At 43.6% G+C, this 141,591-nt stretch overlaps 10 protein-coding genes, 1 long non-coding RNA gene and 2 pseudogenes across 14 annotated transcripts; 5 read left to right on the top strand and 8 right to left on the bottom strand.

The window, feature by feature from the left end:
• Positions 1-7,419: 7,419 nt before the first annotated feature.
• On the bottom strand, positions 7,420-13,447 carry LOC117857745 (zinc finger CCCH domain-containing protein 6). Its single transcript, XM_034740581.2, has 8 exons — positions 13,101-13,447; positions 12,781-12,962; positions 11,712-11,780; positions 11,340-11,456; positions 10,979-11,257; positions 10,191-10,511; positions 7,997-8,411; positions 7,420-7,910 (listed from the first exon to the last, which is right to left on the bottom strand). The coding sequence occupies exons 1-7, from the start codon at positions 13,192-13,194 to the stop codon at positions 8,055-8,057; spliced, it is 1,419 nt and encodes a 472-aa protein (XP_034596472.1). The 5' UTR covers positions 13,195-13,447; the 3' UTR covers positions 7,420-7,910; positions 7,997-8,054.
• Positions 13,448-35,077: 21,630 nt separating this feature from the next.
• LOC117858927 (receptor-like cytoplasmic kinase 185) lies at positions 35,078-39,182 on the top strand. Of its 2 annotated transcripts, XM_034742087.2 has the most exons (6): positions 35,078-35,464; positions 36,119-36,306; positions 36,509-36,698; positions 37,327-37,718; positions 38,110-38,134; positions 38,256-38,454. In XM_034742087.2, the coding sequence occupies exons 1-6, from the start codon at positions 35,365-35,367 to the stop codon at positions 38,300-38,302; spliced, it is 942 nt and encodes a 313-aa protein (XP_034597978.1). In that variant the 5' UTR covers positions 35,078-35,364; the 3' UTR covers positions 38,303-38,454. The 2 variants fall into 2 exon arrangements, with proteins under 2 accessions (XP_034597978.1, XP_034597977.1); XM_034742086.2 differs by lacking the exon at positions 38,110-38,134 and having other exon boundaries at positions 35,089-35,464; positions 38,256-39,182.
• Positions 39,183-42,230: 3,048 nt separating this feature from the next.
• Positions 42,231-50,070, bottom strand: LOC117858926 (serine/threonine-protein kinase RUNKEL). The gene is made up of 10 exons (XM_034742085.2): positions 49,800-50,070; positions 49,519-49,608; positions 48,853-48,905; positions 48,696-48,771; positions 47,710-47,771; positions 47,549-47,627; positions 47,402-47,461; positions 45,718-47,301; positions 43,989-44,858; positions 42,231-43,826 (listed from the first exon to the last, which is right to left on the bottom strand). The coding sequence occupies exons 1-10, from the start codon at positions 49,845-49,847 to the stop codon at positions 42,708-42,710; spliced, it is 4,041 nt and encodes a 1,346-aa protein (XP_034597976.1). The 5' UTR covers positions 49,848-50,070; the 3' UTR covers positions 42,231-42,707.
• Positions 50,071-51,551: 1,481 nt separating this feature from the next.
• LOC117858328 (uncharacterized) lies at positions 51,552-57,766 on the bottom strand. Its single transcript, XM_034741376.2, has 16 exons — positions 57,455-57,766; positions 56,317-56,362; positions 56,043-56,206; positions 55,830-55,947; positions 55,605-55,687; positions 55,458-55,517; positions 54,943-55,188; positions 54,347-54,443; positions 54,164-54,214; positions 54,009-54,089; positions 53,664-53,735; positions 53,486-53,548; positions 53,015-53,161; positions 52,495-52,552; positions 52,338-52,390; positions 51,552-51,964 (listed from the first exon to the last, which is right to left on the bottom strand). The coding sequence occupies exons 1-16, from the start codon at positions 57,553-57,555 to the stop codon at positions 51,881-51,883; spliced, it is 1,524 nt and encodes a 507-aa protein (XP_034597267.1). The 5' UTR covers positions 57,556-57,766; the 3' UTR covers positions 51,552-51,880.
• Positions 57,767-69,372: 11,606 nt separating this feature from the next.
• Positions 69,373-73,002, bottom strand: LOC117858893 (uncharacterized; annotated as a pseudogene).
• LOC117859235 (uncharacterized) lies at positions 72,608-76,637 on the top strand. Its single transcript, XM_034742440.2, has 7 exons — positions 72,608-72,792; positions 72,920-73,104; positions 73,435-73,540; positions 73,634-73,718; positions 74,280-74,363; positions 75,371-75,475; positions 75,983-76,637. The coding sequence occupies exons 2-7, from the start codon at positions 73,079-73,081 to the stop codon at positions 76,258-76,260; spliced, it is 684 nt and encodes a 227-aa protein (XP_034598331.1). The 5' UTR covers positions 72,608-72,792; positions 72,920-73,078; the 3' UTR covers positions 76,261-76,637.
• Positions 76,638-81,527: 4,890 nt separating this feature from the next.
• On the top strand, positions 81,528-83,657 carry LOC117854422 (putative F-box/LRR-repeat protein At4g15060). Its single transcript, XM_034736604.2, has 2 exons — positions 81,528-82,998; positions 83,123-83,657. The coding sequence occupies exons 1-2, from the start codon at positions 81,823-81,825 to the stop codon at positions 83,501-83,503; spliced, it is 1,557 nt and encodes a 518-aa protein (XP_034592495.1). The 5' UTR covers positions 81,528-81,822; the 3' UTR covers positions 83,504-83,657.
• A 7,288-nt stretch (positions 83,658-90,945) lies between these two features.
• Positions 90,946-94,561, top strand: LOC117854902 (uncharacterized). The gene is made up of 2 exons (XR_004640395.2): positions 90,946-92,273; positions 92,391-94,561. It is a non-coding gene; the product is annotated as an uncharacterized lncRNA (long non-coding RNA).
• A 9,737-nt stretch (positions 94,562-104,298) lies between these two features.
• On the bottom strand, positions 104,299-106,410 carry LOC117858753 (F-box/FBD/LRR-repeat protein At5g56420-like; annotated as a pseudogene).
• A 2,560-nt stretch (positions 106,411-108,970) lies between these two features.
• Positions 108,971-117,140, bottom strand: LOC117857334 (5'-3' exoribonuclease 3). 2 transcript variants are annotated; one of them, XM_034739955.2, is made up of 23 exons: positions 116,751-117,140; positions 115,912-116,014; positions 115,469-115,545; positions 115,146-115,337; positions 114,866-114,985; positions 114,707-114,769; positions 114,353-114,499; positions 114,090-114,254; positions 113,828-113,905; positions 113,639-113,725; positions 112,864-113,136; positions 112,678-112,773; positions 112,267-112,362; positions 111,926-111,996; positions 111,665-111,793; positions 111,500-111,576; positions 111,367-111,407; positions 111,211-111,285; positions 110,957-111,114; positions 110,603-110,707; positions 110,434-110,509; positions 110,261-110,343; positions 108,971-110,177 (listed from the first exon to the last, which is right to left on the bottom strand). In XM_034739955.2, the coding sequence occupies exons 1-23, from the start codon at positions 116,952-116,954 to the stop codon at positions 109,469-109,471; spliced, it is 3,225 nt and encodes a 1,074-aa protein (XP_034595846.1). In that variant the 5' UTR covers positions 116,955-117,140; the 3' UTR covers positions 108,971-109,468. The 2 variants fall into 2 exon arrangements, with proteins under 2 accessions (XP_034595846.1, XP_034595848.1); XM_034739957.2 differs by lacking the exons at positions 115,469-115,545; positions 115,912-116,014; positions 116,751-117,140 and having other exon boundaries at positions 114,866-114,951; positions 115,146-115,275.
• Positions 117,141-120,233: 3,093 nt separating this feature from the next.
• LOC117857833 (pentatricopeptide repeat-containing protein At5g56310) lies at positions 120,234-122,003 on the top strand. The gene has a single exon (XM_034740708.2). It carries the CDS (start codon positions 120,312-120,314, stop codon positions 121,827-121,829), a length of 1,518 nt encoding a protein of 505 aa, XP_034596599.1. The 5' UTR covers positions 120,234-120,311; the 3' UTR covers positions 121,830-122,003.
• Positions 122,004-122,416: 413 nt separating this feature from the next.
• On the bottom strand, positions 122,417-129,054 carry LOC117857832 (kinesin-like protein KIN-14B). 2 transcript variants are annotated; one of them, XM_034740707.2, is made up of 14 exons: positions 128,798-129,054; positions 128,334-128,472; positions 127,790-128,095; positions 127,531-127,614; positions 127,250-127,414; positions 127,056-127,162; positions 126,742-126,926; positions 126,131-126,292; positions 125,695-125,910; positions 125,549-125,586; positions 125,314-125,441; positions 123,887-124,997; positions 122,747-122,901; positions 122,417-122,633 (listed from the first exon to the last, which is right to left on the bottom strand). In XM_034740707.2, the coding sequence occupies exons 3-13, from the start codon at positions 128,034-128,036 to the stop codon at positions 122,786-122,788; spliced, it is 2,559 nt and encodes an 852-aa protein (XP_034596598.1). In that variant the 5' UTR covers positions 128,037-128,095; positions 128,334-128,472; positions 128,798-129,054; the 3' UTR covers positions 122,417-122,633; positions 122,747-122,785. The 2 variants fall into 2 exon arrangements, with proteins under 2 accessions (XP_034596598.1, XP_034596595.1); XM_034740704.2 differs by having other exon boundaries at positions 122,417-122,901.
• Positions 129,055-133,123: 4,069 nt separating this feature from the next.
• LOC140222957 (uncharacterized) lies at positions 133,124-134,454 on the bottom strand. The gene has a single exon (XM_072294173.1). It carries the CDS (start codon positions 134,232-134,234, stop codon positions 133,260-133,262), a length of 975 nt encoding a protein of 324 aa, XP_072150274.1. The 5' UTR covers positions 134,235-134,454; the 3' UTR covers positions 133,124-133,259.
• Positions 134,455-141,591: the final 7,137 nt, after the last annotated feature.

The following is a 141,591-nucleotide window of genomic DNA, read 5'->3' as shown; positions in this document are numbered from 1 at the left end:
ATCAATGGCAGGTGGGTAGTTTTTTACTCCAAAAGGAGCTGAAAGTAGGGGGGAAGGTGCTTTTAGTTTTGTACTAAAGCAAAAGCAGCTTTTGGCCTAAAGCATCGGTGGCTTTTAGGCCCTTTGATTGACTTTTAACTTTTGGAAAAGCAAAAGCATGTTGGAAAGTCCAACCAAAGGCACCCTAAACCCGTCCTTGCACAGACCAAGCTGCTCATAAGATTCTTGTGGATAGTAGAGACATGTTGTACATTCCTCAATTACGCGATCTTTCCCGAAATAAACTTCAGATCTACCGTGACAACACCATGAACAGAAGCATGTGATCCATTCCCCATTAGGACGGAGGAATCCTCAGCGATCTGGTAAGAAGAGAACATGGATATGTCAGCACACACATGAACATTGGCACCTGTATCAAGCCACCAACTAGTAAATTGAAAAACTGAAAGAATAGTAGGTAATAAATTACCATACTCGTCTCCAGTGTTGCCTATGGTCATTGTGTTGACATCCTTAGACCCAGATCCATGATTAGCCCTTTTATCCTCGCGAACTGCGCGATCTGGACAATCCTTTTTACAAATGTCCCAGCTCACCACAGGTATAGCAAGACAACTCACATTTGTTCATCTTTTTCTTCTTGAAGGTAGTAGTCTTGACGACCTTATTTTCCCCTTTATTCTTGTTGCGTGGGAACTTCTGCACCATATTGGCGCTAGATTGACCTTGATCTCTTTTATCAGTGACATCTTTCATCCGAGCCTTCTCCTCAACATCAAGAGGCGCTATCAGGTTTTCAACTGATATCTACTGCCTCCTATGTTTCAGAGTTGTGGAGAAATTGCTCCACGTGGAAGGCAATTTTGCAATCATGTATCTAGCCACAAACTTGTCGGGTATCTCACACTTGAGCTGCTCAAGGTCCTTCACAATGCACTGCACCTCATGCACTTGCTCTACAATAGAACAGTTGTTCACCATCCTATAGTCATGGAAGCTCTCTATGAGGTACAATTCACTGCCTGCATCTATTGCACCATACTTTGTAAACAAGCATCCCACAACTCTTTCGCATCTGTCGAGTCCACATAGATATTGACCAGACGATCAGAGAGCATGCTGATGATACATCCCACGAAAAGATTATTGGCATCTGCGAACTTCTACTGCTGCTTAGTCAGTTCACCTTCTGGTTTGCCTTTTCTCGTGTCCCAGATGTGCATCGCATTAAGCCATAGACAGACCTTTGATTGCCATCTCTTAAAGTTCACACTAAAAAACTTTTCTGGCCTTAGTGACTCAGCAAAACCAGCCATGGTAAAATCAACAGATTGCCTATTATAAGGTTTTTTATTGTTGGATAATTAGACAATTGCTATATTAATTTTTAAAATAAATAAATCATGACAAGAGACAATCCTAGCATGCAAAACTACTAGATAACAGAAACAACATAATCATGATATCAGCATGATTAACAACCAGATCCGATCACGGCGCACGTACCGGGAAGCCGTGATGACGAGCGGTACTAACGGGATGACGACGGTGTTGCAGACGGATCGCAGTAGCCCGCGTTGAAGACAACGATACACTACATCGCCTGACTTGGACGGAGGACGAGCCATGATGACAAATTTGAGCAGTCGCGCGGAGCGCTTCCAAAAACCTCATTCGCCCTCTCCTGGTGCATGATCACAAGGACGAGTGGTTCCGGAGACTTGCTCTCCCACTCGTCAGTGCACGCCGACGCAACAGAATGGAGAAGACTACGGTAGTGGTGCAGCAGTGTAGAAGAGGCAAAACCTAACTCGTATAGACAACCTTAGGGATACCCGAACCTAGAGGCCTTCCCGTATAGTAGTCTATGGTGCGTTTTCTCCATTAGGGGATGGTCCATATTTATTGGGAAGAAAACCCCAACACTCTCATCTACTAGCAATACGGGACTAATAGATGGTGTGCTCCCTTCTGCGCTAATGAGTCTTTGAGATTTATTCAGAATTATTTATATGGGTCAAGCACATATATCTAACACACAATGGACAAATTCCTCTTGAAGTTGCGACCACGCATGGTCAATGGTTGTGCTGGGCATGGGGCAGTAGACGTGTCTGATGGTCTGAGGCAGCGGTGACGGTTACGCCCTGCGCGCCATCGTGATTGTGTCCGTAACGCGGCACTTCAGATGTCGGACTCCGGGATACTTTCGCCCGAGGGTCGACGACCACTGCACTCCGCTCGTTGCGCTCCTGCGTTGAACGGTGGCAGCGCCCTTCTATTCGCCCTTCATACGGTGAACGGCTGCGGCATCCACCCATTAGTGCCATCTGCGGCAGCGGCGGCGGTGCTTGCCGTTGTCGTCTGTCCCCATGCAGCAATGCTAGCCGGCCCCTTCAGGGCTCAGCTGTGGCAGCGCCTGTGGCATGCAGGAGCAAACCTGTGGCCCCCTATCCTGGTCCTCCGTGATGCGTGCCCACTTGGGCCTCACGGCAACCGGCGGTGGGTGCGCTTGCCTAATAGCAGCGCGGCTGCACTCGGCATGTGCCCGCGCCATGCGGCAGCAACGGCACTAGGCACACAAAGCGGCCGGCTGTGATGAGCCACTTGCGGCAGCGGTGGTTCGGTCCACCACCGGTGGCTACCCTACTGGTAGCAGTTGCAAATCTACCACAAGTCCATTGTTGCCGTAGCGATAAGGTTCGTCAATTTTACATGTGGCTCCTAGGCTTCATGTAATTTGCTCTATGTTTCATAGCATTTTCTGCATTTTAACTCGTGTACTGTGTATCTAAACATACATAGATAATTATGCTATTTTTGCTGAGAATCCTGCAAGATCTTGCATAATTTTGCAAATTCTGTACAGTAGAGTGTTTCCTCCTTCAAAGTATTAGCTCCCGTACTACATTTTTGTCAACCTTGTTAATTTGGCAATTTACTTTATAAATTGCATTTTAACAAATTAGAATTCTCTTAATTAGTGATGAATTCGAGGCAAAATAGGCTACATGTCTTCAACTTGGGATTGAAAAACACATGATAGAGATCTAGGCATTGGCTGCAATAAGTTCTTCTTAAGAATTTATTTGCCCTGAGTCCACAGCATATTACTTGCCCATCACTGAAAGGTATACATCTTATGATGATTACCTACACGTGTTCTTCCAAGTAAATGTTTTGGAGATTTAATTTTGGTCTACACCTTTACGGTGATTACCATTTTATTTTTGAAATTTGATCAAGCACAGGGTAGTGGAGACTTAAGCATCGCTGTGGTATGTTCCTTTTGAATATATCAGCCCAGAGACCATGCTTTTAGACAACATGATTCTTGCCCACTACTGGGAGATCTACTCCATTGTTTCACTACATGGAGATTATCTACATTGTGTCCACCAATTTTCAAAAATAACTCAATTGTTAGGTACACCTTCTGTGATACCTACAATCCTCCAACATAAGAAGATGTGATGTTTTATTTTGCATCAATATTACAAGATCACCAATGTGGTTCTTAATTTACCTACTGTAAATTAATGAGATTATGCCATGTTAGGGATAATTACTTTATTAGAGTTCGATGAACTCGCCTGATGGGTTTGACTATCCTACATGTGCATTAGATATCAAAATCACTTTTGCATTTCATGGGCTACTAAAGGTGCTAAGTGAACCCCAATATAGGGATCCACCTCTTCACATCTAGAAGAAATGTGATGCTCTCTTTCTTTTAAGGTTCTACATCCATAAGAATCTCACACATGAGTACCTATTGGAAAAGAACCTATGTGCTTTGTGGCTTGCTCTACAAGCGCACAATGAATAGCAAAGGAACTCATAAGACCTACTGCCTTATGAGTGGAACCATGTAAATCTCCAATATTTTTAATATATTGCAGACTACAACCTTGCCGTTCATGACATTTGCTCGAAAGTGGAAATTTTGCAAACTACCAGCATTATTCTCCATCCATTCAAAACACATGATGAATAGTATGATGAACTTCTTTTGAAGAATCATCACCAACGCCCAATTTGTGTGGCGCCTCTCTCCTGAGGTTCATAGTAGTGTTTATAATAACATTGAGAATAACATGAGGTTCAATGGATTGACACTCCTATTAATCTATGAACCCAGCTAAAAAATACAAATACAACACGAGGCAAATGTCCAATGCACACTAGAAAGAAAAGGGCAATTTGAATGACAACTCACTTGTCATAAATGTGGTTACACTATACATTTTTGTATAGTGTCAATGCCAAAGCACCTAATCATGTATCATAAGTCCCTAATGGATGCAAAGTACTCATCAAAGCCAAGATATGAAGCACCCTTCAATCTTCAATCTAATATAACACCGGTGGTTGGTTGTTTACTTGTGGCTCCTATTGAATAATGTAACAACACTTCTCTTTCCCAAGAGGACCCCACTTTGTTGGATGACATGCTCATTGAGTACTATACAAATGATCCACTTTGAGATTTCACATAATCTCATTGTCATTGATGTCCCATTTATTGATGTTGTAATATGTTCGAACTCATGCTATTTGAGTTGAACAAACTTATTCATAACTTGAGTTCTACAAACTCGGTTGTGATTAGGAGTACAAACTCATGAGTTTTGAGTTGTACAAACCCATTTGTATTGGAATATCATACCTTCGTATTGGATGTTCAATACTATGTTTCTGTATAATCGATAAGGATTTCATTAATTCTTATCCTATATAGAACTGTACGGGAATCATTTCAATTGAGGAAGAAATATGCCTTGTGACCAATTAAACCACAACCTCTATAACTAGGGAAATAAAATATTCTCACATTTCTTTGAAAAGAGGAGGGAATATTTTGGCAATCACTCCATGCGATGTAATGATAGTTCACTATCAGGCTCCCTATGGTACTAAAATCATCGAGGATGTTTTATTATATCCTAATTTGACTCATATCTTACCAAATTGTAGAGATATCCATAAACATTTCTATCATGTGAAAACACAAGATGATAGTAATGTATATGGCATATGTTTTTCTGAGAAATATTTCTCTTGGATTGGATTCTACATACATCTTCCTGTACAACATGTTCCATTTGACATAATTTTTCATGCTTTTGATGCATACCACACCTGGTATGATCGACTTGGCCATTCTGTCATTGGGATGAAGTGAAAAATTATAGGCAATTCTATTGTTAATGATTTTTCCATAGCATGGATGATCTACAAGTACCACTGGGAACTAGATTTTAAGTCCCTCTTATCTTAAAATCTGATCTAAACGTCTTAAGTTCCTTGAACTCCTTCAAGAGAACAAGTGTGGTCTAATACAAAGATTGCATGGACATGTAAGGCATTTCATGGTTCTATGTTGCATCTATATGATGACTTCCAATGTGTCCTACTGACAACACAAAACCATGAACTAATAATGGCTCAATTTCTGAGCACATTAGCCTATACACTACTAAATTTACCTCTTGTGCTTACAATGACGATTGTATTGCCTAGGTATTCAGGATTATATCCACAATGGATATGACGAGTTTATGATTCGGACATTTAAGATTCATCACGTGACCATCACTAATGAATTGCCATTTCCAACATCTTTGTTGGAGTCAGGTAGTTTTACACAATCCTAACTTGTGATTAACTGCATTTATGAGTTCCCCTATTCTTTTAGTACATGGGATCCATGAAGTATTTCCCATTTGCGTACATTGGGTGTGTTTTTCTTCTAAAACATCCCAATCTCACCACCACAGCGTACATCTATGGGCACATAGAAAACTGGGGATCTATAAGATTTCACTCTCCGTTGATCATTAAGTATTTAGAACCTCTTTGCGAGGATCTATTTACACCCTGTACGCTGGCTATATTTTAATTATGAGCATTTCTAGGCATTACCAGAAATTATGCCAGGAACTTTATTGGAATGCATTAAGTATTTCAGGCTCAGAATCCCGTACTAAAGCTGAACTCTTCTGGTTCAAATGATTTGCAATAAATTGCGAATCAACTGCCATATGCATTTACTATGAGGTGTCATAAAATCTTACTGATCCTATGAAGAATGTGCCAGAAAGAGTACCATGTAAAACCACTCAACTCCTTGTTGCAACCACTGTTGTAAATAAGAGGAGGAGAAGTATGGTCACAAATTAGGATTAAGTTGCTTGCAAGCAACTAAAGGCTAGACCTTCTAAGATAGTAAATGCAGACCAACATTTTGTTGGTAACCAACCTACTATTGATAGACACCTAAACGATATTATGATTATCCTATGAATGGAAGGCATTCACAACCTAGCTCAGTGGTGCACAATACTAAGACTAGGATATCGGAAGCCCCTGATTCTCGTTTCGGGACATCATGATGAATCATAAGGGTGCATAAGACATAGACATCATGTCAACCGGAGAATTATGCTCTTTAAAGGCTACATGTATGGTTCTACTTCTTATTTTTTCTAGTGGGTTTTGAGGAGTTCACTTGGTATATATTTACCTACATATATTCCTCGGATTTTTTTTCCAACAAGGTTTTTCTTGGAGGAATTAACAACATAAATGAAGGATGATCAAGTGAAGCTGTAATTAATCAAGGAGGAGTGTTAGAGAATATTTACCATGTGATCTAATTCCAAGGGGTGCAAGCGGGTACAAGTCCTAACAAACATGTCCCTTCACACCGAACAGACATGAGACCCTTCGTGATATCCCTTCATCATGTACGTGTGTGTATATATATGTGTGTGTGTATGTACAGACTTCATAAGATCAATACAACCATCCATTAACTCTTGTCATTTGTCTCTCGCTCTCTCTCTCGTGCATCTCCTTTAACAAGGAGTTCAGGCCTTAATACCTGAATTTTTCAAATTAAATTTAGGTTTATCAACTTCCTACCTGATATAGTGATCGAGTATATCTAGTTTGGGTAATTTAGGATCGGGTTCGGAAAATTCTTCCACGCGTGTTAGCAGGAGTAACAACCGACAAATTATACGTACTTTATTATATGTGCGCTCTATATATCTTTTCAAGTCAGTGTCTATTGGAGCATACATGCAAATATGAAAGGCAAAATTTGTCGTACGCTCGGAAGGAAAAAGGATAGGGGAACATAACCACCTAGCACAAAGACACGTGTACAAACTTGTGCTTCCTTTTCTAAGTAGACGATCAATTTCTCACAATAATTTGCATGTGCACGTATTCTAACGTGTACTAAAGCTATGAATTTTTTAATGCACACATTCACCTTTTGCGGAAAAGTATATGGAGCATAAGATCCGAAGATCACACATATGCTTTTCCGTACATCTCGGCACTAATATAAAACAGAACAATGCTATAAAGCGTTAAGTTGACCTCATCGATACAACCGTTTCAGTATGACAGCAAGATCTCTTCAATTAAGCATTCTTTGTCCATTACAATGCGCCTTGCTCCCAGTATGGACATATATATAAATGTAGTTACAAGTCTCAAGTCTGTTGATGATATATATATATGTAACATATATGACAATATACAGAAAAGAAAAAAAAGAAAAAGAAATTTGGAAAAGTAGAGGAGAAAACCCAGTAACTCTGCATGTGAAAATTTTCCTGATAACGACGAAAATTTTCTTGCCTGAGAATTATTTACTGAGGGAATGGACCTGAGTCTCACCACCTTGCCCAACATGCTATCGAACCTGACATTCAAAAACCTTCCTTTTTTCCCGTTTTGGACATGAACAGAAGAACGCAAAAATTGCAAGTGAATCGAGCTTGCTTGTAACCTATCAATGCTCTTATTGTGATGGTAGAGAAAACCACCCTCGCCACAGCTTCTCTACAGAGGCCACAGCTTCTTATTCACATTGGAGAGGCCTATCGGAACTGATGTCAAAAGAGCAGGTGTTATCAGCAGTTGTATGTTTTATGCAATGACGAAAATTCAATAGAAGATGGGACGGTTAACCTACCTGTGTCAAAGTGACAGAAAAATTGTGCTGAGAGATCACTCCACTCAGCTCAGAAAAATCAGCGACCACCACCAGGGCTTGAACTGCCAACACCTGTAGTAGAAGTCTGAGTTCGCATAATGGTATCTGGAGGGAATCCCCCTTTTGGCAAGACTGCTCCAACAGGCTCGGGTGCTGCCACTGGTGATGCTACTTGATTCATAGATGGATCTTTGGTTGAAATATATTCTGGGGAAGACGGAGATGGAGCCAGAGTGGCAACAGAGAAACTGAGAGGATAGGGAGCAATTGGCATGTCAGATAGGGGTAAAGCAGATGAACTGTAGCCTAGTGTACCCATTGGGTGATCATATTTGCATGCAACTCCATATCTGCAATATCCATTTTGGGCATAGTATGCACAAGGCTGAGCACCCTGTATGTTAACATAACAGAGAGATTGGTAAGAAGCTGCAGATCATTTTTCAAATAAAAAAGGCAATGACAAACACAACATGATAAGTTCACCAGAACACATAAAAAAGAAACCTAACATACTATATGTTTGTACTCAACAGTATATGCCAGCTGCAACAGGCAAATGTGCAGGATAAAGAAAAAAGGATGAAAATGTATCCAAGACACTTCAGTAAGAGGTACAAATCTCTAGGTCATTATAAACTAATACAGGATTTCACACCATAAGCACAACTAGTAAGGAGCTGGAACATGCAACTAAACATCAAGATCTTACAAGGTCAAACTAAAGGGAAAATAAAATAAAATTGTTATTACAAGTAGATATTTTTAGTTTTCACAATATATGGGACGCTTTGCAGGGTACAATGAACTTCAGTCCAATGTTTTAAAAAGAAACTTAACCCGACTAAACTACTATGCTTTATTGAACTGAGCACCTTAATTAGACGGAAAATAATAATCATGAGTGTGCAACATGGATACACTTGTTAATTCTGTATCAAAATTCCATATCTTTATTTGTTCTTCATGAAAAAAGAGGTATCATGGTTCAGAGCAAATGACAACATAGATGATTGGTTCAGTCTCGTTCTGACAACACTTTTGTTAAACTAACACCTAATATAGTTTATGACTGCCTGCTACAGTGAGTCATCCTATAGCATTTCAATTATATTAACTATCATTTAAATTAGTTAAAAAAACGATATCTACCTGGCAAGAGCTGATTATCAGGGGGAAGAGGAGAGTTGCAGTACAGAAGTATGCATTTGTTTTATATTGGCTCACCAAAAGGGATTTATTAGAAACAAACCAAAACCAATTTGTGACTTGCATAAAGCAAATTATTTGCTTAGTAGATGCAAATCCATGACATGTATAGCAAGATGAGGTATTAATATTGCTGCAAGCCATCTGTGGGCATGGTAAAGCTTATAAATACCAGAGTTACTCTAATAACGCGATCCTTCAATAAAATTCATTTTTAAAATGCCTCTATAAGTTCCATATATAGGCCACAGGTGGTTTTCATTCAATCTCCCAACTTCTCAGAAAGTCAACATACTAAGTAGGTGAACCTTTGCATTTTCACATGATCATTACACTTGTCACTAACTAGACTGTAATATCCGCATATTGGTTGATATGGATTTGTTTCCTACCCTAAAGTGGGTCCTACTCCATCAGTTCAACTCCAGCCCTTTTTATGTGGTTACTCCATCAGTTCAAATCCAGCCCTTTTAATGTGGTTAAATAACACAAGAAACCATATTGTAATAGCCCAGCTTTGTAATTCTCCTTATGTTGTGCTTACTATCCATGGTTTTTCCAGCAAGATCTTCTCATGTAAAATCGTGTCTCTTGTTTTCATCTACTTGCAGGTCATTTTCTAATATAGACTGCCAGATATGCAAAGACTATTAAACAAAAAGGAACGAAATAGAGATGCTAATCTCGACAGTCACTCATTTTGATAGGACATTATCATGGGATACAATGGCTCTTGTAGACTATCAAAGCACTTATCTAGTTATCTTCAAGATTTTTTTAACAAACACATGCTTTTTTTGTTTCTATAATGGTGAGGCGGCATGGTTTGACAGGTTTGATTTTGTTCAAATTTGCTAAAACTGTGGAAGCAACCCACTAATGGAGAAATATAGTGACTTTACAAGTAACATTACTGAATTAGTCCCATCAATACATACATAAATACCAAGTTCTGGATGCTCACCGGACGAAGCGGAAGGCAGAGAGGGCTGAACATATAATTGGACTTAGCAGCGCTCCAATCTCGAGGATGATTATATTTACATGTAGCTCCAAATTTGCAATCTCCAGTTCTCATGTAATACTGACACTCAGGCTGCCCTGGCCGCTCAGGGAATCCATGTTCTTGATGGTTATTGCTCGATTGTCCAGTTGAGGAAGAATATGGCATGTATGGACTGCCATAAGCAATTGTGGCGGAAGATCCATGGTGTCCTATACCATACAGTGGTCCAGCTTGAACGGTTTGCTGCGCTCCACCTGATGCTACAGGATTTACTGATGCCTGCATCAAACAAAAGAGTTAAAACTTGGGGAAAGTCTAGCTACTCTTTTAGGTAAAAGTATTTTTTTAGTTTTTTTTATTATTTGTCAAATAAGTTAACTGTATTGCCGTACATTATATATTTTCTTGACATGGCCAAGTAATTTCAGGTAACACAATAATTGAATGTCTTGCAGATCTTGCCTAGACAAAGATCATATGATAATCTTATACTCCCTCCGTCCCAAATTGTAGGTCGTTTTGGCTTTTCTAGGTTCACGGATGTTTGTATGCACCTAAATATAGTGTATGTCTAGGTGCATACAAACATCTATGAACCTATAAAAGTCAAAAAGACCTACAATTTGAAACGGAGGGAGTACTAGCTTGCAAAAGGGCTTGCTCATTTTCTTTATATCTTGGCACAAGTTTGTTGCCATGAACCCTTTCTTCTATCAAAAATAAAGCAATGTGTCCAAATTATATACCGGATAAGGGCTCCATCCTTGCAATGGAACCATTCCAGATGAGAGCATCATCGGAGTGTATGAGCCTGGCATATATGATCCAGGAACTACAGGTGACCTTCCCATTTGCCAATTTGCAAGAGGAGCATATGTATGGGGGGAGGGCACAGATGCTGATTGTAATGGTGGATATATTCCAGGGGTCACAGGAATACCACCAAATTCTGGATGATGAAATTTACATGTAGAACCAAACTTGCACTGCCCAGTCTTCATATAGTAGGAGCATTCTTTCTCACCCTGCACTTCATTCATGTAAATTATTTTTTCCAAAATAATTTTAAAAATGATCCAAGAAGCAGAGTCATAGGAATTTTCATACCGGGCGTAGAGGGAATCCATTGTTGTTTAGTATAACAGATTGCACTGATCCATCTTGCTTAGGATGGTGGTATTTGCAATTGGAACCAAATTTACAAGTGCCAGTCTTCAAAAAATACTGTAAAAAAACAAAAGGACAAGCAGTAAAGCACCAAAAATTAACAAGTCATCTGACATAACATGTAATAAGAGGCGTGGACAATTACTTCCTTTGATATTTGTGCAATGCCTGTGCACAAGCAGCAGATACATGCTACACTGGGGGTGCGCAAATAGTGTGCAGGAGGTGCCGAATACATGCTTGAATGTGTGAATGATGCTTAACCTTTTTTATGGAAGATAATGAAACTTTAGTTTGAAGGTGTTAATGTACCTCGCATACGGGTTGACCCTGTCTCTCTGGAAAGTCTGGTGCTGCTCCATTCTTGGTACCTCCACCAAACTAAAGTTTTGAAATAATATTGAAAGAAATTATTAGTTTTTCACATTAGAACAATTTGCAAAAAGGTTCCCTAGAATTCTATTGGAAAACATAAACTCTTAGCAACTAGGGATTTATTTGCAGCAGACGTCAGATAGCCTAAATCATCTAGGATTGCCACCACGGGATGAGAAGCAGATTTACAAGTGCTAACCGTGACTAGTAAGTAGTAGCAGTAATCAAAGTTGTGAACATTTGAAAGAATAGCAGGTCATAAAGCTCCTAATCCGTGAAAAACAAGGATAAAAAAAAGTTACTTCAAGCTACCATAGTACCATGTACCAACCATCAGCATTGTGAATAAAAAAGTTGAATTACAAAGATGACTGTCCCTGCTTTTGTTCCTTCACATTTGACGTAGAAAACTTAAATAACTACCAAATTGGGAGGAAAGTAACTTTTTATGTCATCACACGTCAGGATCACTATGACAACATCAAAAGTGAAAAAAAAACAGGGGTGGGCTATGTGCTTTCAGTATATGCATTTATTACAACCTGGTAAACTCGAAGGAGCAAATAAAGACAAAGTAGTGAATTTGAAGCATAGAAGAAACAGAAACGGCATAGCAGACATCAACAACAAACCACGAAAAGAAGGAATGACATTCCGCACAAATGACTGGCCCATCAGCTCCCAAAAGGATGCTCAAGGCTGATCAAGACATTGATTCTTGCATCCGATCACTAATAACAAGACACCACTGATAATTTCGCAAGTGCCGCGCCAAGAACTGGCTTCGGAAGAACCACATTACCCAAAATCACTAGTTTCTGCGTCCCGCCCCTCACGGGGTTCACACCGCAACTACCTCGATCACACGGCGAATCTACCTGGAGCGGGAGTAATTCGCCTGCGGCAGCGCCTCGGACGCGGGCACGGGGGGGCCGCGGCGCGACGCGCCGCATCAGATCGGGACGGAGCGAGGGAGTAACGCGGGAAACAGGGGGCTCACGCTCACCTCAGTGCCGCCGCGATCGCGGGGGTGGTTGTAGCGGCAGCGCTCCCCGAAGCCGCAGGCGCCCGTGCGGAGGTAGTAGCCGCAGTCCGCCTCGCCCGGGCGCTCCGGCAGCCGCGCGTCCGCCTCCCGCTCCCCGTCCTCCCCCTCCCCGCCGCCGTCCAGCCCCAGCCTCAGCATCGGCCCTGCAACAGCCACGCATTCGCGCGCCACGCGCACGCACACACCGTCAGTCACACCCGGAATCCACCGGAGATCCGCGCGGCTGTACGCCGAGCCGGAGATCTGGACGCAACGAAAAGGCCGTAGGCAAAGCAGAGTACCTTCGAGGCCGGTGCCGGGGCTCGCGCGGCCGCCCTCTCCACCTCCACCTCCTCCTCCTGCGGCCGCGGCCTCCTCGGCGTGCGGCGGCTCCATGGCGTCGCGGGCGGCGGGGAGGGAACCTGGAAGCTTCACGGAGCGGCGATCGGTCGGGCGATCGGAGTGGGAGGAGGAGATCGGGGAGGTGCCTGGGTTTTCTCTCTCTCTCTCCCTCTCTCTCTCTCTCTCCCCCTCTCGTTTCCTTTCCTTCCACTACTGTGGTGTGGCAGGCTACTGCTCCCTCCCCTCTCTTGTCTGTTTTTTTCTCTTCCTCTCGCTCGCTCTATTTTTCCGCAGCCTCTGTCTCGCGGCTTCGCTCGCGTCGCGTGTGCACCTGTCCGGAATTTACACGGGGGTAGGTGTTCGTGTTCGTGTCCCCTTTTCGTTTTCTTTTTTTTTAATTTTTTTTTGTTAAAAAAGGGTTTGTTTTGCCTGCAGGACCACGCTTTGGGAGGTAGCTTAGCTATCTACTAGGGCGGGGCGGATTTATGGTGATTGGTGATTTTCCTTCGTTCGTTCGTTCGTTGCATAAATGTGGAGCGATAACGGTTGGAGTTAAGGGGTGCTGTTATGGCGCTTGAGGGTGAAGTTATGCAGCTCCTTGAGCCGTCAACTCTTGCATTTTGGGACTGCGGTAGTTTAGTGTCCGTGGCGCGTGTCATCTCTCGTATGCCGTGTGAAAACGTTTTCGTCCGTGGTGGTTTAGTTTCCGTGACGTGTGTTATCTCTCGCGTGCCGCGTAACGCTTTCGTCTTTAGGATGTGCAACGTTTTGCGACGCGTGATGGTGGAGCGTGACACTGGAAGGACATATCTTGTCATTCTTGTCCGTTAGATTCTCGTGATGCAAAGTTTTTCATAACTATTTTTTTTGTTATGTTATGCAGGGCTGGCTGCGTATGTTCTCTCCTATCAAAGTTCCAAATCTCGTGAGCATGGAAGGATATGCTTCAATGGTTTTGCAACTTTAAAGATCTATAAAGGCACTGTGTATATACGAGACGGTGATTCATATAGGTTTTACGCACGAGGAATAACCACATTAGTCGACAAAAACAATCTTTCGTAGACAATGAAATGAGAGAACAATAGAGGGACATTTCTTAGAGAACGGTACAATCTTGGACTTTGCCTGGTAAGAAAACTACAAGTCATCCGGTACAAGAGCAAGTATTTGAAATAATACAATTCTTTATTTGCCTTGTTACACGCACGTGAGTGTGGACCGTGCGTGCATGTCTAGCATGTGCTCATTTTCCATATGTGATCTTAAGGACCAATAGTTTTTCAAAAAATCCCAAGGACCAATAAGAACAAGATTGGCAATATTATCTAAATTCCAAATTGAGTAGCAGACTTTAAATTGCAGGCTTTTTACCTGGCAATTAAGAGAACTACCAGAAACTTATTGGACACAAAGCAAGCATTCAAATCAAATAATAATGTATTTCCATGGCACCCTTTTTTTGCGTGCACGTGAATGTGCGTCTCCATCTGATATTGTGTATCTAACCTAGACTTTAGTTTGGACGTGTGATCTTGAGAACCAGTGAGAACAAGGTTAAACCATACAACATTCGTACTCTCTTCGTTTTAAATTGCAGGTCGTTTTAACTTTTCTAAATGTACAGATCCAATAAATGTCTATATGCTTAATATTATTTATTAATCTAAAAAATTAAAACGATCTACAATTTAGAATGGAGGAAGTATTAAACATCTATTATGATCCAAAGTCCAAATCGATCTAGTCGCAGCTTTTCTAAATCCTACTCTGATCGCCAAGGTGGAAACACGAATTTTAGGTAAAACAGACTAATTAAGCTCGTGTCCCGAACGTATGGGCCCTTACTCAACCACTGCTGCTGCTTGAGCACACTGATCTTCAGGAGGTGTTTGGGAACACCATGCTAAACTTTAGCACCTGTCACATCGGATGTTTGGATACTAATTAGGAGTATTAAATATAGTTTAATTACAAAACTAATTGCACAGATGGAGTCTAATTCGCGAGACAAATCTATTAAGCCTAATTAGTCCATGATTTGACAATGTGGTGCTACAGTAACCATTTGCTAATGATGGATTAATTAGCCTTAATAGATTCGTCTCGCGAATTAGACTCCATCTGTGCAATTAGTTTTGTAATTACCTCATATTTAGTCCTTCTAATTAGCATCCGAATATCCGATGTGACCCTGCTAAAGTTTAGCACCTCGTATCCAAACACCCCCTTAGCCTAACACACCGTGGCCTGGGGTCAATCCCTCACGTCGTACTACATTCTCTCACATGGCACGTACCTTGGCCCAGCCCACACCGTGCCATATGCGTACACTGGTAACGAAACGACATTCGATCCCTGGACATATATCTCGGTTATTTTTGAACCCGAGACTAAAAGAGCTTTAGTCCCGGTCAAATTCCTACCACCGACGGCCACCTCCGATGGGCTCCTTAGTCCTGGTTAGTAATATCAACCAGGACTAAAGAGCCCCCTTTAGTCCTGGTTGTAACGGTTTGTAAAGCTAGAAGCATCGAGGAAAATCTGGTGGGGCGTATAGTCCCGGTTGATAACACCAACCGGGATTTTATATGCCGGGCGTTACCAACCGGAACTAAATATTTAGTCTCGGTTGGTAGTTTCAACCGGGACTAGATGATGCTCTTTTAGTCCCGGTTGGTAACGCCCAGCATATAAAATCCCCGTTTTCCTCCCTAAGCCCGAGCCACTCACACAGAAAGCTTGGGCTCTCCTTCTCCATGGCGACTTGACAAGCTTAGGGAGGTACTGCCCGATTTTTTTTATCAATTTCGTGGGGATTTCACTCATCCAAAATGTTGTAAAGGTTAGCTACTTCATCCTCCCTTTATTTATTATTATTATACTTTGTTTTATACTTTAGAGATAGAGAAAAATAAGTTTTTTAGAACGAGGGAGAATGGAGACGATTTTTTATTTATATATATTTTTGAGCTAGAATTTGATGGATAGATAGCTTGCTTGTTATATATAATTCATATTAGATAAAGAATTTGATTAATATTAGGTATAAAAAATAGAGTAAATTTGGTTTTAATATTTAGTCCTTGCAATAAAATTGAGGTGAATAAATAGTCCTTGCAATCAAATTGATGTATAAAATAGAGTAAATGTGTTTTTAATACTTAGTCTTTGCAATAAAATTAGGTAAAGAAATAGTTTGCATATCAAATTAGAGTGACATCAACCCGCCCACCGGTCAAGTTAATGCTAGAATTGTGGAACAGAATAACAAAGATACACTAAAGACTACAGACGCTCCATAGTGGACTTCATGGAGTCAAGAATCCAAAAATAATGGTAGAACAGAAGAACTTCGAGTCCACAAACTCTAGCTGAATATCATAAAAGAATCTTAAAATAGTTTTTCAAACGTCTTTTGGAGCCACATTCTCATAATAGAAGTTTGGTGACCCAATAGCCTATTCAGGTAGAGATTTGTTCACTGACCTTCACCCATCGATTTTTGGTTGGTTTTGGCTTGCCAAAATAGGCCATGCTCAGTGAACAGATCTTTTGCCTAGAAAGGCTATTGTGTGCCACCATAATTCTATTATGAAAATCTAGCACTTGCTTCAAAAGACGTTTGGATAATTATTTCAAGATTCTTTTATGATATTCAGCTAGAGTGTTAGACTTGAAGATCTTCTGTTCTACCATTATTTTTTGATACTAGAGGAGCGGAGGTAACTCTCCATAGACTTCAGAGAAGATTGAGTCATGTGCAGACATGGCTTGGAGGGTGAACATTTTGCTATGTTGTACCCTTATTCTAGGATTATTGACTACGTGAAGTCTACTATGGAGCGTCTGTAATCTTTAGTGTATATATATCTTTATTGTCTTGTTCCAGAATTCTAGTATTTTTATTTTTGTCGACCTAATGAATGATATGAAGGTTGATTGGTGTAATTTTCATGTGAATTGTTTTTATCTTTATGAAGGCTGATTGGTGTAAATTATCAATATTGATCAACTTCTTTATCTAATACGAAGACCTATGTCCATTTTTCATGTAATACAATGCAGATAGACCGACAATAGATGTACAATGCGGACAGATGGACCAAGGAGTCCGTTGATAGCTTGCATTATTTTTTCGAAGTGGTCAAAGCCAACAAGCCAGAGAAGAGATTTATATGTTGTCCATGCTTCCAATGCAGTAACAAGAAAGACTACTCTTCCTGGGGACTCTTCACAACCATTTATTTAGATACAGTTGCATGCCTAACTATGTGGTTTGCACCAAGCACGGCGAAAGAGGGGTTATAATGAAAAATGGTGAAGAAGAGGAGGATGGTAACAATATTCCATACTAGACCGCAGGCTAAGCTTTTGCAAATATTACAATGGGCGAGGCTAATGAAGAAGAGTTTGCAGAAGACGGCCCTATTGATGATCTTGGTCAGGTGCTACGGGATGTACAAAAAGACTACAAAACTGAGAAGGAATCAGAAAAGTTGCAACGTATAATAGATGATCACAAAAAATTGTTGTACCCAGATTGTAAGCACTGGCATAAAAAATTAGGTACCACACTGGAAATGCTGCAATGGGAGGCAAAAAAATGGTGTGTCCGATAAGGCATTTCAGGGAAGATTGAAAATTGTAAAGAACATGCTTCCCGAGAATAATAAATTATCGTCCAACACATATGAAGCTAAATAGATTGTTTGCCCTCTAGGATTGGATGTTCAGAATATACACGCATGCTCTAATGACTGTATCCTCTATCGTGATGATGAATATAAGAAATTGGATGCTTGTCCTGTGTGCAGAACACCGTGGTATAAGATTAAGCGAAATAATCCTGATGATGTTGAGGGGCAGCCTCCCAAGAAGAGAGTTCCCACGAATGTTATGTGTTACTTCCCTATAATACCACGTTTGAAGCATTTGTTCAGAAACAAGGCGAATGCTAAGCTGATGCAATGGCACAAAGAAGAACGTAAGCAAGATGACATGCTGAGACACCCCGCGGATGGGGCCCTAGTGGAGGTCAATTGATAGAGCATTCCTGGACTTTGAAAGTGATGCAAGGAATATAAGGTTTTGGTAAGTACTAATCGATTCAATCCATTCGGTGAGTTGAGTAGTGGTCATAGTACTTGGCCTGTGACCCTATGTATGTTCAATCTTCTTCCTTGGGTATGCATGAAACGGAAGTTTATTATGATGTCGGTGCTTATCCAAGGTCCAAAATAACCCGGCAACGATAATGACGTGTACCTAAGACCGTTAGTTGATGAACTTTTACTGCTCTAGAAGGAATAAGGTGTACGTGTGTGGAATGAGGATAAACAAGAGAGCTTTGATCTATGAGCATTGTTGTTCATAATCATCAATGATTGGCCTGCGCCGAGTAACCTTTCAGGATAGACAAACAAGAGATATCGGGCTTGCACTCACTGTTTAGATGACACAGACAACATGTATTTGAAACACTGCAGAAAGGTCGTGCATATGAGTTATCGCCAATTTCTTACTGCTAACCACCCGTTAAGAAAGAAAGGGATGCATTTCAAAGGGGTGCCAGACCATCTTAAAAAACCTACACACCGTAATGGAAAGTGTGTATTTGAGATGATAAAGGATATAAGGGTAGTCTTTGAAAAGGGTCTTGGTAGCGAACCTGTTCCAAATGACAATAACGGATGTGCACCCATGGAAGAAGAAGTCTATATTTTGGGAGCTACCTTATTGGAAATCCTAGAGGTCCGCAATGCAATAGACGTGATGCACTTGACGAAAAATCTTTGCGTGAACGTGCTAGGCTTCCTGGGTTATTGTGGTAACTCAAAAGATACATTGGAAGCACAACAGGACATGAAACGTATGAAGCAATGAGATGACCTGCATCCAAAAACGAGAGATAAATGATAGCACTACTTACATCCTACTAGTTACACTCTCAGCAAGGAAGAGAAGGATAACATGTTTGACTGCATGAATACTATCAAAGTTCCATCTGGGTACTCCTCGAATAGAAAGGGAATAATAAATATAAAAGAAAGAAGTTCACAAATCTAAAGGCTCATGACTGCCACATGTTGATGACCCAGTTGCTTCCAGTTGCACTGAAGGGTATTCTAGCAAACAATGTACGATTGGCGCTCGTAAAGCTATGCACATTTCTCAATACGATTTCGTAGAAGGCAATCGATCCAACTAAGCTGCTAAAGCTACAGAATGATGTGGTACAATGTCTTGTCAGTTTTGAGTTGGTATTTCCACCATCCTTCTTCAATATTATGACGCACCTCCTGGTTCACCTAGTCAAAGAGATTACTATTCTCGGTCCAGTATTCCTGCACAATTTGTGGCCTTTCGAGAGGTTCATGTCAGTCTAAAAAATTATGTTCTTAATTGTGCCCGTACAGAAGAAAGCATCGCCAAGGAATTTGGAACAAAGGAGGTCATTGAATTTTATGCTGATTTTATTAACTCAATTAATTCAATTGGGGTTCCAGTATCACACCATGAGAGGAAGCTACAAGGAAAGGGCACCCTTAGAAGGAAATCAAGTTTGAGCAATGATAGTGATTTGTTCCATAAAGCACACTTCACGGTTCTGCAACAATCATCCTTTGTGGCTCCGTATATTGAGGAACACAAGCTGATTCTATTTTCCCAATACCCAACGAAATCCGATGCCTGAATTATATGTCATCACATGGATACTTTTCCCTCTTGGTTGCATCAACACCTTATGGGTAACTCCGCGATTCACGAACAATTTGATTGGTTAGCAATGGGACCTTCTAGCACAATCGTGAAATTCCAAGATTACGGGATAAATGGTTATACATTTTACATGAGAGCTCAAGACTAAAAAAAGCACCAACCAAAATAGTGGTGTCTGTACAGATGCCATAGACAGCAATGGGATCAAGAACTCGTATTATGGTTTCATAGAGGAGATCTGGGAACTCGAATACGGACCGCTGAACATCCCTCTGTTTCGTTGCTAATGGGTGAAGCTGACTGGAGGTGGCGTAATGAAATATCAATATGGAATGATAATAGTGGACCTGACCAAGACCGGATACAATGATGAACCATTTTTCCTTGCCAATGATGTGCATCAGGTTTTCTATGTGAAGGACATATCTAGCAAACCCAAGAAAAATTCAGAAGATAAAAACAACCATGGGAGCCAAAGCGTCACATAGTTCTTCCAGGTAAAAGAAATATCATGGAACTCGAGGACAAAACAGACCAGTCAGATGAATACAATCAGTTTGACGGTATGCCTACATTCACTGCCGAAGTTGACCCACACATCATGCTAACCAAAGAAAAGGCTCCGTATTTACGCCGCGATCATGACCAAGGGAAATTTTTTAACGTTACATTATAATGCACTGTATATGGTGCACCTTTATGTAATGCTCTATGGCCATCAGAATCTTTCAATTATATTGTAATGCTATATGGTGAACCTTTATTCGATCAATATAAACAATGGTAACTTAACCACATACATCAATTGCATTTTTGCACGTTGAAATTATTTAATTGAAGAGTTTGTTGATCAATTGATGCATTAAAATAATTATTTTAGAAACTTAATAAACTAGTATAGAATTAATGAGTGACTTAAACTTATTTTAAATATATTTGCTAATTTAATATATTTTTTCATGTTCAAAATATGTAAATTTTTTATTTTTCTTTAACAATACCAATACAAAACAACTTAATATATATATAAATTAAAACTACAAAACCAATTGCAGCACCAGTGCGAAACGAAAAGGAGGAGCCTTTAGTCCTGGAAATGGCGCGGGAGTGGCGTGGCTGGGCCGGGGCGGAGGACGACGGAGAGGGTGCGTGCGGGCGCCGGGGCGGAGGACGATGGAGAGGCGCGGGGAGTGGCGGTGGTGGAGGAGGACGAGGCTGCGCGGCATGTCGACGGGGCCAGCGGTGGACGCGGCGGCGGGGGAGGAGTACGCAGCGGCTAGGGCGGAGCATACGAGAAGCGGCGGATCGGGGAGTGAAGTGAGGAGGAAGAAGAGACCGGAGAAAATTATATATATATATATATATATATATATATATATATATATATATATATATATATATATATATTACTAGTCGGTACAAGGAGGAGTCCTAGTAGAATTATATGGTATGAGTCACAGTAGAATTATAGAGAAATCATAGTAGGAGTCCGTCTTCTTTCTTCCTTACGGGTACTGGATCTATCCCCGACACTTCTCATCACTAACGAAATCTAAAAAAAGCAAACCCAGCAAAATTAAGTTGTCCGTGCCATCAGCAGTGGAAAAGGCACTCTAGCTGCATTGCCCTGGACGCATCACAGGGCCTTGCTAGGAACTCGTGCGCACGGACAGATATGCGACGCGGGCCTCTTCTTGAGAGGAGCAAGGTCAACCGATCCCATCATGGTCACTCGCAGGGACGGCGACAACCGCAGGGGGGAGAATAATTGAGAGCGAAAGTGCAGTGCAAAGAGAGATCGAGCCTAACGTGCGAACGAAGAAACGGGGGCCAGAAAGGGCGCACGTACACATGGCGTTTTCAGCGCCGGCGCACGTGCACACGCTTACTTTCGTGATACGCCCCCGGAACCGGAAGCATTGCTTGCGAGAAACAACTCGAGAAATTGAAAAGAATCCAGAGTACTTTGTTGGGTGAACGGCTTTGCAATTGCAAGATCGTAAAGTACTAAAGTAGTAAAGTGTATGATGATTTGCCAAAGTTTTAGCAAAGTGAAGTAGTGCTCGATCGTAGCCTCGTACGAACAGAAGTCCTGGATCGTGATTTCTCTAGCCTTCACCGTGCTCGATCTCTAGGCCTGCTGGACCAAACTAAGCCGGGGCAGATGCAATGAGAAGGCCCGTGCTATCGCCTGGTGTCCCAGTCCACGCACGAAAGAGGGAAGAGAGGTCCAGAGGGAATATGAGGCGCCACCGCATTTACACAGGTGACACATTGTACGAGAACAGAGCGCGCGATGTGGAGAAAGCACGAGTGGCAGGGCCCGCTACGGCGCTGCCTGTGAAGCTTGCATCCTTGCAGTTGCAGGCATGCATCTCAATGCAAAGTTTGCAAAACCGTGTGGGAACATATATACGTCGTCGTCCTCCTGGCTACCAAGCGAAAAATGGATCGGCCTTCACGGCAGAGAATCGAAATTTCACCGTGTTAGCACTCGGTCGTCCACTCCGGAGCATTCAATCTAGGGTTGCGCCTAGTATAAGAGCGTCCTAACGCCACATCTTCTCCTGAGATGGAACTAAGAGAAAGAAAGAAAAATACTTATACACCTTTTCTCCTACCCACTTATCACCCACCACCACCTTTCATCACCATCCAGCAGGCCTACCAGCCTCACCTCCTACATTACAAATGTCCATGTCTTCTCCATCCCCCCCATCCCAACACCCCCCCCCCCCCCCCCCCCCCCCCCCCCCCGGGACAAGGTCCTAGTCAACTGGAGACGTCACCACTCACCAGCCGTTTGCCGATGCTCTAAGAGGTATGATGCCGACTAGTGCATCCGGTCATCTCGCTCGCACATGAGGTCCAAGAAGCAATACATGACATGGTCCACGAACTCGTCTTCTTCCTCATATAGTTCTCCAGCTTGTCCTTACACTCGTGCCCAAATTGTCATCTTGCTCGTGCACTACCCGTCGCTCCTCCATCCATCCCACGCTACCAATCCCGCCACTTCTTCCATCTCCAGCGACTACCGGATCTCCCATTGCCCTACTGAGCTCTGCTAGGGACTCCAGTGTATCTCCACATCGCCATCGCCTATGCCCACTAGCGTCCTACCCATGACGCACCTCCAGCACTAGCCACCTGGCAAACCCATGTCTCAACATTAATCCTTAGATGGGTGACGCACACAATAGGAGAGGAAAAGACTATTGCACGCGAATAAGAGGAGCACACCATGTTCATCCCCCCGGACCGGTCACCCTTGCGCAAGGGATAGATTGTGTTTTGCATTGAAGTGATGTCGACTGACGTATGTGAAACCCACTGGCAACATACCCCTCCTAGCAAGAAAAACTGAGCTAGTTACACCACCCACCTCGCGGTTCAAACTCCCCCTACACCTGCCACCCACAAGGGTAATTAATGGTACCTAATGGATGACCCACACTAACTTTAGAACAGTTGTTGGCGAAAAGATCAAGAGATACATATGATATGGTTTTTGCTACATCTCCCCTCTACCATATAAATCACACACTCGAATGTACCACTGTCAGGATAGATCCCCAATACCCACAAGTAAGGAGGAAATCGAACTTATTCCCCTGTAATTCTACTAGGACTCACTACTAGGGGATCGACTTCTAGTACCGGTCGGTAACCCCCTTTTAGCACGCCATTTAGTACCGGTCAGCCCAACCGGTACAAAATGCGTCATTTAGTACCGATCGGTAACACCAACCAGTACTAAATTGCGAGCCACGTCGCGCTGTTGCGGACGGCAGTTTAGTTGGTTTTACTAACCGACACTAAAGTTTATTCCTTTTATTTTTTTTACCCTTTTGTTTTAATTTGTATTCGTATCGATGGATATATCAACCCATTCAAATTCAAGTATCACAAATATCAACCCATTCAAATTATTAACAGTCAATAGTTCGTACATCAATACTTAAGGTCTTAGAGAGAACAAGTTCAAATCCATAAGAAAAGGGTACGGTAGGAGTACATCCATGCATGCTACATATTTAATAATTCACTTTGCTTATGTAGATATGCCACATAGCTTAAGTCTCCAATCGTAAAGCCTAGAACTTCATCAATATAAGCTAGAGCATGAATTAGGGCACTCTCCAGTGCTTCATAAGGACGGTCACATGCACTACCATAAATCTCTAACAATAGAGACGCAACTGAAATGGCCTGTAGAAAGTGAGATGAGCCTGGAGCTTGAAATCTCTGGTGTGTATTGGGTTTCCATCGGTATAACTATAAATCAACACATCCAAGACTTGAGCCAGAATCGCATGGAAGCTCATTGCCGCTAAGGTTTGACCAAAGACATCCTAAAAGAAGAGAATATTGATTCAGCTGACAAAACCTCTCAGTAGTCCTAGTCACATTGCTTTCTCCCTCCTTGAGCACCTTTATTCGAAAATATGAGAAGTCTAGCATAAAGTACCATGATCCTTAAGCTGTTGTAGTCAGGCCTCCACGACGGTCCTTTCAAAAGTTACCCTACTTGATGCTAATTGACCCTATGCAGCAATTGAAACCATCGGGATGAGCTGTCCTGGTACTCTCATCCAGTTTGCCTGTGTTTTTTGAACAGGTACTTGAAAAGAGATTTTTACTCTTTTAAAATTTTATGGACCAACTATCTCGGATTGCACTAAAGGAGAAGTACCACCTAGAGCTTCGACAATATCTTTCAGCCATCTAATATTGTCGATAAGTTACATTGTATGTAAATAAATTTAGGAATTATTCATGTGTAGTAAAAAAACCAATTACAAGAAGGAAAGAATATTACTATGTGGGGAATTGCTCCTTTGCTTCGATTGCCTTTTGGCAAGTCAATGACGCGATTAGTGAAGTGAATTCCTAGAGGACGAGCCAACGGTGGCTCCTCGAAAATGTGGTGAGAAGAACGTCCACTTGCCATAGTTAGCCCAAACTGTCCAAATAAAATTGTGATAAGATAATTTGCCACCATTTTTCTTAACTAGTCAACTTTGCCACCAATAATACATTGTCATATACGCACATCATATACATTGAAATAAATCTAGACCATCATTTCATAGTCATCCACAATTCTATCACAATGCTACTCGTGAATATCTACATATCCTATAAGAGATATAACCTTGCCATAATTGTATTACAAAAAATAATTACTTAGCATCCAAATACAAACTGCTATCCAATTGAAGCAAAATCATAGACATTTTTATCCAATACGGGTAGCAAAATCATTTTAATGCATCAAAATCAAAATTATCAAAAAAAGAAAAACTAACTGGGGAGGGCACGCATGGGAGGCGCAGCGGCGCGCGGGGGAGAGGGGGAGGGAGAGGCGTGGCGGCGGCCCGCGGGGGAGACGGGGAAGGGAGAGGTGTGGTGATGGGGACGACGGCCGGGGACGGGGCGACGGTGATGGGCTACGGTGACGGGAATGGGGATGGCGGCTGGGGACAGGGTGGCGGTGGTCGGGGATGGGGTGACGGCAACAGCGATGGGGGCGATGAGCGACAGAGCTGGGGATGGAAGGAGGAATAACTGCGGCTTGTTGAAAACTGCTAAGTGTTTGGAGAAATGAATTATTTGTAGGTGGGACATTTAGTATCGGTTATAGCCCTTGCCTGGTACTAAATTGCTCCACCAGTTTTCTTTCGCGCGCACAATGTCTTTTGTTTTATTATTTTTGTGACTATAATATGTTGTCATCATGATATTAACTAAATACATTATGTATGAAAATATTTAATTGTAATAAAATGTTTCGATGATTATGACAAGGTTGTCACATGTGTGTGTGTGTGTGTCTATATATATATATATATGAAATATTAGAGATAAAAATTCAAACATCGATCATCCGTATTAGGAAGTATATGTGTATATTAGGATGTATTTATCCTTTCCTTGTACACTTGATGTATTCCTTGTACTCCAAGCCATATTGGCCATATATATAGAGGTCACCCCCTCATTAGGGTGTGTGGTGTTTTCCATCTACTTCTCTACATGGTATCACGAGATTGGATCGTGGGTCTCTCCTCCTCTCCCTCGCGCCTCCCTCCTATCCCGCGTGAAACCCTAGGGCGGTGCCCCTCCTGCCGTGCAGCCGCCACCACCCTCCGCTGCACCACCTCCTCTGCACGCAAGGCCACCCACTCCTCCGCCGACTCCTCCCTATTCGGCGGTGCCCCCCTCCCGCCGGCGATGCCACCGCTCCTCCTGGCGGTTCTGGCGCCCCTCTGCCGCCTCCCGGCGCTGACGATGGTCCTCCTCCTGGTGGCGCACCCCTCTCTCCCCCTGCCGATGATGCGCCCGACCACAGCGGCGACGGCTTCCTCCTGTACCAGGTGTCCCCGCCCGCCGTCCACCCCTACACCACCATCTCCATCAAGTCTCGCATTCCCATGATGTTGACGATGAAGTCCTCCGCCTACTCCAAGTAGGCATCCTTCGTCAAGTCCATGTGCGGCAAGTTTGGCCTCAAGTCGCACATCGACGGCACGGCGGTGCCTCGTCCCAGGACCCTGACTAGGATCAAGTGGATTGCTAGGTCCGCTCCTGGTTCTTCAGCTCCGTCCTCAACCTCGTCATGACCGACGACGATCAGACTGCTCGGAATCTCTGGCTCGCCATCGAGGGACTCTTCCACACCAACAAGCAGTCCCGGGCGATCTTCCTTAGCCACGACTTCCACTCCATGATGCAGGGCGACTCCTCCATCGCCGAGTATTGTCAGCGCATGAAGACCCTTGCCGACGCCCTCTGCGACGTCAGCCATCCCGTTCAGGACTCCCAGCTTGTCCTGGATCTCCTCCGCGGCCTCAACCCACTCTTCTCCAACATTGCCGATGACATCGCCAATTCCACCACCGGCTTCCCGTCCTTCGCCCAGGCGCATGACATGCTCGCCTTGAAGGAACTTCGCCTCACCAACGGCGAGAAGATCTCCAACTCCACCGTCCTCCTCGTTGGGAACTCCTCGTCGTCTTCGTCCTCCGATTGTACTGGCGGGTGTCACCCGCTGTCTGGTTCTGCCCAGACTGGCGGCGGCGGTAGCAGCAGCAGTAGTGACGGTAGTAGAGGCCACGGCGGCAGCAGCGGCGGCAGCGGCGGCAAGAAGAAGTGGCAAAAGAAGAATGGTGGCGGCAGCTTCCAGGTGCCCCCTGGCGGTGGTGGCTCTCACGGTGGCAGGCCCCCACGGCCCACCGGCCCGTGGTTCTGCTTCAGTCCAGGGGCTGGCTCCTACGACGCTACGGGCTTCCAACAGGCTGGCAGTTAGCACCCGTCGGGCGGCGGGGGCTGGCGCGTCGGCGCCCCTAGTCTCCTCAGCCCCCCTCCGCAGGCCCATGCCGCCTACGCTCCTGTTTAGGCGCCCACTCAGGAACCAACCTAGGACCAGGCAGGTTTGGTTGCCGCCCTGAACTAGATGTCGCTACAGAACGGTGGCTAGGTGGTTGACTCAAGTGCATCCAGCCACATGTCGTCCTTGGATGGTATTCTTTTTTCCTGACACCCTCTCTCTTACTCCTCCATTACTATCGGTAACGGTCACATCCTTCCCGTCATGTGCCGTGGCAACTCCACCCTTACCACCCCCACCTCTCGTTTTGTCTTTACAATGTCCTTGTTGTTCTTTCTCTGATTCGTAATCTGATTTCTGTTCGTCAGTTTACTAAGGACAATAACTGCACCATAGAGTTTGACGCTTTTGGTTTTTCTGTCAAGGATTTTCTGACCAAACGCGTGATTCTTCGCTGCAATAGTGCTCGCAATCTTTACCCCATGCTTCCAGCAGCTAGCTTTTCAGCGCCCCACACCAGCCTCGCCATCTCCTCCAGTTTGTGGCATCTCCGTCTTGGTCATCCTGGTCCTGCCGCCATCGCCACACTTAGACAAATTTCATCCATTGCTTGTAATAAAGATAGTCATACTCTATGTCATTCATGCCCGTTCGGGAAACATGTGCGGTTACCTTTCTCACATTCTAGCTCTTGCAGTTCTGCTCCTTTTGAGTTAGTTCACTATGATGTTTGGACTTCTCCCGTAGCTAGCATCTCTAGTTATCGCTACTACCTAGTCATTTTGGATGAATTCTCGCATTTTTGTTGGACGTTTCCTCTAGTTCACAAGTTTGAAGTCACCTCCAACATCAATGATTTCTGCACCTATGCTCACACGCAGTTTAGTCTTCCTGTTCAAAGCGTCCAAGCTGACAACGGGACCGAGTTTGTCAATAAGACTCTCACATCTTTTTTAACTTCTCGGGGTATCCACTTGCGACTCTCATGTCCCTACACTTCTCCCCAAAATGGGAAAGCCAAGCGTGTCCTACGCACCCTTAATAATGTGACTCGCACATTGCTCATTCATGCCTCCATGGCCGTCCCATACTGGGCCGAGGCGCTCGCCACCGCAACCTATCTTCTGAACCGGTGCCCCTGTTCCGCCATTCAAAATAACATACCCTACCACCTCCTCTACTCCCAGCCTCCCGAGTATTCTCACTTGCGTATTTTTGGTTGTCTTTGCTACCCCCAACCTCTCAGCCACAGCACGCCACAAGCTTGCTCCTCGCTCCGCAACCTATGTCTTCCTTGGTTATCCCTCCTCTCACAAGGGGTACCGCTACCTTGACTTGTCCACCTGTTGAGTCATCATCTCTCGCCATGTTTTCTTCGACGACTCCGTCTTTCCTTTCTCCTCCCATCCTACTCACCCATCACAGCTCGACTTCCTTTTGTCGAGCCCCTCCAATGTTCCTGCTTCCATCTCGGTTGCTCCGTCGTCAGACGTTGAGCAGCCACGGTCCTCACCAGTTGTTTTGCAGAAACCCACTAATGACAACCTCGCCATCCTGTTACATGGGCCGACCGTGTACCCCGCTCCGTCTGCGGGTGGGTCGCCGCTCTTCACCGCGCTCCCGATTGCTCCGACCGCGACCGCGCCACGCGTGGGTGCGGCCCCGACCGTGACTGTAGCGCTCCTGTCTGCTCCGACCGCGACCGCGCCACGCGCGAGCGCGGTGCGCGTGGCCCCAACCGCGACCGCAGCGCTCCCGACTGCTCCGACCGCGACCGCAACCACGTCACGCGCAAGTGCGGCCACGATTGCACCATCCACACCGGCGTTTATAATATTTAGTCCTCACTCTAAAAAACTCTCCATTCTCCTCATTATGAAGATCAACAACTACTCCATTTGTAATATATAACTCATTCTAAAAAACTCTCCATTCTCCTCACTCTAAAAGATCAACAAGCTAGTACTCCATTTGTAACATAAAACTCATTCTAAAAAACTCCCCATTCACCTCACTCTAAAAAACTCTCCATTGTCCTCGTTCTAAAAGATCAACAAGCTAGTACTCCATTTGTAACATAAAACTCATTCTAAAAAACTCCCCATTCACCTCACTCTAAAAAACTCTCCATTTTCCTCATTCTAAAAGATCAACAAGTATTCCATTTGTAACATAAAACTCATTCTAAAAAACTCTCCATTCTCCTCACTCTAATAAAGCAATGAGTACTCCATTTGTAACATAAAACTAGCTTATTCAAAAAAAACCTAGAATACTATAACTAGAGAAGGGAGAATGAAGTTGCTAATCGGTCTAGTGAAGAAGCCGGTCGAGTGAAGAAAAACGAAGCCCGAGCAAATGGTTGAGCTTGCTCGGGGGGAGGAAACTAAGGAAGCAGCTCATTTATAGAGCAAATGGTTGACATTAGTATTTGCTGGTAGGTTCAACCAGTACTAAATGGTTTCAATTAGTACCGGTTGATGCTACCAGCCGTACTAAATGCATTCTCACTATTTAGTACCGGCTGCAACCTACCATTTAGTACTAAATGGCTTCTTGGGGAATCTAGCTGTCAGCCATGCGATCCACGTGCCGCCATTTAGTACTGACTGAGGCTCCTACCACAGGGGCTTCGGTGGCACTATGTGTGACGACTGGTACTAACGCTCGAAAAAGCACGAAAAAGCATCCAGTACTAACGTGTTGGACGAATGCTCAGTTTTCCAATAGTGACTTATACCTTATAATCCTACTATGACTCCTACTCCCTCCGTCCTAAATTACTATTCATTTTGGCTTTTCTAGGTATATGGCTTTTGCTGCGTATCTAAATATAGCACATATCCAGGTGCATAGCAAAAACTACGAATCTAGAAAAACTAATATGAATAGTAATTTGGGAACCGACTAGTAATCCCACCCCCTGGAGTATACAAAGGAGGGCAGGGGTCCCTAGATCGCTAGACAACATACATAACATCTCAGGGCAGAACCTGAACCAAGAACACCAAACAACACCCAAGTGCAGGGATATACAACACCCCAAATAGGACGTATGATATTACGCTATTGTGGCAGCCCGACCTGTATAAATCCTTATCTTGTGTCTGTAGTGAACATGGTCTCATTAAGCCATAGTTTGTGATTTTGGTGATTGAGTGACAACATAGTCATTGGGACTAATGCTTTGTCTAGCATGTACCTAGTCATGGTATTCGAGTATCCAAGTCATGGTATTCGAATATCCAAGCTATGTTATTCAAGTGACCAAGCCATGATATCTAGGATTATTTTATGGTATTGAAGCATCCAAATAATAGAAAAAATCCAAAGTGACGGTATCTTTGGTGCTTACATTGGATGAATTGGAATGAAAATGCACCATCAGATGTTCCGATGCCCCACCTGAAAAGCGTCAGAGAAAACTAGACAAAGTCAACCATCGGATGTTCCGATGGTCACTTTTCTAGTAGCGTCGAACGAATTCTGAGGGACAGGATTGGAAGACAGAGAAAACTCAATAGCACCAGATGATCCGATGGTATGCGCAAGAGGAGCGTCAAATAAAGCATATTTACTTTGAAATCAGATAGAAGGTTTTGGAAAGAAATCCATCAGCACCGGATGATCCGACGGCACCATCGGAGAAAGCATAGGAGCAATGACATCAGGGGATCCAATAGCTATGTGATGTAAATAGTAGCACCGAATGATCCGATGGGGCATTGGATAAAGCGTCGGATGAATTTCTGAGGAATTTGGGCGCGAGGAGTCCAACTGCTAGTTGCACCGGATGTCCCGATGCAGGCCAAAAATAGACCATCGGAACATCCGATGGTATACTTTTTCACTAACCGCTGGAGTAACTGCTCTTTCAGCCTTTGGGGCTATTTATACCCCCATCACTTGCCCATTTGTAGTTGCTGGAGTGTCCAGGGATGCATTGAAGACCAAGACTCATTAAGAACACATCCATGTCGCCAAAAGTGTTTAAGTGATCCATCAAAGGCTTAACACAAGCTTAGGAGAGTGATTAGTGCTAGGATAGGCCTAGAGAGAAGTGAGTGCAAGGTGTGCCTACCTTGTGATTAGGTTCTAGAGTGAACCACAACTGTACAAAAGGTGCGTCGGCACCTTGGAACCTTGGTGGCTCACCGGCAAGTCTTCGACCCTCCGACTTGGTGTGGAGCGGCGTCGACGACCTTGTGCGGGAGACATGGAGACCCCTTTCCTTCGGGGAGAAGCTCCTGAGTGAAGGTGGCATCAAGGTGACCGAGAGACTTGGCGTGAGCCTTTGTGGCCGAGCCTTTGTGGCAAGTCAAGGAGCATCTTGGGAGAGACTTGGTGATCGGGAAACAATACTCTTGTGTGAGTGCTTCAACAACGTGGACTAGTGGTGGTTTAGTGCCTACCAGCACCACGGGATAAATCCTTGTGTCAAGAGTTTGCTTCCCCTCATCCCCTCTTTACGTTTTCGTATTTCATACTTGCAACTTGTGTGCCTATACTTTCCTAGAGTAGTATCTTGATAGGATTAGTTATAGGTTGCAAAACTTATTTTGGGATAAGGGTTTCATACTAGATCAACAATAGATTGCACATCTAGATAGTATGATCTAGTTTATATTTTTGATGAAAATAATGAAAGCTATAGGCTAAGAATTTTAAGTTGCCTATTCACCCCCTCTCCCTCTTAGGCTACGAGCACCAATTTCTTTCAAAATTTCAGGTCCGGCAATCGCCCACCAACCAATCTACTACATCGAGATATCCCTCGATAGATTCCGATAACTACCACTTGTCGTATGTATACGGCAACTTAACGGATAAGTACGAGGTGAATGGAAACATACCAGGATCTACTCTACCAGTTGGTGAAGAAATTAGCCACCAGCATAACCCTATGGCAAAAAAGCTCCATACTCTACCTAATATGTGTTTTACCCTAACGAGTGACGGGTACCCGTTGCCGTCCAATTCTGTTGCATTTGTGAGCACCAAAGTGGCATGGCGTCCGTAGTCAAAAGGGGGGAGACCTGTGGGTCCCTTGAGAGCAAACCGGTCGTGCGAAGCCCACTAACTCTGCAGAGAGAGTCCATGAGATGCTATTGGTTTCTCACTTATCTCACGTGTGCTTTGGACCGGGGAAATGACACGAGCTACTAGTACGTTGGAGATACGTGCGTCACATCATGTAAACGTCAGTTCCTCACAACACAAGCTCCAGGCTGCCTGTACTGAACTGGAGCAAGGCATGTTTGATACTAGGTGCTAAACTTTAGCAGTATCACATCGGATGTTCGGATGCTAATTAGGAGGACTAAACATGAACTAATTATAAAATTAATTGCAGAACTCTGTGCTAATTCACGAGATAAATCTATTAAGCCTAATTAATTCATCATTAGCAAATGATTATTGTAGCACCACATTATCAAATCAGTAGGTTTAATAGATTCGTCTCGCGAATTAGACTCCATCTGTGCAATTATTTTTGTAATTAGCCTATGTTTAATACTTCTAATTAGCATCCAAACATCTAATGTGATAGGTGCTTTAGCAGGGTGTATCCAAACAAGTAAACTTCTTGAGCAGGACAGATAGTAGATTAATCCCAAGTCTGTGTACCTTGTATCGAAGAAGCACATGATCGCAAGAACTAGCTAGCTAGCCTTCGGCCTTGCTTTGCTGTTGATTTTTGTGCGGCTAGATTCTGGAATCCAATGACTAGACTGAATATGTTTATTCCAACAGGAGTAACTTGGTTACAGGTGCTAATCAACATGCGACACACTTGTCCATTGACCATTGTCCTCACTCCTCAGGTCGAAACAACGACGTAAATGGAGCTCGAGCCTTTATGACAACGACGACAGCAAAGCTATGCCACCGTGCCTGGCTTGCCCGGCGCATCCGACCGCGCGCGCCATTTGTCTACCACCGTGTACAGAGCCGCGGCCGCCGATCGCCACAACCTCGCCGGTCGCCATCCGGCCGGCTGCCTCGGTAAATAAGGTAAACTCGAACACCTTCTCGCATTGCCATCGCGCTCGCCGACGGCGTGGCGCGGCGTTGCTGTACGCACGTGCAGCGACGGCGCGTTGCTCTCTTTTCCCGCGGCGCTTCCACCCTCTCGGGCGACAGGTGGGTGGCGCCGCACGAGGCCACGGGCCACGCCCACTCGGTCCTCCGTCAAACCGCGCCGCCCCAACCAGAGAGAGAAAGCGGCCGCGGGGAGCCGTGCGCACGACGCGATGTGGCTCGGCTGTCACGGCCGCGCGCCCCCTTTCGCTGCGCCGCGGCGCCTGCCCCGGCCCCCCTTTCTGCGCGTGCCCGTCGCGCGACGTGCGCGCGGCGCCGCCACCGTGGCACGGGTCGCCTTCACTTCGCCGTGCGGCCGCGACAGCCGTGGTCGGCATCCGGATGCGAGCGGCCTCGTCACTGAATCAGGGCGCCGAGTGATTAGTTGGGGGAAATTAGCATCGCGGCGTCCTCGTTTCGTGCGGCCCGTTCGTTCGGACGGGAGATGGATGGGTTAGGTCCCAACGCACGCCTGCCTAATTGGGATATACTACCATATCTAAACGAACCAATGTCCTAATCGGCCGATAAGGATAGCCTAATCCACGTGGCACCGTAGCAGCCGGTGATTGACTTGTCAACGCCATGCCCAGCACGCATGCCGTGGTACAGTGCCTGAGCTTTGACCAGTGCGCCCACAGCCTGGCTAGCGGTTTGTGTGAAAGACCTTTTTTGCAGACGATGGCGGGCGCCAGTGCAAGGCTACTACAAGTTCAAGGAAAAATTGAGGATAAGTTCCTAACAAATGCTTCAGTTTTCCTTTCAGCCTGCCCCCGCCACATTGGATTGGGAGTGGATTTTTGTTAATAAAAGATTAGGACTTTATTCTAGCTTCTACATGAGCAATAACAATAGCTATGTTAGGTAGCCAATTCAAAAAGAAATAAAAAAGCCCAATCGCATTACGATTTACCTCTCGCTTGTTCTTCCAGAAGTTAACTTTTTCCCTCTAATAATCATATTAGGTAGCGATGAGTCTAGTGATAAGAGGGGCCAGACCTTTGACATACTTACTTTGTTCCAAATTGTAGGTCGTTTTAATATTTTTAGATTTATAAATATTATTATTATGCATCTAGACACTAGATGCATAATAATATCTATAAACTAAAAAAGTTAAAATAACCTACAACAATTTTTCTATGTTCATAGATGTTATTATACACTAAAAAACTAAAATAACCTATAATTTGGAACGGAGGGAGTAGAAAATTAGAACGCAAAATGGCATGCCCATAAGTTTTTAACTGACCTATCCATAATTACAGGCTTGCAAGTGATGCTAAGGTGAACTTTTAATTTAAGTTAAAGTGATTTAATAACAAAATTTGACCGAGCTAACTCTTTTTTAGCTCCGGCCAAACCGGGACTCATCCTCACACAAAAGGGCTTGGGCTTAGGCTTATTAGGCCCCATTAATATTTATCCACATATTATTTATAAACTTTTGCAAGTTAAAGAGGAGTTCATATTTATTCATATATACTCCCTTAGTCCTAAATTACTATTCGTTTTGGCTTTTTTATATACAAATTTTTTAATAATATATGTATGTTTAGATACGTAGAAAAACTATGTTCTTATAAAGATAAAATGAATAGTAATTTGGAATGGATGCAGTAAGTAACAACATTTGAACAATTTTGTAGTCAGGAAAGGCCAAGCTTACGGTCCAAAATAAACAACTCTAGAGGGATATGAGTGCAATTTGTCCTGCAAATTAAACCTCTCTATAAATTAACCGTTAGCCGTTCAATTAGTGAGAGTCCCCGACATCCCCATCGATGCTGACTTTTCCGCTTTTACTCCCCACTGTTTTTTGTTTTCCCCTTTCCATCAATTTTTCTTTTTATAATTTCTTTCTCAGAGCAGACTTTTGGCCGCACGCCGCTATCTATCCATCTCCTCTCGTCTCCTTTTCCCTCTCCTTCTGGACGGACCTGGAAAATTGATCCAGTTTTTTGGCAGCTGCAGCAGTCCTTGATTGATATCCCGGCGATTCAAAGCCGCCTCACACGGCGGGTTAGGATTGGGGATTTTCTCTTCTTGTCTCCTCCTACTGGAGGCGTCGAGTCGGGTGATGAGAGATGGGGTTCTTGGCGTGCTTGTGCCGGTGTCCTCAGAACGACGAGGACGACGAGGAGAAGGAGGGGGAGCAGTTCAGGACCAATCACCAAGTCACCTCAGGTGATGGATGATTTCCATGGCTCCCTTTCGTGTGTTTTCGTTTCCTGGTGCACTTTTGGTCTTGTCCTGGTATGTCCAGGCCCTGCTACTGCTACTCATCTACTCTTGTGGTTGTAGCATGCATCTTGTGGAGCTTAACATGTTCTTGATGCCAAAAGGGGCGTTTAATTCTACGGGGAAACTTAGGATAAGTCTGGTGATTTGTGAACTCGATAGTTGTTTTGTTTGGTTCTGCACCGTAATCCAATTTGGTTGTTTACTAGTACTTTACGGGGGAGAAGAATTATAGTCAACAATCAAGAACTTTTTTATTCTTTCTGAATAGCAAGTCTACTTTCTTCTCGTAGGCAGCCTCATGGAAAATCCCTTAAGTTGCAACCGAAGTCCAGCTACTTGAAAACTGTTTCTTTACGGGCAACTCCTTTTTTTTTATGTCTACCCCGTGTAATTTCATGAACACTTGAACACAACAGTGTTAACAAGAATGTAAAAAGGCAGGGAAGAACCAAGAACCATAAGAAAATTGTTGTTATCCTTGTTTTATGTTTCCGCTTGTCTTTTTTATCCCCCTAGCTGTATTCTTGTTTCATTGACATTAGATTTATCTTTTGATTTTAAATGGGTTATTGACAGTGAGTTATTCGAAATTTTCAGAAAGTTGCCCGCTGAACACTGGGAGCATTGTACATATGGAAGGAACCCAACCAATCGGCAGACATGATGAAGCAATCATCTTCCTATTACATCAGCTTGCTGATGCTACTAAAAACTTCAGTCAGGATTGTCTTTTGGGAAGAGGAGGGTTTGGTTGTGTGTACAAGGCTACTCTTAGTGATGGGCAGGTCTGTGTTTCTAGTCATGTTTTTCATTGATCTAGTTATGCTGCAAGCCGGCAACAATTTGGCAACAAGATTCCACTGCATACCCAATGATGCTAATATGAATATTTTATTTTGCTGATGGCAATGTGGAACGTTGGAAGTATGATGATCTAATTTGAATTTTGTTCATCTCTAATACTGGTTCAGCATTTTTACATGGCAGGTTGTTGCAGTCAAACAACTTGATCTAAATGGGCTTCAGGGGAACAGAGAATTCCTTGTGGAGGTTCTCATGCTCAACCTCCTGCATCACCCTAATCTAGTCAATTTGTTTGGGTACTGCGTTGATGGTGATCAGCGCTTGCTTGTCTATGAGTATATGCCATTGGGATCTCTAGAAGACCATCTGCATGGTTAGTTTCTTTGGTTTATATTGGAAAAGAATAATATATACCATTGGGAGCAGCTCAATTTTTTTTCCTAGGTGCCATTTGTAATATTGTCAGAACACTGTTAATATAAAAACATTGGGTATTTCATATCATGTCCCTCATCATTTTTTCCCTTTAAGCATATCTAAGTACTCGAACATGACCAGGTAAACTGTTCTAGCATATGGGAATGCTCCACTAATTCAACTGTCAGTTCTTATCACAAATTAGGAGAGAAAAGCAGAAATGTGACTGAACTTAGTCAAACATGGTAAGATAAACGGTTCTAGTTTACAGAATGCTCTATTAATTTAGCTGTCTATTCAGGAAAGATATCAGAAATGTGGACTGAACTTCAGATTGGAGATCCTACCTAGTTAGAGTTTACCATAACCAACACATTGAATAAAATTTCTAAGGCATTGGCTTCTTAAGGATCCGCCCTGACATGTCATTTACCTTGAAGTCTTTGTATCTGATTTGTTACTTCTGTAATGGTTAGCGTTTGTTTACTACCACTTGTATTACACTTATTCATGAATTTCCTTCACATTTTTTTTGCTACTTACTTGATACGCCATTAAAAAAATAACTTTGATACTTTCAACAGATCTTGCACCTGATCAAGAACCTTTAGATTGGAAAACACGTATGAAGATAGCTGCGAGTGCAGCTGCTGGTTTGGAATACCTGCATGATGAAGCACATCCTCCAGTCATTTACCGAGATATTAAACCATCAAACATTCTTCTTGGTGAAGGGTATCATGCAAAGCTCTCTGACTTTGGACTTGCTAAGCTTGGTCCGGTCGGTGATAAGACACATGTGACAACCCGTGTCATGGGGACACATGGTTATTGTGCTCCTGAATATTTCTTAACTGGGCAGCTAACAATTAAGTCCGACATCTATAGTTTTGGTGTCGTGTTCCTTGAGCTAATTACAGGGCGAAGACCAAATGACAGCAATCGGCCTCCTGAGGAACAAGATTTAGTTGCATGGGTATGTTTTAACCAATTTTAAAATTCAGTCAAGTGGTCCATGGTCATTTTTGTACAATGAAAATTAAAACACAAATTAAAAGATGTGTCCAAGACAAATTTTTGAATAATCACCAAAAGAATTATCAAATGATTTAAAGTATAATAACATGTTGTTAGCGTTAGATTGTTTTCTTGATACTTTGGCTATGGTTCATATTTCTTGTTTCCATTTCAGTCTAACAATAAATAAAAAATTTAACAATATATGTGTTAGGTGTTGGAGATATCTACAACTTTCAAGAATATTGTATTTGAGAAAAAAAACTTTCAAGTACATTGCCCGGATATTTTTCTGGCTATAAGTAGTTTTCTTAAATTGTCTCATAAATGAACTTTTTTTCCTTTTCCAGATTTTTTTCACATTGTCAAACACAGGTATTATGTAGGCCACATAGCGTTTATTGTGTTGCTTGAATTATATGGGCTTCTCTCGTTTTCCAATTTGCTGGCACAATGCACATTAACCTCGAGTGTTTTTTTTTCAATCTGTCTACAGGCTCGTCCATTGTTCAAAGATCAAAGGAAATTTTCCAGGATGGCTGATCCTTTGTTGCATGGCCGCTTCCCAAGGAGGGGTTTATACCAGGCCTTGGCTATTGCAGCAATGTGTTTGCAGGAGAAAGCTAAACATCGGCCTCCCATTAGGGAAGTTGCTGCTGCTCTCTCTTATTTAGCCTCGCAAACATATGATAGGAACAACACCACTGCTCGTCGTAACCGTGCTGGGCCTTCGACATCAAGGGTTTTGGATGATCAAATGAACCAGGACACCACATTGGCTAGCCAGCAAGAAGTTCAGATGTCAATTCATTGCCAGACAAATCAAGTCATACCGGAAGTGAAGGAAACTTCCTGGAGCGGTTCACATCGTCCAGGAAGGGGCAGAGTTGCTCCAAATGGCATTGATAGGGAGCGTGCACTTGCAGATGCCAATGTATGGGCTGAGGCTTGGAGGCGCCAAGAGAAGGCAAGCAAAATGTGGTAGCAATCAGAACCTGACTGCGGCCTCTGTATGAGTTTAGATATGTCATGGCAAACATGGTTACTTCGCATACATTTCGAAAGAAAACTATGGACTACAGAAAGGGTTGGTAGAAGAGGATAAGGAATAATGTGCAGTGGAAGTGTAGAACCTCACCAGAGTGAGCGCTTCGAAGATTTCACTGGTGGAGTCTACTGTATCCGGACATGTCTTACTGCGTACATGGATGTAGTTCTCTTTAGACAGACATTGCATAGATACAGTTGCTGGGGAACTGTGTACATGTAACAACCCCGTAATAGACACAGTAGAGTATGCAACCTTTCTGTAGTTCAGTGGTTTTGGATACATAATGTAGTATCCCCGTATATGTATGAAATGTATGTATCACAGCATATGCATTTTGGATGATCCATTTTAAAGCATCGCTATTTTCTGACACTGTCATGCTCAGATACTGCACATGTGGCATGTGCTGTTCCCTGAATCTTTAGAGGTCCTTAAGAACTGTCATGGAATGGAACTGTTATGGTGAATGCCACTATCATAACTACAGTTAATCGCTGCTGCCGTTATGCAAAATTGCGCTTTGAGTAGTAGCCAAGCGCCACTGCCCGGTACGGTGGTAGTACATTCAGCTTACTGGGTTTTTTTTTTCTCTGAAATTTGTACTGAATTTGTTTTCCCTCTTGCTTGACGCGTATTGGTGTGATTGTGAAGCCCCCATTGTTCATGACTTCATGATCAAAGTCGTCAAGTTCTCGGGTTGGTAGGGTAAGGAACATGATTAATGAAGGAAAACACAAACACGGTACGCTGCTTGCAAGAAGTTCTGACAAAGCTAGGACGAGATTGTTCCCGGAACGAGGAACGGGATGTGGTTCCAAGTTCTCACTTCTCAGTGACTATGTTCATGATTTCTTGGTCATACAGGAACTTGCTCACAGATATTTACTGGCAACTGGTGGCGCCTCCTTCAGGTTTCATGTCTCTGACCAGCATGTGTATTTCAGAGCTGTAAACTGGAACAACGGCAGCCACTCAAATCACTACGCGTGTAAGCAAATTTGAATCAGGGACAACAGGGGAGAAACTTTGATCACTCGAATCCATGATTACTAGAGAGTAACAAATGCTAGCAGTAGGCATACAAAACGCAAGTTTAACCAAAACTTAGCATGCCACGCATGACTGTCCAGTAGACTCCAAACCAACGAGAAATAACACTTGGGAATTGGTATCCCAGCCTAGCTCACCAAGAACTGCACCAATTATATATACGCACATCGGGCTATCAGAGAGACATAACACTCGGGATCGAATCGACCGACGCCACGGCCAGGCTCGCCTCGCCGTGCTCTCAGAAGTAGCGGCGGCAGCGCGGCGGGGCCTGCAGGAAGGCGATGAACATCAAGGCGACGACGGCGACGAAGGCCAGCGCGATGAGGATGTTCTCGTCGACGGGGAGCAGGCACACCTTCTTCCCCATGTTCTCGCAGCCCTGCTGAACGGCGATCGATGCAGGGAGGGACTCGATCGCAAGCGTGTATCTACTGGCTTCGTTATGCAGAAGCATGCGTGGATGTGTCCCTGTTATAGCAGGTGAAGTCTCTTCTCTCTCGCTGGGTCAACTGCTCTGTGAAAGGTTTTTCTTTGGAGCGCGAAAAGGTTTCTCTATTGGAGCTTCGTTGCGGTACATGGAATTGAATTTTTGTGTTTAGGTATTGCATTGTCAATAAGAATTAAGTTTCTCCTCATGGAGTAGGTCAGTACAACGGCTGCAAGTTGCAACATCATCGGTTTGAACTTTGAAGAGATACGGTGCATCCATAGGTCACACAATTTGCATCATCAAGTTGATAGTTTCATGCACTAGTTGTATTTTTTGTAGAGTTCCCAGTTGTGTTTTTTATTCAACTGTAAATCCTTTGATTGATCTACATCTTTATCATCTGGCCTCAGCCTCACCAAACAAGAGTTGTAGATTTTTTCAATGTTTCCCTTGATGACTGATTAAATTAGTAATTAAGAGTTCAGTGATGACTGATTAAATTGATCATGAGCATGAACAACAGAACTGAAATTTAGTAATGTAGAAATCAGAGGTGCGGAAGGGTGGAATGTCAACACCTTATCTTGGGTCGATGACAGCTTCGTGTTAATAGATGCATCCAACGTGATGCCGATGGTTACATATTAGCTAAGATGTCCGGTCAGGATCTATCCATAAAGAAAGATTTACAAGACCTCTATCTCTGGAACAACAGCAGCTACAACTCCTGGCCGGTTCCAACTCATGCTATCTGTTACATTGTTTGTTTAACAAGTAAGAGCACCATATGTATGTATGAACGTTCAAATGTTACTTTACGTACAAAAGCACGGACACTCAGTACACTTGGGTGGCATTCTGCGGCTCGTCCAGAAAAGTTAGGCGTCTGTGTAGACTACCGGTCCGGTAGTTGAAATGCTACAGTTACAGAATTGAGTTTTCAATAGGTACCGGACTGCCACCACCTATTGTTGGGTATTTGTACTTTTCAAAACTCAATTCTGTAACTGCAGCATTTCAACTGCCAACTCTTCATATTTTTTTTTGACCAACTACACCATCAAAGGAAAATACTGTTTACAAGTCGTGAAGACCACAAGCGTAGATAGGTCTTTTTTTTTGAGCCACAAACAGTGCAGATCCGTAGATAGGTCTTTTTTTTTGAAAGATGATAGGTCTATTTACAAGTCGTGACAGATACAGACATACAGTGGATAGAGAAAGTGTGTACTGATCTCCTCGTGGAAATAATGAAGACCACAAGCGTATGATCAGGTCGGCTCCAGGCTCCAGCACAGCCAACCACACGCTGAACCCAACGGTGACAAAACATGAAAACGAAATCTTCATCTTACCCTGCTGACCATTGCCTCATTGGTGCCTTCTGCAGATAAAGAATGGAAACGCAAGCGCAGATTCTGCAAAAGTTTTGCTTTGGAAGGCTGCACAAGTCTTACTGCATTGAACCCTCAAATGCAAAGCAGACAACTAAGCAATCGAGAAAGATTCCACGGAGAACAAAAGGGAAAAGGTTGAAGAAACTTACGATAATTGACAAAGAATTTGCACAGACCTGTTTGGTTCTTTAGTCCAAAGTTTAATCCATGTCACATATTTAGATACTAATTAGGAGTATTAAATATATGTTAATTATAAAATCAATTGCACAGATGAAGGTTAATTCGTGAAACAAATCTATTAAGCCTAATTAGTCCATGATTTGACAATGTGATATTACAGTAAATGTGTGCTAATCATGGATTAATTAGGCTTAATAGATTCGTCTCGCGAATTAGCCTCCATTTGTGCGATTGGTTTTGTAATTAGTCTATGTTTAATACTCCTATTAGTATCTAAACATTCGGTGTGACATGTGCTAAACTTAGTCCGTGGAACCAACTTATCACTGTTGTAAAATGTACAGACTAGTACCAAGATTCAGGAGCCAGGGAACTTTTTTAATGTTACATGAAACTCAACAGGCGTTTATCGATGATGTACACATTATGATATTGGACTACAGTATTCTCGCAGAAATTACAGGTGCTACAGAATTACATGGAACTGAAAAGTAATTGCCAACCAAAATTGGCGAGGCAATGAAGGGGTATATGCTTCTTGCCACCTTCCAGATATGGTTAAAAGTGACATATACAGCAGCCCCGAATGGCACATAAATAATAACATAAAACATCCTACACATCAACGAGTGAAGGTACCTATTGGCAATCGTGGCAGAGTGGCAATTGAGATCAACCAGATGGCCACTGATGTAAAATACCTGCACTTGATGAGGTCCTGCCCACTTGCTCAGCGCATGTGCATGGTACATGAAGAGTGAAGGAATGCAAGGGCATCCTATTAAGATCACTTGTAGAATAGCAGCAAGCCTGCCTCCTTGGCCGCGTTGCAGCTCAACCACACCGAGGTAACCGCTGCAGTTCAGCGCCCAAATAAGAAGCAGCATCAGCAAGAAAGTTATCATTGGAACCCTTGAAAGCTGAAACGAGTGCTTCAACTCGCATCAAAGCCGACACTGATATCGACAGGATCATTCCCTGGGCTAGATATTGTCTGCATGAAAAGCCTAGGCCATATAGTAAGCGAGTCAGCCGTAGGCTGCTGTCATGCTTCAGCAAGTCCATGACAGCACTCAATTTAGGAAGATTCGTCAACAAGCCCACTGTTGCCTCTCGAGGTGCTGCCTTGAGCAACAACACCATACAATCTGATGCTAAATCGCTTATCTGTGGATCTGAACTGCCAACTAGCTCAAGAAAAATACCCATGTTGCCACCAAAGTCACATATATCCATGACGCAAGTTTGTTGATCAACAGCAATGCTCATGCTGAAGGCACTGTCAACAAGGAGTGCTGGGTTTTGGGAGAGGGCGGCACTTCTGTTGCTGCCAATGCCACGGATAATGAAAGCTCTGCAAAGTTCCAGGGTTGGTTCAAGAAAATCATCCATGTCTTTTGCAGCAACAAACTCAAGTAGGTTCCCTATTCTTCGAACAACTTGAAGCTGAGAAAGAATATGGGTGTCCATCTCAGGAGCAGATGCAAGGGCAAAGCAAAGCTTGACATTGCTTACATTTGTATTTGACAGATCTCCTAGTAAAAATTCAAAGCACTGGGATACTGTTGCTTTGTGCAGAATATCACAGACTTTCACACAATCATGTTCCATTAGCATTACTAGCAGTTTCTGTGCATATATGGGTATGGGATCTTCATCCTCTGCAAAAGAAGGGTACAGCGGCAGAAAATGCTTTTGAGAGATCAATTTCAAATCACTTATTGTTTGCTCGTCAGCAGTTAACGAAGAGTCACTGAAGATCACAATCATCACATCAGAGAGTATCTTCAAACACAGAAATCTAGCATCACCATCTTTATTGCCCTTGTATAAGATGGATAAGCTTGGGATGATACGACTGGTGAATATTTTGTGTTCATTGAGTATAACAGAAGGCTCCTCTGTAGCAGCCTCAAGAACTCGCAACAATGTCATCTGGAAATCATCCCTAGCCTGAAAGTACAACAGGATGCACATAGATTTGTTCAGCAAATAGATTGTGCGGTACAAAACATTGTTAAGAAAGACAGCACCAAAGTTGCAGTTATATGATGAATGCAATCTCCATATACTCTCATCAGGATGTAATATCCATATAGTTCACAAAAACCATACCTGAAACGGTGCCTCCAGAATCTTAATAAGATTTGCCAGCTGAAGCAATACATGACTTGTCATGACTCTGTGCCTGAAGGATGCACTTCCCAGAAGATGAAGAATAACTGGAAACAGATGAATTGTGCTCTTTGGATGAGCTCGCCCAGCTAAAGCAGTAACAGGCCCATGGCGTTTGCCAGCCAGAACCTGCTGTATATCACTGCAGACTGTGTCAAGAATAGCAGGTACCAAAGAAGCGACCAACTGCACAAATGCTTCTGTACATTGATGAATGAAACCCTCCTTCTCCTTTCCCAATCTATCAACCGCTGATATTAATTTTGCATTGCAAAAGAAATGGGGAAGCCATCTTCGACTGTTCTTGCAAAGTAGAGCAACAAACAAAAGGGCTTTCCCACGCAGAACATCAGTTCCCTGTTCTATCAGAGAGATGAGCCCAGGGACCAATTGTTTGTCATCCGATAATGAAAGAATATAGCGGTTCATATTTGTTACAGTCTGACTGTTAACTAATGCTGAATTGAGAATATTAAGACTAATCTGCTGTTCACGTGGATTTCCCTTGATGAGTGTGGATGCAATATCCTTGAATGATATCTTCTCCAGGATTAAATGAATACATGATGGACTGAAGCGAGAGAGGCGAGCCAAACAAGATCCTGCAATGAGCCTTGTACTCTCCTGCTTTCCAGTTGCTTTATAGATGTAGCACAAATGTCCAATCGCATCCTGGGAAGCAAAGCGGGATGTCCATTCTGTTCCTTGGCTACATATGTTATCAATTGTCCGTAAGGCATATAGCTGAGCCAGATCATCTTCGCCCTTTCGCAAGATAGATGACACCAGCGCAATTACAGCACTAGGAACCTGTACAATTACCAACTCCCAAGTAAATCAAAGGTGAACACATTAGAAACTAATGCAAAAGGCTTCTTCTTATGAACACATCAAACTACACGAACTAAAAGATCTATGCAGTTGCTTGATACAATATAACCCTGCGCAGAGGCAGACCACTCATTTATGATCAATATATATGCGATCAAATAGTTGACCCAAAAAATAATCTCATAAAACCAAGAATTATTGCACTCAGAAGAAATTAGGTTAAACAAGGGCCTAAGCTGATCAGACACATTGTAAAGGTGGGCCGTGATATTGTAAGAGCAAAATGGTAATTAATAAATGTATTTTGACATCTATGCATATCATATTATCATACCAACCTATAGATTTGTTCATCATGAAAACTGCAATGAAAATACCATAATATCAATGTATAGTGGAACTAATTTTTCTCTTGGATCAGATGACTACAAAGCTTGTACAGCTTAATAGTATTGAGTTTCTATAGCACACAATAGTTCTGTATTGGTGAACACCAAAAAGGTTACACTTGCACAGAAATGAAGGCAAGAGTCTAAAATTCAAACACGTGCAGTGTACATCCATGCATTTGTTTCGTATGCAAGCAGTACTGCAGTGTGCTTATATGAGCTAACTAGTTAAGATAATTTCAACTCCTAGAAATCTGTGCTAGGAATATAACCAGTGGGAAAAGCAAAGATGCTCCAAAACAGAATCAGTGCCAAGTATTAGATATTCATATCACTCAGTACTTTACCAAGGTATGATATACTACTTGTTTTGACTACATGATATGATATACAATAATTTTGACAAACTAAACCAAAAAAATAACATACTACTTGTTCGGAGTTCTGACCTGCCATGAAGTTGCAGGCCTGTTATCCTTCAAAGGGGATTCTTGGGTATTGATCTCTTTGGTATCTTGATCAGACTGGGTAGAAATGTAAAATAATAACTCTCCTAGTGTTGCCATACAGAATCTCCTGAGTTTATCATGCTTATCCCTCAACCCATCTGATAATGCATTGACAATTCCCGAACTTGCCAGCTCCACGTCAAGAGCAGTGGAATAGCGTATCAGCAAACCCATAAGCGAGGCAATTTGGACACGTAAGACCGCAGTTTTTGACAGTCGAAGCATCTTTATAAGAAGCAACATAATCGGGCCATTAGTTATTTTGTTCGCAGCATCTGAGTTCATGCTTAACATCTCTAGGTATCTGATAGTATTTTGTTTTTCTGAAACCTGAAAAGTTCCACTTAAACTCTGAAGTATCTGACTGTTGAATGCATTCAACTGCTCCTGTGGTAACTTAATATAATCGCATGCTGTAAGAGCTTCGAAAGGAAGTGTGGGAACCGTGTCCACAGCTTTATCTGCTTTCCTACTAGGCATAACTGGTTTAACTGCGAGATCTGTTGGATGCCAGAATGCTTCAAAGATGTTAGTTGGCTCAGAACCAGTTGCAGAACATGGAGTTACCTTTGCACGTTGTGCTTTTCGCATACAGATACTAGGTGGAGTGGCCACCACATCCAGGTTATCTGAACAAGAATTCTGCTCAGTTTTCATCATGATATCAGGCTTAACCAACCCCTCATCTGTAAGCATGTCAACCTGATTTGCCATACAATTCTCTTCGTTACCATTAGTGGCTTGAGGCTTTTCATGTGCTGCGGGTCCTGGATGATCAGATCCATCAGTGTCATCAGGCGCATCTCCCTCTGGATTTTCACCAAAATCAAGCTCCATGTCATTATTTTCTATCTTAACTTCAGTCTCATTCTCAGATGTTTCTGCAGGAGGACGCCTGTAGTTTTCCTTGTCCTTTTCCCTTTGCAAATTCAACTTAGCTATGCGAGACATCCTGAGGATATTTACACCTTTGAAACCATCAGCCTTAGGTTTTGCACTATTTCTCTTGCCACTTTGCACATTCTTTACAGGTGTCACGAACCCCTTGGTAGAATTTTCATCCTTCTTCCTAAGGCCATTATGCTCACGGTGCTTGGGTGGTGTCAACTGTCTGGAAGGTTTGTCACCATTTCTCTCAGCTAGGTATGGTGTAGCAGAAAGTTCAATCATGTTGTCAAAAGCAGGCTGAAGTGGTAAAGGAATCATCGCTATACTTGTTCTCCAAAAGTTGTGCTCACACAATTCAGACCACTGTAATCTTTCTGCCGGATCTTTCATGAGTAAGCAATCAATTAGATTTTGTAAAGACCTTGATGGATTATCAGGTAAAGGTGGAGTAGGATCCGAAATTATAGATTTGACTAACTGTGTAAATTCTCTACCCACAAAAGGGGGCCTTCCTGTATAGCATTCATACAAAACACAACCAAGTGCCCAGAAATCAGAAGCATATGAGTGGACTCCTCCCTCTCGAAATAATTCAGGAGCCATATAGCATGGTGTTCCCTTCATGGGTTGTGGCACCTACAAGCCAGTAGAGATTAAGGCCAGGGAAAGAAAATCAAACTGATATAAAAAAACATGAGCAAAGGAAACTCTGTATTAAAAGTAAATGAAAGCCTACATCTCCAGGATTGGTTTTCTCAATGTCTTTTAAGCGCCTTGCTAATCCAAAATCGCACAGCTAGAACAAGAAAGTGAAAAAAATAGTTAACACCGTTGGTTATGTGATAGTGGAACAAATTAATTTTGTTGTGGCCCACTTAAGTACCTTCATGCATCCAAATTCATCAAGTAGAATGTTTGATGGCTTCAGATCACAATATATAATTCCTTGAGAATGCAAGAACCTATCAAACATGTTCCCAATAAATCAAAGTTCACCGATTATACAAAGTAAATTGCGATACAAGGTTACCAAAAGAACTTTACTGAAGAGCTTTGACGAGATCGTAAGCCAGGTCATGAATAGAACTTTCAGGAAGCTTCTTATCCTGCATGGAAACATAATCTATTATGAAGAACAGTACATAAAGGCAAGGAAAACAGTGACAGTGGGGTAAATTTTGTCTTTAAACAATTAGCATACAATACAAGTTCCATATATGTATTCACAAAGATGGATCTTGGCAACACAAGTACGAGAAAGAACCTTATGGGGTTACTCTTGTTTTCTCAAGGCCAAAATGTAAATAACCAAATAGCAATAAACATGCCTTGAAACAGGCTTGTGTACCAAAGGAACAGAAAAAATTACTTAAAAAGGTCAGACAGGATGGTTTGATATGCACCTGGGGCGCATCAGGATTAGAACATAAAAGTGGCTGACAATATTATCGTACCTCAGTTTAATCACATTGAAAGCCACATACATGGATGATTGTTCTACCATTTTCTAAAGCCAAAGTGCTCTAATTTGTAGTTCCTAATTTCAACAGTTTAGCTTGACTACTACTCCCCACTGTTTAAATATATGACATTTAGGATAAGCTAATCAGTTCATTTCAGAATTAATTAGCTTGCCCTGAATGTCATATATTTAAAAACGGAGAGAGTACTATCTTGAAGCACCCAACTACAAGTAGCAAGTGCAAATCAATAACATAATTTTTTCTACTTGAAAGTTGATATGCAAGCTACAACATAATGTTTCGTGTGGAATTTATACCTAATAAAAAGAAAATTCTTGTGCATCCATGTAAGACACATCTCCTTATGATCTGATGAATGGCTCTTGAAATAATTTTTCCAAGTTAGTTAACTCTAGCATATCTGCATACATTGATGTGCATAGCCTATACTTGCTAAGTTACACAAATTGGTTACAAATTTTTAAGCATACAGATACATGGCATGCATTGTATATCCTTTAGAACTAGAGAAAACTGCATGCAGAAAGTAATAGACGAGCAAGATACCTGCTCAAGCAAGCCCTTCAGGTCTCCACCAACGCAATACTCCAACACTAACCAGAAATGTGCAGAGGTCTCATACCTAGGAAGACAAGTAGAATATAAGTATGGTATGTAAAGAAACAATGATACCTAGGACAATGGGAGTGCCTAAGAACCTTACCAGGAGTAAAATTTCAGGACATTGGCATGGTCTAAAGAATGGAGCATCCGGACCTGCAAAGATAAGTTTAAAAGCACAATTAGTAAAAAGGAGCAGAACTTGACAAAGAAACAAGTACAGGTATCCCTTAAGTCTGCTCAATAGTTGTACAATCATGCTCCCAGAAATGAGTTCTCAATCTAAAACTAAAGCATGGTAATATGATCTCCTGACCAGAAACAATTACTACATTTCTGAACCTTCACTGTTAGTGCTTGACCAAAGGGGCATCCCCAGCAAAACAGGTGACAAAAATGTATTATTCCTCATAAACAAGAAACAGGTATGCTCTATATCATATAGAACAGCAGCAGCAGCATAAGCAAGTGCAAACTGTATTACAGTATTAGTGACTTACTACAGCATATCTTCCATGGGCATTCTATCTGTAACTAGCCACTGGAAATATAAAATCAATAAGCCTAACTGTCAGCAATTTAAGGTTTGGCGAGCGCTCCAAAATATATAGTTCTGCATAGGCAAAAACACCTAACCAAATCCTTATATATAGCTATAAACAGGCTAAACCATGCCCTCGAGAAAAATTAACAGTCTACAACCACAGAAACCGAAGATCTAGCGATTCAACCATGGCGATTCACGATGCAAGCGGGGGAGCAAGCTCACCTCGTTGAGGACCTTGGAGCGCTGCGATTTGTCCACGCTCTTGACGGCGAAGTACTCGATGGTCTTCTTCTTCCGCCCCTTATACACCGTCTTCGCTCCGCACAGCCACAAGCACCGAATCACACAACCGACCATGAAAAAAACACCAAAAAATCAGAAATCGGTCGCGCAGGAACCTGGGCCGTCCCGATCCTGGCGGATCCAGCGCAGGAGCCGGGAGGGAGGAGCGGAACTGAAACCCTCAGGAGCGGAGCGGGGGAGGGAAAGTGAGGGAGGATTACCGAGTGCTTGCCGCGGCCGATGGCCTCGTAGACGTGGAAGTTGTTCATGGCGGAGGAGTAGGAGAAGGAGGCGGAGGCGGGGCTCCCCCTCCCGCCGGTCGCCGCCGGTGAGGTTGATTAGGGTTTTTTGAGATTCGGGGGGCGAAGCGGTGGAAGAAATGGGGAGAGGAAGAAGGGATGGGGAGTGCGTGAGAGAGTGGGCGGGATTTTGAATTGAGATGGCCGCTCGCTCGGCTAGTTTTGGCCTTTGGGCTGGCCGATGCGGAGGCGCTCCTCCTGTTAATCTTTTTCCCGTTTTGAAATCCTCTTATTTTTGTGACGTTGGTATGATTGCGTTTTTTCATTTGGGACCCTGCATTTATTCTCTAATTGTTAAACACTCCTTGTTGGAAGAATACATGACGTGTTTTATTTTCACTCAGTAGACTTTGCACACTGTTTTCTTAAATATATCGTTTGTAGCTACACATTAAAACTAATAGATTGCAAAAAGAATTAAATATGAATATAATTATACAGTAATTTTACAAATAAACATATTTATATAACATAATGTAGGAGGTCATGGCTAAAGCTCTGCCAGTATATTAGACCTTTCTAAATATAAAATAAAAGAAGGTAGAATCTAAGAATAGATGTTGCACTCACTTGAATGGATGACGATAGCCGGGAGCACAGTGAGAGTGACCTAGCCCCTTTTTCGATAATAACATAACGTAGGTATGTTCCGAGGTGGAAAAGTTTGCACCTTACATAAATAATTTCTTTCTCCAGTTTAAATTATAAGTTGTTTTAGTTTTATCTTAAATCAAGCTTCTCCCGTTTTGACTAATTTTATAAGAAAATATTCCCTCCATCCTAAATTATTATTCATTTTGAATTTTGTAGATACATAGATTTTGATGTGCACCTAAACATAATATATATCTATGTGTATATCAAAAGCTATGTATCTAGAAAAGTCAAAATGAATAATAATTTGGGACGGAGAAAGTATATAAGTAACTAGTTTTACTAGATAGATCAAGAAATATATATCGAAATAACTAGTTGTTGCAGTGCACTCAATATTTATTGCTATGTTTGGAAGAGATAAAGAAAACATCTACTCTCTCTGTTCTAAAATGTCGTTTTAGTTTTTCAAGGTGCACCTAAATATAGATTTATATCTAAATACATAACAAAATCTATGTATTTAGAAAAGCTAAAATGACGGAGGGAGGGAGTAGCTAGTACTATCTTCATTCAAAAAAAATGTTATTTTAGTTTTGTCCTAGGTTGAGCTATACTAAGTTTGTCCAAATTCAAATTTGCAGAAAAAAGGTGTCAGTACTTACCATACTAAATTTAGTATAATTAGTTTCGTCAAGTATAATTAGTTTCGCCATGAAGCATATTTTTATAATACAACTACTTGGTGGCATAAGTGTTATTTTTTAATAAACTCGGTCAAACGTAAATATTATTTGATTAGGAATAAAACTAAAATGACATTCTTTTTGGTACATATATGTCATTAAGTATTCCTTTGAACATTCAAAGTAACTCGCTCAAGTTAACTGTTCAGTTTACTGCGCAGCAAGCATAACGATGCAGGGCTGATCCTTCGGACATGTATTTGCGTCACCTTATCTCAGAATGTTCATCTTACACTCCCAGGGAAAATAAAAAGAACACTTTTCAGCATCAATATTTGCATCAGGAAGCACTGCCACAAGTACCAACACATCAAACAACTTATAAGAGACCAAATTCGAACAGTAAAGCTATGCTATAAATTATAGTATAATTGAATTGATTTTGAACCAATAATTATGGGCTCTTAACCCGATCAAAATATTAGCAACGCAAGGCTACAGTGTTGTGCTAGTTAAAGGCCTCTCAGAACCCAGCCAGTTGCCAATTTCTAGTACAAAATTCCTATGTGTCCTAAATAAGATATGTAGCTTCAGAGTACCAGCTCGGTGGATTATTTTGGTGGTCGGTTTAGGGCAGTTGAGCACCATCATTAGTCCTGCACAATCTCAGAGCTTCAGGCGGAAAGAATATGCCAAGAATATGGAAGTGTGTACTCTGACAGCTTATTTGCAACTGTCGACTGGGGAAAATTGTCCTTCAAAGCTACTCGTCAGTTTCTCTGCAGCTGCTTCTACCCTCTGGTTATCCTGAAATTAAGAAAAAAGAATTGTGTAAGAAAAACAGTATTGCATGAACTCAAACTAAAGCAATGCGTTACTGTAAACCTTAGACTAGCCGTTCCTATTTCAGCTATGAGAAGGTTCAAATGTAATTCTGTGTTATCAATTATGTCTATATTTTCATTTGATGATGTTTACAGATTGCTTTGCTTTTCAAGTAACTGGGTGTAACTGCGTACATTACTGCAATGCTACTTTATATGAGCGCTTAAATGGTGCATTAACCGAAATCATCCTTAAAATGTGTAGTAACGAATAGATGGAATTTGTAAATATACTAGTATGATCATTTGTGGGATTGAAGTAGTCATCTGTAAAGTCCAGAGAATCCATCATATACCTTTCCAGTAAGATTTACAACCAAAGGACCAGCTCTAGATATCCGATGACACCCTGCATGAAATGCCAACCATAAAGTGTCACCAAGCAGATCACAAGGGTACATAAGCTACACAAAAAACAAGGAGATCCTAGATAGATCCCCTCAAGAATCATACCTATGTAAACATCAGAAAACTCTAAGCACAGTTTTGCAAGAACCGGAGCAATTTGAACCTGAACAAGCATACAAGTAAAGTTCACATTAGACAAGTAATGAATTAATGATGTATTCTAGAAGTGAAGCCTTGAATGATAATATTTGGGGGAAACATGAGAATATACATTAAATGCAATTCATGAATCATGACTCTGAAATTATCCAATTAGCCAGTATTCTGTTATAAACCTCTAGAAGGTATCTTCTGGAATCATAGGGCACTCTCATTCCCAAAAAGGTAAAGAAACATAGTTTGGAAAAATAAAGATATTTAGCCATGAACATAATGCTCTATCAAAATCAGGATAGACAAGAATTGACTATAGAGGACATTTAAATTTTCTACTTTAAAGGTTAATGGCTAGTGTGGACTAAATCACTTGATTTGAAGCAATCATTTCCAGGGAAAATTTGCGCATGTGTTTCCAAGGATAGGCTTTGAGACAAATGGGCAAATCCATTATGGCAGGGAGACATACATCTGAAAGTGTCGTGCTGAGATGCTTTGATACAAAAGGTTTTGCCTGCACTAATCCACTCTCCTGAGTGTCTAGAAGACAATCCCACTCAGTGTCTAGTTCATCCACATTGGTTGCAGCAAGAGTGATGACATTTCTGCATTTGATCTGCATAACGGGAAAAATATATAAGGCAAATACAAACAAAATTGACTAGAATCTTTGAAAGCCTGCACAGTAAGAACACTACAATGATATCTGTAAGAATTTTTTCATCAGTTGCTGGATAAAATGCCATATTTTACATTCTTGCATGCCTCATAAACTTCAAAGATAAGAGTGGATAATTGGATATCATTTCTTCATTAAAAAAATATAGGCACTTAACCGTTACTGCCTCAGAATTATTTCATAGCACCTAGGTCCTTAGGAAAAACCCAAAAACATGTAGTTTCAGAACACATGTAAATGCACCAAAACTACATAACATACCAATGGTAATGGTAGCGTTTTGTGATGCAATAATTCAGTAATACCTTCTGGCAACAATGCCATCTGAGAAAAAATAGAAAAGGAGTTAACTCATAAAGATTGCAATTTGCTAGAATAATCACACACAATTGCAAGCCAATATACATTCAAGAAATTTAATACTTGAAGTCCAGATTACCTCATTTCGATCTCCAGTGTAATTGTTTCCCATGAGTTGACTAAGATAATCCTCAAACTCTTCATCAGGAGCCTATGCTAATGCAAAGCACAGATAAGTTGATACCCGGAAATGACATTTTATCAAGTCAAATTATGAAATAACCATTTGACACGTACAACAATCCACAGTTATGCATGACGGTGACTGGGAAGATTTTACATCTCATAATGCAGTCACAACATGGCTTTTTGGTGATAATAATGCAACCCTATAAGTAGCACAAGCTTTTTTTTCCTACTATAAAAAAATGCATAAATACTACAAACTGCCATTTTTCCAGCAAGATAATGTTATTGAACGCACCAGACGAACTCCAAATGCTTTCGCCACACCAGCCAAAGAAACGTCTGAGTGTAGAGGCCCAAGTCCTCCAAAAATAAACACCTTAAATACAACATGAATTTCATTACACAACTAACTTGAAAACTTTATACAATTGAAAGCCTATAGACACTAACCATGTCATCCGTAGATTTACAACGTTCAACTTCTTCAGCAACAGAATCAATCTGCAAGGACACAAAGATATATTCTGCTAGATTACATGCCTGGAAAATGACATGGCAGTAGCAGCTAAATAGAATAATTTAGAACCAAACCGCAACATCTATTCAAGGCAATGTTAGCTGGGACGATCATACCTCATTGCGAACAACTGCTACATGAGAAACCCGCCAGCCAATTGCATGAAGCTTCTTGCACAAGGCAGTTCCTAGTTTATCCTCAGTTGTGCCAAACCTGAAGAACCAAAATGGATAAAGTTCAAGGTTAATAAGGAGAAGATTTCCACATCCATCAATGAAACAAAAAGGATTTTCAGGAAAAGCGACAAAATATGAAGTAGTGTGGCAACATTAAGTTCTCTGGCATTATTAAATAACCCAATAACTTGTATATCTCGACTTCGAAATGCCTGGCTACACTTTGATATGAAGTAGTGTGGCAAAATTAAGTTCTCTGGCATTATTAAATAAACCCAACAACTTGTATATCTCGACTTCGGAATGCCTGGCTATACTTTTCTATCCTGAGGTGTCCAGACTATCAATCGATATAATTCAATCATCCATCCAAAAAGAAATACGAGAGATTAAAAAAATTTGCATGGTTGTGACATAAATTTCAAGAAAAGATAAAGATCCCAGATTCTATTGCTACCAAGAAAAACTACTCCAAGTGTAAAACCTGAAGCATAACAGAATTACATCCCAAGTGATAACTAGAAGGGATCACTCACAATATTTCATCACCGACTATAATGATTGATGCTGCACGTGAGACCATATGCTCTCCCTCAATATTGTTCATGCCATTGCTTGCAACAGAATTCATTTCTATTTTGTGATTAGTCTTTTTCGTTCGACCAGCTCTTTCAAGCCTTCCATCTGTTAGCATGTATGCTGGTCTGAAGCTTTTCTCAGTTGATGAATCACTAAGAAGTGCATTTGGAACAGTATCATGTATGCTCCCAATGGAAGTATACCTGAAATCAGAATAGATGAAAGATGTAGGTCACTAGAAAGTGAATATGAAAGACCAGAATACTTCTGTAGTGGATTCGCAAAGTGAACTGAAATCCAGAATAAAGGTAACAAAATTGCTCATCCAAAGAAAGAAAAAATCCTTTCAGAAAATATTTTTTAAATCAATGCATGGTAACATTTTTGACCCCAAAGGTATCAAAAGATCTATAGAAGGTATGCATACAGGAAATTAGAACTGAAAAGTTTTGAACATAAGATAAGAGCCTACCCTTGATCATAAAGGCTGCAGTATTTGACCTTACATATTAAGAGAAAAGACCAAACATCCCTGGCACAGAAAATAATTCTCCTTAGCATCTGAATGAGCATATTAGAAAAGGCAAGGCATGATTTGTTACATGATCAGGAGAAAAACCTGTACGACCAATCCAAGATTGGATTCACCCTCATAAAAGGAGGCCAGCCAGGTGAACTAGGAGAGAACTGTTCTTGACCAACCTATAATGTCAAAATTGTGTTTACTCAAATGTCTGTGGAGATACCAACTGTAAGGAACTGTGAATGCCATGGGCATAATTATTGCACATAATAGATACAAGGGGTTACGAAGAACAAATGAGCAATGGGAAAAGACAATTACCGCATTTGGATCACCAATTCTTGTGCCAATAAAAATTGCTTTGGTTGGCTTCTCTTTCAATAGGCCTTCTAGACCAGACTTGAAATCTGATTGGATAGTTTCCAGTGGTAACCCATACCTGTGGTGTGCAGAATAGAAAGAATATTCAATTTGGCTTCTAAAAATAGTGGATAAACGAAGGGTAAAATTAAGCAAATCTTAGCCAGATCTTACGTTGAGACAGTCTCATAAGTGAATGAGTTAATTTCAGGGAACGCACAAGGGCTTTCGAAATAGATGGTACGCAATGGACAGTTTTTAACAGCATCCATTTGGGCTACATCAACAGAATCCTTCTTGTAAAGGTAGTAACCAGCCCGAATCAAATGCAAGAGCACCTATTGACACATAAAATTGGCATTGTCAACTTACCAGGACTCCAAGAGATATTAATTGACACTGAGCATACAAAAATAGGATGACAAAAAGAGAGCATAGAGATATTTACAGTTGAATCCTTCCCACCATTAAAGCTGAAGGCTACTTCCTCAAACCTGTAAAGTGAAACTGATGGGAGTTAGACAGCAATGATATTCCAAAGTGAAACTAATGAGAGTTAGACAGCAATGATATTCCTATTCATATTCCTATCAGCCACCAACATCCAATATTAGACACATGGATTCTTTCAAGGAAACACAGAAAAGGCACATTTTCTTTTCAAATTTATTGAAACATTTAACACAGAATAAAAGGTGGAATTGATTAGCCATAGACTGGGGGTAGATGTAGTGAGAAAGAATATTTTAAGAAAACTGTACACAAGAATAACAGCTTCATGTTAAGATTACATATAGACCTGCATCATGGGTTTTATACCCCCTGCGGTGCATTTTGGTTTGATTACTGTACCTCTTAGCAACTTAAGTGATAACATCAAAACTGTTAACAGCATAACTCCACATAAAATTGTTTCTACACAATTTGATCCTCAGAAACTGGCCTAAGAACAGACAGAACAACCTGAGAGAACTGCAACAAAAACAATGTACCTACTTTCTGGTGCTTCAGGACACTGACTGGGACCCGTCTACTTCAACCAGTGCTCTAAGGCAATTGTTTACAGTTATCTGCTAGCACTGGTTTTCCACCAGCCAGTTTTGGGTTGTCTTGCAATCCCAGTCGATATATGATAAGCAAATAGTCAGACAACAATTGTGCAATTGATTAAGCAACCTTGCCCGATATGTACTCTTTCATTGCTGGTTGCTGCAGGGGGAGCCTAAGCAGAGAAACAGTGACATAGAGACATCTGCACGTTGGAACCCAACGGCTGCAGCTCCAGGCAGTTTGAGATCTACTCCGTCACCACGCGTCAAACTCGACGTTCCCGCGGACCCATCTCCCGCCGCCTCCCTCCCCAAATCCGAACCCGCGCCTATCCCTCCGCCGGATCAAACAATCCAAACGGCGAGCCAGAACCCGGCCCGATCGCACGCGCGGAGAGCGCCCGCGCGCCCTGAATCTCGAGCTCCCACCCCCCACTGGATCGTCGCTGAACAAGCGCACCTCCTCCGTCGCCACTAATCCAATCCGCCCGCCCCGTCTCAGAAGGTGAAGGAGGGAGAGAGCAGGGGGGAGCTTACGGGTAGAGCGCGAAGGCCCGCTGGACGACGTAGACGGCGTTGGCGTACTTGGTGCGCAGGCGGCGGTCGCTGCACCCGCGCACCGCCTCGTCGATCTCCATCCCCCCGTTACTCCTCCTCCTGCTCCGGCGAGGCGGGAAGCGGCTCGGAGCGGGAGCGGGAGCAGTTGAGGAACGGTGGGAGGCGTGGGTGACTCGGCTGTGTTTTGCTTGGGAGAGGGGAAGCGGGGCCGCGGAGAGGGACGCCAAGGGATCGGCTAGCAAGTCGAAGGGAGGGAGGAAGCGACTCCAATCGGGGCTGCTCCGCCCGCGTGGATAGACTGCACGTTCCGGATGCTGTGGGATCTTTTTCTTGTCTTCCCGGGAATTTTCCTCTCTTTTTTCTCTTTGTCAGATATAACTGGCATCGCTGTGGGCTCCGTGGCGATGTCGGGGCGCTGACGTGGTGGAATCGTGTCGTCAGGGTGGCCCCGGGTTCTGCTACGCGCGCTAGCCGGCAGCTGGCGTTGTGCTGACGTGGTGGAACGGGACCGTAGAGGCGAGAGGTTCTAGCGGAAGGCAATGAGCTGTGTTCTCTCTTTTTTTTTTTTTCCTTCCCTTTTCTTTAAGAGAGAGGATAACGCTGACGTTAGGCTTATTTTCCAAGAACCTGCAGTCTATTCATCGACTGTCGTATCATCTATTCGTCTGCCTGATTTTGAAATATCTTTGTTTTGACCTAAGAGTACACCTTAGCAGTCTCATAGGTCGTCTCATGCAATATACATAGGATTTTTCTGATACGAAGGAGAGAGAAAGATGTCGTTGTTTCACGAAACAACCGTCTTATAGGCTAGATTTTAGGATTATAAGATGACTACTTCACCATTGTATGAATTGTGGTTGCCATGCAACTCATAGTATTTTTTCAATGCACAAATTAAGGAGATAGAATTATTATGAGATAACTTAAAAAGACAAATTAAGGAAATAGAGTTATTATAGAAACGGGTGGAAATGGATGTGGGTTTAACTTGGAAGAGAAAACCAAGTTGAGAAAATTCGAAGCTAATATGATCCTGATGCAAAGGAAACAAAAGCAAGGGTGCTATGTGAATAGAAGTTTATCATTATATATGGGTCATGTTTGGCACAACCAGCTCTCAGCTCCAAGTCAACTACAAGATTAGTTATTTTTCCCAACGGTTTCTTCTCTCAAGTGGCCAACAGTTTTAGTATGATTGATAACTAATGAAAAATTATGAGTAATGGGGTGGTGGGGGATTATATTGTTGGCAATTTGTCTAGGCGAGGGATGGCAACTTGCCTAAATTGTAGGCAAAGCTAGCAACTTCACTTGAAAAAATGTTGTCCATTAGAAAAAATATTAAGATCAGTCTCAGTGGAAGTTTCATCGAGAATTCATAGCCATTAAATAACATACCACATCAGCAATTTTGCTGACGTGGCAATGTCATTATGAGGAGAGAGAAGAGAAAGTTTCATCACATGTGAGAGGAGTTTCATTACCATGAAACCCAGCAGGCACAATTACCAAGTTCTCAGCCTTGGTAACTGTGCCATGAAACTATGCACTGAGACTGGCCTAAGTGATATTACATTGTACTCCCCGTATAGGAAAAGAACGTCGTTTTGGACAAGGTTTGGGTCAAACATTGGGAATATAAATCATGAATAACTTTTAAGTTGTTGAGTTTGGAAATGTGAAAGCCATATAAATAGATTTGTCTTGAAAAATACTTTCATAAAAATATACATATATCACTTTTTGATAAATATTTTTATAAAAATAAGGAGTCAAAGTAATGCTTTGGAGATGGTGTCGCTGTCCAAAACGACTTCCTTTTCCTATACGGAGGGAGTAAGCCATTTGTAGAAAACTGTTGGAAAAGATGTCATGTCTTGTAGTGTAAGTTAAAATTAAGTGGCTTTAATACCTAATTTTAGTCTAAGATCAAATCAAAAGGATTCATATAAAGAGTTTCAACGAAGTTCTAGCTCTAGCTCTATGGAAACATAGAGCTAGGAATACCTAGCTCTAAGAATTGCTAGAGTTAGAACTGTGCCAAACATGCTCATAGTATGTACTAGCAAATGGTGTAACACATGTTGTTATCTTCATTAGAGCATTCCCCCCCCCCCACACACACACATACCCCTCAAGTTTAAGGGGTCTTTTCCTCCGGTGGCAGGCTGAGCTCCATAAAGCTAATTTATCCTTTTCTTTTCCTAGCCAGAGTGCTTTCTTTTATTTGTACTTAATTCTATTTTTATGTCACCCAAAGTACTTTCATACCATGTTCATTTAGTTTATCTTAATGAATTTCTCTTTCATGGTCAATTCTATCTCATGTGATGGGTTCTGTTCCAAAAATGCAAGTGCTAGTCATTGTTTGCATGAATCCATAATTATTCTCAGTTTTTTATATGGATACCTTAATATGCTTCCGATCCTGGAAAGTCCTCTCATGAAATGTGAGGGGCAGCAATGCTGAGAAATAGTGGAACTCTATCAAGGATAAAGTTAAGGAAGTTGCTTGTGATATTGTTTGCGTGCAAGAAACTAAGCGAGACTTTATTGATTCAAAGATTGTCAAACAGTCCTGCCCTTCTTTCCTTAATAAATTTGCTTACCTGCCATCAGTAGGGGCCTCTGGAGGCTCTATGATTATCTGGAATGGCTTCAAATTTGATGGAGAAGTAATCTTCCAAAATGAATTTGCATAATCTGTTGAATCCACATCTCTACACTCAGGAGCTAATTGGATCATAACTAACATTTATGCACCGTGTACTGATGAAGGAAAAAATCTGTTTCTTGACTGGCTCAAAAACATTTCCATGCCTCATGACATTGATTGGCTCATTGTGGGAGATTTTAATCTTATCAGGAAATTGGAGGATAGAAACAAGCTAGGAGCAAGCATTAATAATATCCTCAATTTCAATGCATCTATTAATGCTCTGGGACTCGTAGAAATACCGTTAAAAGGCAGGCGCTTCATCTGGTCCAACAAGCAACAATCTCCTCTATTAGAGAGACTAGATTGGTTCTTCTCCTCAGTGTCTTGGACTAGAAACTACCCAGGTACAATGGCTCACACTATAACTATGGAAACTTCAGATCATATTCCATGTATCATTACAGTGAATACCAGCATCCCAAAGGCAAGAGTTTTTTGTTTTTAAAATTATTGGATGGAACACCCAGATTTTATGGCAGTAGTTCAACATGGATGGTCTATTCCTACAGGCCAAACTGATCCAACAAAAATTATCACAACTAAATTAAAGAACCTAAGAAGGGTACTCAAGGCCTGAAGAGCTACCATCTCAAACCTAGCTACTGCCATCTCAAATATTAAACACTTGGTGAATTTTTTTGATGTCGTGGAAGAATACAGAGACGTAGTGCTACATGAATGAAATCTTAGATTTCTTCTTAACAAACAGCTAATTTCTCTCCTTGAGCAGCAAAGAATATATTGGAAGAAAAGAGGTACTATAAAGTGGGTGAAATTTGATGACAGCAACACAAAATTCTTCTATGGCAATGCTACTATTAAGTTCAGAAGAAATATGATCACCTCCCTCCAAGACACATAAGGTAACACTCATTTTGAACATTCTGTTAAGGCAGGAATTCTATGGGAAGCTTTTAAGGAAAGGTTAGGATCAACTGACTTTAATCAGATAGATTTTGATCTGACCTCTCTCCTCCACCATCATCATGATCTAAGTTCTCTAGAAATTGACAAGTAGTTAATGCACTACCACCAGACAAATCACCTAGCCCAGATGGTTTCAATACTGATTTCCTAAAGAGATGTTGGCCTATCATTGCAGATGACTTTTATAACTTGGTAGCTACCTTTCATAATGGAGATGTATGTTTACAGAGCATCAATAGGTCTTATGTAACTTTAGTGCCAAAAAAGGAAACCCCAATTTTTGTGTCACACTTCAGACCTATTCCCTACTCAATTGTTCAATAAAATTGATCACTAAACTGCTTGCAAATAGACTTCAATTGAAAATCTTGGAGCTTATCCATTTAAACGAGTATGGTTTTATTAAAAGCAGAACAATCCAAGATTGTCTGGTTTGGTCCTTTGAACATCTCCACCTCTGTCACCAATCAAGAAGAGAGCTGACCATTCTAAAACTAGACTTTGAAAAGACTTTTGACAAGATAGAACACAGGTTCATACTTGAAATTTTAAGCATAAAGGCTTTGGAGCTAAATGGATCCGGTGGATGGAGAAAATCTTTAACTCTGGCACATCATTCTTCTCTTAAATGGAGTTTCGGGCAAAGTTTTCCATTGCCAAAGACGAGTTAGGTAGGGAGATCCTTTACCACCGCTGCTATTTGTTTGGACGGCTGATTTCCTTCAGAGCATCATCAACAAAGACCTTGGTCAAATTAACTTGCCACTGCCACAAGAAACTGGATCAGATTTCCCAATAGTGCAGTATGCAGATGACACATTTATAATTATAGAGGCTTGTGCTAGGCAACTCCAGGTCTAAAGGAACTTCTATCTTCCTTTGCATTCTCCTCTGGGTTAAAGGTCAATTTCTCCAAATCTGTTATGGTGTCCATCAATACCCCTGATGATAAATTAACAGCTCTATTAGAAGCTTTTTGATGTGCCATTAGAACTCTGCCCTTCACTTATTTGGGTCTACCACTTGGGTTAAGCAAACCCACAGTTCAAGAATTCATGCCCCTTGTCAAAAAAATGTGAAAATAGGCTACTGGTGACCTCTAGCCTGCTCAATTAGGGAGGTAAACTTACTTTGGTAAACTCTGTTCTCTCATTCTTTCCAACCTTCCTCATATGTACACTTAAGCTCCATGTCACTGTCATTAAACAACTGGATAAGTACGAGAAATATTATCTTTGGAGAGAGTGTGATCTGAATGCTAAAAAGCCTCCTAAAGCTGCTTGGACTATGGTTTGCCTACCAAAGGATGAAGGAGGCCTAGGAATCCTTGATCTGTTAGTACAAAATTAATTTTGAAGAATCTACACAAGTTCTTCAACAATGCTAATTTGCCATGGGTGAAATTAATTTGGGACAATCACTGCAAGAATGGTAAACTCCCTAGAACTACAAAGAAAAGATCTTTCTGGTGGCATGGTATTTTAAAGCTATTGACTCAGTACAAAGGTTTAGCCTCGGCTATCCCTCAAAATGGCAGAACAATTCTGCTATGGGATGATATATGGAATGGCTTAATAATAAAGCTGGACTTCCTTGAACTATTCTCTTTTTCTAAAAATAGGAATATATCCCTCATGAAGGCAGCCTCATTGGGACAACTCCACTCTCTATTCCATCTCCCTATGTCACAGGAAGCTTTCCAGCAATACAATGTATTACAAGATAGAATTGTCAGCTGCAACCCAAGTAACAATGATGATATTTGGGTATATATTTGGAGATCTCGGCAATACAGTTCACAGAAGGCATATAAGAGAATGAAAGGACATAGAGATATTCACCCTTCATTCAATTGGCTCTAGAAAAGTTCATGTCAGCTCAAGCACAAGATCTTCTTCCGGTTACTCTTAAAGGAAAGATTAAATACAAGAGGGCTATTAAGACGTAAACACATGACCATTGATGACTATTCCTGCATCTTCTGTAATAATGTTGATGATGAAACAATTGAGCACCTTTTCTTCATTGTGCCTTTGCAAGAAGTTGCTGGCAAGGAATTTCCCTAAATATTCAGCCTCACATGCTACCCACCCAGATTCTTGTAGACCTCAGATTATAGATTGCAAAACCTTTCTTTATGGAGATCATCATCCTAATGTCATGGAGCATCTGGATAGTAAAAAATAACTTTATTTTTACTCAGCAACAATTGTCAACTACGGCAGCTCTGACTAATTTCAAACATGAGTTTGCAATGGTTATCCGTAGAGCGAAAAGTAAATATTTCCCCTCTATCCTAGAATGGCAGGATCTATACTTGTAATCTTCGTAGTTGCTGGTGAACGCGGCCTTCAGGTCTTGCCATGAGTTGATGGAGTTCTTCTCCAGTGATTCGAGCCATGTGAGAGGCACTGGCTCCATACACGTAGGGAAATAGACTACTTTGGTGTCATTGTTTCCGCTAGCTGATTGGACTAACAATGAGTGCACCAGAGCCATTGCACTGGTCTTGCTTTCCATCGTACTTGCTGATACCCGAGGGCTTGAACTGTTTTGGTAGAATCATCTTCCTCAGCGTCTGGAGAAGGCGGGGAACCTGTTGACGTCATCCCCTAGTTGTTCAGCTTCCTGCTCATGCTCACGGCGTTGGGCCTCGATGATGGTGCGGGCATCGCGGATGGAATTTATCTTGTTGCGGAGGTCTTCCACTGGGCATTCCAGTGCACTCCCACGGTGGCTACGGCCTCCCGAGGGTCCTGCCCGGCTCCTTTTCAGCTCCTGCTTGACTCGGTCTTGTGCCTCCGGCTTGATTTGGTCTGGCGCCTCTGACTCCCCCTAGGGGAAGGCCCCTATGGCTACTGTCATACTGGCTCCTGTGGGATTCAGAGGGTTGGAATGACTATACGAGGTTTAAGTGATCGAGTTGCTCGTACGCGAGTTCCACAAGGTCCGCCAACTGCTCAGTGTACTTGTTTTAGGGCATCGCTCGGGTGATAAGATCTATGGACGCGATGGTAGCTAGAGGAGTACGGTGGTGGCAAGTCTGAACTGCTTTAAAAGCCTTGCCCAGATTCTGGATTGGTAGATTTGCTGCAAGACGGCAGCGTCGCTTTGCTCTCGTAGTGTTCCTGACCCTTCGGTGAGCTTCAATTTCTTTCCTGACTACATCGATGGTGAGTTCATCTTAAGAGACATCATTTGGATGACGTTCATATCATGGGTTTCTATCCCTGACCTCTTCGTCTTCTTGTCCCACGATGACGGCGAAGACTTCTCGCTCTGGTGAGAAGCTTCCCGAACTAGAGGTGATGACTTCAGTGGAGCCGCTTTCTTCTGCGATGGGCAATAGAGGAGCTCCCTCCTAGTACGAGAGTAGGCGATGAGGCACGAGTCGTCGTCCCTAGCGAGAGTGGGTGGCTTCATGTTGGGCCAGTAGATGAATCTGCCTTGTGCAATTGATGTGATTACCAGACCCTGCTGCAGACCTGATAAAGGAGTCTCTCCGTCAAAATCCGAATAGTAGTCGAGGTCCTCGATCTCATCCATATTAGATTGTGATCTGGACAAAGCCGCCTAGTAGACAGTGGCCGCGTTGCGGAGTCTGGACGGGAATCGACTTGGGGAGAAGTCCGACTCGCACGATGACTGTTGCGCCAGCTTGTGCAAGTCAATTTAACTAGAAGAAGAAGTCGAGTTGTACTCGGACTCATCCTCCCAGCTCTGACTAGGTTAGAAATTGAAAATTCACCGAAATTCTCGACGAGATCCTCCAGTGCTTTGTGCTGCAGCTTCATGGTTGGCTTCTTCTTCTCCGGGACCGGCGCGATGTGGCGGCGGAACTTCTGGAGCCGTCTACAATGCAAACCCAGGAGCCGAAGACGAATGTCGCACCTTCTTCAAATGTGGCGATTGGCTTGATGATGACTTGTGCCATCGAGTCCGCTAGCGGATTCTCAGCGAGAGTGTAACATCCGCGGAAATCACCAACTAAAATCACCCGTTAAAAATCGCTTTCAAAATCTTTTTACCGCTGAGCTCCCGGAAATCTAAAATCTTCCCGGCGATTTTGCTGTCCCGGCACCCAAGCCGACATCCATCATTTTTATCCGTGCCCGTAATTTCCGCCGCGTGCCGTCGTCAGATGCTGCGCGCGTGCTCTGACCGCGTGCCGCGAACGCCGCCGGCCCCCCTCTTTTTATTTCTCTTTTTTCCCTCCCCTTTTCTTTTTCTTTTTCCTTCTTCTTTTCTTCTTCTTCTTCTTTCTTCTTCCTCCTTCCTCCTTCTCTCTCCTCTTCCTTTCTTCCTCCCGGTTCTTGGCGCCACTCCTTGGGCCGGCCCCTCCCCGGCGCCATTACTCCCCCCGGCGCCCACACCTCCCTGGCGCCATACCGCCGGCCACCTCGGACCCGCACCCCGGGCCACGTGCCGCCGCCCCGGCGCCGACCCCTCGCCCGCCGGCCCCTCCGCCCGGTGCGCCGCCGCCGGCCTCCTACCTCCCCTGCGCACCGCCAGACCCGGCCCCGTCCCATTGCCGTGCCGCTGCCGTGACGCCACCCCCAGAACCCACGCCGCCGGCCCGGCCTGCCCGGCCCCTACCTCCCTGCCGTGCGCCGCCCGCCGGACGGACCCCACCCCTTGCCGCCGACTAACACGCCACCGCCGGCTATAAAAGGAGGCCGCCCCGGCCGCCCCTCTCCCCACACCACGCCACACTCCAACCTCCTCCACCCGCCAACACCTCCAGCACCACCGCCGCTCGTGCCAGGTCACCACCACCACCCGAGCGCCGCCCGAGCACCGCCGCCGCCTTGACCACCGCCGGCCGCCCCTCTCCTACCCCAAGTGCCGGAGGTACGGGGAAAAACGGGATCCTCTCCCCTTCCCCCACCTCCTCCGCCCCACGGTCGCCGCCGGTGAGGCCTGCCGGCCGGCCGCCGTCGGCCCTCCACCTCCCCCAACCTCCTGGGCGACCCAGTGAAGGAAAAGGGAAAGATTCCCCAAAATTCCGATCTAACCCCCAACTTTCACCAAATTACAAATAGGCCCTCTCACCCCTCTCAAGCACTTCTTTCGGATAAACCCCTCCACCTCCAGAAATAATTATGAAAAGGTCCCTGGTTTATCGCAAAACAGTCCTAACCCTCCTTTTTAAGCCCCTAACACATGTTTAACTCGTCATTTCATGCGCCAAACTTCCTCCAATTAATCCCAAATTTCACCACGTCATCCTCCAGAATACTTCCGTCGATCCATATCCAAATTTCCCAAAAATATTCCTTCTACCTATTTTCTGTTCGTGTTTTCTGTTCGGAGCTCAACGGATAAAAACCGATTTTCTTTTATTTAATTGTGTGCCCGTTTGTGTGTGCCGTAGATCGCGGATTACCCGAGGAAGAGCCCGAGGAGGAGTTTGACCGCGAGCCCGAGCCCGAGGACCAGCAGCACGAGCCGGAACTCCCGGAAGGCTTTGAAGACGACAAGTCCAATCTCACCCTTTGATGCATACTTAATACCTAGCTTTTCAAACACAACCTATTAGCCTATTTTATAAAATGCATATTATTTTATTGCAAGACATGGTTGGATAACCATCCCTTTTGATTGTTATGAACGTTCCTTGTTGTCCTATGGTTGTCTCTAAATATGACCCGCTCTATTTAGATGATAACCACTGCTAGAACGCTTAGGAAATTGCTACTCAACTTCAATCATTATTACAATGGTTTATTTGGAGAATAAATGTGTGTGTGTTCAATTGGGAAAATGGTTTTTCTGGGTTCAAAGGAAAAGGATGGGTAGACGAGATGAATGGATGTTTCTTGTGTGAAATGCCAGGATGTTGTGCTCGTACCTTAGTGGTTGAGCGATGTCGGGAGATATCCATCTTGTCATGGTTAAGGACCGAGTTGATGTGTCATCTTACCTAATTCAACCATCGTGCAACCACTCGACCGTTGTATGGGCAACGGCTTAGCATAAATCCCACTAGCTGAACTGTTAGTCTTCAGGGGTGCTGGTGAGCAACGGGAGCCCATGGAAAAGGAGTAAGATCTTGGTGACTTAGGCCCCGGTTACGGTCTCGTGGATGGACCGTGAACCCCTTGGGTGCTTCCGTGAGGACTAGCCAGTCTTAGCTAAGGTGGGTAATGGCTTTGTTAGGATCCGCACCGGCACTAAGGTGATCGTGCCGCGGTACCCTACTTGTGGGTAAAGTGTACAACCTCTGCAGAGTTAAAACCTATCCGGGTAGCCGTGTCCACGGCATTGGACGAGTTACGGCTCGGTCACACAACTAGCACCTGGGCATGGATGTCGCGTGTGTGTGTGTGTTGGATTTTGGAAGTGTCCGGCAGTTGTGCTGTGAGCTATGGCAGACGGGGAGTCCGATAGCGATAAAACTTGGATCCTTTTAGTAGGATCAACCCCACTCAATGTTCCGGTTACTACGGAAAAGTTTTACGAAAACTTGTTTGAAAACGAGCCCATGCATGTGTTCGAAATTTAGCTTTACCACAAATGAACTCTAGTCTATCCTTGATATATCCTGTGCATATACTTGCTTGTATCCCCCTCCGTGGATGGGGTTGGACTTGTTGAGTACGTTCGTACTCACCCTTGCTTTGTTGCTACAGAGGAAGATCCGGATTTCGTCACCGAGAACTTTGAGTAGAGGTTGTGTCCGCACCCAACGCTGCCTGTGGTGTTGGCCTGTCCAAGATGCTGCTGTTGCCGTGTAGTCCCGAGTGCTGTCTTTTGGCAGTCGCTTGGTTAGCCGCTGTTGTTTATTTACTTCTTACCGCTGCGTGGCTCTCACGCCCACTCCCTCAGGAGTTGTACGGTGACTGAATTATCTGTCGAATAAATGTGCTATCAGCCTCCTGGGACTGATATTTGTATCACATTTAGTCTCTACTTATGTGGGGACGCTTCAGAGAGCCCCTACCTAGCGCGCCGGCTGTCGGTGTTTAGACCTGGCAACCTATTGAGGGGGATGCCCGAGGCAGTGTTTTGGTTGGTGGTGCTCGTCGAACTCGAAGGTAAACGCAGACACATGATTTAGATAGGTTCGGCCGCTGAATAGCGTAATACCCTACGTCCTATGTGTTGGTTGTATTGGATTGGTTTGGAGGGGGTCCCTGCCTCGCCTTATATACACGGGGACCGGGTTATAGGTCGGTTGATTACAAGAAGACTAGTCGGATATGATTAGAGAAGTCCTACTCTTATTACAATGAGTATTTTCCTAATCCTCGACCACTTCCTATCTTTTCATATAGACTACGTCGCCCTGCGCCTGGTCTCCATGTCACATGTGTCTTGGTGTCCAGCTCCATATTTGGGTCTGTTCAAACCTTCTGGTAGGCCCATAATTGTATGTACGACAATAATGTACACTCAACTTGCCAAGAACAAAGATAAGAAAAGTAGGGAAAAGTTTTATTTTCACCCTCCAACTGTAGCAGAAGTCTGCTACAAAACCAGACAGAGAGCCATCCAATTGTCAAAACCGGGCAAATTTGACCCTTTGGGTAGTTTCGAGAGTGGTTTTGCATTTTCTAGAAATTTAAAAAGTTTTAATTTAATAAAAAAATACGTAAATAATTCATTTCAAATCAAAAAATATGAAGTTGGTACCAAAATTTTTCTAAAAATGTAGACTATTCGTTGGTACTTGTTTACAACATATTTGTTACCATTCCTAGTCTTTTATTGCTCGTAATAAAACACAAGAAACATGGACAACTAAGATTCAAATAATGCCATATAAGACACCAACATTTTCAAAAAATCTTTAGCACCACTTTGATATTTTTTGATTTGAAATAATGAATTTTTTAAAATTTCTAAAAAATGCAAAACCACTCTTAAAAGTACCAAATGATCAAATTTGTTGAATGACCGTCCGTTTCCAGTTTTATAGTTGCGGGTTTGAAAATCAGACTTCTTCTGCTTCAAGGGTGAAGATTGGACTTCCCCTAGAGAGTACGAACATAAACTTATTCATTAACTGATCAAACCTACGAGTTCTTACGTCAACGCGGCCTCGAACGTGAACGAATCGATGTCAGGAAAGGTGCCAGGGTCCTCGACGTAGATGGTCCGCACAGGGCAGTTTTTAACGGTACGATGGACCGTTGTTTCCACATGGCCTGAACTTAGTCTTGTGCAGACCGATAGTAGCCAGCCCGAAGTAAAATGCAACAGCACCTTTTGATTTTAAGTTGCACATTGCCATCAAGTCTGATGGTCAGTAACTGTCATGAACATAAGTTAAGAAGGAGCGGTGAGCAGGGATGAGGACAGTAGGAAAGTACGGTTGAATCTTTGCCACCGTTGAAGCTGAAAGCGAGTTCCTCAAGCCTGTAAAGCGAAGTTTATGAGAATCAGATTCAGACAAAACTGTAACCAACTGCACTCACCCACCCAGCCTAAAGAATTGAACATTTTAAACAACAAAAAGGATACAAGAAAGTAGACCGTAGAAACAACTACCGATAGTCTTTGCATTTTCCAAACGCGTATCCACTCTTGTGCCGCGTGTGATGTTTATGATGTAGTTAGAGAACGAGTCGATTTTCATTTTTATATTTAATAATTAACCCAGCAGGTCCGGGTGGGGCCTTGGGGTATGATTGAGTTCCCCCCGATAAGGATTTATCGGCGAAGATAAAGAAAGCAAATGATTTGAAGGATTTGTCGGAGAAGATGGCCGGGATGTTGAACAAGCGGCAGGTTGCGGCCACCAGCAGGCGGCAGGAACCTGGTGCAGGCTAATTTCACAATATGCCTCGGTGCGCCTTCTCCGATACTCTTTCACTCTTTCTTCAATCTGTAGAATCATGACATCTCATTGTTTCGGATGAGACCTTAGTTACCAACAATTACGTGATAATTGTTCTGTGTAACTACTATAAATCCTCATCTTCTAACTCAAGAGTATTCGTAGTACACCTTGGATTAGTGGCGGACCCAGCAATAGGGGCCGCCCTACCTAACGCCGGCAGCGAGGAACCCCGACCCCTTGTTCGTTGCGGACTCCGATCATCCGACGCCCGCCTGCTTGGTGGGTTCTGTTTGTGCGTGCGTTTGCCGAGCCGGGGGAGAAGACAACAACGAAAGCGAAGGGGTATATATGGGCCAGACAACTATAGAAGAGCCCATTCAGTTCTCTGTGGTAGATTAAGCCCAAACACCAAATGACTCAGAAAACAGCGATGTTCATTACTTGCCTGATTCCCTCACAAATCTCGTGCGCATGAAGCGAGCTGACAGCCCCATCATGGTCAGAGAGACAGCACAAGCTAATTGGGCCGGGAGATGCATAGGCACAAGCTAATTGGATGATGCATAAGCACAAGCTGTTGATATGTGCTAGTCGGGTATAGTACGTAGTTGTTCTTCTCATGATAATATTAACTATTTTGTGATATGTGATTTCCGGGTCTAGTAGTTGTACTCGTTAATCAATTTTTTGGTGGGTATACTCATTAATCAATTTATTGTTGGAACTAAAGGATTGTATCTTTTTTCATTGGATGAAAAAAAATCTCAATGTTTTATAAGGGATGCCACGTTTTTACTTCTTTTCATCTACAAAAGTTCTTATTTTGTGCTACTTATCTATGTTTACAAACATTGGTTACTAGTTTGGCAGCTTTGGTCGAATTTGTGCTTCTCGTCTCTGCCCTACCTAAAATTTCCGGCTGGGTCCGCTTGGAATATACTAACCTATTACGGTATTACCTATCTGCTCCCAACTCTTCTAATCTTAAACAAGAAAGCAACATCCAATGTGCACTTTTATGTAGTGCACACCGATGATCGTACTCAATACCGCAGAAAATGAGCTGCAAATTGATGAGATAGTAGTGTTAACCTGAATCAGCAGATGAGAATTTCCATTCAGCAGGCCATACAGGCAGGTTTATCTTTCACATTCAGTTACTACTTACTATAGTCATTTTAAGAAGTTTCAACATTGAACATGCTAAAACAACAGATGTAGCATGAATCTGACATAGTGACAAGTACCTTTGTATCCCTTCAGGTTCGAATGGCGCAACACACCATGCTGGAGCATTGTTCTTAAAAGGCCCTCATGTGGGGAACTATCAGTACAGGACTGCATGGACCAGGACAGTAGTTGATAAACACTGAAAATAACAGTAAAGCAACAGCAAAGCGTTTTGTCAGAAAACACAAACCTGGTGCCTTCTCCATGCCGGTCTCTGGTACAAGTGATTGATGCCAAGAATTTTGCGGTCAATGTAACCGACAGCATTGCAAGGGGGGCTTAATATCCCCCTTGTACCACACGTCACCTAAACATTAGGGAACATTACAGTGAGTTGCAGTGTTTCACAAAACAATTGGTAATTAGCTCATTTCTGAAGCGCAAGAAATAAATTATGAGAAAAATCCTGTACTGTTAAAACTTTGTCGTAGTTTGGGCTGTCAACATTTTGCACTCTGAATTCCCAGTCAGGAACATAAATTCCATAGGTAGACCACTAGAATGCAGCATGCAACAATCCTTGCAAATGCACAGATCATGCAATTTGCATGTAGAAATGAAACCTGTCAGTGTGAGAACTAAAAGGAAATAAAACCTTGCATACCATTGGGAAAGGTACATTCTGAAGATAGAGAAGCCTGAACTTGACTGATCCTGAATCTTTGCATCTTTTGTAACAATCTCTAGAACTGCAACTGCCAAGTATGCAAGAGCAATCCTCTGGAGGAGCAAGAACCGGATTACTCTTGATAGCACACAGCTTCCTTTTGATTCAGATATTATGAAATTTTACTGGGTTTCGTTGATACCTGGAGAATTCCACCCCATCTTACGTGCTTCATGTCAACTCCATATGTCAGTTTATCCGGAGCATGCGAGTAACCGCCTGGAAAAGTAATTTCATATGTAGTTTATCTTACAGCCAAGGCTATTATGCTAGAAAGCAAAGTCACTGCAGGGCTGACTTTTTGATTAGTTGTCCACTATGTTGCGGGTTCGCTTATATAATCCTCATATACTCTAAGATTAAAATTAGAATGGTTGCATGGTACGGTATATTATGCTTGTACCTATTTTTGTTACTAGGAATCACTTGCTTAAATAAAAAGTGTAATAAGTATGAGTAGAAAAAGTATTTAAGTCAAAATTCTATTAATTTTCTAGCAAATGTATGGAGATCCGTTATAATAAAATATAGTAGTAGAAATATAAAAATATATAAGGTTTAGAAAATACAACCACATTTTTTACCGTAGCAACGCACGGATATCTTGCTAGTAATTAATAATTTCTGTTTTTTCAAAAATAATCGCAAAGACTATCGGTAGCTGCTGTGTGGGTTCGTTATGGGCTGGGTCAGTGCAGATGATAATGCACGAGGTCTACGGCCCAACTAATGCGGTTACCAAAGGAATGGGCCAGGCGATTTGACAGAACGGGTAATAGAAGCCCAATTTAGGGCTTCCTCGTGAGCTTCTGCTCCCTTCTCTCGCTGCTCTCTCGCTCCGTCCGTCGTCTCTCTGTCCCGCCGCCGCCACCGGGTAGCCACGCACGCGCCGCTGGTGACGGGACACAGCAACCCACGGCCCCGTCCACCGGAGGCTTTCTCTCGTCGAGCGGCCGTCTCTCTCGTCCTCTTCCCCGCCTGTACTGGTACTGGACCTTGCTTACACGGGGGGAGTACTTTTCATTCCCTCAATCTCAATCCAGTGTGTTCCTATTGTTTTTCTGCTTCGTATTCTTCCTGCTTATGTAATCCACACATCCATGGTTCAATCAGGTTGTTGTTCTTCGGTACGCAAGATCAATCCTACAGAAGGTGCGGACGCAGTTTCTTTCGCCGAACAGATTAGAGTGCTTCATCTGATCCGGAAAGTCCCCGTCAAGTGCGCCACTTTGGTTGAGAGAAAATACAACTAAGGCTTGGCTTGCGGTAGATATGGTGAAGGCGGCAGCAAGGGTTCGGTATGACCTCGACGTTCTCTTTGTTTTCCATGTGATCTTACCAGTTGCTACCATTTTGAATGCGAGAGTATTATAATTGCAAAGCATTGTTTCGCTGCTTTTTACTACCTTTTTCTGGCCATTTACTTCAATCGAATAATGCTAAGCTGGAATGCTATCACATGTCCAACTGTAAAGCTTAACAACGCTTGCTCTGAATTTAACTTATGGTAGATATGCAACTGCTTGTCACCAATGGAATTAGCGTATAAACTTCCAGTAGCAGGCCTTGTATACTTTGATGCTGTGTTTCTGTTCTTTGCCATCTTAACTTTGCATCGACTTCTGTAGCTATGAGCCTGGACCAGCTTTTGAGGAGGTCAAAGAAGAAGCCATGCTTGACATATCACCAACAGAATCGACAGAATTTTGGCTAATACAGTGGCCTAAAGATCAGGTAAAGTTGGATCTCTTGCACCCCAGTAGGGTGTTCTTACTATGCTGCAATGCTGATTGTTGATGTCTTAATGTCTTCTGTTCTACGATGCAGTTAGATGTTTCTGATTTCCATGGTAAAGAGCTTTCTCTTAAGCTGCACAAGGATGGAAACATAGGCAGTTTGGAAAGTTCCTCAGGTAATAACTTTGGTGAAGTTGCTTACTGGATGATTACATGGTCTTAATAGCCTTTGAGCTTTTTGGAGATTCTACACTTTGAGTATTGTTCACTCCAACTTTGATTTTGCCAAATAGCATCTGTATCCTATACTTAAGACATCATTGTTAATCCTTTCAATGGAACCATTGCATTTCCATGGTTAACATTGTGTCTGAATTTATTCTTTTTGGCAGCACAAATTAAGCATCACCTGGAATTTTAGTCGTACTTAAGTTCTTATTCTACCAATTTCCTTGTTTAATCTTTAGGGAATGAAATAAATTGAAATAAAAATGTATGACTTACTATTCAGTTTGTGAAAATAAGGTGGTACTCATTGTCAATATTCATAAGTTCCATCATTGAAATGAAATGTCATCTTTATCATGTAATGCACTGCTAACTCATTAATTCCTTCACTTGGAGCTAGACTCAGTACATGCCAAACATCATTGTCCAGTTATTGTGGGAAAGAACTACTCAATTTTTTCACAGAAAATATCAGCTACAGGCTGCAGCTAACACACTTATTTTTTCAGGGAAATCTTATGAGCTTGTCAGCTTTGCAGCTCAGCAGCCAGATGCAACTGTCTTTCAACCATCAGGATCAGAAATGAAACCTGGTATGGTGGAATTTCACTTATTACTTTAATTGTGTGGAGTTTTTCACATATTCTTTTGCCCCTTTCTTGAGATAGGAATCTTGCTAAAACGCCGCTGTATATGAATATTTGGTTTAATGGGTTAGTGTTTCAGGCCACAATTGACATTGCATTTGATGGCTTTGGTAGAACCCTAAGCTAGCACTCATTAGATAGAAACCCTTGATATTACTTCTTGCCATTGCTAAAACTTTAGTTACTGGTTCGTTGATAATATTAACAATATAATGAGCCTTCTGCTTAAAAAAAAAGAAACAATTACATGATAGTTTGTAGCATCATATTTGTTTTGGAAATGTTAATCTTAGTCCGTTATTTTAACATGTAGTTCAACTTGTTAGTTTGGGTTGTTTTGATCATAAGGGAAATACTGAAATGAGAAGAGAAGAATCAGGACATGGTTCCCATCTTTGAAACTTTATCTCTAAATGTCAAACTCGGAGATATGATTCACTTGTAGCTCTGGGTTTAGTAAAGGAAACCAACTGTGATGCAGAAACTATCTAGGGATATATTGATAAAACATAAGAGATGAACTGTAGAAGTTGGATCCTATGCCAGCCAAGTGTCAACTAATGAAGAATATCTCTTCTGCATTAATGCTTCTTAGTGTTCTGGTGAATCAGTGTTCTTTCCTGCATGACAGTTCGATCATGAAAACAAGGTGGCGTAGTAGACATCATCCTGTAAAACATGTAAATTAATCTAAATAACTATTCTCTTTTTAACGGTTGTTGTGTTAAGCCTGCAGTATTTTGTTTCATGTTTAAAAACAAGCATACTCTTCTTAAAATCATAAGGGTTTTTGGCAAAGGAGGAAAAATATCCATCACCTTCTCCTGTCTTGCAGGCACTACTTCTAAATTTGTGCAAACTCTCAAGTAGTCCTGTCTTAACTTTTCTCATCTGCTATTCATATTTTATGTTTTTTTGTATGAATGTCAACTGACAAAAACAAAAAAATACAGTGGGGAAGATATCACGGCGAGTTTGCTTAGTTCGTTATCCTGAAGCTGAGGAATTAGCTAAACCAAATTTTGGGGGCCTTACTCCTAGCAGTAAGATATCTGCAGGTAATTCTTTTCCTAAAATTGTTTTTGTTTCACCAATTCCACTTTATACTGCTAGCATTGTAGCCAAGTTGGGCAGGATATGATGTTACTGCTAGATAATAGTCGAAATCACTAGATTGGGGTAGTTCCTGGCAGTTAAATCTTGTGAATTCTTGGTTTTCTGTTCACGGTCTTGTATTATTGTAAGTTCATAACTATTCAGCAACAGAAAAGACAAATCGGTCCAAGTGCATATCATCTATGCTGGTAACCTTCAGGCATATGGGTAACCTTATCTTTTATTTGTGTGAGTGCTAATTTAAAATATCTGCTTCTTTTACCATGAGATGGGAGGTCAGCGGTGAAAGTAGGCACATTAAGTAAAGATGGCCCCATAAGATTTAATCACTTATTCAGATGTATTTTTGAGTTCAGTGGTGATGAAATGCATTTTTTCCCAATAACTTACATCTCTCTCTAACGAAATAATGCGATTCTTCACTGATCAGAGTTCTTGTGGTCTCTCAGGTTCTTCTAGGAAGACTAAGTCTCGGTTCACTAGCGCATCGAAGAACCGCAGCAGCCAAGGCTCAGCCCTTTCACTGGGCCAATGGAGCGCAGAGCCGACACCCAAACACAAGCAGAAGAGAAAGGACAAAAGCAACCTGGGGCACTCAAACATGTCAGGCAAGGCCTCCGAAGGATCACAGGCTCGTGGGGCAGAGAGCAACACTACGACCTCGGAGATGCCGCAGTTGTCATCAGAGAAATCGAAGAAGAAGAAAAAGGTTAAGATCGTGGAGTAGTAGTGTCGCCTTGGCAAAGAGATCAGTTTCCCCTGAACTATCAGCTGCTGACGAGCTGTGCGGGGAATACGGGTCTGTAGTTCCTTCGTGCATCCCTGTATCTCGATTTTTGTTTGATGCGGAACATTTTGCTGCAGTGTTAGGTGTTGTTTGTGGGATGATACTTGGGAGCAGCCCGTTGCATGGTGCTGGAATACCGCTATGTAACGTTCTGGCTCTATTTCAAAACCGAGCTCTGCTGCGCTGTTTCCGTCGTTGTGCTGAAAGCAACGACCCACGAGTCCCTGAAGTTCTGAAAGCCTGTTGCTTTCGAACCTGAAAATCATGATATTGCTATCTAGGACTGGGAGCATGCTAATCATAAAGTCCTTAGATCCTTTATTTTGTCTTCTAATTTTATGTTTGTATAAACATGACGTTTAAAATTAAGGTGAACGTCATCTCTTTGTTTGAATTTACCTCAAATGTATCTCGGACGAGGTCACGACGATGATGTGATGCCCAAAGCCCGCCTAGGCCCAGGCTCCCCCCAGGAGGGGGGCCGCGCTGCCCCTTGGGCCGCGCTCAGCAGGATCCAGGTATGCAGACCCCCGCGGCCCGCGCGGCCCTTCCCTTCGCAGCTCTGCCTCCCGCCGCAGCAGTGCCGGCCTACTATGGAGCAGGGCGGCGGCTGGCGGGCTGCTGCCGGACCGGGCGGCGCAAGCGACCTGCGGTGGCGGAGGCCGCAGGCCGTGCACAGTAGCCTGATGATCTCGAACTCGAGGTAAACTGCCCCTCGGATTCTCCTTAGCTGTATCGTTGTTTGCTCGGGTTCCGAAATACGAACATGAACATCAGATCTCGCATGCTTGTTTAGTTCTTGCACGCCATCAGACCGCCCGATCATGGAAATGTATGCCGGTGTGGGTGGTACAGTACATCTGAATATCCGATATTCCGATTTGCAATTTTGTTGGGAATCGCAAGTTCAATTTCTGCACCGTAATTCATGCACAATCTGCTTGCAAAGAGTTTCCTTTTCCTTTTCCTTTTCCAGTCCTAAATCTAAGCACATATACTTTTATGTACTAAAATTATCAGTTAAGCACAGTGTTCTGTATTTTTCTTTTGTATAAGCACTACTTGTAATAGTGAAGTCTGAAAGTTTAAGAGGCTAGTACGTTCAGTCAGTCAGTCAAGATGTAGTCAACAGTAGAAACCTCCAACAATCTTTTAGCTGTTGAATTCTGGATCATCTGATAGCAACTGGACAAGGTTGTATAGCAAAAGCTATCTATTTAGAAAAGCTAAAATGACTTACAATTTGAAATGGAGGGAGTAAGTAATTTCCATTGTGTGTGGTCTCTCCTTGGCGTGCCCGTCGGCAGAGTGAGTTATAATCTCCCACTTACCCTCCCCTAACCTTTATAACAGGCACAAGTGCAGTAATATTTTGCTATTGCAGCACATGCTTGTGCCGTGGCTTCTCCTTTCTATTGCCTCTACCTTCCTTCCTCCTCTTCCACCCCCTCAATGCAAGTCATGCTGTGGATGCCAGCAGCCAAGCACAGATTTGCTGCACTTGGGAAGTGGGAAGGGGTCGTGTGTGAGACAGCTCACTGCCGAGTCACTTAGCTAGCTGGACCTCTCTGAGAATGACATCTCTGGCTACCTGCAACCAGCCTCTTCAACCTCTCATCCCCTTCGGTACCTCAACCTTGCCTACAACCAGTTCAATGGCTTGCTGCCTTCTCCCGGGTTCGAGTGCCTCAATAAGGAGCTCACGTACCTCAACCTCTCGTGCTCTGACTTCACCGGCCAGATCCCTGCTGAAATAATGTCTCGTCTTACAAGGTTTTTTTTTTTTTTTTGGATCCCTCCACCCGGAATCCCAATCAGCTGGGCATCATGGAGCCAAGCTTTCATGTCCTGGTCTCAAACCTAAGCATCTGGTGGAGCCAACCTTGATTACATGAAAATGTGATGCGCTTGCTGCATCCACTGATCCTCACCTAGGCTACAAGTGGTTAGCATGACTAGCAGCTCGCTCTCTGGTTCCGTTAACACCTCGTGTCTGCGTCTGCAGTCTCTCACCTATGTCAGCCTTGGTGACAACATGTTGTTCTCTGCTGTTCCTGACTTCTCCAAGATTTCGTCCAACTTGTGTTTCCTGGATCTCGACCCGAATGGACTCGAACTCTCGAAGGGTTGTTCCCACCAGGGATCTTCCAGCTAAGAAGTTTGAAGACGATCAGTTTCTGTGGAAATGGCGACCTGTCAGGATCACTGCTTGATTTCCCCAAGGATATAGTATTTTCCTTCCAAAATGCCAATGTCATCTCTGCTGCTTTACCTGTACCTCTAGGGCCTAGGGGTTTCTTTTTTTTTGAAAGCAGGGCCTAGGGGTTTCTTGGATTACTCAAAAAATGAATTTAGTTCAATTCTTCAAATTTCGCCTCGTATGTGATTGGCACTGAATTCTTTATGGCCTCTGGAAAAAAAATAACTAGAATCACCCCCAAACTCCCTTTGTTTTGTAGTAAGTCTTGTAGCACTTGATCTCACAGTCTTTTTTTTTTGAGGGACTTGATCTCATTGTCTTATTTCTTTGTTTGTTTGGAATTCATGACCATTGTTATAATTAACTTTTACCTGCACTTTCTCCTTCGACGAATTGGTCAATCCAGTAACACCATAAGAGCCAGAACCCTTTCATTCGCAAGGTTTCGTAAACACCATTTGAATTTATCATAGGCTTTCTCAATTTCTACCTTTAAAATGACACCATTGTATATCAAGGGCCACCTTGCTAGTTTGCATGATTTGCCCATCGCCTCCCTATCGAACATTTGACCGGCCGTATATTCTATCACACAATGCTCATGATCTATGTAAGGAATGTATTCTTCCTTCCGATTAAGGATGCAATTAAGAAGAAAAAAATATGCTTAGATATACAGTCGTAAACCTTGATTATATTTCTAAGGAACGAAGTAAATGCTTGCCATGATATCATATTACGAATTCATGATTTTATGACCACGATATGTTCATCTAGGCTCCTACTCGGATCTATATAAACACCACCCGTCCCCTCCATTCACCTCATCACTAAAGCAACCGTTTCCCTTTCATTTGTAGAATTTCATAGAATTGAAGCTAGCTAGGTTCCTGCTTAAGCTAGCACCCTAAGCCAATAGCACGCAAGAAGGTCAGTCTCCAATGGATTGCCAACAGCTCGACTCGGCGTGCGACATACAAGAAGCGTTGCGAGAGCATAATGAAGAAGACCAGCGAGCTCGTCTCGCTCTGCGGTGTCAAGGCATGTGTAGTGGTGTACGGTGAGGGCGAGACCCAGCCAGAGGTTTAACCATCTGCATCAGAGGCCAGGCAGGTCCTGAAAAAATTCGAGGACATGCCAGAGGCTGGCAAGTTTAAGAAGATGCAGAATCAGGAGGACTTCCTCCAGGACCGCATCTCCGAGCTCCGTGACCAGGTATGCAAGTTGGACCGTGAAAATCGTGCCTTAATTCGCTGGTGGAGATGAAGATGGCAAAAGCAAAGGAACGTCTTCAAGCTTCCTACACCTACCCCGAGATACAAACGCTGGCGGAACTAGTAGGGTGATTGGTTGCCTGAATCTAGATCAGCCAGGCTCTCCGGATGCAAGTTGTCTATGATTGGTAGCCTGGTTCAGCTCTTGCGCCTGGCCCGCGCGATGAAAAAGGCTCTTCCGGCCTGGCTCCGCGAATGCGGAAGAAATCGGCGTTTCCTCGCAGCCTGGCTGGCGGGGGCGCAGGGAGCGCACAGGCGCGTGTAAACGATGGCTCGACGGGCATAACCAATCGCTTTCTTCGTTTGACCTGACTGGAACGGACCAGCTAACCAATCAAGCTTGTCCAATCGTAGCCTGATTCTCTCATGCGAGCTAGGCTCTGCCGACCAATCAGGCCTGTCCAATCGTAGCCTGATTTTCTCATGCGAGCTAGGTTCTGCCGAGAAGTGAACCAATCACACCCTAGAGGAACTCCAGTCTCTCCAGCATGGCTGGCTCACCGACCCGGTCCCAAACGAATCGCCGGTAGCAGCAGCGGTGTTGGTCCCAGCAGCTGTGGGTGTGACAAGATCCAACCATAAAATCTGGGTTGTTGCTCAATTAGGTTTCTCATGGACATGGGAAAAGCTTCCTCCCACGGTGGGAGTCATGCTATATGGTTTTAGTTTCATCCAGCGTTTTTCTAGCAAGGATCATGTGTCGTCATTGTTGTTATGTGTCGTAGAATTGCTCGTGTCTGGTGCTCTGTTAGAAGAGAAGTTGTATGGTGTTGCTTAACAATTTTGTGTTCAACAATATGGATGTTTTATTAGCAAGCATTCTTGTATCCCTTTTGGTTCTTCTGATCAATGATATTACTGCCCAGTTGTAATTCTGTGGTGTTGCTTCCTTATTCTAATAATCTTTGATAGATCACAAGAGTGCATCAACTGTGAGGTGTTCCTATGTGAATGATGATGAGTTTGATGAGATGACAATATAGGTGACCACGCCGAGAAAGGGTGCAGGCTTATGTTGCTGCAACCTGTAGTCTATGTAACTATTGAAATTTGAAATATCTACGTTCTGGCATTGAATAGTAACAAATAATATTAGTGGCAATGTTTCCATAATCGTACTCCAAAATGTTAGCCTTGAGCCTATGTCTAGGTTTTTTAAGGCTGCACAAGCTCGTAAAAATGGTTCATAGAAAAAAAGACTGGATTTAGTAACCTAGTTGTTTATTTTCTTTATGTAGTTTCTAGTTTTTATGGTCTTTTAATTTGACTTAGACCTTAGCAAAATAGACCCGACGGCTCGGCCCGACACTCATTTAGGGCCAAGTGTGGTGCTGGTTTTCGCGAAAAAAATGGATGGGCTTGAACCCGGCCCGAATAATATAATGAATTAAATTTACAATAGGAAATGACGGGCGGTTCGGCCCGAGCCCAGCCTAAATTGGGCCTGATTTTGTTGGCCTGGTGGAGTTAGTAGGCGGGCTAGGGCAAAGATTCTGGGTTCGAAAAAACCGGGTTTTTAGCCGGCCCGCCCTGAGGTTTGTTCAGGTCTAATTTGACTCGTATGATAATATTTCAGTATTAATTTGACTCATACGATGATATTTCGGTATTCCAAGATATTAGCTGGATTCAAGATACAGAATGGGTTGAAGTATGAAAGTGGAAGAAGATACGGGGTGCATGGTTGTAATGGCACGAATTCAATTAACCTATGCTCTGATTACATCTTTTCACAAATCCTTTTTGATACTTTTCAAAAACAACTCCTTTTTCGAAAAAGTACTTTTTCCAACTCTGAACGAACCAGACCAGAATGATATGGAATCGCACTCGTAGCACCCGAACAACTGCGCATCTGCTCTATGTCCTGTTCTTCGGTTCTTCCCCGAGTTCATGCTGTTCCTTCCCCAAATCTATCCAATTCCCAGCTCTATCCGTCCAAATCTCTAGCTGAACCCTAACACAAATCGACCTCGCACCCCGGCTGACGCGGAATCGCATTCGCAGCACCCGAGCAACTGCGGAGCCATGGAGGACCGGCTGAGCAGCCTCCCCGACGACCTCCTCCACTCCATCCTCCGTGGCGTCCCGCTCAAGCACGCCGCCCGTACCAGCGCTCTCTCCCGGCGATGGGTGGCCCACTGGATCCGCGCGCTCGCCGCCTCCCCGGTTCTCGACTTCACCGACAGCAACTTCGCCTGCGGCCAGCCGCCGGCGCGGGCTGCGGCCACGGTGGATCGATGCCTCCGGCTACACGCCGAGCATGGCACGCCGCTCCACGTGTTCCGTGTGGCGCTGGTGTCCCCGTCGGTGCCGGGCGACGGCGCGTTCGGGCGGGACGTCGTCGGGTGGATCGCGGCCGCCGTGACGAGGGGCGCTAGGGAGGTGGAGGTGGACCTGACGCCGTCGCAGGAGGACGCCAACCCAGGAAGCGCGGCGTTCCTGGAGCTCCCCCGCGACCTGTTCCGGGCCAGGAACTCGCTGGAGCGGCTCGCGCTCGGCCGGCTCAGCCTCCGCGCCGTTCCGCTCCCGGCGGCCGGGCTCGCCGGCCTCCGCTCGCTCTCCCTCAGCCACGCCGACGTCACCGACGAGGCGCTCCGGGGCGTGCTCGCCAACTGCGGCGCGCTCGAGTCCCTGAGCCTGAGGTGCTGCTCCCTCCTCACCACGGTGAGCGTCGCCAGCGAACGGCTGCGGGTCCTGGAGCTCCTGGGCTGCCGGTCCGTGCGCGAGCTCCGGGTCGCCGCGCCCGCGCTCGAGTCGTTCGCCCTGTACGGCAACGTCATCCTGAGCGTCACCGACTGGTTCGACTCTGTCGCCGTCGACTTCGGCGCCGCGCCGGCGCTGCGGGACGTGTACCTGTCGCAAATGGACTGCTGCGGTTCCCTGGACCGCAACATCGACTACTACTACCCCTTCGTGTACCATGTCCCGCAAGCCCGGATCTTGACGCTCTGCTCCGTCGGCTTGGTGGTACCGATTTTTTCACTGGACTCGGATGATGATAATCACTTCGATCATTTTCCTTATGCACACTTAAACGGCGATGATAGCGCATATATCGACATGCCCAACCTCCAAGAGTTGCAGCTGCTGATGGGCTCCCTAGAAGAAGAAATGAGCACACAGGACCCTCGATTCCCTGAGCGCGTGTACTATTTCTTCAACTACACCTCGCTTCCAGTCCTCGAACGGCTCTTTATCCGTGTAAGAAAAGCTCTCTCTCTCTCTCTCTCTCTCTCTCTCTCTCTCTCTCTCTCTCTCCCCCAAACTTTGAGTTGAGAAAATAATTTCGGAACTGTTTAAGCTGAATTCGCTTTTGTAACTGCAGCTCGCCAGCAATCCTGCAAATGGAAGCAGCTCGGAGCCCGACGAGGACGACGACGATGCAGAGATCAGATTCGGCCCCCACGAGATCGTCCTCGGCCAGCTGACTTTCATCAAGGTTGTGAATTTCAGGGGGACATGGCGCGAGCGGCGGCTCGTCGCGTACTTGCTGAAGAGGGCTCCTATCCTCGAGCAGCTGGTGTTGGTCACGGTGGGAGGAGAGGGAGCCCCGGGAGACGAGCAACCGGAGAACATCAAGGAATGGGTGTCGGAGCTGCAGAAGGCGTCGTGCGAGGCGCGCATCACCGTGTGCCGCCCAAGCGAAGACGATAGCCCGAACCATGCCCACACGAGGTTCTTCCATGAGGAGTATTGCTGCACATGAATATGATGGCTTTGTACCAAAATTATGTTCAATTGTTTTAGGGTGCTCGATTTGCTTTATTCTACTATCTTTTAGTATTGTACCATGTAATGTTACATTGTTGTGACAATGGTGTGAATGATGTTGAGGGCAAACTAGCGTTACATTGCTGGAACTGGTTGCTATTGCTGTTGGTCAAATGCTAAGGGCCTGTCAGAGATAAATTGCTGCTGCTATTCAGAGGAATCAGGATGGTGTGGCATAACAGGAACCAGGTCGTCCAGGAGGGCGAAAAGGTGCTAGTTGAATCCTCCTCATTCAGCTTTCTGGACAGTACTATGATACACTCTGTAATCTTCAGAAGAATTCAGACGTACTGAACTTCAACGGGAATTCTCTGTTCCTAGAATATTTTCAGGGGCTCGGGGCATTCTAATTTCTAAACCAGAGAAGGGCTGGAGTGCGCCAGCCACGGAAAGGGAAGGTGAAAAACCAATGTTGATGCTACGTTTTCGTCGGAGAAGGTCCAGTTGTCTTCTGAATTCTGGCTCTGGCCAGGTGCGCGATTCTTTAGCAGATGCTGAAGGAAGCTGAATGAATCACGAGGAGCTTGTTTGGGCCGACGAAGGCCCCGGACCGTCACGCGGCCCAGATAACTGGTGGAAACGGCGAGCCTGGCGAGATCGCGTGGACGCGACCGATCCGACGGCCCACGTCGACCCGCCTCCGCTATAAATGAACATACCCACCCAAACCCTACCTCTCACCAAACTACCCCTCCCGTCCCTGTTGCGCCGCCCATGTTCGTCTCCTCTCGTCCAGACTGTCGATCTGCTCCTGTTGCAGTCTCGATTAGGCGCTGATTCCAGTCTCGAATTTGTTCTTCTCTGGATGCAATCTGTTTCTGTTTCTCGTGCGCGTGTGTTCTTCTTTCTTCTGTTTCTGGTGTGGTTTTGGTGGAGAGATTTCGAAAATTGACATCCAACTTTTGAGTTTACGCCTTAGGTTTGATACGCACATGTAAAGAGGCCCCGAGTTCTGATCCTGAATACTCGGGCTCCTAACCTTGGTGTGCGAGAGTTTACGCCCGGCGAATCACGTATATCCGGGCGCGCAGTGCTTCCCCGGCCTGCTCGCTCTGCTTGTGATTTGCCGCACATTTTATATAACTTCCACGGTTTTGTTTCAGAACTGATTGATGCTTGGCGCAGAACTGATTGATGCTTGTTTTATATAACTTCCGCACGTTTTATTGCTCCGTTCAACTAAACTGCTGCTCCCAGGAGGTTGCTCGTGAAGCAATTCGATGTTGTCTACGATCCTACGGCGCAGTCTGAATGTCCTGCACTCCTGCTTTGCTCTGCTTCTGCTGAAAAACAAAATGCTTTGCTTAGCTTATGCTAAAAAGACAGAACAATTCGTTGATGTGACTACAGTTACGGCGCAGCCTGGCACACCGAAGTTCGAAATATTGATAGGATCTGAACATGAAATAAGTTCTGGTTACAAAATGATAAAATGTTTCATAAAGAGTATTACATTTTGGTTTTAAAATAAATAAATTTGATTTAATAAAAAAAATGTTAGAGCCCGTTTGGTATGGTTAAGTTCCACTGAGAAACGTTTCAGATTCAGTTTCTCTATATAGAAAAGAATCTCATTTTCTTAGAAAATTCATAAGAGATAAATAGGCTTCACAAAAAATATCAAAACTTTTTGTGTGTGAGGAGCATCTCAAATAACATCTATTTTGACTATAATTTCACTTGTAAAGAATAAATAGTAAAAAATGTTTCAGATTCAGTTTCACTATATATATAGAAAAGAACCTCATTTTCTTAGAAAATTCATAGAAATAAATAGGCTTCACAAAAAATATCAAAACTTTTTGTGTGTGAGGAGCATCTCAAATAGGATCCATTTTGACTATAATTTCACTTGTAAAGAATAAATAGTAAAAGAGGACTGACCAGAGGAGATGGTTGGGAACGGTGAATCGTAATCATGCGAAAGGTGAGAAACGTTCCCACTCCTAGGTAGAAAAGAGAAACATCCTCCGTGTGTTTGTTTCTCGCTTCTAGGCAAAAAAGAGAAACGTTTCCCAGTCCTAGGCAAAAAAGAGAAACGTTTCCTGTGTGTTTGGTTACTGGGTTGGAGTGGGTCAGACCCTCATCGTCTCGCGTTTGGTTGGGAATGAAGTGGGTTACGTTGAGGGGCGCTGGCCGGAGGGGGGGCGGCGCAGGCGGGGCGCGGCACAGGCGGAGCGAGAGGCCGGCTGCAGTGGAGGAAGCCGACGGCGGGGCAGAGCAAGAGGTCTTCGGCGGCGGGGCAGAGCAGGCGGGGCGCCGCACAGGCAGAGCGGGAGGCTGGCCGCGGTGGAGGAAGCTGACGGGGCGGAGCATGAGGAGGAGGTCGGCGGCGCGCGGGGAGGAGGAGGCGGCCGGCGGTGCCCGGGCGTCGGGGAGGAGTTGAGGGTGCCGGGAGGAGAGGAGGCCAGGCGGCCCCAGGAAGGAGGAGGATGGAGGGAGTTAAAAAAAGAGAGGCTGACAGGTGGGCCCCGCAGCTGACAGATGGGGCCCATAGCTAAAGGTTTTAAAAGGACATCCATTCCAACCCTCTCAACCTTTTCAACCGTTTGGCATATATTCTAGTGATTCTCAGTAGAAATAGAAACGTTTTTGCTAGTCAAACGCACCTATAGTAATATTTAGGAAGTTCCATATTAAGGAACTCACTTTGGCAATTGTATCTTCTTGCCCAAGAAACTATGGCTTATATTCATTTCAAAATTTTATTCTGTATACGGTTTGGTTAATATGTACTAAAAATTTCTAGGAAATAAGAGCCTTGTTTAGTTCCCAATTTGGGAGTGCCAAAGTTGGGATTTTACCATAAATGCGCAACTGTAGCATTTCATTTGTATTTGTGAATTATTGTCCCAACATTGACTAATTATACTCAAAAGATTCGTCTCGCAAAGTACAACAAAATTGTGCAATTAGTTTTTGATTTCGTCTACATTTAGTACTCCATGCATGTACCGCAAGTTTGATGTGACGAGAATCTTCTTTTTGCATAGTGCCAAAGTTGGGAATTTGGGGGTAACTAAACATGGCCCAAGTTTTGAAATAATGGATGTTCAACAACCTACAGTGTCGAGACATTGTTTTATATGCTCCGGCTTGTGGCATTGGTATAAATAAGATTTAAAAGATAATAATTCACCTTCCCATATGCTTACAATAACGGTGCAGGCAACGATCAAGCATCACTAGTTCGCTACTAAGGATAGAATCGCTGCGCTAGACCTAGCTTTTCATTTTGAGCCTTGCACGAATCCTAGATGGCTATCAAGGTGACCTTGTGTTTACTTTTGGATTTAGATATTAAGGTTACTCCCCCGTTCAAAAAATTTTTTAGTCTATTTTATGATCTTCTCAAAATTCTCGTCACTCCATATTTCTTTCTCGTGCATACATATAAGAACAGGTCATGTTTGTTTTAGCTAAGGATTCGAAAAAGAGGCTTGTAGGTGTTTTTTTTTAAGGTAAACATGAGGGGAATCCCCTACAGATCTCATTTACATTAGAGGAAGCTGTACAAAATTCAAGAACTGAACAAAACAAAAGAAGAAACTAAGGTTAAAAAAAAGTGGAGAGCTAGGATGTACGAAGATTTCTTAAGCTCTCGAGCTTTTACTACCGTTTATTCCAGTTCCTCACGGAAGCTGGTCTTCCAAAAACTCAAAGGTCATGCTTCCCATCGAAGATGATTCCATTCCTATGCGTCCAGGTAACCCATATGTCAATTGTCAATGATCACTATCTCCTTAAAAACACTACATCTTGAAGATAATCTTGCATGTCCAATTCTTTCATGCAGAGGTCGCCAAGATTCCAAATAACTCCCACAAGCGCCAACACCAGGAGCTAAAAGCACATTCAAAGAATAGGTGTTGCGGAGTTCCTTTTGCACTTTGGCAACATAACACACAATTATAGGAAAGCACCGCAAAGTGCTTCCTTCTGAAGAGGTTGCGAGTGGGGTTTTTCGTTCTTTTGCTTGAGGTCGTCTGCAGCTGCCTGTGTGGCATCTTATTCTTAGGGCTGCCCTTTGTAATTCTGCTCTTCTACTTAATGAAAAACATGTTATGCACGTCTTAAAAGAAAGGTTGCGAGTGTTCAACCTATCCAATAAAAACAACTAGAAGAAGAATTTATGCTTTTTGGGACAACCACTTTTTCACAAGCACTTGAATGGTTTTGCTGCGGAAGTACTTCCAACTAGAGCCTTGTATGCTTTCTTACATGTGTATTCTCCTCTTCGCCAAATATAGCTCCACCAGTCATTTCCTAGATCATTAAATTGTAGAGTATCAATCTAAGTTATGAAATTGTGATCATTAAATTGTAGAGTATCAATCAAGTTATGAAATTGTTCTGATGCAATGACTGTAAGGGGAAGATGGAAGTTATCAACAGGATCATGAGTTAGCAAGTGAGCCATAAGAGTCACTTAAAACATGTGTTAAGGCAAAATAGCCAAATATATACCTCAACTTTGTCCAAGAGTCACTTAAGCCCCTAGAGTATTAAATCGGACATCTAAGCCCTTCAACCTTTCTTATTGGGTCAAAATGGTCCCTGAGCTATCGTGGCACGCCACATGCTCATGCCATGTCAATTGTGAGCATCCTTGGATGAGTTAGCATGTTGTCATTGTTTCATTTACCCCTTATTTTGTGAAACTAGAAATGATACTTGATGTTAACTCAATGCATGGACCACAATATACCTGTCATTCTTAGGTTGCTTGAGAAGGAACGGACAAGCATAATAAATCGTATTGTGTCTTCATGAATTTTGTGAAATGAGAGGAATCAAAATGTACCTGTAGCAATAAATAAATAAATAAATAAAGCAACATGCTTAATGCACAAAATGCAACAAAGATGAATTCCAAATCATTCTATTTCTTTCCAACATGAAATACATTTGATGATGGTTAAAGTAATCGAATAGGTCAGTTAATAGCTCGACCTTTTCTTATAGAACGAACAACAATGCGATGCCTTAACCAATCATCTCCAAAATTTTATCAAAAAAAGATTAAATTGAAATTTATGAAGTGCATACATAGCCATTAATATAATGCAAAGCCAGGTGGTAAAAGAGGCGATTCCAACATGCAAACATGGCACGAATACATGTCATACCTTGTCAGCCTAGGGATCATTTTGACCCAGCAAAGAAACTTGAAGGATTTGAATGGCCTATTTGATACTACTTCGCACACCAACTTGAAAATGCGAGCATAGTACCGTGGTGGGTAAATGTATTTGGCAAAAGCGCAGAGAGTGTGGGATGGATATTCAAAAACTGGGTTTTTTTTTCAGCTAGAGATTATAAAAGCTAGAATTTATAATCTCTGGCTAAAACAAACATGACTTCAGGAGAAGATTAATTGAGGGTGAAATTGTCTCTCTCTTTTTATCTCCATAACTTTTGTGTCCAACTCTAAAACAACTATGGTGAATGTGAGGTGTGTATCTTATTCTTATAAGCTTTAAGCATTGACCTATTGCCAAGTTAAGATTACCCCACGGAGCTTACTCAAGCCACGTTTCGAGCTATGTTGCCACATTTTACGTCTACTGTCAGAAAACTGTGTTTTTGATGTGTTGCCAAGCTTTCTCAAGCCGAGCTCGAGCTCAATCGAGCATTGGCTGCGCTAGCTCGAGCGAACTCTAGAGCTTCAAACCCGACATAGATCCTCAATCGACTCGGCTCGCGCGCCTAGATTATCATTGATCACATGAAAAGATGACATGGTTAATTTCAAGTTCCAACCAATACTTTTTTGGAGTTAATTGTACCCACCATACAACAACTTGTCAGGCGGGTGCAGATTGGTCCAACAACTTGTAAAATGCTCAATTTAGTACAATAACTTGTCAGGTGGGTGCAGATTGGTCCAACAACTTGGAAAATGCTCAATTTAGTTCAATAACTTAGCAAATTTGTGCACCTACAGTCCAAACATCACAACGAGAACGTAATAAGAAAAGTAGATGGGCATGTAAATTTTATTCCAATCAATAATTCTTACTTTTTGTCAATAAAAGTCATTAATCGTGACCTGTCTGTTGCTTCTCAATTGTGTACATAACTTATTTGTTCATTAGTTAAAATTGAATAAAATTTTAGAATTACATCATTGGTATTACCGAAAAACTAAAGTCCACATGAGACATGTGACCTTGGGTTTGTTCTGCACTTCTGCTCATGTATTCAATAACCGTAGAGAAGTATGTATGTTTCTAGTTTCGCTCAGCTTTACTTTCTAAACAAGTACATGTGGCTTTAAACAATATTTACGTCAAACTTTATGCATTAATATATTGGTTTTTTTAGTTGAACAGAAATGCATATAATCAAAATGTAAAACATTGAGGTGAACTTGTCAATATTGAATATAAAATTAAATATTTCTACATAAAATTAAATCATTGTATAAAAAATAATTAATACGAAGTCATAGCATTAATTTCGTAAGCACTGAAGGTTTTAGTCCTAGCTAAATACGTTACCCTTGCGACACGAATATCAATAACAAATAATGTTTAAAAACTTGTTCTGATGTGAATATCCTCTGGCCCGATATTAGCAAATATATTGCTTGTTGGACTACAGATGCACCGATTTACCAATTTACTATACTAATTTGAACATTTTACAAGTTTTTGAACAAATCCGCACCCACATGCGAAGTTATTGTATAGATTGAGCACTTTACGAGTACGTACAGTGTTTGTTTAGAAAAATCTCCCGGCACGAAGTACAGGGAGCAAGCTCTGAGCGCCGTCACCAGACCAAACCACCTCGTCCTGGCTCTCCTGCCCCGTCAGAACGGCTCGAACGAACCGCGGGCGATCCTCCTCCGTGATATCGTGCCGTGCGCTGCCGCTGCGCCCTCTTCGCCGTGCACGACATGCCGGCCGGCCAGCCGCAGGCGTCGTTTCAACCCTCGCAATCATGGGCGCGGGAGGAGGAAGAGGACGCCATTGCCAATTCCAGGACAGCTCACCGGCCGATCGAACTGTTTCGCTGTCAGGGCAACGAGCTGGGGCAGAGAGCCGTACGAGGGATCGTGCATTGAGCTGAGCGGAGGGACGGGAGGAGTGCACGGCGGCGCGACGCCCCAGTCAGGCCCGTGATGTCCCCCATCGTTTCTTTTTCATCTTTTGTGCTTAGACAGATTTTCCTCAACGGAAAGGCGCCCTGTCAGAGGACGAGGAATCTCCGACGTGGAAAACAGCATAAACAACATGGCTGTCAGCTTTCAGGATCACCCACCGTGTACCTACAAAGCCTACATTTGGTCCAGCATACACGACTTTATTTATACCTGATGATATACTGATAACAATCGACACTAATTTGCTCTGCCGTCAGTGAGTCATTCAGGAACCTTTGGTTTGAAATTACATACGCGTGTTATCGCAGAGACAAAAACGTTGAAATCGTTTGGTCAGCGTGTCCCATGTCTGTGTGCATACGTGGACGCATATCAATCCATGATTTTTTGGCATTGATTTCCCACGTAGTAGCTAGCAGCAAAGATCGCGAAATGCATGTGCCGCGTGACCACATTTCCTTATCCGATCGTAGCCTGTCCCTTTCAAAAAAAGATCCGCAGATGATGATAACCAAGAGCATTCAAGTGTTTTTCCAGAAATGCAGGCTATTCAATTCCCCCACCGACCTACTTCCCCTTCAGAAATGGCATCTATAAAGATCCCCCCATACATCAAGCAAGCACATCCCTGTCCGCCTCCCTCTCCCTTTCCCAGCAGCAGCTCTCTCCTCTCTTCCTCCCCCAGCCGTGGCTGCAAGCTCAGCCATGGCGGCTGCTCGGCCGGCGTCGCCGGATCGATCGATGGACTCGCCCGCGGCCTAACATTAGGCTCGGGGACTATGGTGCAGCCAAGGATGACTTGCCGATCGACAGATGCTTCGCTTCCTCCATCTGATCGTCAGATCACTGGATGCGTGTGCTGATCGATCGGCCATCGGCAAGTTGTCCTTGGCTACACCGTAGCCCCTGCTCCTGATGTAAGGCCTTGTCTGCGGCGACACACTTTTCCATCTGATGATGATCAGGGCAAGATCAAGGCAACATCCATCAAACTATACCAGCTGCTCCAAGCATGGTAATTTCTTCCCTGATTCGAGTTCTTCCCTGATGGATATCTTCGGTTCAGAGTTGAGCGTGCCTTCCTTGTCCTTGCTCGGGTAGATTAGTTAGCTTCAATAATGCATGCGTGCGTCCTTTTTTTAGCAAAAGGACGCGTAAATCTCCTTTGCGTGTTCTTGATGAAAACGCCTAGATACGTCGGCATCGCCGCTTAATGTCACAGGAGACTACAGCGAGAGTCAAACGTACAGGAGATAACGAGATAAGATGTGTACGTCTGGGCATGGCACCTCGATCTTATCCGGACACTGGATGTACATGCACAACTCTGCCCGATCCAGGAGCTCGATTTTTATGGTAGCAGCGCAGGGTCTCATTTTTCTTTGCTTTTGGCAACTGTGTGTACGATTGGTAATTTGTACACTTGCTGGAGCAAGCAGTATTATATCTGACGAGAGAAGAACTGCAGGCCGTGTGATAGGAAGCTCTTGCGAATTGCGGCGGGCATTGCCGCCAAGGCCATGCACAAATGCAACTTTTCTAGTGCCAACTTGCGGCTCAGCTAGCTGGTCAACGTCTCGGCCTCAAGCTAGTGGTGATCACTTATCACTCAGTACATACTCAATTGATTTGCTTGGTAGTATTTATTAAAATTTAGTCGAATTAGAGTTTCAGTTTGTTTCGGTTTCGGTGTTTTTTTTTAATTTTACAGTTGCTGTTTGTTTCATCATCGGCAAGTTTTTGGCAAAGTTCTTTAGGCGTTTGCATCCTCGGGTATAACGATTGCGCCATCTTGTCGGCCTGGACCTTACTCTTCGATGTCAGAACAGAGCGCGTTTGTGAAGCACAATCCGTGAACAAAGGTTTTGGTGTTTCATCTTGTTCGCCACATGTCTATTGTTTGCATTGATCGTATTAAATTCTCTTATATTGAAATATTTGTTTGCGTTGATCATTTTGGCCGTCAATCGAAGTTTAATATCAAACTATGGCAATGGCTTTGAGTCAACACAGCTCTACTTCCCACACATCTTGACCAAGCTGATTATTTGACGCTTATATAGGTAGGACTTGGTATGTTTGGTAGAGCTCCATTTGATTCTGATTCATTATGGAAACTGATTCTCTAAGAAAAGTGATTATGTGGCTGAAAGTGATTCTCTTTGATTCTTTAGCATAAACTCTTAAAATCAAGATGGAGAATCACTTCACAGAATCAGGAGAAGTTACTTTTTTCGGCTCACAGCTTCTTAGTTCATTTTAGAGAATCACTTCACATAATCAGAAGGAATTACTTACCTCTGAGAAACTGTTTGGCAGAGCTCCTACTGGAATCAGCGGAGAATCAGCTGTGGGAGTAAGCAATGATGAATTCCAAATCATTCTGTTTCTTTCCAACATGAAATACATTCGATGATGGTTAAATTAACTCACGGCAATGGCATAATCGCTGGCGTGCGCTGCTTGCCCATGGCTCTCCATTGATTGGCGTACTGCCGCTTGCGTGTGTTCGCACGGCCGCCTGAATCGAAGGGGAGTAGAGTTCGCAGCGCCTGCCTGCCTCGCCTCGTGACGACGTCTAGGCCAGCTGTGCACGTATCATTGCCTTGCCTGCATCGATTTCAAATCCTGAGCGAGATTTGCTGCAGGTAGATTTGAATCCTTTGGCAGATTTGCTACGGTCGCGATAGCTCAGACTCCTCGAAGATGTCAATCGAACATACAGAGAGGGCGAGAGGCTGCCTGTACACTTGCCCCCGATTAAATCAATTGGCTCGGATTTGCCCGGGTAGTGGTAGCACGGCCACATACCTGGTGAATTCAGAACAATTAATCAATATGGTGGCCGGGATTAGATTGCAGAAGATATGCACATCTGCATGCTCGGTTGAAACTGAACTGATCCTAAGCTCACTCGCAATGCGCTAAAAGAAAATCTTAGCTGGGGACAAGCAGGTATGTTTCGTTGTTACAATTACTGGAATACCTAACATGAAGTTCTATTTGTTCTTATCTTCGCTTGATAGGTTCATTCTAAATCTGAGTTAGAAATTTGATTTATGCTGGTAGGCTCGTAAGGTTTCAACCGAAAGGAATACAGAAATGATAGATTTCTGATAATCCATAGTACATTATTGTACAAGTGTGGCCCAGCTCGTTGCCGCCCATGCTTAAGAAAGCTGCCCCTCTCTTAACTGCACATCACGCCATCTTTATCCACCTTCCAATCACCAGAATGAATTAGGATTTTTTGTCTTGAACATGCTAAACACATCCAATGGAGTAATGAATACAAGATAAAGCACCACTGTTTCATTTGATATAGAAAATTCTCGGTTCAAAATTGTTGACATCTATTGTATCGACACTTTGTTGTGGAAAACTACTTGCGAGGTTGAAAAGAAGAGGAAAAAAAATTGACGATCAACTCATTTGGCATACCCAAATGCACTGGGGAACGAGCATGGATCAATGCAAAAAGACCCCGGGGGCTCAGGGACTAAACCGAGAAAACAACTTTCTCCCCTGGCCATGTTGGTCTCCTCGCATCGCACAACACCCTTCTCTCTCCTCCAAACTTCCTCCCCCTTCCTCGCCGCCTTTGCACTCCCATCCCCTCGACAAGGCATACTAACTCTTTTTGGGGGGATGATTGTCCTATATGCGGAGCGCTGCAGTATAAGATCAGACGAGATAATCCTGGTGATGTTGAGGGGAAGTGAGATGATCCTATGTGCGGAACGCTGAGCTGGATTACTAGTGTTGAGAAATTCCTAAACCTAGGGATAATTATAGGCTCATACCAAATACCCTGAAGGATCAAGGTTATATAAAGGAACATGTACTCATCTATTATAAATATAAGAGAACTAGTTCCACCTACATTGTCTCCTGTATGCTCATCTTGGGTGCTACTGGGAACGGATACGGGTGATCTTCTACATTTTCCTCACTGTCGGTGTTTAGGCGCAACAACCTACCGAGGGGGGGTGCCCGAGGTAGTGTTTAGTGCGTGGGACTCGTTGAGATCAGGAACTTGAATGTGAATTCAAACACACGATTTAGACAGGTTCGGGCCGCTTAGATCGCGTATGTGTTGTATTTGATTGACCTCACCTTGTATTGCCAGGATAGGGTTACAAGTCGGTTGTTTACAAGAATACTAGTCGGATTCGACTAGTGAGTCCTACTCTAATTGCTACGAGTAGTTTCCTAATCCTCGACTAGTTCTTATCCTCCACGTAGATCACACCATCCTGCACCTAATTGTTCCTTTCTCTCTCTTTTCTCTTTCTTCTTCTTCTCTCTTTTCTCTTTCTTCTTCTTGTGTTCTTTCTAATAATGTTTTCTCTCCCTTCCGCAGCAACAGCATCTTTCCATGATTTAGACATTGATGATGATACAGTGTTTAATACGGACTTTCTGCCCTTAATAAATTGAAGGGGAAAAGGGGAAAACAAACCGCCCACCTTTTGACTGTTCAGGTGAGTCAAAAGGAGTTGGATGTTGTAAATCTATGCAAATGTTTCGTTTTGACAATTTCCCCCAATTTTTTGTAAAGCCAATTTCTGCACAAGGATTTAACCAACTTCAGTTGATATGCACTTGTGAATAAAGCAAGCTCAAAAGTTGACGATACGAAAAAAAATTCGTCGGAAGTTCGCTACATAGAAAGTGCATTTGAGTAGCGAAACTCACCCGTTTTGTATCGTTTTTCGTGCAGTAGCGAAATGCTTTAAAATACACCCAAACATGATTTAGGGTCTAATGGAGTATATTTGATGCGTTCGTTGTAAAAATAAATCCAGGGTCTAATGAAGTAGATTGGATGCGTTCGTTGCAAAAACAAATAATTATCAGGGAGTGCAATTGGGTTTACCTTGTATGTTTGAAGCAAAAACAAATAATTACCGGAGATCTGTTCTCTGCTCTGCCCCCCTGATGCGCGTCTCGCGAGTGGGACATGAAATGAAAAGGTGCAGGAATTTTCCACTATAGGAAATCATAGGATAGGGAAATATTTCCACGAAATCATGTTACTGACGAAGTGGTATGACTGATCGGGACCAAACCGCGCATAGATTTTCACAGAAATCCACATGCAATTAATTAAGACTACGTCCACCGTGGCATCTCTGCCAAATGCACCCTTAGATCATGGCATGATCCCGCTCTCTCGTGCCTCTCTTATCGTATCATACCTTGTTTAGTACTCTAGGCAGTAGGCACGCCACTCTCATCATGTTGTGGCGTCTGGACCGATAAGTATGGAGTTAGGCTAAGTACGCACATACAATGATTTACCATCGCTATATCATACCCGTAAAAAACCCAACTCCTATAAAATATCACTAAAATACAATTTATCTTGTCATCAACCATAACTTATTTATGCAATTTATATGCGTATCCAAGTACTTCATAATAACAAAAGAGAAAATAAAATAAGAGAATAATATAAAGACTAGAGTAGATATACCTTATCAAGATGACGTGGCATCGTGCCATGTCATGCCGCTCACGCTCACCTTGTCGAGATCCTAGGCACGACACCACTCTCACATTCATGCCGTGCTGGTGGAGTCTAAAGCTTATCATGCAATCCGTATCTTGAGCCTTGCAAAAAGATTAGGTTTTGGACGGTCCAAAAGTGGAAACTAAATGTTATCATGCCATCACAGTTTTTCGGATCATACTAATAAAATATTGTGCTTTAGATGGTCCAATAATAGGTGGAATCTAAATGTTATCATGGTATCACTATATTTTGGGCCGTACTAAAAAATCGTGCTTTAAATGGTTCGGGATAGCTGACACCGTAAACTTTTTCTAAACTTGATTAATAGTATTTATTCAATCAAGTAGCTAAGTAAAGTAAAATAATAAGTGCCACTTGATCTATCGTAAAAAAAGTATTTTAGGTTTAACATGTAGATTTATGTATTGTATAAATATTTACAGAAAAAAATGTTAAACAAATAAAACAGTAAATAGTTATACGTTTGATGAGAACGAAAATATTTAGTTTCGATCATTTGCCCATATATGCATGCCACTGGCTCTTATGGTCAAACATCTCACATCAAAGCGGTGAAGATTTTGGTGGCAAGCAAGTTCTCGAATCTTTTCGTTAGCCGAGCTATGCAACCCTGCACGGCATCCCCCTCCTCCACCTCTGTCTCCACTCCATCGCTGTACAGTACAACTAGCAGATCCCTTCCCCTCCCCTTTTCCTAGACCGGGCGTGATGTGTGACGAGCAGGCATTGATTGGCCGGCGTGCATAACGTGTACTCCCTTCTTCTCGTAAAGAGTGTCTCTTTAGATTTGTCATAAGTCAAACTATTTTAAGTTTGACTAATTTTATAACGAAGAGTATCAATATTTATAACAGTAAATAGATATGCTATAAAAATATATTTCATAAGGAAGCTATATTAAAAATATTAATATATTTGTATATAAACTTGGTCGTCCTCCAAACAGATCCGTTTCGGATAGGTTGGAGGGGCTTGTTGCAGCCTAACGTCTTACAGTGCTCTACTTCGATTCCAGCTTTGAACCGCTGCAACACGGTTACACGTAAGAAGCGGCTTTGCTAAGGCCACGTGATCAGCCGGCCGCTTCGAGCGGTCAGGATCGATCGATGAGACGATGAGACGACGCGCCAACGGATCTTTCTTTCACCCCAGGGGCCGGATCGGACGTGCGGCCGCCGGATCGCACCGCGACGACGATGCCGTGCGGTCGCTTTCGTCTAGGCAAGCATAGGGCGCGCGGTCGGCGCCGCAACTTTTGCGGCCAGCCGACCGTCCGTTCGGCTGCGCGCTTGGGCTCGCCATTCCGGCGGCTGAGCTTCGCCCGCGGGCTGCTCGGATGCGGTCACGTGCGGCGCGTACAGCTTTGGGTGTCTGGTTGTCGGCTCGGCTGAGCGGTGGTCCATGCATCGGCATCGTCCTTCAGGAGCGTCAAAGGGACGTACGGACGGACGGGTGGCTCTTGGGATGGGATCACCGCTTTTGGAACAGGAGGGTGCGGCCGCTTCGCCGCTCGCGCCGCGCAAAGACGCAGTGCAGTGCAGGTTCTAGCTGCTCCGTCTTCAGCACTGATGTGTAAAAATATATACATATCTGGTAGTTTCAGGTTGGATCGCCTCGCGCTAGAATTTGTGGAATGTCTATTCTGGTAGTAATAAGCTCGAGGATTGCAATTCTTTCGATTTCTGTGGCATGATCCGACACTGGTTAGTAGCTTTCATAAATTGAAGAAAGACACATAATAAGGCACGTCTTCAACTGTAATCGACTTGGTCTAAAAAAACTCATGCATACAATACAATTTTCTATCACCTTCTCTCTCCAATTTACTAGTAAGTTATAATTCAGTAAACAATAACATAGTAAAATGGCTGACAAGCACGCATTAAGATGTAACGGAGAACATTAAATGTTACTAAGCAAGGCTTTTGCCTTGATTTTTGGTTTGGTTCAACTTATTACATTGACATGTGGGTCTAAACACTAATCTGTTACTGTCGTGATTGACAGGTGGGGGTCCACAATCGGTTTGTTTTACTTCGCGAGAACCGTCCATCTCCCTCTTCGCGACTCCGCCCGTCCACCTCCTCTTCCGTTTCTTTCATCCATCCACCACTGTCGCGGCTCCCTCTCCGCCTGTTGTTTCCCCATCTGATGTTGCCGCTGCCGCGACTCCTCTCCGCTCGTCCGGCCGCTGCCACTGCTCCTCTCACCCGTGGCTCCCTCTCCGCCCTTCCCCTCCGGCCGTTGTTGTTGTGCTCTCGCTTGCAGCTCCCTCTCCGCCCTTCCCCTCCGGCCGTTGTTGTTGTGCTCTCGCTTGCAGCTCCCTCTCCGTCCACCTCTCACGCCTAACTGTGGCGTCGCCGACTGTCACTCCTCCTCACCATGGGGCCGGGACGGCACCCGGACCTAGCACAGGCTCTTGCAGCGGCAGCCCTCAATGTTACGAAAGTCCTCACCGATTAGGAATCGAGTTCACTGCCGAATCGGATCGGAATCGAGGCCGGGCATGTAGGGATCGACATCTTCGCCGACTCATATCGGAATCGAGGCTGCGTTCTTGCCTGTATACATAGCCGGGGGTTGTCTTCTTTGACACCTGGAAATTGCAATTGGGGCATCTTCGACATGTTTGTGCCAGACTGCCACGAGCCCAGGACCTCCTCGCCGTCGAGAAACTACTCAGCAACACGCGCGGAGATCCCCTCCATCGACGCCAAGCGAAGCCCTGCCGTGTTCAACTTGTTATCTACGACCAGCAAGGCTGCACATAAGGTATGTGAATTTGCCTAAAATTTTTTAATTTAAAAAGTTTATCTTACATTTATTTATGCATGTACAGGATGGCTACAAACTAAGAAAGTAATTTATGGCACAACTATTGACATACAAGGAGAATGAATGGGAAGACATCATGCCTACTGGTGTTCAAGACTTCCTAAGTATATCAATGCTACTTGAAGTTATAAATAGTTTTGCTAGGGAAGAACAGATGAGATCATGTTGAGATGATGCTAACACCTGTATCACTAGACCTTGTGCTTGTTAAGGTCAGTCTTAGTGTATAGTTTTAATGTATAGTTACCTAGAATGACAACTGTGCCAGATGAGTGTCATGGGGATGAAACTTCCTCTATTAATCACCTTGCCAACTCAACAATTTTACTGATGCCATGAAACTCTTATGAAACTTCCCATTGAGACTGGCCTAATTACCATAGACTTTGTAATAAAGAAATTGTTGAGCTAGCTAGGTTCCTGTAGTTTGGTTCTGCAGATTCCCTGCTCTGCTTCTGTTCTAGATATTCAAAGTTTGAGCTTTGTAAGGAAATTAATTTCATCTCATATCTGGATATATACCTGGTGTGCAATGATGCTTTGTCGAAATTATTATTATTATTGTTACACTCATACATGAGTTGATATGTTGCTGGTTCTTGTGCATATATGTTTGCATGTATACTGCAGTTTGGTTCCGCCGACTTCCTGATCTGCATCTATGCTATATATTCAGAATTCAAGCTATAACTGAATGAACTGCGCGACGACCTTTTTTTATTAAAAGGTATCAATTTCATTTTATCTACATAGAAACCTGGTCTACAAGGATGGTTTGACGAAATTGTTTCTTTGATACTGTACGTGTTGTCGTGTTAATCAGATTTTGGTTCTCTCAGTATGTATGCAGTAAAAGAAAATACAAATTCCAGGGATAAGAAAGAACAGTAAAAGAAATACTCATTGGGGCCGATAGGGAACTATGGAGACTAAAAAAGTTCACTATAAAGACACAGTAAGATAACAACCTAAATTAAATGATCATATTAAATTATAAATATTAGGTATCCGCATGTAGTAACGCACGGACATATTTACTAGTAACATTAATAAATATAAGTCAGGTCTACGAGAAAGTAAAAAAATAATTATTTTTAAAAAAAATAGCCCATGGATCAGCCCCGTATAATAAAAGCCCACAAAGAAGCAAACGAGTGAATTCTAAAAATTGTAGCCCACGAATCAGGCATACAAATTAGCCCAACAAAAAGCAAAGTATGAGCCCTGTAAATGAAACAGCCCATGAGTGAAGCCAATTTTTTTTTTTTTTGAGAACGAGTGAAGCCAATAATTGCATACGAATCTCCGGCCACATCCGACGGCTCGAATTCGAGCAAGCAAGCAGCGACACAATTTGAGCGCCAGCTATATTCTGGGACCGAGTGTATAAAAACGTGTGCCCCAAACTAAAGATATTTTAACTTAGATAAAATCTATAATTTTGTATTTTAAGTTTTAAGACAGAGGAAGTATTTACTTATGATAATAATTTTTATATTAGATAGATGGTATATTATCAGTAGGTCAAAGTTTCATCCCAATGAACAAACTGAATTATGTTTTGTAATTTTATGCGAGGGAGCAATATCACATCAACTTTGACAAGTTTTGATGGTTTGTTCAAAATCGCGGTTGGATGTCTAAAATTGGCAATATTTTTTCAAAATTGTATATGAGCGCATCTCGGGTCATTTTTCTGCTGGCATCACCCTAGCTTGATAGCAATTGCTATAGTTTCCACATGAGAACTCTGAAGGAGTGAAGGTTAATAACTAGAAAACTAAAAGATGTGATTCGTTAGTCCACTTCTGTGAGTTTTCCATACTCAACCAAGCTCGGTTCCTTCGTTAGCGGTTAAAGGTGCATCTGCTTACTGATTATATTTCCGCATGGACATGATCCCTCTACGTCTAAATTCATAATAAAATTTATGAACTTAGAAAGTCAAAACGACCTATGATCAGGTGCATGTTCCTTACATCATTACACGGCAAAAAACTCGTATAAAGATTCTTTATTCAAACAACATTCTTCAAACAACACAAGAGACCATCTCCTGTGACACACGTAAATACATGGCATGAGACCGAACATACACGTACATCATCACACACTAGCAATACAATACTAGATGACATCATAGACAAGGCCACTACTATGTATATGACATCGTAGACAAGGCCACTACTATGTATCAGTAAATCACCTCTTTCTTGCTCGCATTCTCGGTAGTAGCTTCACCGCCGTCAAGGGCAACAGGCTTGCCATCGTCCCCGACTCCCCGGTGCCCGCAGTGAATTCCACGCGCTGGCCCTCGGAGATCAGGCCAGCAGAGCCATCCGTCTTGATATCTGAGCGGCGCACCACATAATCCCTGACACTATCGGAAATGGACGAAACTATCCCGAAGACCCGAACCCATCCGGCTCGTTGAAGGACTTCACCGTTCCCTCCAGCCTTTGAGCCGCCATTGATCAGACACGGTACTGCACATATTCTTCACAAGTACAATGAGAGCTTGGCTTGTTGTTGTTGTTGGAGTAGATGATGTATTGATGCAACGAGTAGCTAGAGGCATGATATAGAGCGTGGAGGATCAAAGTGGTGATGTTACAGCCACTAACTGGTGGTGACAAGGAGCATCACTGCCGGCTCCAGAATCGATGGTGAAAAGAAATCATCATCGGTTCACTTAAAATCAGTGGTGATAGGCGTCTAAGATAAAAAGAGGAGGTGATAACTTTATGGGTTTATCCGCTTATGGCAGAGGTCAGTGACGGGCCAAACCTTCCTACTGGCAAATATTGACGAGTCATTAACGATTGTGTGGCCGCGTGATTGCATTTGGCACGTCCAGCTCTCGTGTACCGCTGCGACAACTTAAACTTGGCCATATACTTTGGTGGATAGATTTGCATGCTACTCCCTCCATTTCAAATGTAAATCATTCCAACTTTATTGAAAAGTCAAAACATCTTAAGTTTGACCAAATTTATACAATAAAATACTAATATTTATTATACAAAATAAGTACTATTAGATTTTTCATTAAATATATTTTCTTAGTATATCTATTCGGTGCCTAAATCTTTATAATTCTCTCTATAATTTTGATCAAATATAAAATAATTTAACTTTAAAAAAATTGAAATGACCTATAATTTGAAACGGAAATAATTCGTGTCACGAGCTTGCGGTTGCGGCAGCGGGCTTCGCCGTGCCGTGAAAGCCTTCGCCGCCACCATGCTCGACTCGTGGACGACGGGAACGCGCCGAGCTGCCCTTTTAAGTTTTAAACAAGGACAGATCTCTGCAAGCTCTGCAACCATAGTCAGCTAAACAACATGCTTGCCCGCTGTTACATTTCATGAGACGACGTACGACGCTTGCAACATGGCGTATCTTGAACCAGTCCCTGCCGGCCCGTATCTCTCGTGCACCTCTGATTCACCACAGAGCTGCAGCCAGTGATGGTCAGCTGCTTCAGCTCAGTCAATCGTTGCAGGCCCTTCGGCAGCGAGGCCAGCTTCGGACAGCATCTTTTTTTTCCCCGAAAAGAAGGTAGGAGGATTGCCGTGTTGTATTAATAGAAAGGAAAAATGAAATAAAATAAAAAGTAAAAGAGACAACAACTGAACACCTATGGAGAGACCTAACGAACGCTACACATCAATAACATGAGGGGGAGGAGGACAAATAGCAAAACAGTACAACCAAAGAAAAGGAAAGGCCTCTTCACAGCGCAAAAGAAAACCCGACTCGGGATGGAAGGACCACACGCAACTACGACTGGTCATTTGTAGCTTCGTTTCGATCATCAAAAGGAAGTCTATAGTGGTTCATGTCTTCTTGGACGAGCAGCAATGTCCACGCAAAGAAACGACATTTGGGTTCAGCCTTTGCTTTCCAGATTGGTGAAAAATTGATCTTTTGCATGCTCCTAGAGAATTGGATCGTGTATGCGCTCTTAGCTGTATAATTACCATCATTTGTCCACCTCCATTATCTCATCTTCTTCATGCATATCTCTACTTTGATGATGTAGCTTTTCATATAGAGTGCAGAGTGGTGTATTGGTGTAGTTCTTCAGGACAGCAGCTTATCTCCAGAGATTCAACCGTTACGAGTTCGCCCATCCATTCCGGAAGGGCTTCCAGCTCAGTGCAGTTCAAAATCTTCAGGCTCCGTAGGGTACCAGACCAGGGACCGGATAGCCTCAGGCAGGACGCGTAGCGTTTCGCAGTACTCGATCACCAGCTCCTCGAGCTTTGGTCTGTGCCGCAGCAGCGTCCATTCGTCGGATGAAACATGGCAACATTTAATCCAGAGTCATCTCAGAAGCGATGCGGATGATACCATCTGACTGCTGCTTGACACCAATAAAATCTGCTATAGCACCTGGCAGGCACGGCGTTGGCCTCAGCTTTGGACATTCTGTTACAGTGACGGTTTTCAGAACAGGAAACATGAACGATTCGGATTGGCTATCCTTGTGATCCATTGATGATGAAGTTGGCCAAATCTCCAGGTTCGGCGTGTCTTCAAAGTGGAGTTCCTTCAATGATTGGTATAGAGCACTTCTGTTCATTTCCAAGCTCGTACTACCAACACCGGTGATATGGCGGAGCTGAAGAGACTGGAGATAAGGAAGATGCCCAAGGGGTGGAAGGCAACTGCAATCATGGATGTTGCTCGAACTGAGGGATACAAGAGTTGGAAGCAACAGCTCCATGCTCTTCATCATCGCGGCGTTCGGGCTTTCGCGAGCAGATGTGGTAAAGCCCAACAATGCAACTCGGCAGGTAGGTATACGAACAGTGCGATGAAGTCACGGTAACACTGAAGTACACGCGGCATCGTTAAAACAGCTTGGGACGCCGGATTCACCGTGAGGTCAGGGAATTCTTCTGGCATCCAGCCAGCCCAATTGGCACATTGAGTTTCTCTAATTGCTATGCTAGCACAACTCCACCCCAACGATTTATATTAAGGAATTCATATTCATCTTTCAAAACATTTGGGTCAACATGTCTTCCAATATTTGATATTTGTGCAATATTATCTCAACTGTGCAAGAGGATGTGGAACAAGCTCGCAGGTGGACTAGGCGCGCAACGGATGGAGCAGAGCAGGTAGGAGGAGGAGGGATGGGGATGGATGCTACACAAATTTTAAATGATGTTTTCAAATCTTAAACCATATCCAATTTGAAATCCATTTGAACTATTAGTTGGAATTTATGCAATAAATAAAATCCAATATGTTATTTAAAATTTTGTATTCTAATATTCTAACATTTCAAAAACTACTGCTCATGGTACTTTTGCAAAAGAAACTATCAATGACCACGAAGATAGAACCTGAAATGAATTAATACAAGAACTACTGCTCATGGTACAACTTCGTGTGCGTGGTGTTCCGGCTGTCGTCTTCGCCCGGGCGGCACAGGGTGACACGCGCCTCCGGCGACGCCGCCCGCATCGCCGACACCCGCATCTGGATGGCCTTCATTTCCTCAGCTCCTAGAGCTCCCTCTTCTTCCGCGGTGACCAACACCAGCTGCTCGTCAAGGTGGTGAACTTTCGAGGGACAAGCAGGTGCGAGCTGCGGCTGCTCAGGTTCTTCATAAACAGGGCTCCTGCACAAGAGACGATGTCCACGTTAGAGACGATGTTTCGGCTCGTCCTCGCCGGCCGCCGGCGATGCCGCGGCGCCGCTAGCGTCTGCAGGTTCGCCGAGGAGCTGCAGTTTCAGCAGAATAGGCTCAGCTGGTAAGTACTGGTACTGCACGCAGTAGGCGGCTATCCATTTGAACTGCATAAATAATGAGCTGAACACGATTAATTTGGAGCCAGAAACCAATCAAAGCGGGAATGATTCAGAGCTTTACACGGATGAAGAGGCGATCCAGTATTGGAAAAGCGATGAACTCGAAACAGGCGGAGACGCGCTCGACGTCGTCGTCGCCTAGAAAGGGCATCAGCAGCTGCAGCTCTTGGACATTCGGCGCATCCAACCCGAGTGCAAATCCTCAGCTTACATCTATATGCTGATCCAGATCCACAATTAGTCTAACATGTTCCGTTCATGTTGATTTCAGGCGAGAGTTGGTTGAGTGGTTGGGATAAGAAGTAAACAAACTTACCAGCAAGCCTACGGAGCAAAGCGTCAAGATGTTGGCATGTACGATGCACTCCAACAAGTTGAAGTAGGAGAAGTCGTGCCGGTCATCGTCGTAGTCGACGAAGCCGAGGTGAGACAGGTACGCATCCCGCAGGGCCGGCGTAGCACCGAACTGGACGCCGACGGCAGCGTCGTCCTCGTCGTCGGGGTCGCTCGAGCAGACGACGTCGCCGTGGAAGCCGAAGGACTCGAGCGCGGGCGCGGCGACCTGCAGCGTGCGCACGGCCAGCCCACGATCTCCAGGACACGCAGCTTTTCGCCGGCGATCCTCACCGACGTGAGGTGGCGGCAGCGCCTCAGGCTGAGGAGTTCCAGCGCCCCGCAGCTGGAGACCATGGCCTGAACCGCCTGGTCGGTGACGTCGGCGTCGCTGAGGGAGAGCGAGCGGAGGCCCAGCGCGAGCCGCTCCAGCGAGTTCCTGGCCAGGAACAGGTCGCCGGGGAGCTCGACCACGAACGCCGAGCATCCGTGGTCGTTGTCGGCCGGGTCCTCCTGCCTCCGCGTCAGGTCCACCTCCACGTCCCTGGCGCCCCTCGCCACGGCGGCCGCGACCCACCCGGCGACGTCCCGCCCGAACGCGCCGGCGTCGCGGCCGCTCCCCAACGCCACGCCGAACACGTGGAGCGGCGCGCCGTACTCGGCGTGCAGCGTGAGGCAGCGGCTCACCGTGGCTGCGGCCCGCGCCGGCGGCTGGCCGCGGGCGAAGTCGCGGTCGGTGAGGTCGATGACCGCGGAGGAGGCGAGCGCGTGGAGCCACTGGCGCGCCCACCGCCGGGAGAGCGCGCTGGTGCGGGCGGCTTGCTTGAGCGGGAGGCCGCGGAGGATGGAGTGGAGGAGGTCGTCGGGGAGGCCGCTCAACCTGTCCTCTGCCGCCGCCGCCGCCATCGCTCTCCGCTTGTTCGTGCGGCGCGATTCCATCGCAGATTCTTGGTGGGTTCGGTCGGTTGACGTGCCTTCTGGAAGTCGTTGGGTTCATGAAGATTTGGTTTTATATTGCTGCACTAGTACACTTGGCTAGCACCTTGTGTTGCAAGATTGGACAGTAGACGTGAGGCGATACTATATATTGCATATGCGACAGATACGTGGGTCCCACTTATCAGCGATAGGTTCGGGGGTCCCACTTGTCGGCTCCTTCCTCTTCCTTCGTCCCAAGCCGGAGGAGGAAGGCAGTGTGGGGGCAAGCAGAGGAGAGGAGGTACGTTTAGGGTTCGGGGTCAGGGGCTTGCCGCCGGTAGGGTTAGGGTTCGGGGTGGGAGGCTTCGGGGTTCGGGTTGTCGGGGGTGGGGTCTCCAGTAACCTTCGGCTGTAGAGAGAGGGCCTTGGGCGGCGGCGACGACGGGTTGTGGGCAGGGTGGCAGGTGCTACCAGCCGCGGGCCGTGGAGGACAGCCGGTGGGCGGTGGAGGAGGCGGGGTGGGGTTAGGGCAGCGGCGGCCGGTGGTGGTGAATCCGACGGCAGGAGCCATCAGAGGCGGTGCAGGAGGGTGACGTGGGGGTGAAGGAGAAATGAAGGGTGTGAACCGGAGGAGAGGGTGGTGGGGTAGCGGATCCGGCGGCTCTTGCCGCCGGAGATAGAGGAGGATGGTGGCGCGGGGGAAGAAAGTGGTGCATGAGGAGATGGTGGCAGCGATGTGTTTGTCGGGAGGAAGGAGGAGGAGGATGTCAAGTGAGGCGCTACTGGGCCTGAAGGCGACAGTGTGATTTTTATCACCTTCGGTGATACATAGCAGCACCAGACGTGAGAAAGAAAAGCCACACCACATAAATTGACAATCCGACATCATAAAATTCCATTCCAGTAGGAAGGAAGCTACCAGTCAGTTTGGAGCCTGTTCGCTTCAGCTTATTCAGCCGACTTATCAGCCACCAAACAATATTTTTCTCTCACAACAAATCAGCCGTTTCAGCTTTTCAGCCGGCTTATAAGCTGAAGCGAACAGGCCCTTGGATTTTGGCGGTTGCTTGCGAGACAAGAATGCCCCATTTGAAGTCAATGAGCTATGCCTGTGCTCATCTTTAAAAAAAATGCCACAGGGCTGCCGGCCCAAGTTCGTCGCCTCCTTGATCAACGTGAAAATCTCTAGCTACATGCTGCTTCCAGTATGGGTGTTTGGGAGGAGGGGGCTAAAAGCCCCCCGTCACATCGAATGTTTGGACACTAATTAGGAGTATTAAATCTAGACTAATTACACAACCCCTAGGCTAAATCGCGAGACGAATCTATTAAGCCTAATTAGTCCATGATTTGACAATGTGGTGCTACAGTAACCATTCACTAATGATGGATTAATTAGGCTTAATAGATTCGTCTCGCGATTTAGCCTAGGGGTTCTGCAATTAGTTTTGTAATTAGGTTATGTTTAGTCCTCCTAATTAGTATCCGAACATCCGATGTGACAGGGCTAAAGTTTAGCTCCCTCCTCCCAAACACTCACTATGAAAATCAATACCTACCAGCATCATTTTGGGATGTTGTAGTCACTTGTAGAAAAGAAAAGCAGTTAAGAACATCAGGTAGCTCAAAGTTTGGTATACATTGCTTGTCTCACAACGTGTGTTGTTTCTCACACATCTCGTGTAAATTCTGCATTTTTCTTCTGGAGGACTAAAAGAGCAGACTTTGTTCCTAGAGCGAAACTGCACAAAATCCATACGATTGACTTTGATCTAAATAAGCATGCATACGATTGACTTTGATCTAAATAGGGATGATATGGGTTGGGTTGGAGCCGACCCATCCCGTGTTTGGATGAGTAGGTTGGAGTCGACCCAGTCTTTTGTTTGGTTGAAGAGGTTGAGAGGGTTGGGATGGATGTCCTTTTAACACTGTTAGTAGTGGGCCCCACTTGTCAGCCGCGGCCCCACCTGTCATTCTCCTCATTTTTTCCCTTCCCGGCGTCGTTTTTTTTTCTTCCTGCGCTGCTTCTTATCTCCTTCCTCGCGCCACACCTCCCCGGCACCCCGGCTTCTCCCGCACTGTCGGCCGCCTCCGCCCCCCACTCCTCCCTCTGCGCCGGCCACCGCCTCCACTGGCGGGCGGAGCTCCCCTCCCCGGCCGCTCGCTCCTCCCAAGCAGTCACCTCCGCCCCTGAATCATCCCTCTACACTGACCTCCGCCTCCGCCGGCGGGCGGAGCTCCCCTCCTCGGCTGCTCGCTCCTCCCCGTGCTCCAGCGGCGACCGAGGGAGGGGAAACCGGCAGGGAGGCAAGGACTCCGGCGGCGAGCGAGGCAGGGAACCGGCGGGGAGGCGGCGAGCGCGCCGGCGGGCGGGCGAGCGAGGAAACGGAGACACACGACGTGCATGTGGGTCGGCGCGGTGCCTTGATTTTGGAGAAATCACCTCGATCCGAATCTCGTGGGAATATTCTCGTATGGTTGAACCCAACCCAGTTCTCTTTTAAACCAAACGTCCCACGTTAGTTCTCTTTTAAACCAAACGTCCAAACGTGGGACGAGGGGTCCAACCCGTTCCTACCCCCTCCGATGGCACAGCCGCACAATAGTGCACCGCAACCAATATGGCGTGCAACTGGTAGTTCTAAAAGAACGCCATGCAATTGTTAAGCATCCACGGACACTCCATTAGCTTCGGCACTCTTGAATCTAAAATATTGCATCAACTACTGCGCACTATGCCACGACAATACCAAGTGCAAGTGGAGCAGCACATGATGAGATAGGCAGATAGCAGATCGTAACGTAGCTTCCTCACCAAAACACGACAACACCGATAAAAAAGAAGTCCCACTTATCATTAATAAATGCCATCTTAGAGTTTGTACATGATTTGGAATACACCCATCGAAACTGAAAATTGGGACTCATACATACACTTATCTGATATCAAAATGGGCCAAAACTTAAGAAAAATTTTCTGAGCACATCAATCACCAAATGTTGTCTAGCCTCTGGGTAAAACTTGGTAAACATCCTCCAATCATATCCACCAACTGAACCTGTTAAACCCAGGGCGCTTATATGCCATCTTCTCAATGAAAGAGATCCACAAATGAAAGAATGGCGACCAATCACCAGTATCTGATGGTCTGTAAATAACACTAGTATAAAAATCTTCTCTCAATCTTCGATGCCACGGCCTAGCTGCTTGAAGATCAACAGACTTTGCAGACGCTGTATGCACCTATGCCTTAGCTGAGTTGCTCTATTTTACAAGGGAAGCTCTACTAACAACATAGTCTGAACTACAACAGGAATTGAATCAGAATCTCTTATCGGCCATATCCAGATGGAGGTCTCCGGTTGGAACTTCTGTCCAAAGCACCGTAACGGTTCTGTGATTGCTGTGATCGTGAATCAGCCCTTGTGGGTGGTGGTCCGCCTCCATAAGGCCCTCTTCCAGCATATGAACTATATGGTTGTTGCTGCCACTGTTGGGCTCCACCATATGGAGGGGGCTGGTAGCCTCCACCACGAACCCCAGGATACGCTGATGGGGGTTGTTGCCCATACAGTCCAGGACCCGGTGGCAGAGCAACAGGCTGTGATGAATACATGTTGCCACCAGTCTGCTGGTATCCATATGCAGGTGGAACCCTGCCTCTTGCATCATGGTAGCCATCTCTTGCATATGGGTGATTTTGTTGCCTTCCTCGGTTACCTTGTTCATATTGCCCTGATCTGTCATACTGATAATGACCTGATCCTGATGATGCATAAGCTGGTATTTGACCATCAGGAACACTATCCCTAGGCACATTCCAACCAGGACGTCCAGCAGACTGCTCCACTCGTGGAGGCATCCCTTGATTGCCAATAGGGTGAACTACATTCAAATGGTGCATGCCATTCATTATAGTTTGATATGGCATTGATGGGCCGTTATGTTGCCCCCTACCATGAGCATTTAAGCTGTTTATGACTAGTCGGTGGGCTGCCTCTCCAAGTTGGCGGCCTGATATGGCTCCTGGTGGGTTGTGCCTAAGAACCATTGTACAAGATCAGGACTTTCCAGTTTGTCCACAGGAACACCACAGAAACAACAAAAAGAGATGACAAAATACCTGTTGCTATTATCATGAGGCCTCCTGCCGCTGTCTTCATGCCACAGCACTGGAGGTGGTTTCAGATCCCCAGCTTCAACAGTCTGCAGAATAGATTGAAGAGAAAGCTTATTCACTATTAATATTGTGATGCTTATGCCACACAGTTATAAACTAAAGTACTAGTTCCAAACCTTCTTGGGTATGATAACACCAGCTGGAGGCCGGGCTATGTGCTTATGATGATCCGGAAGCTTGTAGATCGAGCATCTGGTTGATCCAAATGCCATTAATGTTAAATACAGCCACTAATAAGTATCATACCATAATTGCCAGGCAAAGTTGCAAAGGGGTTAAGCTTACATCACTTGATTATCCATAATATCCTCCAGCCCATCCACAGGAGACCTAAAGATAGGAGGGCATGGATCCCCACTGCAAAGAGTTATGTAGCCATTCATTCCTCCACTGTACAAAACATGAGCAGATGTTAGAGATATCTGGGGGGGGGGGGGGGGGACAAAGTTCTCTTAGCACATGTAGAAATTGGCCACATTTTTCCGATTAAATCAGCAGGTGAACTGGTTCAGCACTGATTTACTCATTTATACACAACATCATCCCCACCAGTCCACCACAACAAAAGACAGAATGGGTACAGAACAGCAAGACAGATACAAATTAACAAAATAGTCTTCCTGATTAAGCTTAACTAACCTAGCAGAAGGATCAAGCTTTTCTTTAATTTCATTTCTCTCTTTGTCAGGCAGATGTCCAAATTTGCTGTTGAGAGAGTAGATATATGGAGAAAGCGGGTGTGATCCATTCACAAAAAGCATATCGAACATGACACTGTTTCTCCTTGCTTCTTCAGGCTACACAGAAGATGAAAACAAAGCAAGTCTTAGAATATTCCTATTCCCTGTGGCTCATCAAGCATAAATGAATAGCAAACTGTTTCACCACCATACCGTCAAAGTATGCTCAACTTTTTTTATCTCAGCCAATAAGCGAGCTTCATCGATAAAGGGCAATTTTGCAATTCCCTGCAAAACATATATTACAGTTACTAATTAGACAAGCACATATCAAAAAAATATAAAAATGCTCTTTGAAGAACAACTTACTTGCCAAGAATATCTCTTCCCATTCATATCTACTTCAAAATCTGTATAGTAAATGGGGACACGTGTCAGATAAAATCTAATATCAAGGATCCGATAATATATAGTAGTTGTTATATTAACAAAATCAGCATACCAGTAGGATAAAAGTCAATTATTGGTGAATTTGGATCCATCATCAGTCGCCGATACTGTAGCGGCAGTGCATGGGCACTACAAATTTAATGTGAAAGCTGTTAAATTACTTTCCACCATACTTGAAGGAACTAAGAGCCTAAAGATGTGATCCCAGCATACTCACCTTGCAGCTGGGAAAACCCCCATAAGCTGATCAAAAGGTTTGAACGGTGTCCCAAGTTCAAATGTAATATCAAGTTGACCCAAATCCCTCAAATCCGAAGCGAACGGAGCATAGTGATAAGGATAGAACCTACACACAGAATAGATCAGAGAATGAGATACTGGAAGCACAGGCAGAAAAAGTAACCAGGCCTGCCAATATCACGCAAATGAGCATTTACATAATTTGATATATTTGGCCAACTTGAGCAAGCTAAATTACCATTGCCATGAGCAGACCCCTTCGTAATAGTAGTGCATTACCCAACACAAACCTTCAGTGTATTTGAGAACCTAAGAGAGGGCATCATACAAGATTATATTATTATATAGCTATAAGATTTAAGCTGGTTGCTATGGTAACATTCTCTAAAAGGAACCAAATAAGTATTCTGTCAAAGTTAAAGCGAGTAGCAGCAGCAGCAGCATCAACAAAGCCATTAGCCCATTAGCCCCAAGCAAGTTGGGTATGCCAAAGTCAACAAAGCTACTGTAACAGAAAAACCAATCCCTATTTTATTCTTACAAATAGATATTGCCTTGTGCTACTAATGAGAAACTTACGACATCTCTCCGTATTTCTTCAATCTGTTCAGGTGTTCTTGCCCCAAATTTCTCTTCATAGTACCTTTCCCTCCATCCCGGTTCTCCAAGTTTCACCTGAACATAACGAAAAGATAATGTTTCATATTAATTTAAAACATGTAACATGTGAAATTAATAGGTTAATAGTGAATTAGTGCGCTAAATTTCACAATATTGCTTATTATCATCCAAAATGTGGGACTAATCTTTTTTAGGAAAATCAATACAGATAGTCTATGGTGTTTTTACTAAGTGATGGTGTTCATCAATATTTAGTAATTTGCCATATCATATAATATGCTAGCAAATTGTTTTAGGTTAACCACATCAATCTGATGCCACAACAGCATATGATCTGTTCACAAATAACCAATGATTTAGAAGACATACCTTATCCTCCTCTGGATTTTCAGAATTAAAAATATCTGACTTCTCTCGAAGTGCATCTTTAAGCATTGACTTCAGTTCTTCTTTGTTGTCACGTTCCTAAGAAAGTCATCATGAATGTCAGGTGAAATTACAAGAAGTATTTGTAAGTACATATAAGATCTTCTCATGCCATATGGGAAGAATTACTTGGGCTTCAAGGTCATTTTCAGCATCAACTATGGCTGCAGCAATGCTGGAACCTGACGTTGATACTCGCGCAGCTTTCCGAGCTCGATTGTTCATTTCTTTGTTGTCTTTGTGAGATCCATTCTGCTCATATGGTGCAGGTACAGCCCCAGAGGCCAGGCGAGACCCTTGAAAACGTTGAACAGGTACAATAAGATCGTCCCTAACATGAGGATCCAGATCATCACCCCGCTTAGCTTGGGCCTTTTCTCGTTTAATTCTTTCTGCTTGACGCTACAACAGGGGAATATGATTGCAAAATTGTAAGTGGAAATGCCTGATTCTTATATAGAATTTTTCAACGAGGCCAGAACCAATGCAGAAAAAAAAAAGGTTTGCAAACTTTTTGCACAGGACTTCAAATTGCCTTGTTACAGAAGATTAGGTCATACATGCAAAGGGGCATGCAAGCTAACCCCTACAAATATAGTACTCTGCAATTAAAATTCATGGCTAATATATTCAAATTCTGCAATACAGAACAAAAACCCATTTCCAGATGATTTTCTTCTACCACATGGAACAGTACAGTTAGAAATCTGAACCTAAAGGAAACATTACATTCAAAAAGGGACTAAGAGCCTCTTTGTTGGTGGCTCTTCTTCGGTTTCATTTCTAGCATAACTCAATTTGCTTGGGACTAAAGGGCTTCACTGTTGTTGTTTGTTTGTATGCTAGTTGTAGTTCAAATAATTAAATCTACAAGAGAGAAACAAACATAGTCATCCTCGTGTACCTGATGCAAACGGGCTCTTTTCTGAAATATTTTATCCTCATAGGAACCAACTGCTTGAATGAAGTGTTCAACTCTATCCAGATCAGGCTAAACCACGAAAGAAGAAGCAAGGTTACTATTTAGTACCGGAGTGGATCAATTTCTGAATCTGCTGCGACACTAACTCCGACCGAAATGAACTTTGATTACCGTGCAAGAATCAGTTAAATAGCCACCCATTGAGGGAAATTCCTTCTTGTATACTGCCATTAGCAAATTAATAGCTCCCTGCAGAAAACCAGGACATCAGTATGAATGTATGACAAATTTAGGAGTGAACTGCAAGCATCAAGACGAGCTTACAGAAGTTTAAAAGAATAAAAAAGATCCAGTGTAGCAGCAGCAGAAACTTGAAATGTACTAGGTGCAAAGATGGATGTGTCAAACAGTGAAGCACAAACAGGAAACATACCTCACGGATCTCTAGTGTTGGCATATGTGGAAGAAAATCGTTGCCAACAAAGAAGCACATGAAGATGAAATCATCAACAATGCGTTCAAAATCAATTTGGAAGGGTGGGTTTGGCATTCTGAACTCATATTCTAAGTACTCCCGAAGGGTCCATATATTCAAGAACTGTGGAAGTACAGAAACAAACACAAAGGTATTCAATGAATTCATCTAGATGTCTTACAAAACCATATGTTTCAACAGACAATATATGTCATTATAACCTGATAAGGCTTCTTGGGAACAATAGCATCACCCTTCTCATCAAACTCCCCAGCTTTTCTTTTCACCTTTCCTTCACAGTTTGCTGCTAAATGTCCCACCTGACCACACAAGAAGCATTTATCCTGCTGTCCAGGTGTATAAACTACCTGCAAACACAAAAACAAGCGAGTCATTAAGGCATAGCTTCAAAGAAAAAGAATAACAATGCAGGGACAGCTGATAATACAAATTCAGCAAACAAAAAATAACTTAGACAACAGGGGAACATAGAGCAAACTCTAATTTCTTGAACAAAGACAATAATACATATAAACATTTAAAAGCATATATAATCCGCATTAAGGACAGCTAACCTCTCTCAGTATTGAGAAGTGTACTTCATGTGTTGCTAAAGCTAACATGATCAGATCTGCATCCTGCATTTATGAGTATATGAAGCTGAATTAGCAGGGCTAGAAGAAATAGAACAAAAATAACCTACATAAAAAATAATATAGTTTTGTCAAACATACCAGGCCATACAGGCAATGGCGTGTATTTGGTTTAAAACCAGACAGATTCCGTTGGCCACGAATGTACGACATAATTTTATGTTCCCCTTCACCAGGAACATTGGCATCAGACAAAATAACCTTCAAAAGACCTTAATTAGAACATAACTGGCTTTATTGCATTCAGGTTTTCTGAGGTTAGTGGCAGCCTTTCTCAACAAGGAAAATAATCTGATAGAGGAGACTGATTGAAAGCGTTGGTAGAAAATAAAAAGTTAAAGCAGGATCAGCTTATACTTACTTTAATTTGTTTCCATCCAGGATCATAATTCAACCTGAGATGGATGTAATACTGCAAAGCAACTGATAAAACAGCCATAAACTCAGTCCCTGGAGTAATAACATTGGAATCACATGTTTGTGATTGCTGTTTTGGAGGAAGTTTTCTGCCTTCCCTCTCAAACTCTTCACGTAGCCGTTCTTCTTCTGCAGCCTGGGGGCACATGAATATTGAACTGTGATTGCAATAAAATGGTTGCATTGCAACTGCCAAAAATAATGGGTAAAAGGGCAGTATGCAATCACACACAGACCAAAGGAAGATAGTTTCAGTAGAATACTAACCGCATCCGCTGCATCTTTTGCAGCTCTGAATCGTCTAGAGCGCTGCTGGTTCATCTTAGCACGAGGAGCCACACCATCTGTAAACCATCGTACCACAGTTACAATTATGAGCAGCCATGAAATGAATATGATCACAGGTATAGGAACATTGATCATGTAATTCAGAGGACATGCTTATTCCAAATGAGCAGACACAAATTACTACATATGACAACAAGTCAATCAAACTTTCATCAAAGCACAAAAGCTTATGTACTTATGACAAGGCAGTCTACAAGTACATAGTAATATCTGACATCCACAACAATATCTAACAGAAATATACAGAATCCTGACTTCTACATACACGTACAGCAAGAGAATCTCCACTGGTTCACATGGCACTAGAATTAATAGGTGGAATAGCAACAAAATTTCCTCCACTCTAGCCGTGGAATACATACCGATGGCCATGTACAAAAGCCTCCGAGGGCGAACCATGACGAACAGTCTGTCGATGTAATCAAACATGCACTGGAAAACCTCACCAAATGTTGTTGGGGAGGGCTACAACAGACAAAACCATAGTCAACATTTGAATTAGAGAACAAAAAGGGTATGAGAATTACATTAAAGGTAAATGCTTTGAACAAAGGATAAGGCAAATGGTTCCAATAAACTATACTATTGTTCTTAATTGTATCAGTATCTTTTTCTTTCTTGCTTTCTCTTCGGTCCATGTGGCTCATGTTGGGTTTTATCACTAGCCCACCCCAATATTTAAAGTGAGTTAATCAATGCTCTTGTCACAGCTGTTGCTGTGGTGACTTCCACTAAAACTATTGACACGTAACACCAGCATCTGGTCTGCTAACTGAAATAGCACCAAAATCACCTAGACAGGTAGGTTTGAAAAAGGCTAAAAATTTGTTTGCAATTTGCTACAGTTGCAGTTTAGCAAACAAAAGACTAAATCTGGATAATTCTCCTACCATTACTTCGAAAAAAATGAATGAATTGAAATAATTTTGAAGTCTCAGAGACGACTTGGGGACAATTTCGCAGCTTCTTTTTCTAGCAACGATCAGATTACTTTACAGGCAGAGAACAAGCTAACACCCACCAATTCAACCCTCTAAGCTCTCACCAGCCACCAATCACAAGCCCATCACATGATTACCGCATACGCCTCAGACTCATCACACCCCCAAACAATCCAAGCCAAAAGCAACCCAGCCCGAATCAATACACCTGGAGTGGGGAGAAGGGGTGGAAAGGAATGAAGCAAGCAGGCCGTACTTACCCTGTCCTCCGGGTGGAAGCAGGGGTGTATGATACCATTCATATCAAGGTAGAGGTTGTCGAACTCGAGGCCGTTGGGATTGGGCTTAGAGGTGTCGACGGGCACCTTCACGCCCTCGATCTCCACAGCCTCCTCCTCCACCACGTCCACCACCACCATCGGGTACTTCTCGGCCAGCCACCGGTAGAACGCCGGCACACCCATCTCCGCTGCCGATGCGCCGGCGCGGTCGTGGCCTCGCCGGACCCTAACCCTAGTAGGAGAGCACGGGAGGCGGGCGGAGGCGTAGCGGTGAAGAGGCGCTAAACCCTAACGAAGAGGGGGATGGTCACTGGCGGGCCGGGCTCCATCGAGCAACTTCTGTCGAAGAACTTGTCCAAATCGTGCTGACGTCGGCGAGGACTCCGTTGAGCGTTGCTACGGTTTATTTTATGGTTTGTAATTTGATCATGCCATTACAATTGTCACGATTTAAATATAAACAATAACTGTACTGTTGTAACGGTGTCATTGTAAATTTTCGTCCATATATCTTCAACAATCGTTGGTCTCAAACGAAGACTACTGTATTTTCGTATACAATACTCCTTCTCAACCTCACTGAGTCACTAGAGTGACACATGAACTCCCTGCATCATCCCCTTCCTTTCCTAATTTTTCTTCCTCCATAACACACCATTGTGCTACCCTACCTCCTATCCACCATGCAGAGGATACATGTCGTGCGACCTACATTCGGCGGAGGTTGGAGAAATCGGCGATGATTGTTTGCCAACCCTCAACTTGGAGAAATTCCACGACGAGCGTCGAGCTAGAAAGGCCTTCACTCCTAAGCCCTAGCATCGCTGCCATGACAGCTCAGCTTGAGCTCCTTGTGCCGGGCTCTGAGGTCGTCCTATGTTTCTTCCTCCACGCCATGTGGGTACTCGGGCCGCTTTGTCATTGCGTGACGGGCTTGTGGCGCAGACTCTCATGCTGCAGCCATCGCCACTTCGCTAGGGAGCTCTTGGCGTTGGCCTTGCTTGTTACAGGCTTGCTCTATATCACTTTCCCCGTACTTTGTACACTGATTGCTCTAATGCATCCTCACATTGGCATTTCGAAGCCTTAAACATATAGATTTTGGCGCTCGTGGTAATTCATGCTGATGGGGAGAGGGAGAGGCTCATGCTGCGTGACATCGTCACACTGGACCACATGGCCATTAGTATGGACCGTGTGGTCTCATCACTTTTTGGGTATGGTCGCAATTATGGATAGGGATGAGGCAAGAATTGAAATATCTCGTACTGACCGGCACCGTATACAACAGGCATCTAACACCAAACCATGAGAAAATCTGGAAACGGGAACAAAATTTGGGAAACTTACCATGAAAATTTCCATCGATATTCACATGCTTATAAACACCCAATATAAATTTCACAGTAAGCACATTCAAAACGGAAGCCCGCTGTACCACAGCTCAAGACTACTTAAAAAAGCATGCCAAGGTCCTAACGCATAGAAGAGGTTGTCCTTTTAGAATCCGAGTCGACCCACTTAAGATCGGCTCACCTCCACTCCTAATGCTATAAAGGCTATTACGGATAATAAGGAGTTCACTTTAACTGATCCACCAATTGAATTAGTTCTGTTAATTTTGAGAAGAGTTAGATAGTTCTGTTAATTTTGAGAAGAATTAGATAAACAAGTATGTAAGTGTATATAGAATGCTGGATTACTTGTGTTCTTACCCTTGCTTTGATACATAATTGTGATTTTGCCCTCATTTAGTCATTTTCTCAACCGTTTGATTTTGACCTCGACTATACACAAGTTAATACGATTTTGCCCCTAGTCAATGATCAAAATAAGGACAAATATGCAAAAATCAAGGGTAAAATTGGGTTGACTTGCGAATAGTTGAGGGCAAAATTACAAAATTGAAAAAATAAGGGTAAAAACACAATTGCACTTCAAAGTAGGAGCAAGATCACCAAAAGTCATTTAAATTTTGAGTGCATGGATGTCTTATATTTGAAAATGGAGGTGGACCAAATCTCGGTGACTTAGGGATACCCCTGGCTAAACTTTAGTTCCTATTACATCGGATGTTTGCATACTAATTAGGAGTATTAAATATAGTCTAATGATAAAATTAATTGCATAAATGAGGGCTAATTTGCAAGACGAATCTATTCAGCTTAATTAGTCCATGGTTAGCTCATGTGATGCTACAGTAAACATGTGCTAATTATGGATTAATTAGGCTTAATAGATTCATCTCGCGAATTAGCCCTCATTTATGCAATTAGTTTTATCATTAGTCTATATTTAATACTTCTAATTACTGACCAAACATCCGATGTAACACGACCGTATACTCCCTAGTATCCAAATACCCCTCGAATATTTGAACCAGCTATAATATCCTTCCGCGTTTCCGCCGTCTGCAAGACTTTCTTGGAGACAGTTCCATCTTCCATGGCTCCGTTTGTTAGCAGCAAATAGTTTCCTAACACTCTGACAGTAACAGAGTACAAGCTAAACGGCACCAATTCTTCCGTTCATCGTTCTAACCTCTCATCTCACCAGTAAGCAAGCATAACTGTTGCCGCGCATACATCGAGCGGCATCATCTAACACCCTGCTGCCTGCTGGCCTGCTCAGTCACGCTCTACGTAGCAATCTAAACACGTCGAGGAGAGAGGAAACCGAAAAAAAACAAAAAGGAAGAGAGCCAGGAACTGAGCCGTACTTACCCTGTCCTCCGGGTGGAAGCAGGGGTGTATGATGTTGTTCATGTCGAGGTAGAGGTTGTCGTACTCGAGGCCGTTGGGGTTGGGCCTGGAGGCGTCGACGGGCACCCTGACGCCCTCGATCCGCACGGCCTCCTCCTCCGCCACGTCCACCACCACCATCGGGTACTTCTCCGCCAGCCACCGGTAGAATGCCGGGACGCCCATCTCCGCCGCGGGGGGCACGGGAGGCGGCGCGGAGGCAGAGAACAGGGGAGGTGGGAGGCCACTGTCAGACGAGCAGTTTCTTATGAAGAACGTCGAAAGTTGGGCTGACATCATCGGCGAGAGGACTCGGCGTTGACGTAGCACTTTGGAGGACTTCGACAGAAAACTTAAGAAAAATGCAGTAAACCGTAAAACGCTGCTGAATTGTACTGTAAACCGTGGTTATTCAGCTGATTGCTGCAAACTTTGTTTTTCTTATTCACTAGCGCGTGTGGCGAAATAAAACGAGGGGACACGAAAAAAAAAACAAATCAAATATCATCATCATACACATAGGCCAGGGAGACCGAAATGAGGTCCGGCCGAACATTTCGCCTAGCCCAACTCGAAAACCCAGGCCCGTCATCAGGTCTGGCCTAATATTTCGCCCAGCCTAACTCTAGAACCCAGGCCCATGGCCCATTTGGTATCCTGGGTTCTATTTCGCTCAAATTCACCCACCACACAAGTACACAACCCACAAAAATTCCCGAAATCCCGCGCCACAACCGCACAAGCTGCGGCAACCCGCCGGCCACAACGGCGGCGCCAGCGCCACGCCGCCAACCCCCGCATGCCGCCGCCGCCGCCGCCTCTGCCCCCTGCGTTCCACCGTGTGCTCTCCCTCCTCCCGCGCGTCGCCTCCCCGCGCCAGCTCCTTCAGGCGCACGCCTTCCTCCTCCCCCGCGGCGGCCACCGCCACCCGCGACTCCTCTCCGCGCTCCTCCTCGCCTCCCTCCGCCTCGCTTCCCGCCACCGCTCCCACCCTGCCGCCCTTCTGCGCCACGTGCACCCCTCCGTCTCCCTCGGGGCCGCCGCACGCCTCCCGCCGCCGCTCCTCCGCGGGAGCCTCCTCGGGCCGCAGCTCCACTCCCTACTCCTCCGCGCCGGCCTCGCGGCCTCCGACGCGCACGTCTCCGCCAGCCTGGTCCAGGTGTACTGCGCCTGCGGACGCATCTCCGCCGCGCGCAGGGTGTTCGACGAGATGCGAGGTAGGGACGTGGTGGCCTGGAATGTTATGATCGCGGGGTACGTGAAGTCCGGGGACCTGGTCCGCGCGCGCGAGCTGTTTGATGTAACGCCAAAGAGGAATGTGGTGTCGTGGACAATTATGATTGGGGCGTACGCACAGATGAAGCAGCCAGAGGAAGCGGTAGAGGTGTTCCGGAGGATGCAGGTGGAAGAGGGGATCGAGCCTGATGGGGTGGCTTTGCTGTCAGTTTTGTCGGCATGTGGGGATTTGGGCGCGGTTGATCTAGGGGAGTGGGTGCACATGTTTGTGGTGAGGCGGGGATTATTCCAGAAGATACCACTGATGAATGCGATCATTGACATGTACATGAAATGCGGGTGTATCGAGAAGGCAGTGGATGTGTTTGAGGGTATGCAAGAGAAGAGCGTCGTGACTTGGACAACACTGATTGCTGGATTCGCATTGCATGGTCTTGGTTTGCAAGCTGTTGAAATGTTTCACAGGATGGTGAGGGAGAATGTGGCGCCAAATGATGTCACTTTTCTTGCTGTCCTCTCAGCGTGTAGCCATGTTGGACTGACTGATTTGGGCCGCTGGTATTTCAATGTCATGGTGTCCCAGTATGGGATGAAGCCATGTGTTGAGCATTATGGGTGCATGGTTGATATACTTGGTCGTGCTGGTTGTTTAAAGGAGGCTCAGGATTTGGTTCAGGAGATGCCTTTCAAGGCAAATGCAGCAATATGGGGAGCTCTTCTTGCTGCTGCTAGGACCCATGGTGACGCTGGCCTTGGAGAACAAGCTTTATTGCATTTAATTGACCTTGAGCCTCACAACAGTGGGAACTATATTCTCCTGTCGAATATTTATGCAGAACAGGAGAGGTGGGATGATGTTAGGAAACTTCGAAAGGCAATGAAAGAAAGGGGGCTAAGGAATGTGCCAGGGGCAAGTTCTATTGAAATCGATGGTATGGTTCATGAGTTCACTGCTAGAGATGGATCTCATCCTTGCTTACATAGGATATGTAAAGTATTATGTGAGATCAACGCCAATATGAAATCAGTTGGTTTTGTCGCTGTGCTCCCTGAACTACTGCATGCTATTGAAGAAGGCTAAGATCCCTAAGAGCATTATTGATGTTGCAGCCTGAATTTGCACTTCATGGCATGGTTCAAGAGTCACTCCTAGAGTCTCATTGTCATGTAAAGAAGATATCTGATGCTTTATATGACATCAACGCCACAACGAATTGGTCAATGATGGTAACTTGAATTTCACTGATTATGTCCACATATTGGTCACACTTTTTTCCGTTGAGGAAGGATCGATAATTTATTTACACTCAGCCTGTGGTAAACATTTGCGTCATGGGAATTTGCTGAGGCTCAAGAAAGGATTGGACTTAGAGTAGGTGGTAGTTGCATAAACAAGGTCAAAGCTCAAAACCTTTGATCCATGGACCTTTGGTAGTTTGGTTGCAGGTACAGGAGCCATCTATACGGGCTTGTGACTTGATATAAATTGATAATCGTCTCCCCAGGCTTCTCCTTTTGCACATATATAGAACAAATAGGCCATTATCTTTTCAGCTTTAGCTCAAAGTTCTCTAGCATTGTAGCGTAAGCTGCTGTCTTAATTCTTAAAGATGGCATAATAACAGTCATATATGTGGCATGTGCAGATGCCATGCGGCTGAAATAACATTGGAGATGTAAATAACTCTTCCTCTGAGTTAGTATATTGCAATAACTTTTTTGATAGGGTTGTAAATAACTCTTCCTCCGAGTTAATATTGCAATAGTTTTTTTAATACTGTAACAATAATTGTATGACGGTGACACGTCAAAATTATCATATAATCGTCTGTTCTTTCTTGTCCTTTCTTCCATTTTATTTTCCAGTTGACCTAAGAGTATCCATCTGTAATCAAAGCAACTATTTAGGACAAATTGGCTGTGTACATTTCATTGTGGCATTTGGCATAGTGAGAACATAGTTTGTCGGAAGTAGTTACTCTTAAAATTGAATACTACCTCTTAGAACCCCCTTAAAGTGATGAAATTCTAGTTAACTTAGAGCGTCAAGCTCTGGAAGAAGTCTTGCTCTAATCCAAGGCTCATAATGCCCAGCCCTAGAAGAGCACCGACCCATGCTGTTCGAAGAGCTCGAAAGAACTTTGTCGACTTATCTGTAGAGAAGAACAAAATCAGTGAACACTGCTTTTATGATGAACTCAATCAGTAGATATAGAGCTTCTAGATCAGGTGTAACGCAATATGCCCATTGGTATAAGTGTAAGTGTGCAAGAGTGAACACAAAATGAGCATATCGTGGTATTTAATTCTAGACATTGGGGTTTATGTAGTTAGAGTTATATGACAATATCATTAGAGAGCAGAGGTTTACATATTTGACCTAAGTGCGCGCGCCCACACGCGTAGTGGGATGAGGATCATAGACACAGCTTTAAGCAATGTTCTTATCTAACAATCAGGCACTTCTGTTTGTGTGAGAGTCTCTTGATTATCAAACATATCTTTGATGCTTCAGTTTGGGTGTAATGAAGTTTACATTCACTGCTTATTCCCTTTTCACTCTAGAAAGTAGAGACTCTATACCCTAGCTTCTTCAGTGTTTGCTGGAACAATAAAAGATGAAGTATAATAACTAATAATCTCTCAGATATAATTAGGAGCACTTCTAAATGGAAAAAGAAAAAACTAAAAACACAAATATACGTCTTTTCTGTGTGTTGATATGCCTTCAGATATGAAATGAATGATGCCGAGTAACATAGGGACAGAAGCTCTAGATTACACACATGATTCGGTTCAATTTTCAGATTTCGGCAAGTTACTTGACCAAGAAGTGAATATGCTGAGATAGCTTTCAGATATGAAATGAAGCATCGCTTGATTGATATTTTGGTTTTTTCACCTTTTCTGCAAATTTTATTTGCTTCAATATGTCCGTATTTTACAATGTTTCCCTTTGGTTAGGGACAAGCATCCCTTACCATAACAGCTTCCTTGCAAATACTTTCCCCGACATTGATTTCAGTTTTATCAGGACTAGCTTCAACAAAATCCAGATTACACTAGATGTATAACGCCCTTTTATTTTGAAGTATATTTCCTTGGAAGCACATTCTCTAATGTTGGACAGAGCTTTACCTATATAGTGTTCTTCATCCTGGAGCCTGATTTCAGGTTGTATGATTGCATCGGTTTTCGATTCCTTCTCTGGCTTTTTCTCGAGTGATTCCTTGTCTAGCTGCTCTGGCATGCACTTGTCCAACTTTTCCTGTAGCGTTCTTCTGGAATTCCCATTATATGCAAGCCTTTCACTTTTATGTTCCTTCATTTTTTCATTGTTGCAAAGTTCTTTTGAGGGAGGAGTGCATAATTCCGCTGATGGGAATTGATTAATAGCCTTTGCTTGCTTGATACCTTCTACATTTTGCATAGAGGATTGCAGTTTCAGGTTACTGTCTTCATCTTGTGCCTGCTTACCACCTTTAATACATTCCTGAATTGGCGATGCAGTACTAGAATTGTAAGTTCCATATTCAGTTATTTCAGGAATATCTAGAACGTTTTCACTTTGACATATGCTGGTGTTTTCGATGATTTGTTGATGAATCCAACTGTCAATGTCTATAATGCCCATTTCCTCAGTTTTATTCTGCATTTTCCCTGATTCTGCAAGCAAAATCAGTTGACCCTGCAACAATTCCTCATCTTCTGAGAAAATCACCTGTTTGGTCTCATACTCTGATGTATCCTGCTGGCTGCATTCTGTCCCATCTTGTACGCTTGGCATCCAATTCATGTCACTTGTCATGGAGATACTGCATTCAGAGCTGCATTCTGACTGCCAAGTGGTACGATTTACTGGCAGCCTTACAGACTCAGCATAAACTGAGGAAGGCCTTCTCTTTGGTGGAATTGGTGGTTTTGTCCTGTTACTGACAGGAATGTGTTTAGTCAAGCCTATCCTCTGCTGGCTAGAAGCTGTTGGCTTCATAAAACTAGGTAACCTAGAAGAAACTTCTCTTCGATTCTTTGAATTCTTTGTATTCTTTGACATGTCAGTTTTCAGGTCTCCACTCAATGGTTGTGAAACGACAAAATTTGTGCTAACAGATGGCTGGGGTCCTTTCAAATGCTCCATCGTCTCCTCGAGCTTCTTAATCTTTCTAGTAATATCTTCACATTCTTGCTCTAAATCACTGATCTCCCGTTCTAACTCTGTTAATAAATGTTCCTTTCTTGCTTTTTCATCCTGTTTAAGATCAAAACATTAGATTTTGCATTAATGATTGTGCGAATCCACATGAATAAAATTTGGATTACTTATTTACATGGACATATAGACTGTTATGATAGTTTTTCTGGGAAATTGAATTTTTTTATGGGAAATCAAACAGACTCTCATCCTGTTATTCCAATTTGTTCTTTGGAAATCAAAGCATGCCACCAGCCCACCATTGGGCGATTAACTAAGCTAAATGCTTAATTCATAGCAATGGAAAAAAATTAACCTACTAATTCATTTTCATGCATATATATTGATGCTAATGGATATGGCAAAAGCTTACCGGTGGCTCTTCATTTTCCAAGCGAATGCTTCTAACTCTTGTTGCGAAACCCAAGGTACAAATTGTTTCACACAAGTCATTCTCATTTGGGCGGATATGGACAAGCATCAACATTTTGGAATCACATCCTGTCAATGTGAAAAAAAAAATCAATGTGGGCTAAATATCTGGGTTGTAAAATAAGGTAGGAACAATTGTTCTGCATTATCTAGAATGGTGGTGACATGCTACTTACCTAGAGAATCTCTAAGAACTTGTGTAAGCTTGCTATTCCTGGAAAATTTGAGAAGGTGAATTGTTATTGTGCCCCAAATTTATGGAAGAAAATTGTTATCTGTTGTGCCAACTGCCTAATACTACTATGTCATGGATTTTATTTACCTATAAGGGACATGAGCTTTTTTGGTTTGAAGTGCATCAATCACATCCCCTAAGGCTGACAGTGACAAATTTATGGCTTTGCCTTCCTTGAGCCGTTTCCCAGTTGCTTTTGTCTTTACAAGTCTTTCACTTCCACCAAGATCAATCATCCACAATTTGTTTCTTGCTTTTTTTCTCTCCGGCGCGTCGAAGGAGGTCAATGAAAGACGAATCAAACTGTTTCCATAAAGAAGAGTATAAGGCTTCATTGCAGGAACTCTTTCCATAGCATTTCCTTTAATAAAATCAACCGCTTTCTTATCCAAGCATAGTAAGGTTTCAGTAAGCATGCATTTTTTTCATTCAGAGACTCTTTCAATAAGGTGCAACCCTGGCTGGTGTCTTTTCAGTTGTTCTAGAACTAGTGCACATTTTTCTTCAGCAAAATGAAAATTACCAGTGAGATCTGCTTGATGTAGAATTAGCCATAGTGTATGCTGTTGATCTAAGGCGGGTCCCCACTTCATATAGTCTTTTTACTTCTTGGAAACTATTCACAGTAACTGCCACCAGGTTTTCAATCTCAATGCCGCCGTCAGGATCTGTTTTGATGGAAAGGCTGTATACAGAGACTCAGTAAAGAATTGTTTACTTCAAAAAAAAAACAAAGAAAAGAGAAGACAAAGAGGTGATCGGTGTGCACAGATGTAAGTCACTTAACCTGCGGTAACAAAATTTGTACAAGTAACGCTTATGGCAATTCATGCCAAGTGGATGACTGCAGATTTCTCTTCCGATCTAGATCCTTTTATGGTGTACATGTTGAACTTTATTCTTTGCATATTTACAGGTTGCCTATACATTAATGCCACATTTTTATGACTGCGTTCATTTGTTGGTTGTGCTGCACTGCTAGGCAGCCTGAGGGACAGGTGCACTACAGTAGCACTGATAATTTTCCAGAACTATCAAGTGAACCAAATGGTGTTGCAATTTTTCCAGCCGCTCAATACTTGACTTGCAACAAGGTAGCCCTTCCAACATATGTTAGAAAGAGTTATAAATTACCTCGGCACTTTCTTAAAACCATGTGTCTTGCTTCCAGGAACTAGCAGGTCTCGTAGGTTTCCCATGTAAATCTCGAGCATACTGAAAGTGAACAGAAACCTTCTGTGGCTTTCTGAAGCTCGATCAAATAGTGCTTGAATCCCACGTGGTATTACACCTAGATCTGTAGCTGTAGGCTTGCCTTCCTAATTCATGTGGTAATGAATACAAGCACAAAAAAAGTTCAGTTAGTTTCGCGGTTGCTTGTAGTTAGGGTTTTTCATTTGTTCTTTTGCATATGAAGCAGGTAAGGACTTTAATGAAGTAAATCTTACCATGGTATAAGTTTTTCCACTGCCTGTCTGACCATAGGCGAATATACAAACATTATAGCCATCTAAAGCAGATTTTATCACTGGTTCAATTTCAGCAAATACATCACCTACAAAACGGATTGTTGTAAGTTGATTTGCATTGAAATCTTTCACTTAACACTACACTCCTATAAAAGGAAAAAGTGATTTAGTACCTTGTGTTGAGCATTGGTTGAAAACCTTGTCAAACTTGTATTGCTTTATCTTGGTTTCAGCAACTTTTAGGAATACATTACTCTCATCCAGGGTGAATAGAGTTTTGGATTGGTAACTCTCTTCATGGTGAAAAGGTCTTACACGACAGAACACCCTTATATTTCCTGGAGAATGAATACATGGCAATTAATAGGTAACCAACTGCCATTACTTTTCGTGACATTTAACAACCCAAGCACGATCTTGTTCATGTGAGTGGTAAATTAGAACAAATTTCTACCTTTCAGATCCAAATAGTTATTTAGTGACTGTCTCCTCTGCACTGTTATCTGCTTTAGTTGAGCATTCAGTGAAACCAGTTCATCTGTCATATGACCAAAAACAGAGAAAATTATGTAGAAATGTTAAGAACTTTTGCAGAAAGAACCAGAACCGCATACTGCAGTGTTATCTGCTTTCTTCATCTGTTATATGTCCAGAAAAGGAAAGAATATTCGCAAATGTTTAGAGCTTTTCAGGGAAAGAATCAAACTGCGTACCTTGAACCTTTACAACTTTAGTGTCTGATTCTGCATCATCAGGACCGATATTTTGAGTCATCTGAACCATTACTTTCGCCTTTGCATCGGTCGGTGACAACTCCTTGATGATGTGAGACACCGATTCAATCCAACTGGGTGTGAGGTACTTGTTGAACCCCATGAGGGATGACAGTGTATCAGGCAGACTCTGCATCGTTTTCCCTGATTGCCCATCCATGTTTGGTATTATGCAAGCCGGCGCCATGAACCAGTATTTTCCCTCTATCCTTCTGGTCCTATCTCCTTATTTGCTGGTGATTCCGCCTGCCATTTTGGAATGAATGAAGTCATAAGATTAGAGAGAGAAAGCAGAGAACAAATTTTTATTAGAGCCAGGCGTAAACTGAATTGGACTGTTTCAGCAGGTCAAATCTTACTATGTTTTTTGCTACGATTTTCCAATCAATTTTCTAACCACGTTTTTGCTTCAGTCAGACTCAGACTGCGGAAATAGCGGAAATCAAAACAACATATTCTATAGAAGACAAGGAGGTATTCGTACCTGCACCTCCATGCTCCGTCAAATGTCTGCAGAGCACAAGATGAAGAGAAGTGTGGGATGTGGGAGTTGCCTCTGGAGAGCTCGTAGCCCAATACATTGCTTAAGATCAGCTTGCTTGGGGTTCCGAGGTCCCTATCACCTATCAAGAAAAGGTCAGTTCTACTTCAAGGCCTCCAACTACCTGCATTTCTAAGGCTAGATAATGCGGAAACGATCTTGAAGCAAGAAAAAGGAAGGATCCATCGGTTCTCCTTGCAAAGGAGTTCGAGTGCGAAATAAGGCTTGGAGCTTTGGAAGAGAAGAAAGCTCGCAATATCTCGACTAGCTCTTTTCACCTTCAAGACACAGGATTCCGTGCCTCACATCCATCACCATGTCCCCATCAAAGAAGACAGTGCCCAACCGACACAAGCAGTGAGGAGCTGAGAGCAAATGGACATCAGTGTATCCGAGTACGCTATTACCTGTTGGTTTCAGCATTTGGAGCCTCGACCCTCCACAGTAGAGTCGTCCACCATGGCTGCTACCCTCACGACTTCTTCAGCTTCAGGAGTAGCTAGAGGACTTGGAAGAACTGGTGATGGAGCTTGCTGTTTCGGCTATGTTAAAGATACAGAGCGAAGGAAGCTGACGAAAGACAGCATGTGCACTATACATGGGATTCTGTGGTCAAGGCAGCTCAAATTCAGTCAGTGCCACAACAGGTTAGTCGCTTCTCTCTGTTTGTGTGCCAGAGAGAGAGAGATGACGATGACGATGAGAGAGATAAGAGGGGTGGTGGTGATTAAGTATAACTGAGCCCACGAGAGATTGTAATTCCGCGCCATATGGCGACAATGTTTAATGGGTGGATGTATGTTTGGCAAGTGAAATCATTCCCGTTCTGCTGTCATCGGAAAGCTCACCAACCATGTGCCATGCTGAACTTTTCAGAGAAGCAACAGGTGGGGTTGTGCGTGAAGATGTTGGATTCTGATTCAGCTTGTGGCCATCGCTCGGTACAAAATGCCGTGCTATTTTTCAATGCTGTCGTGGTACTGTGGTAGCAGCAGCACTGTGCCCGTCATTTTCTGTGATCGTATTGGCCAGCAGATGAGGTCAGCAGGAACTACTGACTACTGTGAGTCTGTGTGGGGTATTGATTGGTCCCTTCAAAAGATGCCCCCAGAGGTCCAGCTACTACAGACGACCGTAGCATTGACCAGGTACGTCCATGATACATGCTGCATGTAAAATTCCATGGCATTGCTTATCCATTTTGAAGATGCAATAGTTTTTTCCCCATATTTTTGAGATTCCCCAGTGAAGTGATAAGTGGTTACTAGAAAACACTGCATATTTTACAGATAACTGTGCAATAAGTGGAGTACTTGTATATTAAGGTAATGGTGGCTTTCATGGATTGCAACTTCTAGGGCAGAGCTGAATTCTAAGGCTGTCTTGCAAGAATTTCTTTTGTGCGCAAGTAGGACAAGCAAGGACATATGTAAAAGTTCCATTTTTTTTCTTTTAAGAAAGGACATATAAAATTTCTTCGTGTGAAGCAAATTAAGCAAGGACATATAACAATTCTTTTTTGAAAGGACGTAAAACTTCTTCCAGTGAGGCAAATTAAGCAATGACATGAATGATGGTCTTGATTGTGGGATCCCCAACAGTGTAGTTTCACCGGTGAGACAGTGACCAACTGTGCACAAATAATTCGGGGCCCATTAATCCTTTTGGAATGATCTGGCCTGTCTATATCCTTGTATGCCTTATTCACCAAGGGACGGCATCTTCATATATACTTTGCTGCCCAACAAAACACATAAATATTGGTATAACTTCTACTCTTAAATTTTTTCACTTGTTCCCTGGGCAGAGAAAGATGATAGCGACGGATCCCTTTATAGATCTTGGGAGATAAGATACAAGCTATGTATGGGCCAAAGGAATCGTATGATCATGAGCACACTATCCCCCTATATGCGTGGCCTGGAATCTTGCTGGTTTCCCTGTGTCTCGCTGGCAAGCACGTTTGAGCCCTCAGGAGTTCAGGTGAGTGTAAAGACATGAACATTCTTTTTTTTAAAAAAAAGAAAAGATATTAACATGTTAATTGTCTTTGGTTAGCTGATCCAGTCTGTGGTTGGGGTTGAGGGAGCCTCAGGCGAAAGCCGCGCATGACGACCTGTCGGTGTTGACGATGGTGGCGCCCTTGGGTGTCGCTCACCTTCTTGAAGGCGTCGTCATCTTGGCTCTCTTTACTCTGCAACCACCGAGTCTCTCCAGGTGAAAACCCAGTTCTGGTTTCTACCAGAATGGCGGCAATGTCGTCGTACCCTACCTGTAGGCGTCGCCTACGGAGGTCTCTGCTGACTGCTAGCTGCGTGCATGTTCTGTGCCTTCTTGCTGGCTGTGTGCATGTTTGTGCCTTCTTCCTCCCTACTCTTCAGGTTGAGGCTGGCATTGGTTGTCGGGTGGTGTTGTGGCTCGGCGAGTGTTCTCTTCCGACACCTCTGCTCTGTCGATGCTCTCCTTGTTGGTGGTGCCAGTAAATCAAATGCCGGGTGGTGTTTCCACCGCTTCCGCCATTCCTCTTCAAGGATTCCTCCCCTTGGATGGCGTTGGATGGTGGTACGTGGAGCCCGGAGGAGCTGTCGATGTCGCCATCGGCTTCAAGAGAGGTCGTTGTCTTTGGTTAGCTGTGGCTTGTGCGCCCTTCGCCACCCTTAGTCCCCATTCTGTTAGGTGTTCCCTCAGATGGAGGGCAACAACGGGGCGGTGTAGCTACGAGGGGTGGTGCAGGGTGCAACAATCATGATGTAATCGGCGAGTATGTTGTTCGGTGGTGGCGCTAATCGGCGATTGGTGGTTGTCCCTCAGCCGTGACGTGCCTTGTCTTTGAATAGTTTGCAAGTTGTGTCTCTCCTGCATGTTGTTCTTGGTGTTGTACCCAGTTGTTCATGCTCTTCTCTAGGACTTTTCTCATCCAACTGCTCGGCAGTCTACTATTTGCAAGGTACTTAGTACCAAAACCATCACCGGCTAGCCCGGCATCCGTGGTTTAATGAAATTCAGGTGGAGACTTTTCGTCCCCCGTTGACCTCTCAAAAAAAGAAGTGGGACATAACAAAGAGAAGAAAGCAGAAATGTGTTTTTTTTAAGTGTTGAAATGAGCTTTTAAGGCAAATCATCTTTAAGAAAAGCTTTGAACGCAAAGGTGAAACCCTAACAAGAGGTGTACTAACCTTGTATCTAGCTGGAAATGGCACATTGTTTTATAATTGATTAGATCATGCAAGGTACAGCATCTTCCTGTGATGCTGTCCACTCTATCTTCTCCACATCCTTGAATGTATGAGCTATGTGGCATGTCTTTAAGCCCATTTTATGGAGCACTGTGGATGCCCTTATTTGGTTAGGGGTGTACGGGATATCTCTTTCAAGACGCGCATCAAGAAGATATGAAAAATGAGGAGGTGAACTCTATTTATGCTAAAAGAAGAAAATTGGATCAAAGTATTTACGCAAAAACTCCAACATCACATTGATCGTCCATACATGAATACAAACCGGAGTCCGGCCGGTTCCGGGTAACTGAAGTACTCCCTATATTGGTCTTAAAAAAAAAAGGTACTCCCTATATCCAGTATCTGCCATGTTTCCCAGTATACTCCAGCTCGCAGTTGAGAATTTTTGTTTCGTCAATGCCCCTGTCAAAAACAGGCGAGAGACGCAGAGCGCTTGAAAATGCTTGCTCACCGACAGGCGCTGATACAAAGCTCATCTCCACTGACTAGCATCTTTTCCTGGCAACCACCTCAATATATGCTGATCGTTAGTTGGTCTAAAGTTTATGCCCTGCTGTTGAGATTTTTTTCTGCACATACCAAAAGTATCAATCGATCCGATACTAATAAGTGGCACTTTGGGTAGAAGTCAAGAAGATTGCATGACCATGATTAGCTATGAAATGGAAGTGTGGCGATCCATCAATTTGTAATAGGCTAATAGCCCATCATGGTTTCCATGTGACACACTATAATGGCCATATGTGACACAACGTTTAAGCAAGTTTAGATATCTAGGGAAGTTATAATTGAACCTAGATGATACCGGATAACTTAAAACACTAGAAAACGAAAAGCACTAATGCATAGGCACATCACCTTCTTTCTTTTGGATCCCCTTGCATGGACAGTGAAGTCCTTGTGCCTTGCAATTGTGCCCACTACAATGGGACCATTTCATCCTCTCCAAATTTCCGTTCGTTTAGGGATGGAGTCATGGTCTCATGGACCTATAGATGCCATTGCCATCATCCTCCTACCATCATTGCAAACAAAACCACATACGGCCCAAAGCCTCAACGGCGCTAACGACCCTGACGGTCTACTACCAACAATTTTCACTCTTGAGACGAAACCCAAAGTTTGCCGTGCAAAACTGTTTGAAGTATACTGCAATTGAAAGTTCGTTCTCTTAGTTGAGGGTCTCAACTTTCAAAAGTTCAAATAGCACTTTCCCTTACCGATTGAAGTCCTAATTTCAGAGTCTGAACTTCTAGTTGAACCCCTTGAAGTGACTGTTGAACAGTGAACAGACTGAAAGATAACAACACTTAGATGGCCACTTTAGCATTCACGTTTAGCTCCAAACGGCAAAACCACATATCTTAGCTAGGTTAATTATATGCCTAATTTCTGCCAAATCAACGTGAAAAACTGAAAATGCATGTGTTCCGTTACATATACCGCTGGATCTTCAAAAATGCTCCCACTGGTATGGGCAATATTACAGGAAGATTTACTGATGAGGGAAACTTTATAAACATATATATAACCAAAGTTCTATGCGAGTTTACATGCTAGGCAACCACGTATGCTAAAAGAAGAGGCAGCCCATACGCACTAACGACGTACATCATCAACCAGTCGCCCGTCAACGACGAAGCCGGAACTCCCATCCGCCGCCGTCGTTGGCCATGCCGCTGACATCGGGTCCCACGCCGGACCGGAGGGCGCCAGCGTGTCGCTCGCCCGCCGCGACGACGTCGTAGCCATGCAGCGCCATGAAGAGCTTCTCCTTGTTCAAGGCCAGCTCCTCCTGCCCCGTCCTCCTCAGCCTCTGCTTCCTGACGCCGCCGCCGGCGCCGCACGCCGCGGCCGGATGGCCGCTCGCCTTCCTCCGCCGGAGCCCTCCCCTGACCGGGACGGGCACGGCCTCGAGCCCCATGAGCTTGGCCACCACGCCGGGCTTGCACCACACGACGCTCTCCCCGGCGACGGTGGCCGGCATCCGCAGCGTCCGCTCGAGGTCCATCTCGTATCCCCCCGCCGCGGCGCACGCGAGCGCCCCGCACCCCGCGCCGGCGGCGCAGCACGCCGACGCCCTCTGCCGGCTGTAGCCGCCGGCGGCGTCGCGGCGGCCCATGCCCTCGTAGAAGCCGCTGAACGACGCGCGGTACATGGCGTCCCGGCCGTCGAGCGAGAAGCGCGGGTACTGGCTCAGTGCGTCCCGCGCCGACCGGAGCACGTGGTCCGCGGGGCCGCCGGCGGCGGCGCCGTCCACGCACGACATCCGCCGCGGGCACCACCCCTCCTCCCCTTCCCCCGCCGCGCGCCGCGCTCTCCTCGCCGCCTCCTCCTCCAGGTCCAGCTGCAGGATCATCTGCTCCAGCGTGACCGCCGGGCCGCCACCTCCGCCGTCGGCGCCCGTTCCGCTCACCTCGGTCTCGGCCACGCACGAGCCGACCACCGACGGCGGCACAGTGAGGAAGGACGAGGACGCGGCACCCGCGCCCGCGCCCGCGCCGCTGCCGGCGGCGGCCACCTGCTCCTTGCCGTGGAGCTGCTGCACCGTGGACGTGGAAGCGACGCCGTGGCAGAAGCTGCGGAGGCCGCGACGGCGCATCATCGTGGCCGGATCTCTCGAGGCGGGCGGCGGCGACTGACTTCGTCACCGGGACGAGTAGCGATCGAGCTCACCTGCCGGCCGGTGGTGCTCTCTGAGATGTTGTGATGGCACGGCGGCCCGGTCGATCGGCGAGAAGTATATACATTATTCGTACGTGCGCGCTCGGCGCGCGGCTAGATAGAGATAGCGACGTGCTTGGCGGTGGCTCGCATGCTCGTGATGCCGTTTAAGGCGAGGGGATGGGCGACGCATGTAGAGGAGCATGGGTCTAGTCAATGTGGTGGAGGTGGTGGCGCACCAATTGCGGTCACATGAGAGCAAGCAAGCACAGGACGATGGTTGATCGATCGTTCGTTCGTCGTCCATCGGTGCATAGTGGTACATTGTTACAATTGGAGTCACAAGGCAGAGCATGCGAGAGCGGCCAACAAGACCATACCTTTCCTTTTGAATCCTGTACTACCACTACCCGAAAAAAACTCAAATTTGCCAGGTGTTTTTATGTTTGCCGAGTGCATTCCCTTGGGCACTCGGCAAACAATCCCTTTGCTGAGTGCTGAGCTAAAAAATACTCAGCATATAAATTACACTCGGCAAAAAACATATTTACCGAGTGTCGGAAATAAAACACTCGGCAAACAGCAACGCGACACTCGGCAAAGAATGGACACTCGGCAAAACGCCACCACGTGACCGCCACGTGCGACGGCCGTCAGACGGCGTTAGCACTTTGCCGAGTGTCCGTTAGTGACACTCGGTAAAGACACTTGTTTGCCGACTGTCTTATAGAAACACTCGGCAACGTCATATGTTTACCGAGTGTTCCTACAAGGCACTTGGCAAAATAATAAATTTTTTTCACCTCCTGCCCTCCAAACTTTTTCTACTCTCCACATACAACATGTGTTACTATATTTTAAATTTTGGTATATTTTTCAATCTGTTTGCTATATTTAATTAATTTATTGCATTTAGAGGAATTTTTTGTATAAGTCAAATTTGAACTGCAAGCGATTGAAATAATGGAATAAAATGAGTAGAAAAATGATATTTATGTTCTTGCCTTGTAACATTGGGATGAAATATTGTAGGCCTGGGTGGAAGCGGAAATGAAGCGACGGTAGGAGTTGGAGGCGAGGATGGAGTAGATGATTCAGCAGAGGCTGGAGGTCGAGCGGCAGAGGATGGAGGAAGAACAACAGCTGAGGATGGAGCAGATGTTCCAATACATGCAGGGTTTTGCATCGAGTATGGGTCAACCTTGCCACCGCCACCGATGCTATTCCCTCCACTTCAACCACCCACAACTACTCTTGTGAGTCACTTGACACCTTTATACTGCAGATTAAATACTTTAACTTAGAGAACTTGTTTCTATCGTAAATGTCCGAATGCCAAATGATATGTTAGCTCAAAGTGAAATATGCTATGAAATGTTAGCACAAAATGATATGTTAGCTCTAAATGTTAGCTCAAAATGATATGTTAGCTCTAAATGTTAGCTCAAAATGATATGTTAACACAAATAGTTTCTGGCCACATTACTTCCTTTAGGAATCATAGTTTTGCCTAATTGTTGTTCATATTATTAAGTGCATGACATATAAATATCAATCTTATCTCACACATGCAACCTCTTCTCCTTTGTGCAAAATCAATCGGCGGCATCAAATAATCACCCTCAAGACCTGGATTTGTCGCAGTGGTTCCCAGGGCCTCCGCAGCGACTACTTGTGACTTAGTTGTGACTTACTTGTTACTTGCATTTGCATTTGTGGCTTACTTGATGCTTATTGTGAATTATGCCTGTGATGCTTATTGTGAATTATGCCTGTGATGTTTGTTTGAGTGGGGGGTTCGTTATACATGACCTAACCATAAAAATATGGATTTTATGGTCGCTTTGTCGAGCAAAGAGGCCAAATTTGTCATTCTAGGCACAACTTTGCCGAGTGTTTGGCCTTGACACTCGGCAAAGCGACCGTAAAATCTGTCATATACGCAGTACTTTGCCGAGTGTTTGTCTTGACACTCGCCAAAGAGACAATGCAATCTTTCCTATACGAAGTACTTTGCTGAGTATACTGGAGTTGACACTCGGCAAAGTTTTAAATATTGCCGAGTGCTGTTCGGCTTAACACTCGGCGACGTGCCGAGTGCTTTCTTCGTAACACTTGACAAAGCTTAGATTTTTGCCAAGTGTTTTTCCGTTGTGACACTCGGCAAAGCTTAGATTTTTGCTGAGTGTTTTTCCGTCATGATACTCGACGAAGCCTTCATCACCGTCTTCTCGCCGTCCCCGTCACTTTTTTTTGTTGAGTGTCAACCTAGCACTCGGCAAAGCTTTTGCCGAGTGCCCAACAAAAACACTCGGCAAAGAAAGTTTGCCGTTAAAATCGATGCCGAGTGTCGGTTACCGAGTGTTTTTGGAAGTTTGCCGAGTGACCGGCAAACCTCCTGTTCCCGTAGTGCACCGCACCACAAGAACTAAATATCTACTCTATCAGTTCCATGGAGGCTGTTTTATTTGTCCATAGTTAAACTTCTCTAACTTACCCCAAAATTATCAGACATCAAATTAGTTTTATTAAACCCCACCACGAGAAATATGTTTTAATTTTGTAGTGTATTTATTTCGTTTGCAGATGTCAGTACGTTTTCCTACAAATTTGGTCAAAGTCGCTAATCAAATGGTGAATATCATCGTGCTACCATGTTACTGAAAAAATTCTCTCTCCTATAACTGGAATTTTTTACTGAAACAATAGCACCTCCAATTGGGTTTCATCAACTTCTAATATGTAGCCACAAATCGAATACTGAAGTTGAAGTGAAAAGGTTGAACCTTCAAACCGAAATTGCAAGCTTGTGACTTGGATATGCACTATGAGTAACAATTTGATTCAGGGCTTGCTGGGATGAGGTTGGCGTCATGGGCGGAGCTTAGTCAGGGCCAGGGTGGGACATTGCCACCCCCCCCCCCCCCCCCCCCCAGTCTTGCTATTCTTTGGAGAAAGTAGTAGACATTAATGCTAAATTTGAGTTTAAGCATGGAGCTGGCCCCCTCTAAATTTCCAGTTAAGCTCCGCCACTGGTTGGCGTGCTGCTATCATACCTTTCGTGTTCACCGTCTTCACAATTTCCTTGGTGCATAAATTTTGGCAGGTCATAAAAAAGTGATGCCAGAGATTGTCACAATAAAATGCCTTAGCTACCTTCATTGTTGCATTCTCTCTCAACAACATAGCTTGCCGCGCACGCGCTCCCTTGCCCTTCCCAAATTTGTCCATATTCAGCTACAAACATCTCGTTGCCGAATCTGTCGCCACTCACCACCACCCTGCCACTAACCACTCCAATTAAGAGTTCTACACCTTGTCACTGCCCACTCGAGACCTCCTCTACTCCATGGTTGACAACATCACTAATGCCATAACATTGCCCTCCTCCTCCACTTGGCCAGTATGTCTTCCCTAGATGTCTTCTAAGATTGACATCTTTGGAACTCCCAGATCCCCAAAGCTCCATTCTCTAACCAATCTAGCCACGTTGTCGATAGAATTTCATGAGAAACTGAGCGACCTACAATAATTAGGTGTAACGAATATAATATAACATGTCAGAAATGACTCGTTACTACCTCACCGGCACTGGCACCACAACCACTCGGTGATAGACTATCCTATTACACCTATTGTAGTAAACATGCACATATCTGTCCGCGAGATAAATTCCTCGTGGGAGTTTTCATGATAGCTCTAAGGAACTAAATATCCCTACATTTATATATAGTATGTTTGTTTGGTTTCTCACGCCTCTAACCATATCATTGAGCCATGAGGTATGGTTACATAATGTCATTTTTTTTTTGCATGTATCCATTTAAAGTAGACACTAAATAGATTATACTATTTAATCTAGCCAAGAAGAGATGCATTCAAGTTTCCATACAAAACATACCGGCACGAGACAAGAAAGTTAACAAAAGAGTAGTGCCACAACAATGTTTATTTTTTAAACTATACTCCAACACCAATTTATCATATTTAACATGCTTTGAAGTAATATACCACATTGCCCATTACACATTTACACATTAACATCATTACTCCTACGGAGGAAAAGTAAATCTAACTTTCTATTGAGGCACTACTAGTCCTAAGATTTCATATGGACAACCAAACTCAAAAGTTTTATTACACTCCAAGAGACCAGGTTGGACCATACATACCCTGATATCCATGCAACGAGACACCCCCCAAATATACCATCCTTGAGTTCCTATCTGTTGTGAAACACGTCGTCAGCGGTTGGATCTTCTCCCTCTCACGCCTCTCACGATAAGCGTAAGAACAAGTAGACAAGACACAATGTAGATGGAACTTCTCTTTATTCCTCATATTGATGTATTACAACAAGGGGTGCTCCTCCGATATATATACTCCGAACTAGCTTAGAGACTTGGTAAGAGCCCACAAGCAACCGGACAAGGACTAGGACTTCTAGTCCTCCTTTCCTTCTATACTAGGTCCGGTTGTTTTACAACACTTCCCCTTGGGCAATTACCGCGAATGCATATGCCTTATCAAAAACTCCATCCAAAAACCCAGTGGAAAAAAATGGTTCTTGGAGAAAAGAGTACATATCAACCGCAATTGTATTATACATGTTGCCTCATTATGTGAGAAACCTTCAAGTAAAAACTCACAAAAGGGAAAAGAGTACAACATTAAACCTTCATGGTTATGTAGTATTCTATATATGCTATTCTTCATAAATAGTAATCAATCTTCAAGATTTATGCATGAACTTCATGATTTTTGCAATAAATATCTACAAGATCTAAGTAACTGAGTGGTATACCTTCATAATCATCAAGTTGATTCCTCCTAGGAACAATTTAAAAGACTTCATATCTAAATATGATTAAAGATATGCTCCCTCTCATAACGACATCATTTGAACTTCAATGTTCAAAATGCCTTAGTCACATTCTTCATAAATGTGCATGAGTACAATATTTAGTCCTTCAAAGACTTAATTTGTAATTCTTCTAGATTATATTAGGAGCAATGCTTCAAGCATTAGTAACCACTTATTTAAATGTGCAACACAAAATAACATTTTATCCTTCCAGAGGAATATGGGGACAATTAGTTGCAAATTTGCATATCTTCTAGATATTACATTTCAAACTTCAATATTTGAATGTGAAATAATAACAACTCTATTTAAGTGGATTCTAAGTTAATGCCAATGATCTATTCAGTAGATCTTCTGAATCTGGCTAGTTCCACTATAAACAATGATAAGTCTTCATTTGGTATTTGAGGGGATAATTCAATTTGCCAATCACCAATATACCTTCTATGGTGTGTGAGGATACTTGCTATCAATGGCAGCTAGTTACATATGCACTTATATGTATATGGTTTATTTTGGACCATATGATCCCTCACTGCATTCTTAATTCATTTACTTGGGTCTATGAGGTTTCATTCATATCTTCTAGATAATTGGTGTCCATTCAGGATTTGACTAATAAGTCATTCATTGACTATATCCTTCAAGGAGTTTCTAATTCTTTGAGAATAGTATATATGTTCCGTGAGGAATTCTCCCATGCAAGAGAGAAGTGATTTACATGATCCTTTTAATTTGAGCTCTTCTATGAACTCTTTTGTTTGGAACGCATTATTCGCATAAGTCACTTTAGGACTTTATTTCCATCAAGGATTTGCTCTTCTAGAGACTATTAATATTCATTCAAAAACATTATCAACCTTAGACATTCAATACTTAGTATGAGATTTAACTTCTATTTGTTGTGATTTTTATTCCTTCAAGGAATGACGAGTCCTTCAAGGATAATCTCTCGTGGATTTTCATAATCCATCTATTAACTACATAAAATATATTTCATTCATTCTTTCCGTATGCTAGATATGTAGCAGAATATTCATTCACATATAATGGGAGTTTACTAGTCTTTTGAAAGACTTATGAACCATTGCATTTCACCATGTCATTATTTCATAATGATTCATCCCATTTGAACTTCCAGGTTCAAATACTTTTTTTCATGGTTCAACCTCAATTGCATTCTTCAATTTGACCCAACATGAGTGCTTCATGCAACTTTGCCATGGATTTTACGGATCCATATTCTCATTAGAGAAATATTTGCAATGATAGAGGTAATGTTGTCGACATTCATTATTTTCTCCCATATCTTCAGGATAAGACTATGATATAGTCAATCTGCTATCCCAACACAAAATATTGCGCGCGCTTTATAGTGTTAGGCATTCATTTTCATGATGATCATTTCTTAGTTTGTGAGGTATTTGACCATAATGGTCTTCTTTCCAGAATTCTGCGGAGATTTCAATAAATTGTTTGACAAGTTCATTTGATCCAAAATCAACAGGCGTCCCCGTAGATTTTAAATTAATGATAAAGTCATTTGCCATGGTGAGTATACTATTAAATACCCAGGATATACCACACATAGCATTCTGTTTACTACGAGTAAACTTAACTTCTGGTTAATAACTTCAGGTTGTTTCTCCAAATTTCCAGATTTCCATTTGTGAGTATTCATTATGTGCACATTCTCACTCTCACTGGGATAAAATCCTTCAGGGAGTTTCACTTCAATTGTGTTTTCCACATCAGGTGGTGCCTTTCATAGGCTTCCTCACATTTTAATTTTCTGGCATTATACTTCGCTTCATGCGAGTATGATTGTGTGTGTGTTTCTATTCCTGCTTCAAGCTTCCAAGAATATTATGAAGATCATTCTTCCATTGAGTACAAGGCATTCATATGGGCTTTCTCTCCCCCTAATGCTAGTATTACATCTTCATAAATATAGCATACTCTTCCAATTATATCCCCATGAGCTTAATGTAATGGAAATTTAGATCCATATTTCTCCAACTTCAAGTTGATGCCCATTTGTATGCTAAGATGGTGAAATAAAATTTCACGCACTTTATTTTAAACTTTAGGGGTTATTTGTATGCAGTTAGCTAGACTTCATTAATACATTTTGCAGTTTGGTACGTCCTTCATACTAATAATCTGCACATCTTTAAGTCTACAGAACTATTCAATTGTCTAGCTTCTTTATTTAGTCCAAAATATTCAGCCAAATACTCATACCATATACTTGAAGTATTTTTGATAATTAAACTTCTAGTTTAAAATTTATGCAAAATATAATCTACATGGAATTTCTTCTAAAAATTTAATTGCTCATTCATTCAAGAATTCCCTATGTGCTTTTGCATCCATAATGTAATTTCCACACAATGGACTAACATGTCCATTTTCTTTTCATTTTTTTCCGCAA

The sequence above is a fragment of the Setaria viridis genome, chromosome 5, assembly GCF_005286985.2.
Source record: "Setaria viridis chromosome 5, Setaria_viridis_v4.0, whole genome shotgun sequence".
Lineage (NCBI taxonomy): Eukaryota > Viridiplantae > Streptophyta > Magnoliopsida > Poales > Poaceae > Setaria > Setaria viridis.
The sequence above is the reverse complement of the archived record's forward strand: the minus strand, read 5'-3'. Positions and strand labels throughout refer to the sequence as shown.

Excerpts from the sequence above, each read along its gene's own strand:
- LOC117857832 (XM_034740704.2), bottom strand. The coding sequence starts at position 128,036 with ATGGCGCCGGCTTGCATAATACCAAACATGGATGGGCAATCAGGGAAA. Across the intron at positions 127,615-127,789 it reads TAAAGTTGTAAAGGTTCAAG|ATGAACTGGTTTCACTGAAT; the intron begins GTACGCAGTTTG and ends GTCATATGACAG. Across the intron at positions 127,415-127,530 it reads TAACTATTTGGATCTGAAAG|GAAATATAAGGGTGTTCTGT; the intron begins GTAGAAATTTGT and ends TTCATTCTCCAG.
- LOC117857334 (XM_034739955.2), bottom strand. The coding sequence starts at position 116,954 with ATGGGTGTGCCGGCGTTCTACCGGTGGCTGGCCGAGAAGTACCCGATG. Across the intron at positions 114,500-114,706 it reads ACTTCTCAATACTGAGAGAG|GTAGTTTATACACCTGGACA; the intron begins GTTAGCTGTCCT and ends TTGTGTTTGCAG. Across the intron at positions 111,997-112,266 it reads AAGAAATACGGAGAGATGTC|GTTCTCAAATACACTGAAGG; the intron begins GTAAGTTTCTCA and ends GCCCTCTCTTAG.
- LOC140222957 (XM_072294173.1), bottom strand. The coding sequence starts at position 134,234 with ATGATGCGCCGTCGCGGCCTCCGCAGCTTCTGCCACGGCGTCGCTTCC.
- LOC117859235 (XM_034742440.2), top strand. The coding sequence starts at position 73,079 with ATGGTGAAGGCGGCAGCAAGGGTTCG. Across the intron at positions 73,719-74,279 it reads CAGTTTGGAAAGTTCCTCAG|GGAAATCTTATGAGCTTGTC; the intron begins GTAATAACTTTG and ends TTATTTTTTCAG. Across the intron at positions 75,476-75,982 it reads TAGCAGTAAGATATCTGCAG|GTTCTTCTAGGAAGACTAAG; the intron begins GTAATTCTTTTC and ends GTGGTCTCTCAG.
- LOC117858926 (XM_034742085.2), bottom strand. The coding sequence starts at position 49,847 with ATGAACAACTTCCACGTCTACGAGGCCATCGGCCGCGGCAAGCACTCG. Across the intron at positions 47,772-48,695 it reads TGAAGGGCTTGCTTGAGCAG|GATAAGAAGCTTCCTGAAAG; the intron begins GTATCTTGCTCG and ends GTTTCCATGCAG. Across the intron at positions 47,628-47,709 it reads GATCTCGTCAAAGCTCTTCA|GTTCTTGCATTCTCAAGGAA; the intron begins GTAAAGTTCTTT and ends CATGTTTGATAG.
- LOC117857745 (XM_034740581.2), bottom strand. The coding sequence starts at position 13,194 with ATGGAGCCGCCGCACGCCGAGGAGGCCGCGGCCGCAGGAGGAGGAGGT. Across the intron at positions 12,963-13,100 it reads CCCCGGCACCGGCCTCGAAG|GGCCGATGCTGAGGCTGGGG; the intron begins GTACTCTGCTTT and ends TGGCTGTTGCAG. Across the intron at positions 11,457-11,711 it reads AGGGTCAACCCGTATGCGAG|TATTTTTTGAAGACTGGCAC; the intron begins GTACATTAACAC and ends GTTTTTTTACAG.
- LOC117858927 (XM_034742086.2), top strand. The coding sequence starts at position 35,365 with ATGGGGTTCTTGGCGTGCTTGTGCCGGTGTCCTCAGAACGACGAGGAC. Across the intron at positions 36,307-36,508 it reads CTACTCTTAGTGATGGGCAG|GTTGTTGCAGTCAAACAACT; the intron begins GTCTGTGTTTCT and ends TTTACATGGCAG. Across the intron at positions 36,699-37,326 it reads TCTAGAAGACCATCTGCATG|ATCTTGCACCTGATCAAGAA; the intron begins GTTAGTTTCTTT and ends TACTTTCAACAG.
- LOC117857833 (XM_034740708.2), top strand. The coding sequence starts at position 120,312 with ATGCCGCCGCCGCCGCCGCCTCTGCCCCCTGCGTTCCACCGTGTGCTC.
- LOC117858328 (XM_034741376.2), bottom strand. The coding sequence starts at position 57,555 with ATGGAGATCGACGAGGCGGTGCGCGGGTGCAGCGACCGCCGCCTGCGC. Across the intron at positions 56,207-56,316 it reads ATGGTGGGAAGGATTCAACT|GTGCTCTTGCATTTGATTCG; the intron begins GTAAATATCTCT and ends ATGTGTCAATAG. Across the intron at positions 55,518-55,604 it reads ATCTTGGATTGGTCGTACAG|GGATGTTTGGTCTTTTCTCT; the intron begins GTTTTTCTCCTG and ends TTTCTGTGCCAG.
- LOC117854422 (XM_034736604.2), top strand. The coding sequence starts at position 81,823 with ATGGAGGACCGGCTGAGCAGCCTCCCCGACGACCTCCTCCACTCCATC. Across the intron at positions 82,999-83,122 it reads TCGAACGGCTCTTTATCCGT|CTCGCCAGCAATCCTGCAAA; the intron begins GTAAGAAAAGCT and ends TTGTAACTGCAG.